We start from the raw sequence: 144,179 nt of genomic DNA on the forward strand, positions 1-144,179 counted from the left end.
CCTTGGAGTTGGCCAAAAAACTTGTGGAGCATGAATTGGAAATACTTGAGGGAGTCCCACCTCATGTTTTTAGGGATTACATTGATACTATTAGGAATATAGAGCCTTTGGCTCATTTGTCTCCTGCTTCCACATCTGGCATCATTCCATTCACTCCTCAAGAAGATTACCCCCTTGGTTATGAAGAGGATACATTGATAGACTTGGCAATAGGACAACTAAATTTCCAAGAAGTGGCTGACATCAGATTCCTGGAGCATGAGGATTTCATTGCTGATAGTGACTTCATTGCTTCCAAGGAGTTCGCCGCATTCCTCTATCAACATAAAGGATCTCAAATTAGGAATAACATGAGAAATAATGAAGAAGAGCAACAACTTCAAAAGTTACAAGAGGAGATGGATCTTGTGATGAGAGAAATGACACCTGAGAAGGGAAGACAGTTGCTTAAGGAAGCTGGTGTGCTATTATACTCTAGATGGGACATGAACTCTGCCTTGTTGTTTGATGGATTCCTCAAGAAACAGGACCCAAGTAGGAAAATGATGCCAAAAGAGATTGATAAACTCTTTAGAGGATCATGATATGATCTAGATCAGAAGGCTCTTCTATAGTGGGCTATCTATCCCAAAGATAAAAGACCTATATTGGTTGATATAGAAGAAGCTTTTGGACATTTGATGGTGCAGTAGGTTGGAAAGACTGACCCTAGAACAACTGCCAAACTAAATTTGGATGTTACTAAACTAAACCAAGATCAGATAGAGTTTCTGGTCCAAGAAAATTCTACATACAAAAGCCTATATGAGAAAACCGATGAAGAAAAATAAAGGCTGCAAGCAAGATTGCTTCAAATTGATACAGGTACCAGTCAAACAGGGATGACATATGGTGTTGACAGAGATGCCATGGATGCCTTGATAGATGCTATGTATTGAAGGAATAGGGCCGAAAAGACATCTCGACAAGTAGAAAAGGTACAATAGAAGATGGATAAGTTGATTCTAGAGATCATTGAACATAGGTTTAGAAGTATGATGCAAGTTGCATAAATCTACTAGAAAACATACATTGGAACAGTCAGAGCTTTGAAAGAGCATGAAAGGCTCAGGTATCGGTTGGAAGACATGATGAATGACAATAGTCTGATTAATCCAGGTGAGAAAATTGAAGTTGAGGCTTACTTGAAGTCCCATGATGAATTGGCAAATCAATTAAGGAAAGAGCTTCAGAGGATGGACGATGGGAATACCCCTAGGGTGCCCTCTTTTTATAGTAATGGTGAGTTAGTATCATTTGAACAGTGGAAACAAGAGTTCATTGATGAGAATAATCGAGCAGTAGCAGAGTTGGATCAAGACAAAGAATTGTCACTTTGTGTTAACCATATTCTATCCAATCATTTCCAGACAGAAAGCGCCATAAGGACACTAAACAATGATGTTCTAATGTATAAAGATGATAAGTACATTGAACACATAGGAATGCTGAACTTGTTTATCTTCCAGTTTGTTAATAAAAGTGCTAATTAATAGTTATGTGCTGAAAAGCCACGATGCTTGGTGACAATGTATACCCTCATATAAATGAGGGAACTTTTGTAACAATAAGGATCATTAGAGAAGAAGTAGAATATAGCCTCATGCTTACTATTGTACCATTTTGTGAACATACATAATATAATCAGTCGTCTTTCTTTTGTGTATATGTTTTGGATTACTGCATCTTTCTGTAGGCCGTTCCTTGTGATATTATCTAAAGGAGATAAGGTTACTTGTGTTATTCCAGTAAAACTTTGTGTTTCATATTGTGGATTTGAATAAAAGATTTACTTGCGAATATAGTTTTGTATATAGTGCACCTGGATATTATCTCAACCATGGTGCGCCTGCATATGTATATAGTTTTTTTTATAGGTGGAAAGCCTGAGGTTCAATGTCGAACTTGGTTGCTCTGATACCACATGTAATATTCCACATCTGGCATACACTTGAGCCAACTAACTCATTGGTTTACTAACCAACTATCTAGTGAACTTCTTAATGTCTACTAAGAATAATGGTCATAGATGACCATTATAAGATAATTAACATACACTTGAGTCAGTTGATTCATTGGTTACATAACTTCTAGGTCTAGCTGATCCAATTAGTTACATAACAGTCTCATGTCTACTGACATTAACGGTTTACAAGGACCTTCATAGGATTGTGACATAACCTAACAAGCCAACTGCTACAAATCCCCTATCTCTAACAAGGTTCAACTGTCATCATGGAATTAAACCTAATACAACATTGGCTCCCTTATTTAGCTAAATTAACACATCATATTATGACTCAACAAAAAAATACGATTCTAATATATTTTTTGTCTTTCTATATTCCCAAAAGTATGCATCTAATTGATGATAAGAATCCTTCTTGAGGTCTTGCAACCATGGAGATTGGTTATAATATGATTATAACCAATGTGCATTGATTCCAAGATGAACCATATTCGGTTGAACTATGAGTTAAGAGTGGAAAACAAATAAACATACAATAGCTACAAATTATAGCAAGGTATTGTGACTATAAGATAGAAACCATCCTAGGAGCCTCCAATATATCAAAAGTTGAGAAAGTAGAAAGCTTACTGTACAAAGACAATGATCACTATAAAGTTGCAGTCAAGTTCAAAGCATTGATTTGTGGGAACAAAGGGTTTCATATGGGGATAGAGCAGTCTCATGAAATATCATGACATTCATAATCATAATCTAAAGAGTAGTCAAATCTTCAGGATAGATTGGTGATAGTGTAGTCATTTTGTTGAGCATCAAATTTGAATTAAGTAAAATATCTTGATTTGAGAAATTAAATCATAGAAGCCATCTCTCTTTGGAAGAAATCATCATTTTCATTGATACCGTAATAACCCATAAGTTATCAAACAAGTCTAAAAGCATTCTATCGAAGTATCTAAGATTCAAACAGTATCGATGAGACCCAGCGATGTCTCATCGATATAAAAGGGGCATCGAAGAAAGCAAATGCTGATCAACTTCAGAAAGGACTCATCAAAGATAGTAACTCCATCGACAAAAGATTTTGAGGAAAGTGGAGATGGTTCTCATCGACAAGAAAAGGTCTCGAGGAAAGTGGAGATGGTTACTTTTTACCACTTAAGTGATGGGTCCGTTTGTCATGAAAAGTGTCCCCCCATTGTTATTTACCTAGGCGGTCCCTTAAATATTTTAAATTTTATACGCCTATTACTTTGCCTTTTTTCTAATGTTTATTGGGCCCTATAAGTGTCATGCAACTCTTTGTTGATCCAACGGCCCGCGTTGGTTCGTAGCCAGGAGATGCTCGTGGTTTACCTATTGCGAAGCAACGAAAAGATGGTAGGCCTGGGCGAGGTGGTCAATAGAAGGAATAAAAGTAGTGCAAGTCCTTGAGATCTAATGGCCCGTGTTATTTTGTGGGATGAAGATGATCACGAGTTACCTATCAAGAAAATAGCGAAAAGGAAAGTGGGTCCACGTGGTAGTAAAGCTAAAGTTAAAGACTGATCATTTCTCTTTTGATTGGACAGATCGCGTGGTTTCATGGGATGAAGATGATCGAGTTTTACCCTCCGCGAAATAGCGAAAAGTGGCGGGTCCCAGAAGCAGGCAGGTTTTCCAAAGAGTAAAGAGTGGTTGGTTTAGAGAATGATCAACGACGCGTGTTGATTCGCGGCCAAAAGGTGCTTGAGATTTAGCCTTCGCGAAGTAGAAAAATGACATGGCAGTCTAGTTAGCGGTCCAGGTGGTTTAGGTGGAAAATCAGAAAGTCACACATGGCCTCAAGGTTAAGTAAATCAAAGAATAAACTTGGCGACCAGGTGGTGGGCCCAACAGATAGATTGAATCATACCACCAACGAAGAGGTGACCTGTCAAGCACAGGTGGTAATTTAGAAGTGGATCCCACAGAAGTTTTTTGGCAAGTAAGAAGTTGCCACGTCGGTTTCTTAGGAGATTGAATGCCAGGGTGGATAGCGTTGAATTAGAGGGCCCATATCTACCGGATTAAAGTTGTTAAAGAGCGGATATCTCAAGGAGGATCCAACGGTGGGTGCTATTTCACAGCCTGAAGGAGTAGGACAGTTACCGTTCGCGAAACAACAAAGACTGTTAGCCTTAACCGCTTGGTGCATGATTAGTGAGGTAAACTGTTAGGTCAGGACATGATAAAGACTGATCAAGTTCTATTTGATCGGATAGTTAGCGCAGTTTCGCTGGGTTAAAGTGCACGATGGTTACTATTCGTGAAATAGAGAAAGGAATTTTAGCCCATTGTCGGATGAGGAAAAGTCAAAAGGTAAAAGCAGTGCAAGTTCTATCTGATTAGACGGTTGGCGTGACTTTGCTAGATGAACATGCAAGGGTTTTATGCTCTGCGAAATAGTGAAAGAGCGAAAAGAAAAAATACTCAGGATAGTTTTGACCCGTTGGAGCCAAATTTTCGAATTCTTTCATGAATTCAATTCTAAAGGGATGAACGAACAATGCGACATTAAGGGATGACCGAAGTATGTAGTGTTAATGTCATAGTTAAGAAGCCCAATTGCCGTATATACCCTCGCATCAATTGAATGAAGGTATCATTTCAAAGAAGTTGTTGCAGAGAAAGTTGGTGCAAAGCATAATTCTTCAAGCCGAAATCAGGTTTTCTTGTTCTTTGCTTACCCATTGCTTGAAAATTGTTGAATTGTGGTTTTGTTCTGTTAAAGAACTACTTTGATTGATAATTGGCATAGTGGCATACTTTCAAAATGGCACCCAGACGGGAATTGATAGGAAAGGTGAACCATCAGGACAAAAACATCTGTGATGACTTTCTAGAGCAGTTAACCATGTCAACTAATGTCGGGGCTAGGGCCAAAGAGTTAGTACCAAAAAAACCTCGTTTGAAAATTGGGGATGGCCTATATGACAAAGGAAATTGGTTAAGGGACCCCAAAATAGGGATATCAGGTCTAAGTCTTTTTAAAGTTGGTTTTGGTCAAAGACATGCCCCTGCCCCTTTGAATAGCATCTGGGAACTGGATGTGGGGAAACTTGTGGTCCCTGGTGTGTTCATGGATGTAGATTTGTTGACCCTGATCGCACAAAATTATGACCCTGCTACCAGATGTGTCAGAAATATAAAGGGATCAGCCCTAGTTGAAATCAAAGATGATGAGTTTAGAAATGTTTTCAAGCTTAGTGAAGCTTCAAATTATCTTGAGCCTATTGATTTTGAAGCATTAGCTCAAGTCTACAATGCACAAAGAGATCATCTTAGGAGTGGCCCATTGAGAGAATTCTTTGTTAAAATAAGAGGGTTAATAGTTGTAGGCTCGAGTACAATGGAACCATTTTTCCTAAATTTGTTTACTTTAAGAGCTAAGGGTACATATTAGACATTGTGTCAGATCTTTGGAGAAGATGCTGAGAAATATATGCCAACCCATTATATGCTGATGATTGCCCAAATTTTAAACCCTTCCCTAGCAATAACATTTTTCCCCATACCTCACTGATTCTATTCATGCAGGGCTTGTAGGGATTAAAAATGGTAAGGTGGATAGGCCATTTGGATGGTACTCCCTATTAATGCACATGTTTTTGTTCAAAGGTGCTGATTATTTTGCAAAAGATATGGATTTGGTCAAGGTTAAAGATAAAGAGGAGATGCTTGTGCAACTTTGGAGCACTGTTCTATCTTGGGATAGAGAGGATGCTAGTTTTCTGAAGTTTGATAGATGCTTTGCATCTAAGATTAGAGTTCTTTTTTGTGCAAAAAATGCTAGGATTCCTAAGGCTCTTTTGGAATTCCTTAGGCCTAAAGAGTTTGCAGAAGATATCAAGATTGTTCACAACTGGGGAGACATGTATTTGTACCCTATTTCTACTATTTTCAGAGTATATGGCTTTAGAGGAACCCCCTATCTACTGCCCTATTAGGTCCCATTGAAGATAGGGATTGCATAAGTGTTGAGATAGATTGGAGGAGTACAAGAGGCCGAGTTGACCAATAGGGGTAAAGGGACCATTTTCCCAACTATTACCATGGCCCATCATTTTGTAATTACCAAAGGTGGCTGCAAATAATTTGAAGAATTAGTTAAGCCATATATGTTGTCAACTGCAGTTTCAAGGTGTGCAGACCCTGAGGATTTCTTCAATGGCATGTTCAGAAAGAGGGTAGTATGTAAAAGTAGGCCTCACCAATATCAATTTCCTGAAGATTTAATTAGAAATGAATTCAGCTTAGACGAGCATGAATTAAGAAAGGAGAAGTGAGTTGCATACAAAAGAGGACTTGATTTTATTCATCAATTTGATTCTATCTATGACCCTATTTCTAGTTTTACCCCTTTTGAAGAGAAGGTTAAATTCTTAATTCTTTATTTTGAAGACCTAATGCAAACCCTGAAAGAAAAAAGGGAGGCTATAATGCAAAATGATCTTGATAGGGCTAAATTGGTCTTAGCTAAGCCTGCCTTCACTAAGGCTATTCCACCTGGTGATTATATGATGCATACAAAATCTAAATATACTATGACGATGCCAGAGACAAGTGAGCCTTCCACTTCAAGAGGAAAAAGGGCCATTGAGATGTCATTGATATTCAAGATTCCAATAAAAGGAAAAGAGTGGGGAAGGAAATTGAAACTGATGAGCCTCAATACTCTCCATCTCAATCCCCTATTCACATAGGAGATGAGCAAGCAGTGGCCCAACAATTGCTACAGTTAAGGAGTCTCGGTGAAATTGCATACACCTATGATGAGACCCAAGAGGGAATGTCGAAAGAGCCACCTAGTGCTGAAATGAATATAACTGATGGTGAGCTAAAGGGAAAGGAATTAGACCTCACTGTCAAACAAGCTAGTGAAGAGTTTCTAGCTGACAACAATTTTGTCACAACAGGGGCTTTCATGCAATTTGTATGGAAACAAAACATTGAACAATTCAAGGCTAGATGTGAAAAGAGAATGAGTGAGAAGCCTCACAAAGATACAAATTCAGTGGAAGAAGAGGTTAAACAAGAAATGATGGCTGAATTCAAAGCTATCACTCCTGAAGCTGGAAGAGAGATGGTGTCAAAGGCTGGTGTTCTAATCCTCCCTGAATGGGATATAGTAGATGTATTGGTTCTTGAAGTAGTTAGAAAAGAAACCAAGCCAATGAAGGGAGTGACAATTAGCAAAGATAATGCTTCTATGGTCATGTGGTCTCTCAAGAGGGATGAAAGTAGAAGAAGGAAAGATACCTCGGGATCTAATCTTCTAGGAGGTATGATAGTACAAAGAGTCCAAGATACAGGGGTGGTAGAAGCTACCAGTACAGTCTTAGAAACTGCAAAGTTTAATGTGGCAGTAGTAGAGAAAGAAGCAAAGGAAAAAGCTGATCTCCAAGTCAAGTTGGAGACAATTTTAAAGGCTTATAATGAAGCCAAAAAGGAGGTAGCCAACATGGATACTATTATTGCTAGACTTTAGAGTCAGTTGGTAGGACAACACCAAGGAGGTGAGTCCTCTACCTTGGCGATCTCTTCTTCTCCAGCAATACCTCCACCTACTAGTCCTATTATAGAATTCCCCTCTTCTCCTATGCCTTGTAGTTTTTAACCAGCTGAGACTTTTCAACATGAGTTACAAAAAATGAAACATGCTCAAGCCTTGTTTGCAAGTATGTATGAAGAGAAGGTAAAGACCACCATTTTGAGTTTTGCTGATACAGTAGAGGCTCCCACTATGCACACTAATATGAAAAGAATTTTAGACACTCTGTGTGAGTTAAATGAGGACAAGGCTATTTTAGAGCCTATTTTGAATAAGTGGATGCCAAGAGAAGTGGATTTAGAACTTATGTGTGCATCCTATGATGAAGCAGGATCTAATGTTACTATCAAATCCATATGTGAGTTGGCAAAAGGTTTGACCAAGTTAGTAGAAGGAAGAGCCAATGTAGAGAGGAAAGCTAACTTGTACAGGAAAGAATATACTGAGCATAAATTTGAATTATTTCCTGGGGGTTTTGTCAGCCAAAATCAATTGAAGGACAAATAGGTATGGCTTGATGAGTTGGGAGCTTATTTGTCTTTGAGGGTAAATGAAATTGTTAACAAAGATGACACCTCTCTATTTGTTAAAACAATTGAGGAGATAGAAAAGATAAAATCACATTACGGTTTTTTGGAATCAGAGGTGAGGAAAATAAGAAATTCTTGGAAAAGGTTACTTAAGTTAGAGAAAAAGATTGTTGGCTACTCATGGCCTACTCATGATGTGTTCCAAGAGTGGACCAAAAGGTATGCGGTGCAAGAGGAAGATTCTCCAGAATAGTTGGAAGATGCTCTAGGACAGTTAGAAGATGTTGCAGAAGAGTTACCAACCGAAAAGGCCGTTTAGACAGAAAAAGACTTGTGACTGCTTCTTGAAAGAAGCTATGGTTGTAACTAATTTTCCTTAGGGATGTCTGAAGCTTGTATGCATCCATAATGTTATAAATGGATACCAGCACAGAGGAAAAATGATCACAAGAATTTGTAAAGAAACTCTGCAGAAATTTATCTGCGTTTTTTCTAGTGTTTCACAGAAAACTATCTAAGTTTTGTAAGATTTTCCAAATTGAATATAAATATACAAACCATTAACTTTGAGCCTAAAATTTGTTATGTCTTCTGGTATGCTTTCAAATATTTTACTAGTTTTATTTGGGTAATTTAGGGTTATTTCAATTGAACAGGGATTGTAATGCAATCTTTATAGATATGTTTCTTAGCTTTCTTCTTTAGGAGGGGAATTAAATATAAAGACTCTGTAGCCCAAACAATGAAGAAAGGCACTGGTCATCTATAGAATACAATTCATCAGTTCACATTTCATTTTAAAGCAATAGGAGTAACTGAGTAGGAAATATAGAGTAGACTATAAATAGTGTATATACATAAATTTCAAGCATAGAAATCGAATAATTTCTACAACAACAATCTTGAACTCATCTGCTATATCTCCATCCTGGCAATTTATGCCATTCTGAGATGCATTAGGTTAGTCTCAGTCACTAGAACACAATTTGCAAGATGCATTAGGATTTGTCCTCCTTACAAATAGTGCAACATTAAAAAGGTATTATCAAAGCTACAACCACAATTCAAAGAGGAAGCTTACAAAGATAGGACAAAGCTAGGTATAGTCATAAGTCAAGGCAAATTCATAGTTGAAACTCAGTCCAAAATAGTGAAGAAGTGCAACAAATGACATGAGAAGTCTAAAGAAGTATTATAGCAATGAGTCAAGGATTAATGAAGATATTTTTTGCATCCATGATACAATCCTTAAAAGCATCCATGATACAATCTGAAACACTTTTTACCGTTCTCTTGGTGATTTTTCCCAATTGTGTATGTATTGCTTATGTATGAAAATGACATTTTGCAGCTTTCCACTGACCATGTATTTGAGATGTCTTTGATTTAGATATGGCATGAGCATAGTCATAGAGTGAGACTAGGGAGTTGGACCATCTCAACCATGGTGCGCCTGCATATGTATATAGTTTTATGTATTCATTAAAGATTTTCATTTAATTTTAATCAACTAAAGAGCAATATTCATGACTTACAAGTAATAAAAAAACTTACAAGGATGAAGCATATTCATTACTTACAAGTAATTAAAAAACTTACAAGAATGAGGCATATTCATTACTTACAAGTAATAAAAAAACTTACAAGGATGAGGCATATTCATAACTTTTGTAGTGCTACCTTGGATATCAACACTAGAAGCAACTCATATTGTTTGTGTATAGACAAGACAATATGGGAGTTCATTATACCCAACAACTTGTGGTGTTGTTGTTCGTGTTGGCTCCACTTGCACCCTGCAATTAAGATTCAATATACATTATTCAATAAGATTAATTGTGCAACATAATGAAATATTGAAAAGTGTGTTACCTTGTTGAGCTTCACTTGGTTTCAAGAATAGTTTAGTATTCTCTACTTAACAGGGCCAACCACGTGAAGGTGGAAGCTCATTTGGCCCCTCCCCCCCCTTAACATTACTCTAAATTCCTCGTTAACATCTTATAACATTCATTCATTAATTATTTCTACCATTAATAAAATATAGCATTCATTCATTAATATCACATAACATTCATTAACACGCAACATTCATCAATATTAATTAACACATATCATCCATAACCATTAAATAGCACATAATTACATTCACTAACACATACAAAACAGTCATTATCAAATTAGTTAGATTACAATCATTTCTTTCTTCTTTTTTTTCTTTGAAGCTATGAAAAGACTAAGTGGAACATCAGTTTCTTCATCATTTCCCCTCTCTGCAGATGTTCTGCCAACTACTCGTGATCTCAATGTATGCCTAGTCCTATACCGAGGATGAGGACACTGAAGCGAAGGGGGGTCCTCTGCAATAACAAAGAAATGGGTTAAATTCAAAAAAAAAATAAAAAATTGTTACAAGTATTTCATTAATTTAGAGAAAATAATTGTTGTTCTCTTTACCTGATGGGGCCACATCATTTTGTGTAGCCTCAACCTCAACATGTTGAACACCCTCTAGATCATCTGGAGTTGAAATACTAAAGGTTACATTAATTTTGAACACCAATTGAAATTATATTTGTTTAAAGCAATAACAGTGGTCCTCTTTACCTGAGTGGGGAACATCACATTCTTGAGGTTGTGTACCCAGATCATGCTCCACTTGCTCACCACCGACTACATGCTCTAAAATATTAACAAAAAAGGTTACATTAATTACTACTCTAATTACAAATTAAGATATATATACTTGTATTAATAGCTAAATAAATAAATTTGAATAGAAAATGAATACCTCTACTACTGGGATGCACATCCAGACCTTCATGTGCAGGTGGTGTTTCACAATTAGCAGGCTGCATTCCAATGACATGCACATTGTTATCATTGCTTTCTTATTTAAAACAAATATAGTCACTTTATGCTAGAACTCAACAACAATTAGATTATTGGTAAAGTATTCAATTTGAAGCAACTTCCATTTACCATATTTACCTGTGTGATGGATGCACTCGAATGTTGTGTATGCCCTCTCAATTCTTGTAGCTGATCAGCCATGACTGAATAGCCTTGCTGGTAGGCAATTCTCTTGTCATCTTTTGTGGGTGCTCTATTGAATTTAGAGCCCTGCATTTTTGCTTGGTACCGTGAATTTTGCTTGCATTGTTTGATAAAAAAAAACGTTTGCAATTTATTAATATTTTGATGCAATATTTCATTTACATGAGATACTTACAATTCGTGTAGCAAGTTTCATGTAACCACCAGAGCCGAGTTTGTGTTGCTCATGCTTTTCTTGCCTTGCCTTGGTTGCCTTTGACGTGTCAGTTAGTTTATAAAAAGTTTGAAATATGTTAGATTATATAAATATAAAGAGTAATTAATTAGTACATAATTACATTCTTATTAGTATCACGTACCTTTTTCTGGCATCTAGTGGTGTATTTCCTTTTTTCCTTTCAATTTTCTCCTTGGCATCCAAAATCAGGTCCTTCCACTCCCTCTCTAGAATCATGGGGGGATGCTCATACTTTAGGTTCCTCTCCAAATGGGTCCTATATTGGTCCCTCACATACTTTAGATATGTGCCAGCTTTTTCAAGGAGCTTGGTTTTGTCAAAGGTGTCATTTCCAAACCACTCAACCATTTGGTTTGTCAATTCATCTTTTAACCTTTTTTCTTGGTCATTCCACCTCTTAAAAAAAAAACAAACTTGTTAGATTCAGAAATGAACTGAAGATACATTTACTACACTTCAAGAAATGGATCAAAGGAAAACTATTCTAGCAATGATATGAAATCAAAAGTGGATTAGGGTTAGTTCACATATGATGTACCACCTTTTACGTATGGGGGGCCCAAATATCTGCAATGCAATGTCACTAAGATGTTTATAGAAAATATCATTGCCTACAAAAAATTCATGGGATCATTAGTCCACAACCAGTAATCATAAAGTAAATTACAATTAGAGTATATATAATAATAATTTTAAAGTACCTGGAACCTTTTGTATCTTTAAGGGAATCATTTCTTCGTCGCTCACCACCAATGTGGTTTGCAACGTTCCCATACTAGCAATACAAGAAGATCCAGGAAATGATGGTATGTTATCAGCAGTAGTCGCCTCTGGCACATCCTCATGTGCATCTCCTCCTACAAAAAATGAATCCACTATGAAATGGCATTAGAATTCAAGAAAGAACGCTTGAAGGGAAATAAACACATGACAAAAGATAGAGCAAAAGAGGGATCTACCAACAATGGGCGGCCCAATATGACATGCACTAGAGGATGTCTCCATGCTACGTGTTTTTGACATTGCAGTCGACAATATAGGTGAGGGTGACCTCTGATGAGGCAGTGGCGGCATTTGCACAGTAACATTGACAACACCTAAAGAATAATACATTAAATATATCAAACATTAAATATATGAAAAGTGTAAGAATTGTAAACAAGGATGAACCTTTATTTTGAAAATTGACAGTATAAAGTATGATGTATTTTGAGTACTCAGAGTGATAAGCCAAGCAAGTGATAATACAAGAAAATCATCATCACCTGAAGATCCTGCAACACCCTAATCGTGGGAATGACTTTCATGAGGGCAGATAAATTGCTGTAAAAACAATACATACATATTTTAGTTAATGATATAAAAGAGAATAAAATATAAACCATCATTGAAATTTTGTTATAATTAAAGCTTTCATTACTGCTTACTTGCAAGTTTTCTGATGTCTTAAACAATAATTCTGACCTCTGTCGTATCTCATCAGTGGTAGGATGCACAGCTACCAAAGCAACAATCTCTTTTCTAATTTTTATAAGAGGCATTTTAAAGAATTTCACAAGGTCTATGGGATCTTCAAGATCATCATTGCTTAACCCTAATGATTCCACATCCATAGAAAGGTGCTCAGGTACTGCAACTCCCTTTCCCTTTCCCCGAACATCCATCTATGTCAAGAATATCATTAACAATTACAAAATTAGTATAAATCACTAAAAAAAAGAACATAATAATGTAATAGTTTGCTTCTATCTAATTTGTACAATTACAATGAGGTTTACCTGCTCGGTAGAAGTGTTGCGAGCTACATCTCTGTCTGTGATATGTGATGGATCCATGTCGGCCTATGACAAAGAAAAAGTATAAAAAACGTTAGCAAAATTAAATAGTACACAACATGAACAACATGAACTTTGTAGACAAAAAGAGTATTAAATAATAAAAAGATGTTGTCATCAAAATCATTGTAAATTTTTTAATTCCTTACCTTTACTTTATGTAGACTATGCAGGATCCTCAACTAAATGGTTAACGATGTTTGTAGTCAACGACCTATTCTCACCAAGGGTGACAGCATCACACAGGGACTATGCCTGAAATCAACACCATCAATTGAGCATCATAAGCATTACTACATTTGTAAGTTGATAAACAATAAATACATACGCATCAGATGCATCACATGATGTGTCATCATATATGTAATTGAGCATCACAATTAGCATCACATATCATGTCTCATCATAAACATGTAATCCATCACATATGTATCATAAATCACCATCCATCATATAGGTAATAAACAATCACCAATATCATCATCATATTCATCATCATCATCATCATCATCATCATCATCATCATCATCATCATTGTTGTCGTCGTCGTCGTCATCGTCGTTGTCATCATCATCGTCATCATCATCATCAACGTCTTCACCATCATCACCATCACCATCACCATCACCATCACCATCACCATCACCATCACCATCACCATCACCATCACCATCATCATCATCATCATCATCATTTTCTTCTTCTTCTTCTTGTTCTTCTTCATCGTCATTGAGAAACTGTCGATCGTGATCATCATCCACTTCATCTTCTACTTCTTTGATATCTTCTTCTTCGATCACATTATACTTTATTGGCCTTCCTCTTGGATCATGTCTAACAACAAATGACCAACCCAGTTTATGTGGAACCTCGAAGTAAAATACTTGCTCACATTGGCTTGGAAGAACATAGGGCTCATCCCCAACTGGTTCAAATGACCTTGTATTTAGCATTATAAAACCATTATCATGTTCAATAACAGTTCTATCATGATCATTTTTATTCAATTGTAGCCTGTACCATTTGATGATGAACACAACTAATTTGAAGGAATTAAAGTCACACTCAAGTATATCATCCAAAATGCCATAGTATCGATTTTGAGAATGTTGAGGATGAATGCCATTTCTTGATGAAATATTTGTCACCTCAAAGACTGCAGTGATGCCAGAATCACAAGTTTTCTTCCTGTCATCCAACTTTTTTATGCAAAATTTATGACCATTGCAACACATAGTGTTGTGGTGTTTGACCTGCAATATGTCAAACATGTAAAATTTATTGCATTGTGAGTTGATAAACATATGGGTGATTAATAAATTTATGCATACCTATTTATCTCTTAAACCATATGCTAAATCAATTTCCCTTTGCGTAACATTGGAATCTCCATTACGATGTGCTTCTTTAACCAATGAAGCCACACCTTCCCATGTTAACGTGCATCTAGAATGTTGACAATGTTCAATCCATACCATCATCCAATCAAGATTGTTTGCAATATACAAATGTAGTGCATCCCACTCTCGACCAACTGTACAAAAAATAAATAGACGTCTTACAATCGATTTATTTTGAAGATTAAGAATTAATCAAATACAATAACATCTTATAATTACCTCTCACTTTCCTCAATCTACCTTTCCCCATCAAGTACTCCCCTTTGAATTTGTTAATGGTGTTGGGATCCCAAATGCAATCCACGTGGATCTTTGCTGCAAACTTAGGAAGATATTCAGAAATGTACACCATAGTTTGGTATACCATGTATCCCTCCACCATAGAACCCTCAGGATGTGCTCTTTGTCGAACCAAAGCCTTCAAAAATTTCAAGTGCCTCTCAACCATCCACATTGACCTAGTGTGTACAAGTCCACACAATTCAATCTCCTCAACTTGGTGTATGAGGTAGTGTTCTTGTGCATTGAAAAAAGCTAGAGGTAGACACTTTTGCATTTCACACATTAAATGAGGAATTTTTCTCTTCCAATATTTTATATTGTCTTTATGGATTTCTTTACATGACAACCACCTATGAGGTATTCAAGACACAAAAAAATATATTACATAACAAGTAAAACAAATCGCAAATATAATATCTATACAACAAACTAAACAAATATCACTAGTTACCTCATGTATTTTCCAAGATCATAGATGACTTGCTTGACATTATTGTCGAAGTCGTCTGGGGGAGATAGAGGTAGAACGTACTGCAACAATTATAAAATTATCTTTTCATTTTTTTGTAACATAATGAAAAGTACACGTACGCGCAGTACTTAAATACATACTAAAAACACAAGAACGTGAATTACCTTAATGAAGGTATGCCAATCATGCATTTTCATCCCTAACCCAAATTCACTTTTCTTTGATATGAGATTGTTTATGTTCGCAGCAAATCCTGTGGGAAATCGAATTTTTCGTATGACTTCTTTTATAGCATTACTTTGCTGGTCCGTTAATAACCAAGGAAGCTCACTTATATTAATCTGGCTCCATGGCTATTTGATTGAATGACATTTATCATTGCATGATTGGAATCCTGAATGTCACTACATATTTTGACAATTTTTTCTTTGTCACACCTTCCATCCAATATTTTCCATACTACTTATGTTATATTATTTCCAATATGCATACTATCAAACAAATGAATAATTTGTAACTGTTCGTAGTAGGGCAACCTACTAAATTGTCGGGGATAACTTTCTATTCCCTTAGGAAGGTGGTCATTTATGCCTTCACGACCTTCATGATCATCAATCACATCATCAGTAAACAAAACAAAATAGAAAAGATAAGACAAACCAATAGATGGAATGACATTACTTTGACGATTAATTCTATTATATTCCAACTTCCATAGGTGAGGTGTCATTCTTCATGGATTTCATGTGTTCTCTTCTTTCCCATTGAAAAGATGTTTTTCAGTATTTCGATACTTATGATTTTTGTGGAGAAAGTGCCTATACTCATCAAACACCTGCTTTCCTAAACTTTTTGAATGATGAGATTTCATCTTTGGACCACAAATAGGACATGCAAATTTTCCCTTTGCTTGAAGACCTACAAGATAATGTATAATTGGATTAAATATGATAATTTTTTGAATTATAATATTCATGCACAACTTAAACACTATAACATACCACAAAAATGTGTTAGCCCCAGGGCATCGTGTATTGTCCATAGAAGCATTGCATGGAATTGAAATTGTCTTTGTCCTATTGGTCTAGAGATGTCATACATAGTGACACCATTCCATAACTCCAGCAACTCGTCAATAAGAGGCTCGATATATACATTCATATCTTTAACTTGGTACTTACCTAATCGAATGAACAAAAACATTACATAATTATTATGACCATTTTACTGCAATATTTATAATTAAATTTAGATGACTATATTTAAATGATAAAATACCTGGAACAATCATTGCCAACATTATGTGCTCCCTCTTTATTGACATCCATGGAGGAATGTTATTGTTGATAACAAAAATAGGCCACACTGAGTAAACATATCTCATCTCTCCAAATGGATTGACACCGTTCGTTGCCAATGAAAGCCTGAGATTACGAAGTTCTTCTTTAAAGTGTGACCACTTTTCCTCTATGTCCATAAATTCTAAACCATCTGCAGGCATTCGAATAATGTCATCTCGACTTCTATTGCGTGCATGGTAATCCATAAATTGTGTCAAGCTAGTGCACTTGAATAATCGTTGCATACGTGTGGAATAATGGTAATGGTAATATAGTGAAGAACCTTGCGAGGAACCCTTTTTGTTATTTGATCTGTTTGATATCTACTGATATGACATTCAAGGCATTCAATTCGAAATTCATGTTGTTTGTGATATATAATATGATCATTGGGACAAGCATCTATTGCTTGATACTCCATTCCAATATCTTTCATAACGACAGATAATTCTCGGTATGAGCGAGGTAGAATATTTGATGGTGGTAACAAAAACTCACCTATCAATCTACAACGAAAAAATATAATTTGTTATAATAAAGAATATTAATGGTACAACATGATTCACAGTTTATTATGACATATATGACATACCTTAACATACATGACATTGTTATGTTGGATAAACCATTCATAACCTTCAAGTTCACCAACAACAATACAACAGAGAGAAGAGTTGCCTGCGAGCCTTCGTAAAGGGCCTCAAATTCCTTCTTAAGTAGAGGGACATCATGAACAACATCAAGGTCATCTTCATCATCATGATCAGTTGCGTGAGTACTAAATGAGTCATGGATCAATGTATTTGTACCATCATCTTCAATTGTGTTTTTTGGCTCATGATCATCATCTTCCATGGGATCATTATCTTCAGCTTTGATATTCACACCTCCATGTTCATCCACTTCGAAAACCATATTCTCAGGGTTGTGTTGATCCATACCATGTGCTCTGGGGTGCTTGACCTATATAAAATTGATAGGAACAAATAAACCATGATCATGAACTCATCATCATGTGATTTATTATGTATATAAATTGTCGCCACGATATAATGAAAAAATTACCAATGGATGATAATCATGTCCACCTTCAATGTGACCATGCAGCCTACAATGTTTCTTCACTGTTTTGATTAGAAGTCTTCTAGTCTTTAACCCCTTACAAATTTTGCATGGACAATAACATATTCCATCACCTTTTCTTTTCAAGTTAGACCACAATCTAGCAATTGTCTGACATGGTCTTTCTTCACTGGCAAGAAAATAGAAATTATCATCATTGAACAGAGCATCTTATTGAATTTAGATTTCTAGTTTGTTTATTTTGCATATAAGCTTGCCCAAATATTTTACATTTATTTTTCATCAAGATTCCCTCAGGAGCTGGCAGATCCTGCTTCCATACTTTAATTATGTTTTCTCAAAGGACAATCCTAAAAATCCATGCATTGCAAACAACTTTTTACACCTTTGTTGGTTGTGGTGGTGTCACAGAGAGTTTACATCAATAAATGAAGAACATGCCAATGCTTTTAATGCAGAGGTAGAAGTCTATCTCTTATTCAATATCTCTAGTGAAACCCCCATGATCTTTTGTTGGAGTAGAATTTGTTATACTCTAGAAAGGGTCTTGTCCTTTGTTGATGTGATATTCATCTACCTCAAGAAATAATTGTTCTTTTCTCCAACAAGAAGTGGAACTAAATGAAGATCTAGCACCATGAAATAAATCCTCAAAAGGATTACTATAGTTAGTTTTGGTAGATAATGATCTGGGTAAAATACTAATGTGGCTTTAGGAAACATTATGTACTAGCTTAGCATACTCTAACAAATTTGGTGCGACATGCTCCATCCAATTAAGTCTCCATCGGTATCTCTATTGTGTTTATGGATTGGGATTCAATGTACTCTTTTTATACATAGATTTTACTTTCAACTGAGGAGGTTTGTATGTACTTACTTGTCTTTCGATTGTATTCCTATTTCAAGAATTTCTTCTATCAACAAATCATTTGTTGTAAGTTGTACAAGTGGAAGCTTGAACATGCCTTCCATGCTAGCCTTGTTGATACGTTCAACACCATCTTGTGCAACAAATCTTTAGAACTCCACTATTTCATTGAAGAGTGAGTAGTAAGGACAATCTAGGCCACTTACAGAGGTTTTACAAGAGAGATAAATAGACCTAAATATTATGGCTTAATAATGATCAATAGGTAAACATATAAGAAACTCTCAATATCAAAATGACTTTCTCAATTGTCTTTACTAGAAATAGATAGATCTACTAATAATGGCTTTATGGTTGTATGTCAACTTTAGACTCAATCCAAGAAGAGCTAGAACTAATATGTGATATCTAGATTTATGATCTCTATAATATAACAATCCCATAATTATGTTTCCACGCATCTATACCACAACACAAACATCATGCTAGTGTTCAGCCATAGCAATTGATATGCTAAATATAGAATGTGAAATATGCACATCACTATGAATAAAGATTAAGAAAAACAAAGAAAGATGCTTATTGCAAACATAAATGACTAATGGACAAGAATTGAATTCAATGTAGACAGTTTTGAATATCAAATTCACTTATTTGTGTGCATTTACTAACTCATGTACTTGTGGCCAACCATTTATCTCTTTCATAAATTAAACACTTATTAATAACATTAAATTGCTAAGTAATTGTGTTTTAGTTGAAATTGAAAATAAAATATTTTATTTCAGGACAGCTCACACTATTTTGTATCATATTTTAGACTCTCGATTTTGTTAGTAGTGGTTTGATGTCTTTGGAGCTGATCATTGCATTTCTTTAGTTACGTTTGCTAGCGTACTCCCAGCCTGTGCCAAAATGGGAGCTTTGGAACAGGGTATGGACATCCATCAAAGCATAAAAGATAGAGGAATTTTGTCAAATGTAGTTGCAACTGCACAAAATGGATTTGTTGAGAAGGCTTTAGAAACTTTCAAGCAAATGCAATCGACAGGTGTAAAGCCAAATTCCATGACCATTGCTACTATCCTCCCTGCCTATGCCAAAATGGGAGATTTGGAACAGGGTATGGACATTCATCGAAGCATAAAGGATAGAGAAATTTTGTCAGATGTTGTAGTTGTAACTACCCTGGTTGACATGTATGCAAAATGTGGAAGCATAGACAAGGCACTTGAACTGTTTGATAGAATGCCTGAAAGAAATGTTGTCTCATGGACTGCAACGATTGTTGGATATGCACAAAATGGATTTGTTGAAAAGGATTTAGACACTTTCAAGGAAATTAAATTGGAAGGCATAAAGCCAAATTCCACAACCTTTGCCAGCATCCTCCTTGCCTGTGCAAAAAATGGGAGCTTTGGAACATGGTATGGACATCCATCAAAGCATAACGGATAGAGGAATTTTGTTAGGTGTTGTACTTGCAAATGCCCTGCTTGACATGAATGCAAAATGTGGAAACATGGACAAGGCTCATGAATTTTTTGATACGATGCTGCAAAGAGATGTGATCTCATGTGAACAATCAACACGCGTGTATACGGGACAAAGGGATTGCTGCTACAAAATTGAACGCTCACTCCTCAATCACAGTTCTATGGTTTTAAGAGATTAAACTAGGACAATTAACCACCACATGTATATTTTTTGCAACATGAAACTAAAAACTAGGGCAATTTGAATCTACCTCCTGCATGGGATTGCCTTCGACGTGGGTTTGATGTTCTTGGGGGTTGAATTCGCCACGGACGCCTACGCGGGATTGCAATTCACAAATGAATTCCCTGCCTCTTTTTTTATTTTGTAATGGCCGCTGTCATCGGACTTACGATGAACTCAAGCACTTTTTTGAAAAAAAGAAAGTTCTCATTGCTAATACCTTCTTCATCGAAACCAAATGGGAAATTTCCATCGGAATTACGACGAATGCAGGAATTTTTTCAAAAAAAATCAAATTTGGCCACAATATACCTTCTCCGTCGGAAACCTCAGTAAAAAATCTAGTCCAAATGTATTAGTGTGTCATGTGTGGTGGGTCCCTTGAATCCATGGATCATCTCTTCTTCCATTTTCCCTTTGCTCATCATAGCTGGAATTGGCTTTTTAATAAGTTAAATTGGAGGTCTGCTCTTAGTAAGGACCTTAGATCTCACTTCATGAGCTGGACCTTGTTATATCCATCTGCATTTTATGCTTGTCTTTGGATAATTGCTCCTTCTATTGTAATTTGGAAAATTTGGCTTGAGAGGAATAATAGGATTTTTAAGAAACATTCCTCCTCTCTGCATGATGTGCTCTTTTGCATAGAGAAGTCAATTTCTGAAACTGTCTTGGCATTCATCTATAAAGGTTCTAGTCTGCATAATACTTTCACACCTTGGGATAATTGGGTGACCAAACATTGGGCAGCCTTGCAAACACTCCCTTTGAGTGGTGCAATTTCTCAACCGCGCCCTTTAGTAAATAGAGAGGAAGTGGTTTGGTTGCCACCTCTGGCTTCAAAAGTTAAATTGAAATTTGATGGAGCTTCTTGTGGTAGTCCTGGTAAATCTGCCATTGGGATTGTGGTCTCTAATGACAAGGTTGGTATCATAAAAGCTCAATGTCAATGTATTGCCTATGGGACTAACAATGTGGCTGAACTTCATGCTCTTTCCATGGGTCTTGATTTACATCTTTTGTTACATTTGTTGGATGTTGTTATTGAGGGTGATTCTCAGGTAGTTTTTTACATGGTTACTAATCACTCATCCCACTCGTGGCATTTAAAGTATTGGTTGGACAAGATTCTTGATCAACTTGATTTGTTTAATTCCTTCACTATGGTTCATTGTTTTAGGGAAGCTAATAAGGTGGCAGAATTCCTGGCTAATAAAGCATTGGATGAGGATATCCAAAGCTTGGTTGAGGTGGCCTCCAGTTCTTTACCTCCTCATCCAGTTTAACTGTTTCTAGGTTATTTGCAGAAGCATGGCCTTGTGCCTTGCCTGGTGATTACATTTAGGCATGCAACTTAATGTGGTGGTGTCTGACTCTTTGGCCCTCATTACTTCATTATATCTGCATTACTATGTGTAATCTCAGGACGGGTTTAGATTTTTGCTTTTCTTGCATTTGGTTGGAATTTGTGGTGTGTGGGACTCTCTTATTATCATGCTATACTCTTTCTTTTCACTATGTGTTTGTTTGTTCTAACTCATTTGCAACAGATTGACTTTGTACCTCGCATGACGATTATATTTAGGCATGCAACAATCATTATGACTGAATTACTGTGTAATCTCAGTCTTGGTACAGGTTTGCCTTTATTGCAAATTCGCTGGGATTTGTGGTGTGCAGGGGTAATTATATTTTGCATGATTGAAATCTTCCCTGCGATTATCATTATTATCATATGGCATTTGCTTGTTTAATTCTTGATGACTGCACGGATTTCATGTGTTCATCTCATGGTGACTGTACTCTATCTGGATGGCGTGCTTTCAGTTTTATTGCGTCCTTTACCTTCCTTCCCAAGTGGTAGCAGATTTTTGGAGTTTTCTCGTATCATATGGGAGATTTCGCTCGTGTGGATATCTTGGTTTATTGTTTGGCATGTTTTTGATTTATGGCTATGAGCATCGTGTGGATATTGTCATCATTTTTTATTAAGGTGGTGGCTTGTCGTTGTTGTTTTGCACGTATCTTTTTGGGCTTGCTTGAGGTAATATTTATTGTGTCGTCCTTTCATGGTTGTGTTGCTTTCTTATAATGACATTGAGTTCTTTATACTCTTGTGCTTTCTCTTGGCTTTGCATTATCTTTTTTGATGGAATCAGTGGGCTACCACATTTTGATGCCTCGCAAACATTATGATTTCCAAGACTCTTATGCTTTGGATGATGAAAAGCTTGGGCGTTTGTTTCAAGTTTATTCGTTGGATTTTTCTCTGGCTTTTCGCAAGGTTTTGGGAAAGCGATGGCTGGCGGAAAGCTCAGGTTGTTCTCTTGTTGATATTGCATCTCGGTTCCTCACTATCTGTATGGATGTGCTTCTGGATTCCGCTATGGTCAGGGCAATTTTTTATGCATATTTCAACTCCCATTTCTACACTATTGATGATTTGGATAGTGCATTATCTAATTACCATTTTGAATTTGGTGATTTTGAGTATGCTGGTTTTATTTCTTGTTCTCAGTTATTATCTTTCAGTTGGCATGGAGAACTTCTTTCAATTTTAAGGAATGGTTTGATATCTAACTCATATGATGATATGTTGTTTGCTATGGTAGCTCTATTAGATCATGTATCACCAGATTGTTTGGTTGCAGCTGTCAATATATTTGCAAGAATTCACTTTCTCTTAGAATCAATGCACACTGTTCGGTCTTTGCTAGTGTCAGTTTTTCCTATCCAGATGGTGCCTCCTTCTTCTCCTCCATTGGAAGGCTCTAGCACATGGTATTTGAATTCCTTGTCATAAAGACTCTTGGTTTTGCAGTATAGTAAAGGTATTACATAGCAAAAGATAGAAGAAAGATTTTGGTTCACAGATTTGGAGCGAGGCTATGAAATCATCTGTCTCCTTCCATTGTTAGTAGCAGAGGAGTTTATTTTTTGAGAATTATCTGATGGGTCTGCTAAGTGCCATATGGCCTCTATGTAAAGTTGATATTATAGGTGACTGCATTTTTTAAGCGGCAGATTGTATAAACTGTTAGGATAGTTTTATAAGTTTATTTTATGAGCTATGATCGAAGGTTTTCTTTCCAGGGTTCTTTCCTCCGGTATGCTCTTTGAATCCTGTGTAAAATATATATATATATATATATATACATATATATATATACATATATATATATATATGTATATATATATACACACATATATATATATGTATATATATATATATATGTATATATATATATGTGTATATATATATGTGTGTATATATATATACATATGTATATATATATATGTATATATATATGTGTGTATATATATATACACACACATATATATATATACATATATATATATATACATATATATATATACATATATATATATACATATATATATATATATACATATATATATATATATATATATATATATGTTAATAAAATTTAGTGGAGTATTCCACTTTTATCAAAAAAATAAAATAATAATACATATACAACAAATGAAGATGGCTACTTGTTAATCATCTTATATAGAAAGATTCCTTATTTGAAATGATGTTTTGGACATGATAAAGTGGCTAAGGATTGACATGAATCACCACCTTCTAGATGGATCTCTTAAAATAGTATAAACTTCCCTTTCATTTCTAAGCATGAAAGAACATCAACGAACCGATTTTAATATAATTTGGAGATTTGGGATTCATCTATTATTGTCTTTCAAAGCATTGAAAACATATCGTTATTCAAAAGTCTATCAAACAACTTGAGTAAATAAGAAATTTGAGTTTCATGTAACATGATCAATAAATATTAAAGCTTAGAAATGCAAAATTTTCAAGTTCTAATATTTTATGCAAGCAATTGTAGTGGAATACCAAAAACATCATATCAATAGTAAATGAATTTTTTAATCACCTAAATGTAGATCCAACTTGAGGAACCTCATTATCATTGACCCTTGAGTTTTTACCACACCACATTAATACCCACATATTCCCCTTTGCTATACACTCTTGCAATTCTCTCTATTATTTGATAGATGTAATTCTAAAACATTTGAAAAGTTCTTGATGTTGGAAGGAAATGTATTTTTTAAAAGTTCCTAGCAATCCTCATCACCTCGAATGATTTTGGAACTTTAGTATTAGTATACAAGAATATGAAATTGACAATTTTTTTCCTCTATCAAATATAAAAGATGAAAAACTTCTACATGAAATAGTTCCATCTTATTTGTAACATCTCCAACTTATTTCCTAAACAGGATGTTTAATGATATATTGATAATTTGAGTTAATAATAAGAATAATAACAATAACAATAACAATAACAATAACAATAACAATAACAACAACAACAACAACAACAACAACAACAACAACAACAACAACAACAACAACAACAACAATAACAATATTATTATTATTATAAGTTGTGAACTTTGTGCGAAGCATATGTGAAGTAGTATAGTGGTCCGAAAGCGTTAAAAAATAATGATGAAGTCAATTTCGGATATGTTTTGAATTATGAACTATGATCAGCATTTCAATGGATGTGGTTTTGTATACTTCAACCTTATTGATGTATCTTTATTAGAAGTATTATATCTTGCCCTGAAGAAGTGATCTCTATTGTTTGCAAGTACCTTTTTTTATCTTGCCCTAAGGTTGTGCACCTTAGTTTTGCAAGTCAACTTAGGGGCAAGACCTCCTTGGCCTCTAGCCTAAACATTGTAATTAGTTTATCATATAGTAAGATAGTTCTCATTGTGGTTTTTCCCAACTTGCGTTTTCCACGTAAAAATCTTGGTTTTCTTGTGTGGTTGCTTTTGTGATTTCAATTATTTACTTTCATGCATAAGGTATATGGAATGAATGATAAATAAAAAGGTTAATTCGAGTTAAATTTTTGTATATGTCGATTCACCCCTCCCTCTTAGCATCTGATGGTGTTCAATATTTGTTTCATGTGTACCTTTTGTACAACTAGTTGACATGCTTGACACATGTAACACAATACCATAAACAATGTTGGAAACATCACTTGTGTTAGGGTTTCAAGCAGATCCGAAGCAAATATGAACTAACAATTATATGCAGATTTAAATACAAAAGATAAAGAAATAAAATAGGACACAGATAACACAGAAATTTAACATGGTTCACCCAGAATGGGTTACGTCCACCATACACAGCCATCCAATCTTTCTTATTCTCTAGCAAAAACAGTACATCAACCTTCCAATGCCTTAAGCATCCCAGCCGCTTATAACATGCATTTTTAGGGCAACAAACAAATTCGGCCTTTTTAGGGTTTTATTACAATGTCGGTTTTCATCAACGAAAAATGACAAAAAAAAATTTCTCAGGGGCTGCCGCCCCCGAACCCCTGCCCGGGGCCTAGCCCGACCCTGGACCCCGGTGAGGATACATGTTGAGTGTACAGTACTTTACTGATCAATCACCACATTTAAACAATCTCCCACTTGGAGACTGATCAGGCTCCACACCGAACAATCTCCCACTTGGAGACTGATACTACACGACACCACTGTACATGCAACATCTGCTGGATAAAACACTAGGACTGGATTGGTATAAATTCCATAATTATCAATCAAGAAGACCAACAGAAACTAATGAAGAAATCAACTTCTCCTATGGAACTGCCTTTGTCAACATATCGGCAGGATTCTCACTTGTGTGAATCTTCTCAAGCCGTAACTGACCCTCCTCCAAAATAGTCCGGATGAAGTGGTACCTGAGCTGAATGTGCTTTGTTCTTGAATGAAAAGTAGAGTTCTTCGCAAGATGAATGGCACTCTGGCTATCAGTATACAATGGGCTATCCTCTTGTGTCTGACCCAATTCCTTCAGAAAACATTGCAACCAAATCATCTCTTTGCTGCCTTCTGTAGCAGCAACATACTCAACTTCAGTGGTTGAAAGTGCAACAACCTTTTGCAGCCTAGAAATCCAACTGACTGCAGTTCCCCCTATAGTAAAAACATACCCTGTAGTACTCCTCCGTGAACCAATATCACCTGCCAGATCAGAGTCAACAAATCCACTTAGAGCAGCATTAGATCATTTGAAACATAATGCCTTCGTAGTAGTTCCTTTCAAATACTGAAGAATCCATTTCACAGCATTCCAATGTTCCATACCCGGATTACTCATAAACCTGCTCACTACTCCCACTGCATGTGCAATATCTGACCTTGTGCATACCATTGCATACATCAGACTGCCTATAGCTAATGAATACGGGATGTTAGACATTTTATTAACCTCTTCCTATGCCTTTGGGCACATCTCCTTAGTCAATTTGAAATGACTAGTACTAACTGCTTTTGCATCCTGCATGTTAAATCTTTTCAACACCTTCTTATATACTCACTTTGGGACAAATTCAAGGTTCTATTTTTCCTGTCCTGTGTAATCCTCATACCGAGAATTTGCTTAGCTGCACCCAAATCCTTCATAGCAAATGACCTAGCTAATTTCTGTTTAAGATCATTTATATGTTGCATGTTAGACCCAGCAACAAGCATGTCATCAACATAAAGCAACAGGATAATATAACTGCCATTATCAAATCTCTTAAAATATACACAATGATCAGAATGACATCTATGATAACCATGTTCAGCCATGAAACTATCAAATTTTAAATACCATTGTCGGGGTGCTTGCTTTAGGCCATACAGACTTTTCTTCAACTTGCACACCAAGTTCTCCTTACCTTTGACCTCATATCCCTGTGGTTGCAACATGTAAATTTCCTCCTCCAAATCTCCATGGAGAAAAGCTATTTTGACATCTAATTGTTCAAGATGTAAATCATCTGCAGCCACAAGACTAAGTACAGTTCTAATTGAAGTCATTTTTACAACTGGAGAAAATATTTCATCATAATCTATACCCTTTTTCTGTGCAAAACCTTTTACCACAAGTCTGGCCTTATATCTTTTCTAACCTCCTTCCTCCTCCTTTAGCCGATAAACCCATTTGTTAGGCAAGGCTCTTTTTTCTACAGGTAAAGGGACTAAGTCCCAAGTCTTATTTTTCATCAAGGAGTCCATCTCCTCTTTCATGCCTAGCTCCCACTGTTGTTTGGCATCTACCTGCATTGCTTCTTCATATTCTTCTGGTTCACCAGAATCCGTTAATAAATTAGAATACAAAGAAAGAGAAAATATTTCAGGGGGTCTACTTGTCCTCGTAGAACGTCTAACACTTGCAGGAGTTTGTGGGACAATCTATTGTTGCTGAGCATCAGGTACCTGTGGCATTTCATTTTCAGGAATCTCATCCAACACCACATATTCTTGTTTGTTCTATTCATGCTTCTTTTCCTGCATCTGTTTTTTATGCATAACCTTCTCATTGAATATAACATCTCTACTTCTAATTATTTTCTTATTTTCAAAATCCCATAACCGATAGCCATATTCATCTATCCCATATCCAATGAAGGTACATTTCTGAGATTTAGCATCAAGCTAGGTTCTATTTTCTTTATCAACATGGACAAAAGCTTCACAACCAAAAGTTTTTAGAAAAGAATAATTTACCTTTTTACCAGTCCATGCCTCCTCTAGAATACCACCATCCAAAGGGGTTGAAGGTCCTCTATTTATCAAATAGACAGCACTATGTACAGCATCTACCCAAAAATGTAAGGGCAATCCAGCATGCAATCTCATGCTCCTCGCATGTTCCATGATAGTCCTATTCATTCTCTCTGACACACCATTTTCCTGTGGAGTTCCTGGAACTTTCTTCTGCATTCGAATCCCATTTAAGGAACAGTAATCTTCAAATGCTTTGCTGCAATACTCACCTCCATTATCCGATCTGAGACACTTCAACTTTTTTCCTGTCTCATTCTCAACCAAAGCTTTCCATTTCTTAAAGGTTTCAAAAACATCTGATTTTTGCTTTAGAAAATATACCCATGTTTTTCTGGTTGAGTCATCAATAAAAATAACATAATAACAAGAGCCACCAAGAGATGATACCTGAGCCGGTCCCCATACATTTGAATGTACAAGCTCTAACTTCTCACTCTTCTTCTCTTTCCCAACCTTGAGAAATCTGACTCTTTTCTGTTTACCATAAACATAGTTTTCACAGAACTCTAAATCAATCTTCTTTAGTCCTGGCAAATGATTTTTGGAGTGAAGGATTTTCATCCCTTTCTCACTCATGTGCCCAAGCCTATGGTGCCACATTATCGAATCTATTCTTGCAACATTTATTGTTGTTGTCCCTGCAGTAACTTTATCTATAGCAGCTAAGGTAGAGTAAGTGTTACCAGTACATAGATATAATGTGCCTACCTTCTCACCTTTAGCTACTACTAATGATCCTTTAGTGACCTTCCACATACTTTCTGAGAAGGTAACTATGCAACCTTCACTACCTAGTTGCCCTGCAGAAATTAAATTTCTTCTTAAATTAGGAACATGTCTTACCTCCTGCAGAAACCAGTCATTACCATTCTGCAACTTGATCTTTATCTTTCCTTTTCTAACAATTTGACAGGGCTCATCATCACCCAAATATACCTGTCCAAAATCACCTTGAACATAATCTAGAAAATATTTTCTATGGGGTGTAGCATGAAATGAAGCCCCAGAATCTATTACCCAGGAATCATTAACATTATCCAAACATAAGATTAAAGCATCTTGTAAAGTATTACTTGCAATATTAGCTTCCTTACTGTCATTTTCATTTTTGTCTCCTTCTTTGTTTTTCCGAGACCAACAGTCTTTCTTTAGATGACCAGGCTTTTCGCAGTACCAACAATCTTTCTTTCCTCTAGATTGAGAGCGTCCTTTCTTTGACTTCCCTCGTGACTTCTCATTCCCAGGGCCTTTTCCTCTTTCCTTTGATCTTCCTCTATTTTCCACATTCAAAACACTACCGGATGATGTTGGAGTCTCACCTGTGCTTTTCCTTCGCATTTCCTCGCTTAGGATAACACCAACAATATCATCAAATACCAAAGTATTTTTACCAGAGACAAAGTTACTTATAGCCATAACCAAGCTATTCCAGCTTTCTGACAAAGAACATAAAATCAAGAGAGCCCTAACCTCTTCTGCAAAGGTAATTTTTACCGAAGACAATTGACTGGTAATTGTATTAAATTCATTTAAGTGCTCCGCTACAGATCCTCCCTCACTCATTTTCAAATTTAACAAACGCTTCATAAGAAATACCTTATTCGAAGTCGAGGGTTTCTCATACAGCTTAGCCAATGTTGCCATCAAATCTACAGTCATTTTTGCTTCTGTTATATTGAATGCTACAGATGATGCAAGGCACAATCGAATGGATCCCAGTGCCTTTCTATCTAAAATGTCCCACTCTTCATCTGATATTGTGGTCGGTTTCTTTGCCTTTCCTTCCAATGGCCGCCACAAATCCTTTTGATACAGGTAATCCTCCGTTTGCATTTTCCATAACTTATAATTCTGGCCGTTAAACTTTTCGACCTTGAATTTGGAATCCTCCATTGCTCCCACTCAAATCTGAAAGTCCTGCCAATTTACAGAAAAACCTCGCTCTGATACCAATTGTTAGGGTTTCAAGCAGATCCGAAGCAAATATGAACTAACAATTATATGCAGATTTAAATACAAAAGATAAAGAAATAAAATAGGACACAGATAACACAGAGATTTAACGTGGTTCACCTAGAATGGGTTACGTCCACCATACACAGCCATCCAATCTTTCTTATTATCTAGCAAAAACAGTACATCAACCTTCCAATGCCTTAAGCATCCCAGCCGCTTATAACATGCATTTTTAGGGCAACAAACAAAGTCGGCCTTTTTAGGGTTTTATTACAATGTCGGTTTTCATCAACTAAAAACGGCAAAAAAAAATTTCTCGGGGGCTACTGCCCTCGAACCCCTGCCCAAGGCCCGGCTCGGCCCCGGACCCCGGTGAGGATACGTGCTGAGTGTATAGTACTTTACTGATCAGTCGCCACATTTCAACAACTTGTACCATAATGAGGCATGCATAGATAGTCTCCTAGTATCTTGTATACAACTTATATTTTTTTTTAGTTTTCACTATTATTAACAAAATTAGTTGACAATTCCAATTGAATATAGGATTGAATTCATAAGTTATACAAGTTTACCTTTCAAACATATGCCTTTTGGGCTTGAATTGTGCAAATGAGTTCATTCCCTCTTTATGAAATCAACTAAACTAATCATTGCAAGTAGGAATCATAACAATATCGGAGATAAATTTCATTGTGCAACAATGAATACATACTCAAAGGCTTTTAACACCTGTAATAATTGTTCTAGGAGGCATGTTTGAAACCAAAATCATTAATTATCAACTTTTCACTATGATGGCAGACATAATATTTTTCTTCGTTTTCCGTAACACTAAGTAAATGTCTTAGATTTGGTTATACCTTGATACTTTCATCTACCAAGCCAATTTCTCCAACTTTGCATAGATCTATTGTGTTTGTGAATGTGATTTGTCTCTTACTTAAGAATGTATCACTTTATGGCCTTCAATCTAACTACATCAAGATATCTTTTTAATTCTTTATGGTCCATCCATCTCCTTACCATTTGCTCACACCATCTTCCCACTTTTGCATAGATGTTTGAGAGAAGAACAAAGTCACATCTATTTAAGATCCAAACAAAGAAGTAGTGTCCTTGTAAATACTCATGAGCCTATATTCATATGTGATTTGTTGGTACTAAGAAAACATATCCACACATTCACCACATATTTAAGTAGTATCTCAATGATGAAGTTTAGGGTGTCCTCAAGATAGCTAACATGAGTAGGTAGGTCAACCATCTACACATAATAATAAATTGTGGGTGTAAAGCAATAAGGGTTACTCATGTGATTGAAGTATGTACAACCCACATACACTAAACCTTCTTGGTTGCATGCACATATAACACAAACAAAGTTCAAAGCATCCTTGCAAAATTCATTTGTGTGTATCCCATAAACATTGCATTCCATGTGACCACATTTATGTGCCATGTAAATTCTTCCACATTTTCCATACATGTCTACCAGATCATTTCCAACGATAATATATAACAAAAAACCCACTTTCATGGAGATTTGATGGATATGCTTGCACATTGTTCTTAAGCTATCATATTGGCACATGCAAGGAGTATTTCTAATCATTTTGTTTGAATGATTTCAAAGCCTCACCACTAATACATTTTGTGTATATTCTGGAATCATGACATTCCATGAGAACACAAATTTTGGAGGCATTTTGTTAAACATGTCCCTATGCAGCTTAAGTCTATTTTCTGCTTAAAAATAAATAGTGAAAGTGTCCCTATGTAATTTTTGAATTATGGAAAAAGGAAAATTTGGAATCTTTTCCTACTTTTGTGGAGCAACTATTGCTTAATAATTGAAAATAGGTTATAGAAAAAAGGAAGGGTTAAATATAAGCAGCCCTTGCTTATTGAGAAAAATAACACATGGCTTCACCATTTTTTCTCTCCTTTTTATTTGCCTTTAATTTTAAAATTCAGAGGAAATAAATTATTAAGAATTTTATTTTAGAATATTATTTGAGAGGACTATTTAAAAACAAGCAGCAAATTTTACATCCATGGAGTCACCAACTCCACAAATTATTGCTTGAAAAGTTGAGTAACAACTATTAGCGAAAATAAGCTAAGCAACTACATGAGGACCTGCCTTACTATCCTCTGTCTATGCTACCATATTTTGTATACATGTCTACTAGGATAGTTGCAACTACAACATCTGACAAAATTATTGTGTCATTCATAAAACATACCTTGTTATAAAGCTTCCATTTTTGCATAGGTAGGGAGGTTGTTGGCAAAGGTCGCAGAGCCTAGCTTTACATCTGCCAAATGCATTTGCTTGAAAGTTCCTGGACCCTTTTAGAAAATTCATTTTGTGCATATCTTGGAATCACAACATCCCATAAGACCAGATTTCTTTGAGGTATTTTGTCAAACATATGATATTTGAACTCTTTACTGCAAGGAAATCATGGTGCGGAAAACACCTTCCTAATGCTAATTTATTAGAGAAGTAAAGTAGATGTGTGTTTCAATTTGAATTACAACAACTTAAGATATACAATACAAGATAAACAAAGCAACATGAAAAACACAGTCACAAAGTAGTACACTAGAATTCACATGGGAAAATCCTCACGGGTGAAAAAACCCACACACCAAAGCAATCTATTGTATTACAGTACAAATATTTACATACAAGTTTACAGATTTTCAAGCTTTGATCTAGTCTTTGTTCAAGCAACAATACAGAAGATTACAATCTTAATCAGCTTTTCAATTTAGCTTTTACAAAATTACCAATCGATTACTTCAATCCTCTTTGCACAATGATAGAAATCATCCTCATATGATCCAATCAACTGCAACTATTTTCCACATGTTTAAATGTATGTTGAAAAACATTTCATTTCAATTACTACATCTTCCAACTGTCGAACTTCTCAGAATGTAAATAACATGCATGTTGTCGCCATCGCTTCCTCTGAGTCCTTCTAGTTTCCACCTATCATCAACAGACAACTCAACAAGTCAAAACAAGTCCATCATGGTCCCCACAAAATCCTTAAGACTATTTGCTAATGTTCCCATTCAGACCAATCATCGACTTCCAACTTAGCATGACACCATGAGTCAGTCGAGGTCCCCACCAAGACCATCTGAAAGAATATCGACATATCGCCACCTGATGGAAGTGTAACTCCCTAGTTCTCATTAACACCATGATTTGTTCCACCTAATCTTGGATCTCCGATAGTGGGCCCCTCACAAGTCTCTTATTGGTCAATCGCACTTTGTCAGAAAGGTGAGTTTGGCTACCAAAAACTCAAGTTCGACCGATAACACTTTTCCACGATACTGATTAAATCAAAACTACAAAGAAACTAAAATATCAATATAGTCTTTATTGCCACAGAATGAGACTTTAGTTAGTTCCTTCAGACAATCTTACCGAACTCAGATACTATACCGAAATCACTGCTTCTCCAAGCAAGTGCATAACACAGAGGTTTGCTGGCATGAAGATTGGTGATGTCTAATGCATGATATTTATTAGTAGTTGTCATTGATGGCAACTCAACCTATTGATCTTATCAGATATTGAGTTTGGGATATCTGGTATGGAGTTTTGGTGCAAGTTCGTCAATGATACTTTGTGTACAATTTTGGTGAACAGTTCTCATTTTCGATGATGTGTTTTTGGTCCTTGTTACCTTATTTAAGTTGATTAAGTATGAGAAGCATATTATCATTCAATATTATCCTCTGGTGTTGATTCTTTATCATGTTAGTAGGTCCGGTATCCAATAGTGCAGTAAAACAGGCCTATATTCATTATTGAATGTGTAAGGCGTGGACCAGATTGTTTGAGGTGATTCTAGTGGTTGTTGGTAAGTTTGAGGTAATTGATCCATCTTATGGGAAGCATGTGATCATATGTTTTGGATCCATAATATTATTTTGTGTAGATTTGAGCTGACTTGAAGCTACACGTTTCATATTTTGATATTTTGTGAAGCTGACTTGTGGGAGATCAAATTTGCTAGTGCGGATAAAGATGACTTGGTTGATGCATTTAATGTGGATATGATATATGAGATATTTTTGGGAGCGATTGAGCGCAGTTTCAAGTGCGCACTTTGAATTTTGTTGATCCGGTAATCAGTAGCAAGGCATAACAGAGTAGTTTATCATAACAGTGCAGTGGATCACTTTGTGCCTAACCATAACTGTTACTTGGCATAGTTAGATGTTTTTATTCAATTCATTACTCATTGTAATCATTTTCTATTAGCTTGCAAGGAAGTGATCCTTCCTCCGGGTTGTATCCCTTTTGTAATTGAGTTGTGACCTCTAGGTAGTGTGCCTGAATGCACGTGCATTCCAACTTATGTGATATTATTTTACTACTAGCCATAGTATAATAATATTATGGGTTCAAATCCCATCGTGGTTTTTTGCTTTTCGGGTTTCCACATAAAAATATTGGTGTTATGGTTATGTGCTTGATTTCTTTGTGTTTCTTAATTTTAGTTTCTTATTTGTGCATCCAGTTGATTAAGAATCAAATTAACAAATTTATAAATATCGAAACACTAATTCACCCCCCTCTTAGTGTTCACTGATTCCAACAATTGGTATCAGAGCCTTGTGCCTCGAAAGAAGCCTAATGACTTGAAGAAGATTTGGAAGATTTAATCAATGGACTCCGGTTTGCAGAGACAACTTGTTGTGGTACTTGAAGATCTTGATGCAACAATGAAGGAAAAGAGTAGCTTAAAAAGAAATCTGAATGCAGTTGAAGACTTCATTGAAACCCTGAAAGATCAAATAAACACTTCTCAGGAAAAGAGAAAGGAGCCGATGGACAAGTTGTAGGAAAAAGAAGAACAAAGTGTTGACAATCAAATTCTACAAGACAAGACTGATGAATGTGAGAAGTTGGTCAGGGAGAATGCAGTTTTGAAGAATGAGATGCAATCTATTGTGATGATGATGAATAAGGAGATTGAATACTGGAAGAAGAATGAAGAAATCTTGACTCAATCATTGAAGGACAAATCTGATGAATGTTGCAGATTGACAAATGAGAATGATTAGTTGAATCTTGAATTGGTGCAGACAAAGAATAATGGACAAGAACTTGAGAGACAGATCATAATTCTAAGAGATGAGCTTACTACTCCTAATGAGTACAAAGAGAATTTCAAAGCTAGTTCAGCCCAATTGGATGAGATGTTGGATAGTCAGAGACATGAGAAAGGAAATCCTTCAGTTTTGGACAAAGCAATACAAAATCAAATCATCAGCAGAGCAAGAAACCTTTGGTAAGACAACCTAATGCTTATAAATTCAATAGTAGATGTTTTACTTGCAATAAATTTGGTCATATGGCAAATAAATGAAGAAGTAGGATGAATAATGTGAACAATGGTCCTACCTTTACACGTTAATGTTTCAAATGCAACAATTTTGGACATAATTCAAACATGTACAGAATGATGATCAATTTCCATAATAAAAGATGTTTTGCATGTGGGATCTTTGGACATATATCTAACCAATGCTGGATGAGACCAAATCAGATGAAATTTAGGCCTATGTAGAGAAATGTTGTCTATCATGCATGTAACAAAGTAGGTCATATTGCAAGACATCACAGAAGCAAGAATGCACTGGTGAACAAGAACAAATCTGATGAGAAAGGAAAAGCAAATGTAGATGAAATCAAAGATCAACATAAGAAAATGTGGGTAAAGAAAGAAGATTAGAATGTGCAGAATGGCTCCACACCTGAATCTGGTGATGGAACCTCATATGGTAACTAGGTCTTTTTGGCCTTAGGGGGAGTTTTTCATGCAGATCCTTAAAACCCCCTTGTAGAGATATGTAACCGGTTCCAGAAGGTTGCACAAGATTCAAATCAAGCATGCAGTTGATATCCAAAAGATTTTGTAGTGGCTCAACAATCTGGTGGAAGAAATGATAAAAAAATAGTGTAACCGGAAGCTTTAAGGTTGAGCATTTATTTCAGCTGGAAATTAGATGTTCAAAAGATAAAAGAGCATTTCGAAGGTTTATTTCTCACAATGTGAATGAGAGAATAGAACAGAGCTAAAGAGTGAAGATTTTTGACAGGAAACCGAGCTTGAAGTGATCATTCATCGATTTCTTGCGCTCGGTTGTGAATCAAAGAGGTATTTATCCATTCGCAAGCTATCATTTAAAACCCTAGAATCGTCATGGCATCTATATCCAAAATTGCTACTCCTCTGGTTGTCGAGATTTCTAAGAGGGCAAGACCCGTTTTCAAGAGACATCCTTTCAAATCGATTGAAGATGATTCAGAAGGAGTGTTTTCTTCTGTTTTGTACGGCATTCTTCACAATGAAGATAGAAGGGCACACATTCATTGTGACATTGAAGAACTCAAAAATGAAGACATGCTTACACTCTACAACAAGCATATTGTGAGCAGTCTTGGCAATCTGAAGCCAAAATACCATATTCTTCATGACAAGGGATTCACTTTGTTTGTTCATTTTCTGGTATTTGATGAAGAGGAATGGGTCCGGTATATCCTTAGCAAGATTCATGATGAGTTTATCTGGCTGGACAAACCACATAAGATTACTAAGTAGGCCATTCAGGCAATCACATGCTTGAGTGCAACCGGTGAAATTCCTAGCCTGAGAAAAGTGCAGAATACCACTGTGGTAGTTGTTACCAGTTCCCAATATGTTAACTAGTCCATGACAATTAGTGATATAGTTGAGCATGATGTGAGATTCACCTCAATGGTGGTGGGATATAAAGTATATCAATCTAGTAGGCATAACTCAGTCTCCAGTACTACAATATTCACTACATATCAGATGTTGAAGGAGAATAAGAGGTGTGATCTTTGTTCTGTACTTTTGAGTGAATTATTGAGTAACTTGAAGAAAATAACAAGACAAGAAACATACTTTCAAGTTTGGATCTTTAATTGTAAATCTAGCTCTGTACTTCTTGAATAAGATCCCTGGTATTGGTAAAGTCCAATGGGCTTATGACAAACTGGTGGCGATGCAAATTAAGGAAGGGTTGATGGGTATAGGTGATGCTACAATCAGAATATCTACCTTATGGTGCTATTTCAAGAACTTTCAAGCCTCTATGAAAGCCAGAGAAAGAATTACTAAGGAAATAGTAGACAAGTATGAAAAGACAATTTGTTTTATGGTCGATAAAGATCAATGCCACATGGAGTTTGTTGAGCCGAGAACAACCTAGATCATGCCCATGGGGTATGAGGTTGATGCTATTATGCTTGAAGCATATGCACAACATCTACTAAGTCAACCAGTAGATCAAAAGGAAGAAAGGTTTGGAACTTTTCAGGAAAAGGACCTTAACCTGCATAAGAAATTCATTGAGGCTGGAAGGAAGAGGAAGGTGAGAAAGGAGGTTGAGGAACTTGTTGAACAGATGGGTATTACCTGGGAAGCAATGCAAAAGGCTAGGGAGAAGAATATTCTAAAGGAGGAAGATGTGGTGAAGCCACAAGATAAACTGGCTCCTCCCAAGCAGCCCAATGCCAAGCCTAGAAAATCAACACTTGCCTCCATTATACAAAAATTGGTACCTCCACCTAAGCCTAAACCAACAATGTCTACTGGTGGAGCAGAGAAAAGGAAGAAGGAGAAGCCTACAAGACAATATTCTATAGTAGAAGAAGACACAAAGTCAGATGAAGAGGTAAGGCAAGTTAAGAAGACTATTACTTATGCAAGGGTAGTCCGGAAGCCTACATCCGGTGATGCGGCTCCATCCAAGAAAGCTAAGTCACAAGCAAAGCCATCTAGAAAGGTTAGAGTAGGCAAGAAGAAGAAGTGTGAAGTAGATGAAGCTCTCAAGTCTGGTAAGATTGAAAGTCCATATGAAATTGTGCCCCCATTGACCTTGCAACAGTTAATTGATGAAATTTTGAAGGATGGTAATTTGAAAAATGTTTCTGTATATTATGAAAATTTTGAGGATAAAGACTAGCGGGTAGTAGAAGAGGAAATTGTAGAATATGTGGATAAAGTCAGTAAGGTTTTGATAGAATTATCCTCTATGATCCCTAAGAGTTTGTATGACATCTTGGATGCTCGGAGACACACTGCCAGCATAGAAGAGGAAAGGTTCAAAGAATTTACTTTAGTAAAGATATGTCTGGAAATAACTAGAGAAGAAATAACTAAAATTTTGGGATTTGCAAAGGAAAACTTCTAAAGCAAGCATAGAGTGAATAAAATAATGATCGGAAGGGTAGATGAAGTAGTGAAAGATATTGAAGGTATTTTGAGAATTTTTTTGAAACAAAATGGCTATCAAGTTATTCCGAAGAAGAATGATACCCAACTAGAAGAACATTCAAGCAAAGACACTTCTCCTCTGGAAATTCATGTGCAGACAAAAGTTCCATAGGATCAGCCAACTGTACAAATTGATTCGGTTGAATAGGTAGCTCCAACTGATGCCTCTGAAGATCAAGCAGTGGATAACTCTGATGATGCTACTCAAAATCCTCCTGAGATAGAAATAATTGCAGAAATGATATCAGAGGAGTTAGGTGAAGTAGGGAAGAATAAAGATAATGGCAAAGTTGTTGAGAAAGAAGAGGATGTATATATAGAACCGGTGAAGGAAAAGGGTGAAGAGCAAGCAGATAAAGCTCTGACAACCATGACCAAAGCTACTACCCCTAATAAGGGAAAGTAGATTGCAGTTGATGATTATCTTTCTCATGGTCTAGTAGATCTAAGCACCTTATCCCATCTTCAAGCATTAAAGTTGGCCACTCTTGTGCGTATCAAAGCCAGTGAGGACTTACTCAAGTACGCCTTGGAAGAGAAAGAAGTGATAGCTTTGGCTACTGCAATTTTGTAAAATGTTTTGCCTAACCTTAAGAAGATTTCAAATGAGTCACCCTCTGGTAAGCTTAAGGATATGTTGAATAAAGTAGAATATGATTTTGTATCATTAGAGAAAGCGATAGATATAAAGGTTTTCAATAAATTCAATTAGATGAGGCTTCAAACATATTTGAAGACAATTGAAGCCAGGATAGAGAAGTTTTGAAGACCGCGGTGAAGAGTGTAGAGGATGCATTAGGTGAAGGTGGATTTTTTTTAAAATCATTTCTATTTTTGCCCAAGTTTACTACAGATATTGATAAGAAAATAAGAGATTTTGAAGGGAAGCTTGCGAGTATTAGTCATTCATTTGCCCCTCATTCAGTTTTTCCTATTTCCCTTGAAGCTCAAATTATTGATTTTAGTGACAAAATAAAGGGATTGAATAAAGAAAAAGAGAAAATGTTGAGCAGAGTGGGAGAAATGAGAATTATGGTTACTCCCCAGATGGACACCCTACTTGGAGCCCAGCAGGATGTAGTCGGTGTCTTAGGTAAATAGGTGCCATCTAATCTCAAAAATGTTGAAGTGTATGCATACATGTTCAGTGCTCTGATAAATGTTTTAGATTGTTTCTTGAGAGGAAGGAAGGACTACTTGAAATCCTTGAAGGACACTTATGTAGATATTTTTAAATTCATGTAAATTATTTTATTCATTTGTACATAATTTTTGACGAATCCCTACCCTTTTCTATTGATGTCAAAGGGGGTGAGAATTGGGAGAGTGCAGTGAAAAATGATGCTTATTCTTAGGGGGAGTCAGTTGCAGTCAAGTGAGTATACGAATTTCAGATTGTCAGATTGTTTGCAGGTCTTGGAGCATTTTTCACAGTGTTGCCATCAATGCCAAAGAGGGAGATTGTTGGAATAAGACACTAATCTGGTGATGCTTCGATGAAGATTGGTGATGGCTGATGCATGATATTTCTTAGGAGTTGTCATTCATGGCAACTCAGCCTATTGATCTTATCCGGTATGGAGTTTGGGATATCTGGTATGAAGTTTTGGTGCAAGTTTGTTAGTGATACTTGTGTACAGTTTTGGTGAACAGTTCTCATTTCCGGTGATGTGTTTTTGGTCCCTGTAATCTGAGTTAAGTTGATTAAGTATGAGAAGCATATTATCATTCAATATTATCCTTCAGTGTTGATTCTTTAGCGTGTTAGTAGGTCTGGTATCCGATAGTGCAGTAAAACATGGTTATCTTCATTATTGAATGTGTAATGTGTGGACCAATTTCATTGAGGTGATTCTGGTGGTTGTTGGTAAGTTTGAGGTAATTGAGCCATCTTATGGGAAGTGTGTGATAATATGTTTTGGATCCAGAATATTGTTTTGTGTAGATTTGAGCTAACTTGAAGCTACACATTTCATATTTTGATATTTGTGAAGTCAACTTGTGGGAGATCAAATTTGCTAGTGTGGATATATAAGATCAACTTGGTTAATGCATTTGGTGTGGATATGATATGTGAACACAACAAGTGAACCATTTGAATTTTGTTATGTTCATAGGCTTTGTCAATGCATCTGCAACATTCTTCAGAGTATCCACCTTTTCTAGATTAACCTTTCAATCTTCCACCATGTCACAAACAAAATGATATTGTATATCAACATGTTTCGTCCCGACATGGAAAGTGGAATTTTTTGCCAAAAAAATGTTACTCTGACTATCGTAACAAATAGAAATTTGTCCTGCGTTAAACCCAACATCAAAATACAAACGCTTAATCTAAACAACCTCTTGACATGCACGAGTTGCTTCCATGTACTCTGCCTCTGTAGTAGATAAAGCGACTACAACTTGTCGCTTGCCCATCCAACTAATTGCACCACCATTCAACGTGAATACATATCCACTAGTCAATCTTTTGTTGTTAATGTCCCCCACCCAATTAAAATCCACATATCCCTGAATTCCTACAGTCCTTTGTGATCCAACCAAATTTCAATGATAACACAGAGCATACTGAGAGGTACCTTTTAGGTGTCTAAACACTCTCTTCATAGAATCCCAACGCGATCTTCCTAGATTTTCCATAAATCAACTTAATACTCCCACTGCTTGGGCAATGATTTTTCTGGTACAGACCATTGCATGCATTAGGTTGCCAACTACACTTGCATAAGGCACCTTGGCCATGTCCTCCTTCTCAGTATAATATTTTGGACAATCTTGAACAAAAAGCTTTGTTCCCTACAACACTGGAACAACTAACTACTTGCAATCTGACATGTTAAATCTTTCCAGGACAATACTAATGGACTTGCTCTGACTAAGACAAAGCTTTATATTCTTTCTATCCCTATTGATTTCCATCCACATAATATACCTAGTTGCACCTAAATCTTTCATTTCAAACCGTGTTGACAAATGAGATTTTAAGTCAGAAATCATACCCTTATCATTCCCAATATACAACATATCATCCACATACAAAGCAATGATAAGTAAACGATAATTCTCAGTCTTGTAATACACACAATGATCAAACTTTGACCTTACAAATCCCAGAGGTAACACAAAGGTGCCAAACTTTTGGTACCACATTCTAGGTGACTGTTTCAAACCATAGACTGACTTTTTCAACTTACAAACCAAATATTCTTTACCTTTTAAAATTCTCTGGCTAGGACATATAAATCTCTTCCTCCAAGTCACCATGAAGGAACACTATCTTCACATCCATTTGCTCAATCTCAAAGTCATATGCTGCTGCAAGTGACAAAAGAAATCTGATAGATGTCAGCTTTTCTATAGGAGAAAATATTTCTCCATAATCAATTCCCTCGACTTGGGAATAGTCCTTCGCAACCAATATAGCTTTATAATTTTCCAGATTGCCATCCAGGCCAATTTTATTCTTAAATACCCATTTGCAGCCAACAAGTCTTCTACCTTTAGGCAAGGGCACTAGATCTCAGGTTTCATTCTTCTTTAGTGAAGCCATTTCTTTGTTCATGGCCTCCAACCAAGAATCTAAATCAATCATTTGTATTGCCTCTTTCACAGTCCTAGGCTTATCAATGTTAGTAACCAAAGCATAGGCACAGTTTGTATCCAACAATGTGAAACCATACCTATCAGGTTGTCTTCTCTCTTGTGTAGACCTCCTCAATGGTTGAGATGGAGGTTCTTGTTCTTCTTCTTGACCAGAACTATCAGAACTGCTTGATCTCTCCTCACTTTTAGGTACACATAGAGTTCAAAGTTCCTCCTTTTCTGGAGTTAGAGGAATTTCAACTTCTGCTTCCTCTTTCTCTATATTTTCAGGTTGAATATTAATTGAGGTGGCCTTCATCTCACGGAAGATATCACTTCTATTGTACAATAACTTCTCAGTTACAGGATTCCAAAGCTTGTATCCTTTCACTCCCAGACCGTAGCCAATAAATATACACTTAGAAACCTTGGTATCCAACGTAGATCTATTTACATTAGGCACATACACATATGCCTCACAACCAAAGCAACAAATATGTCTCTGAGAGGGATTCTTACTAGACCATGCTTCCATGGGTGCTTTATCCACCAACGCTGAAGTGGGAGATCTATTTTATAAATAACATGTTGTAGACATAGCCTCAGCCCATAACTTTTGCTCCAAACCAGCACTACTCAACATGCTTCTCGCCTTTTCCATCAACATTCTATTCAACCTTTCAACAACTCCATTTTGTTGTGGAGTGTAAGGTGTGGTCTTATGCCTTTTAATTCCATGGTCTTTGCAAATTTTATCAAATTCTTCAGAGCGGAACTCACTGCCATTATTAGTCCTTAGACATTTAATTTTCCTACCAGATTGATTTTCAACGAAGGTTTTAAACTCCTTAAACTGACTAAACACTTTTGATTTGTTTTTTCAAAAAATACACAAACACCCTTCTCGAATAATCATCTATAAAATAAAAAATTTATATCTAGAATTTGACAATGAAGGAACATTAACTAGACCAAATACATCAAAGTGAATATAATCCAACAAACCAGAAGATTTATGAGGTCTAGAATAAAATGAAACACAGTGTTTCTTTTCGTATATATAGTGTTCACAAAATTCAAATTTAAAGTTACAATCATCAAGCCCCAAGCTACCAGGTTTTTGTTTTTCAGATCTTTTAAGACCTTCTCTCCTATGTGACTGAGTCTATGATGCCAAAGCATGGTTTTCTCAACAAGAAGTTTAACCTCCATTGAACTTGCAACGTTATTCTTCCAAGCAGCCTTGTCTGACTTTCTAGAGACACTATTACATTGAACAGACTATGCGTCCAACTTGAATAGAGTATCGATCCTTGCACACTATCCAGCACTATAGAGCCTCTAGTCATTTTATAGCCACCACCTAAGAATAATACTTGTACACTAGCATCATTCATCTTACTAACATAAAGTAGATTACAAGCCACACCTGGTATGTGCGTTACGCCATCAATTCCCTTCGTTCTTCCATCATAAAACTGAATTATGGTTCTTCCTCGACCAACAATTTCAAGAGATGAATCACTAGCCAGGTAAACCTTTCCACCATCATACTCTTCATACTTGGAAAACCATTCTTTATGAGATGTCATGTGGAAAGTGCACCAGAATCGATGAACCAGATTTTGTTAGTTGTCTGTGCTACCAAGGCAACAATGAAGGCATCTACATCTCTATGAGAAGATTCTATATCAAAAGAGTTCTTCTTCTTCTTCTTTTTCTCCTCATTACAATCCTTTCAGATATGGCTAGTCTGCCCACATTTCCAACATTTCACCTTGGACTTCTTCCCATGAGACCTTGATCACTCCTTTGATTTGGATTTGGACTTCTTGTCCTTTTGTTTGCCTTTCTCTTTTGATCTGCCTCGAACAACAAGGGCCTCCTTGGCCATTTCAAAAGACTTTCTTTGTGCCTCTTCTGAGAGAAGTGAAGAAACTGCATCTTCTATTTTGAAAGTGGTTGTTTTACTCCCAATAGCCATCACCAGATGGTCCCATGTGTCTGATAAGGAACACGCCAGAAGCATACACCAGTCCTCATCCTCAATCTTATCTCCCATAGAATTTAACTGTGCAACGATCGTGTTGAAAACATTTAAATGATCTGCCACATATGTTCCTTCACTCATCTTCAAGGAGTATAACTTCTTCCTCATGAACAACTTATTTACCAAGGACTTTCCTTGATAAATATCACCAAGTTTCTTCCACAAAGAAGCTATTGTCTTCTCCTCATAAACATTCAAGAGAACATAATCCGCAAGGCATAATCTAATCAGCCCTTTGGCCTTCTTATCTGCGAGATCCCAATCTTCTTGTTTAATGCCTGATGGTTTTGATCCAAACAGCGCAACCCAGAGGTCTCTATAAACCAATAGGTCATCCATCTTGAGTTTCCATAACTCGTAGTTGATGCCATTGAATTTCTCAATGTCCACTCTTCCTGATGTGTTCGCCATCTCAGTCTGCAATTTCAAACAAACCTCTACAAAACTCCCACTATAGAATTAACACAAAAACTCATCCTACCCACAAGGATAACACAACTTGCTAGGCTTTGATACCACTTGTAAGGAAAGCAAAGTGTAGAAAACGCCTTCCTAATGCTAATTTCTTAGAGAAGTAAAGAAGATGTGTGTTTCAATATGAATTACAACTTAGTACACCAGAATTCACATGGGAAAACCCTTTCGAGTGAAAAAACCCACACACCAAAGAAATCTCTTGTATTATAGTAAAACTATTTACATACAAGTTTACAGATTTTCAAGATTTGATCTAGAATCTGTTCAGGCAGCAGTACAAAAGATTGCAATCTTAATCGGCTTTTCAATTCAACTTTTATAGAATTAACAATCAATTACTTCAATCCTCTTTGCACAATGATAGAAATCATCCTCATATTATCCAATCAACAACAACTTTTTTTCAAACGTTTAAATGGCTTTGTTGAAAAACAGTTCGTTTCAGTTACTACATCTTCCAACTGTCAAACTTCTCAAAATGTCAATAACACACATGTTGTCGCCATTGCTTCCTTTGAGTCGTTCCAGTTTCCACCAATTGTCAGCAGATAACTCGGCAAGTCAAAATGATTCCATGGTGGTCCCCACAGAATCCTTAAGACTATCTGCTAATGTTCCCATTTGGACCAATCATCGGCTTCCAACTTAGCATGACACCATGAGTTAGTCGTGGTCCCCACCAAGACTATCTCATAGTATATCGGCATATCACCACACGATGGAAGTGTAATTCACTAGTTCTCATTATCACCATGCTTTGTTCCACCCGATCTCTAATCTCCGATAGTGGGCCCCTCACAAGTCTCTTATCAATCGATCACACTTTGTCATAAAGGTGACTTCGGCTACCAAAAACTCAAGTTCGACCGAAAACACTTTTGCGTGATACTGAACAAATCAAAACTGCAACGAAACCAAAACACCGATATAGTCGTTATCGCCACAAAATGAGACTTTAGTTACTTCCTTTAGACGATCTTACTGAAATCATATGCTATACCAAATCACTACTTCTCTAAACAAGTACATGAGCAAAGTTTATCAACTATTGTATCAATAACACGAAGGTTATTTAGTTCTCTTTGAAGATGATCAATAACACAAAATTTATTCATACTGAACTGCTCATTTTAGAGACCAAGTGTCATTTGTTCAAGATTCCAACCAGTAAGTTTGAGACACCCATTCTCAACATTTACGAGCATGTGCATAACTTTTGTAGCAAGAGAACGGTTTTGAATTTGGTTTGGATTATAGGTTTGAGTTATGGAAGTTGCATGGAAATGATTAAAATGAAAACAACCAAAAATAAGAAATGGTTTGATCCAAAAATATCTTTCTTTCTGATTTTTGCTCAGTGTAACTGCTATCAACTGTTGTTCACTAAGTTTACTATTGTTTGTAGAGTTAAACTACAATTTTATACCTAGGCAGTGATGGGATGGTGAACTCGTGCTAAATTGGAGTTTGAACATGTGTTGAACCTAGAGTTAAGTCCATCAAAGATAGTGAACTAAAATTATGGTGTTAGAGGCTAATGGATGTCATGGTGCATCCTAATGGCTGCATAGACACTGTCGCCTTCTGATACCGTGTTGGAGATTGCCAAAAATTGAAAGCACGAAACAATCTTTCATTACTGAACAAAATAGTGCATAACATTATGTCTATCATATACAAATGAAGAGTGTATAAAATATGCATGAAAGTCTTGGATATATAGGCATAAGAAGGTGTGAAGATAGGAATTTAAGAACTATGACTACACTTTCAAAGGTGAAACACTTGCTTTCACTTGAAAATGGATGAACAAGAGGCAAGTATGCATGCAATAGGTATCTCAAATGATGAGAACACATGCCTCAACCATATGAGGTGAGACAAAAGAATAAAAAATCTCAAGTAAACTTAAGTCAATAGCTCAATATTAGAAAGGTGATATCCTAACTAGATATGCAAAGACACTATTTACACTAACATGTATTAGTAATGTTCTAAGTTATATCAATAATATTTATAATATTTTCGATAATTTTAAAATATTTTAAAATTAAATTTTAATGATCTATTTTTTATTAAATTTTAATTTATTTTTTTACAAATACTAATGAAATCAATTCTATGTGTAGTACCGTGTGTGCATCCAAAGCCTTCCAAATATCGAACACCAACAAAGCTTGGTGTGCAAGAGCATCTATATACCATCTAATTATTAATGGGACTCAACAATTCAAAACAGAGCACATTGGTAGACTGATGGTATGTTCCATACACCCACAATGCCAAATCAATGGCATTTTCCCTTATTCTAATGGACTTGTTTTAATGTCTTTCATCCATGGACTTGTTCAACATGTCTTGGCATGTTGGTTCCTCCAATATTTTCCACCATAACCAATTTCAACTCATTTTTTATATACGTGCAAAAAAATTAAATCCACCTCCCTCAAATGTTTTATATGACTACCTAGATCTACTAATTTTCTTATGTTGAAGATACAATTCAATCTTTCGCAATTTTCTCCCAATAAAAGCATAGTTCACTTTGTTAGTGCAAATTGCTACTTGTAATATAATAAAATATTATTTAATTTTTAGTAGCATTGGATATTACTATTATTTTCTTTGTTGTTTCAAGGATAATGGTGACACTCTCATCTAAGAAATCCACAGATTATAATGCACCATGTATACATTCACTTGTGCTCTAAATAAACATTAAATATCTAGCCATATTGTGGGTATTAAGTAGGGAGCCTTGATCTAAGTTTTTTTGTATGCTTGATGTTTTTTATTAGGTAAACAAGGATTTTGGAATGGCCCTGATTCCTTGTATAGAGAAAAAGAGTAAGTATTATGCCCAACAGAATACCAAACGACAAATACAAAACAAAAACAAAGTTAATAGAAAAAGGAAAAACAAAATCTAACAACAACCCAACCCAAAGAGAGGGTGGAAACCCACCCAAAGTCAAGATGGTTAAAAAAATGTTCCAAGGAGCTTTGGTTTAATATATAACTAGGGTCCTCCCCAGATCTAAATTTCGTGAGAAAAAGAGGAATCATAAAATCACTAGCAAAACCTTTCACCAACTCTGAAGCAATATCTTTCATTGAACAGTCCATAGGGGATTTCTCTTTTATGTATACTTTATGAACCTCCAGAACAAAAGGAAAGGAAGACTCCTTAAAAACAAGAATTCGATCCTTCATTTTCCAAACAAAGTGTTGTTTCTTATTTTTCAAGCAAGTAGTGGAGGCATAGCCCACTTTACCACAAGAACGATAAATAATCAAAGACCTCATAGTTAATCTATTGCACTCACTCACCAAATTTAGAGGCTATGGTAAATTGAGTACAGAGCACCTGATTTTTCTCCACATAAATTCAAAATATAGCAAACAACAAGCACTTCATGAATTTGGTGACCTTATCCATAGCACAATATTGTCCAAAAGAATTGGCAATATCTATGCTTGATGTTAACAATCACAAATAACTACTACATTGGAGGATTTGTTGTAGGCACTAAGGCGACTTTGTTGCAAAAGTGAGGTTAGAAATATCAATTCTAGCATCTAATATTTTTTTATCAATTAATAGTTAGGTTTCGAATTGAGTTTTCAATGTTGCAATTCTTAAAACCCTAAATGCACATATAGGTCTTAAGCCTTCCACTCCACAATATGAATTATGTATATTATTAATTGGAGGGAACTCCTTTTGATCTTAAAGAAAAAGAAAGAAAAAGAAATCAATTTGGTGATTATGTCCAATAACTCCACAACTACCTACCACAATAAAGTTATTCCTAGAGCAATTATGTTAAAACCTTCTAGTCAATCTCCTAGGAATGCAATGTTCTTTTTCTTGACAACTACTATATACAAATTGAGTATTATGTGCTACAAGATTATCATATCTTTATATGATTTTTACATGTCCATAATTATCTTGGCAACATAGAAATTCTTGTTTAGAAGGACTTACTAGGGACCAACGGTTTTGAAGAACTCATCAAGCTAATGGCATAACCCTCTTTTTGGACATTGATATGACTTGCTATTACTTTATTTTTTTCAATAAAAGTGGAAGACTGCTAACTTTATTAATTATATTTTTTTATACAAACCTAGTTCAAAGAGCACTAGTAGGAAAGAACCAGGCAAAGAAAACCTTCGGTCTTGCTCATAAAAATTCTCAGTGGAAGATAATACAACGGATTACATTTGAAGTAGAGAAGTGAAAAACCCAAACCAACCCCAATTCATCACAAAAAACCATAAAGGCCAACAAAGCTAGTTGCAAAGATAGTACCCAACCCCCCAAAATATGTGAAGTAGATACAAAATTGTTAGAGAAGAAGCTAAGCAAACGAGCATCAGGAGTGCAAAAACCAAGTACCATTACTACTACTACTACTACTATATTAATTTTATGAGTAATGTTAGAAAGAAAAGATAAATTGAAATGAGGTTGAAGTTTTTAAATAAAAAAGAATTTAAGTGGTGACACACACATAAGGTCATAATTTATTTGAAAATTGCTCAATATCCTAATTGAGAACATGGTGTAGGAGAAATAAGAAGATTCTAGAAAATAAATTTTAAATTCAAAATATTAAGGAATAAATATTATATTTAGCAAATATATGACATGGGAGTTACAAAATTATTCTATGACAAGAATAATTCTATTCATGGTATTTTTATGCCAAAAGAGTTACAAAATGCATTTTGATAAAATGGAGGAGAATTCAAATTTGAATTTTGAATGCATGGTCAAATGTAACCCCCACTATGACAACAATCATTTTTGCATGAAATTAATTTAGAAATTGTTTATTTTCTCAATATGCTATTTAGCACATGTTGTAGGAGGAAATGAGAAGGTTCTAGAAGAGAATTTCAAATTCAATTTTTTTGCATGTAACCCCCACTATGACAATTAATCATTTTGCATGAAATTATTTTGGGAAAAGAATATGGAGATCAATTAATTTCTTTTGTAGTGGCAAAATGACTCTCTTTTCTATATATTGAGTTCTAGATTTCGAAAAAGGGGAGTTCATTGTTTTTGGATGATAAAGTAGTTTTGAAATTCTTATGAATTTATTTTCAATATCATGTTAGTTGTAGGAGAAATTTTGTAGATGTGTTTCAAGATTTGGAGAAGATCATTACCAATATTCAAGGAGGAATTGAAGGAGGTCAACAAGGTTGTTCATTCAAATCCAAGTTCCCCTCTTGCATATTCATTGCTTGCTTTTTCTTTTCAAAGAAAATCTTCTTCTCGTCTCTTTCATAATTTTGCACATAAGAAATTTTATATTTTTATTTATTTATTTTTAAAGAAATCTCTTTTATCCATTTTAGATTTTTGCAGGGAAATCTTTTTTAGTTTTTGTTGATGAATTTAATCAAATACATGTTACAAATTGCTTTTCTATCCAAAAAAAAGAAAAAAAAATCTTCTTCTGTGAATGTTAGGAAAACATTCATGTCCGTGGATTTTAGGAAAATATTCATCTCTGTGCTTTTTAGAAACATATTCATCTTTGTGGATTTTGGAATAAAATAAAATTATTCCCTGTGCATGTATGGAATTTAAAATTAAATTAAATTTTAAAAAAAAAAAAAAGTAGTAAATCTTGCCTTGAATAATAAATTAGTAAATTTCCCTTCACACACACACACACACAAATATATATATATATATATATATATATATATATATATATATATATATATATATATATATTCTAAATTTGTTTGTAGATTTAAGTTTACTTTTTAAAAAAAAAAAATTAGTTTATTTTTTTAAGATTAAATAAATATAATTTATTATATTATTAAAAAGATTTTGAGTTAATTGCTAATTTTATATATATATATATATAGTTAAGAATTGTTTTATTATAATTGAATTATACTTTAGAGTTTGTAATTAAATTTTATATGTTATTCAAATAATTGAAAAATTTATTTATATTCTAAGTTGTTTAAGTAATTGAAATTTATTTGTATTAGTTCAAATTTATTTTTTATTTTTTTATTTTAATTTAAAATTAAAGATGTTTTATAATATTGAAAGTTATGTTGAATGATTAAAATTAATAAGCTTATAGTTCTTTAAAATTTAATTATGCACTTGGTGATTAAAAAAATCATTTAGGATTAGTTTATAATTATAAATGTTAATAGTTGAAAATTAATCGAGTTTAGTGAAAAATAGATATATTTATTGAGGTCTATTAATGAAAAATGGTTTTATTTATTGAGATCTATTTAAAAAGGATTAATGAGACCTATTTATAATCTAACCTTATTAAAATTAATGGAAATGTATTTAAAATATCATCTCTAGTTTTAGGAATTAGATTATTAAAATATTAAAGGAAAATTTAAGCAAAAATGGTCTAACTCATATTAATGGATACCTTATTGGATTTTTAATATGGAAATTAAGTTGCAAATTTGAACTTTTTTTTTTAATTCTAAAGAGTTAGTATCTCCTCAATGATGGGAAAAGAGTCCCTTGGGTTTTGAAAAGATAAATATTGCACATAAGGCAAAAGGGTCAATTAACACTTGAGAATTTTAATAGATAATAGAGCATTAAGAGATCTATCATCTTGAATTAATCCTTCTTAGGATGTAGATATAATAATTAAATCTCCTTATTAAACAAATTAGTTTGACTTAGGAAAAACAAAGTAAAGGAAAATGTTATTGCACCAATGATACACTTATTCTATAGTTTTGGATCTTTTCATCAAATAAATAAATCCTAATAGTAAGTAGGTTCCCTCAAGACATTCAATACATTTCAAATATTTAAGTTATTTAATTAATGGATTTCAAAACTACCTTTTGTATATTTCAATCAGTACAAGTATCAAAGGTTAAAGGAATTTACCTAGCAAGTAAAAGTGTTTAGATTCATAGTAACCCTTTTAGGTATTTCAAGCAATATGAGTTAATGTTAGACAAATATTTGCCTCAATTCGGAAAGTTGATTATTTGATTTGTTTCCTTATTAGATTCCAAGATATGAGTATACAAGGTATTGAGAATAGTCAATTCTTTTAATAGTTAAAAATATTTACCTTCTAGCTAAAAAGAAACATAAGACTAGTAAAAAGGGAAAAGTTACACTTAATAATACAAGTAATTAGTAAGGATAAATTTAATTAAAGTTAAATTTAGAAGTAAATTGCATAGTTAAATATTCATATGGTAATAGTATTAATTAGGATGCAAAGAGAGTTTACTCAAAACCAAAATTGTTTTAGCAAATGAGTTTCAAGAAACCTATTTTGTGATCACTTAGAAAATTAAATAACAATTCTAATTGAGGGTAATTTAAGGAACAAACATTAGCTCTCTTCGAAGTATTTGAAATTGATAAAGTTATTGTTTGTAGAATGTATCCAACGATAAAGTTAACATTACTTCAAGTGGAAGGAGTAATTAGTTATCACTTTATAATCTTGCAAAGATATTAGTTCAAAAACAACTAGAAGTTTATTGATTAGAATTGTTTATTAGGAGACTTAGTATGATTTACTTGGTTAACTAGCAAGTGTTTAGACTCTTTTCTAATCTCTTTTTCAAAACAATTAGTAATTAAGAATAATGTGGTTAATTTGAAGCTTATTGTTGAATAGTTGTTTTTCTTTTCCCTTCAACAAGTGAGAATTAAATTCATTTCTAAAGTATAATTATTTGATAATTTAAATTTTATTTCAAGCAATTTAGTACCTTTCAAGTATTAGGATTCACATTTAAAATAGTGTTATCATTTGTAGATGAAATTTATGTTACTTCATATGGAAGAATTAGTTGGGCTTATTATTAAATACTTTTCACTTCAAACAAGTAGGTGTTAAAATTCATTTCCAAAGTCTTGCTATTCAATCATTTAATTTTCTTTCAAGCAAATCAGTACTAGGATTCATATTTATTGTGTAATGGTTTGTCCAAAGCAATTATATCTTGCAAGTAATTCAAATCATTTTCATAAGTTATCTTTGAAAGTATCATGGTTTTCAAGCAATTAGTAATTTCATGTATTTAGTTCAAGTTTTTGAATTTTTAATTATTATCATAATTTTCCTTCGAAGAAAATACTATTCCCAAGTAGTCGATTTATTTATGTTCCTTTCAATTACGTAAAATTTATACTTTGGTTTTTAAATTCAAGCGATAATTCCTTGTATATAATAGTTTCGTTTTCATAATTGTATTGGTATATTGCTTCATTTAAGATTCATGAATTCAAAGTTAAATTCCTAGTTAAATAACTAAACAAGAGGAGTTGAAACCAAAAATTAGCGGTGTTTGGTATCTATGGTGCCTCTAGGTCACACTTACGAGTATTGTCACCGTGTTGAATTACTGCACTTAACGCCTAATAAAGCTGCAATAACGGCATATGTGGCATCATCCCTCTAAATCCCCGGGGAGAAATAAGGGTCATTTGGAAGTTAAAATCCAAGGGATGGGTAATCCCCCTTGGATCGATAAAAAAGATAAATAAATGAATTTACATCCGCTCAGTTAAACCTTAGAAAACCCCAATAGGGTTTGGTTGTGTGTTATGAATTTGAAAATTTATTTTATCTTGATGATTCCAATGAATGATAATGGATTAAGGGTGACGTATTTAATAGGAAATGGGACTTAGTTGTTTTAAGCCACAAGCAAAAGGCCATCTTGAGCCTTTTTGCTATAGAGCTACCATCGTGGGTAGCAAACGCAGAGAAACTATTTGAGACATTGACCCTAGAAAGGGTTGCGTACCCACCAAACAATTTACATTAAACCATAGTTAAAAACCAGAACTACATACTTTACGCCTTGATTTCGTGCCGAAATGGGTATGTAGGCAGTCTAGGGACGAAGTTGTCCTTTGTACTCAGGCGTTCGGGGATGGAGATTAGGATTTGGTTATGGGTGAGTAGTTGGTTCTTGAATCTCCTTGGTCTTTTAATCAAATGGTGCAAATAATAATTGAAAGGTTAAAATTAATTCAATGCATACTCAGAAGGAATCTCGTATGGATTCACTTGACTTCCCGAAGCTTTAGGCCGAATTCCGAGGCAGAACTCAAGCTTGTTTATGTAATTATTTTTATACTCCTAAGGATGGCGACCTCGGTGCACTCCTAGTAGGGGAGTGTAGTCTTTAGAGAGTGGCTCAAGACCCAGATGGTCCCGATGAGTCTAAAGTCTCTGGCCAGAGCATATCCTATTCTTATGAATAGATGCCTATCTCGGATTGGATAGATGAAACCTCTTGTCCTGTATGGACAAATGCCTAACCCTTATGGTTAGATGCCTAGTCCCGTATGGATAGATGCCTAACCGTATGGTTAGATGCCCACCCCGCTTGGATGGATGCCTATCTCATTTGGATAGATGCACCTAAGTATGTGATTGAATCAAACATTATTAAGAATAAGTAAGAATAAGAAATCAATATTTTTATATATATAAAAAAAAAATTGAGTTTTTGGATTAAGTTAAGTGGGTTATTACAAGTAAGACTTGGCAATAAGCATGTGCTTGATTGATTAGTGCTTGAAGGACCTCTACTTTCAAGAATACCATTGTATGGCAAGAAAAATAAAAATCTCACGATAGGATCGAATTTATTTTAAGTATTGTTGATCGAGGTCATCTAAGTTATTTTTGGTATTGTTTAATAGTTTTGGGACCATAGAATACTTTCCTATATATTTGTAAAAGCTTCTTGTCTGTGATTACTTGTTCAAATTATAGATTTCTAATTTTCTAACATATGCAAATGCAAGTTGTAGATGAAATTATCTTTAAAATGTTAGTTGTGTACATTAAAACATTAGTTAATACCTAAGAATAACTTTGCATTAGATTCAAATTGATGGTCAAAGCATAATTCATTTTCTACAATTTCATTATCCTTTGTTGTTAAGGAGTTCATCATTATTAAATATCTTAAAATTTCTTTAGAGGCATCATCCAATGTTCTTCCTTCTTTGGATGTTTGTAAGAACAATTTGGGGAACAAAGACAATCCTTTAAATACTACACAATGTTTTACATTAAAACGTGTCTTCTCAATACGTCCATTTGAACACCTATAAAAAAACAAGTCAAAATCTGTCTAAATATTAGGGTTATCATTGCCAAATAGAATTGCATTTGGATTGAGAGACGGGGGGGGTGAATCATTCCGAACCTCAAAACACTTCACTTTCGATCCATTAAACTTCAAATCACACTTAACTTATTACTATAATTATGAAACATGAAAGCACAAAGCACAACATACACATGAACACCAAATTCACGTGGAAAACCTTAAACAAGAAAAAACCACGGTGAGAATAACACTCACAATATGAATAATTGATTACAATATTTAGGTCAGAGGTCAATAAGGTGCACAACCTTAGGGAAAGATACAACAAGACTTGCAGTACTGAGACTCACTATCTTAGGGCAAGATACAAATGAAAGCACTGGCTGTCAAAAGAAACACACCTTTCAACAAGTGTAGAGGATCAATGAAGTGAAATGAAGATCTCCTATACATGAAATTGTCTTTGAACCACTGTGTCAAGCGACCAATATCATGGCAAACACATTTGACATCAAACATTGTCTCAAAGGTCTCCACAACTATCTTTCGCACTTCTTTTATACCAAATCTACTTGCGAATCATTCAAATCCACTTCACATCAATTCACATATATCCCATACTCAACTCATATATCCCCACTCCTATATATACAATATAGTTCATTAAAACCCTTAACTAGATCGGCCACAAATAGAATAAACAATATTATATATATTTGACCACTCAGACTTAAAATACCAATTGCAGTCCACTGCAGTAGATAGAGGGGACCCAAACATATCCAACACATCTTTTCCAAACGATTCCAATGAACCACACGCTAACACATCCTCGAAGATCGGCAACAAACGAAATGTGTAGACAAGCAATGTAGCACACTAACTAGTTGACCGAAAAACATCTTCCAATGCACAAAAAACAATGTTGATCTACACATGCCACAGTGAGACCCATATCAACTTTCAAACTCATCCACCAAAACATATTCAGACCAAAAGGGCATGATCCAGATAGGATACACCACCATAGTCAACGGGAAACCAAACCAGTTGATAACATTGAACTCAGAACATCATTACTTCACTTGTCAATCAAACCATCACCAGAAAACTGAATTGGAACACTGCACAAACCAAATGAACATATCTTCCAAGCAGGAACACTTGAATCCACAAATCAGAGAACCACCAAACATTCTCTGGACCAATTCTAACAAACCACTACTATTAGAAACAACAACTAACTCTACCATCTAAGCAACAAAGGACCTATAAACTTGATAGTACAACATACACAAATCATAAAGATTATATCTAGAACTGCACTCCACAATCTTCACATACCAAAGGAATGCAAAATATTGTTCTATTGAGATATGAAATACTCTTTCCTGCATAAAAATTGTTTCTTGCATATTGAAACTTCCACTACACCAACCTTCCAGAAACACTTCAACATCTTCACCAAACCATACAACAATATCAGAACATTCATTTCTAGACCATCTACAACACGTAGTGACATTAATGACAACACAAGACAAGTTGGCATCAATGACAACAACACAACAACTCAAGTTTCCAACAAAATTGTGAATCAAAAAAATCAATTGAAGCTTATTTACATTTTTTCATACAATGACATAATTCAAAATTCAACAAGTCTTCTAACATTTCACGAATGTGTGAACAAAACATATTGGCATTATAATTACTTCTTCTATGTCTCATGCATGCCTAGATGTCATTGTTCATTAGAGTTGTACATAAGTGAATATAAGGGTCACAATTTGTTGCACACACATTTTACCCTATATGTGCCTCTAATTAGGATGCAAAGCTTACAAGCCCACATCGTATGTGATAGCAAAAAGCCTTTCATAGTCTTTAAACTTTATTTTGAAATTGGAATTAGAGAAGAAAGAAGTTGATTTATAGTAGTCAAGAGTGAATTTGAAAAAATAAATACTCCTTAATCTTCAATATTTGGCAACATAATGTTTCCTATCTAAAATTAAAATCACTCAAAGAATAGACTATGGTAATATTATTCATCTTTCATTCTAGGGTCAATATTTTTTGGAATCTTGAGATTGGAATCAATAAGGGATAACATAAGTTGCATGAGGGTAAATTTCATGAAATGAATACCTCTCAATCACTAGTACTAAGTATTATTTCCTACCTAAATTAAAACCACTTCAATTCTCCATCGATCAATGTAATATAAATTCAACCTCCATTCCACTATGCAAGTTTTTTTATAATCTTGCACTTAATAATAAGTAAAATTATAAACCACTTAACTGAACTCACGACAACCAATCTTTTAGGAAGAAACTATGATGAATGAAGGACAACACAACTATTAACCCTATAGTGCAGATTCTACCCATGGTAATATCTTCTCTACAAATCAGATCTCCTTACGAACAACGCAATTAATTACTAAATTGTCTCTAGAAACTAAAAAAGTTCTTTGCCTCAAATCTTACACGTATCCTCAATATACATTAACTTTATTTCAATCATTTTCCCTCTTTATGTTAATGGAAAGTGACTTCGCTTTTTTGTGAAGCCCAAAAATATTAACCATATAAAAAATGTTTTAGATGTTGCAATAGAATAGAGAAGATGAAAAAAAAAAAGTTAATAATGTACTGGTGAAAGGATCTTTTATGTTATAACATCACTCCATTATCTTCACACTAACCTTCAAAATGAATTTGTATACTATTCATACAATTCAACCCATAATTTATTTATTATTCAATGAAACAAAAAATGTTTAGGCAAGCTTGGTAAACAATTAAGACATGGACAAATTCAAAACTTGTTTGTTGCTGTCTACCCATTAGATGATTTGTTTGTTTATTGGTCGTAATAATGGTTAAAATTATCATCTTGCAAACATGTGTCCATAGCCAGGGTTCGGTATTATGACCAATATTTACATGTATTTATTAAATAATTTTCTTGGATTAAAACATTATAATATTTAAATAAATGTAATCAAATTAATATATTATAATTAATTATAATAGAATACAGAATATAGAATATATAACTTGTATCTGCAATCTTGACTTGATCTTGAAGATAGGGAAGAGAATTAAATAAATAGATTAGCCTGGGCCGATCAAGATTCATTGATACGGCTGTGTAATTTAATATTAAGTTTGTACTATTTATATCAAATTTGTATTGTTCATAATCAAATCTTCAATCTTGAATTTCATTTATGCAACGCATGTTCAACTAAGGCTAAAGCCATAATTGATTTTTATAGAAAACATAAGTAAATACATTGTAAAGGTCAAATCACAATGTAAGATGCAGCCTAGTTTAGGAGTATATTGCAAGAAATAGTGCTATCCTCAATAATAGGAATGGAGCAACATTATTGCATCTACTTAATCTTTCCTCCATGTCCAAATCTTATATTTGGCTTTTCTCCCGAACTGCTCTTGGATTTCTGATTGAATTAATTACTTTATGCATCATCGCATATTGTTACATCACACAAGCAACCAAAACAATTATATGATTATTTGAATTTCACAATCTTTATCTCCACACAACACATAAACTAGACAATAACAAAAACTGGAAACTATGCACCTCTTATATATGAATGTGAAGAAAATAAAAATAACTATTCCATCAAAAAAATTCCGAAAAATAATTTACCCCAAAGAAAAGTTTCAAAAGAGCTTGTTGCTTGGCCTAAAAAATTTAATTTTCATTAAGAAGTAAACATGTCATATGTCATCCTTTACTCTTACTTTAGTTCTAGTGTTCCAATTAAGAAATAAAGTCTGGGTAACTCATTCAAATTCATACAAAACGCTTTCGTTTACATTTTATCATAACGATCATTTTGAAAGTGGTCTTGACATCCAAACTTGATTGATTTCAATTTTGTGTAATCCTGAACTGTATCCCATCACAATTCTGTGTAGTTGATATTTACTTGGAGATGTGGAGGTCTAGAATCAGGGACAACATCCAAATAAGGATATGTAAGTAAAGGCTATATTATATATGAATGAGTAAAGGCTACATTATATATGAATGTAGTGACTAAAAATCATGGGTACCAGACAAAGACATGGTCCATGTTCTTGTAATGAACTTTCCTGGGAGCTATGGTGTACTTGTAACTTGTAAGCCCTATGCAATCACTGCCCTAAGTTCCCTGTGGGGAAAGGGCACCGCATAATCATGTGAACCTCTCCCTATGCAAATGCCACCACAAAATCAGTTGCACCTCTCCCCATCAAATGTCCAATACATTCATCCCATGATTTTCATCTTGAAATCTATTAAAGGGCCTAAAACATCAAAATATTTAGTCTAATAGCCCCTTTAATGTCGATCACTCTCCCTGACTTTAGAACCTTGTTTACATGACTCCATTTTCTTAGCAAACATGCATCGGATCAAATGCTTCAAAATAAAGTGCAAAATTCAAAGTATTTGCCAATTCTATCAAATGAAAGTCCATTTAAAAATTAAAATTCTTCACTCGCGTATATTTTTTTAACCTCTTCCATTGCAGGAATGTGTATACATCGGGTGATCACTGTCCTTACTGTTCTTCCCATGTGCATAAGTGGAACTTTACACTGGAAGTTCTGTTACATGAAATGGCAACAAACAGATAAACATTTATTGAGGAAAACATTAGCTGTGAAACTCAAGATACAAAGTTATGCATGAATTCCAAACAGAAGCATATATTCATGGGGATGCAATTTATGAAAAGCTTAAATTAGCATCTCCAAAGAATGCAAAAATATATCATGTAGAGAAAACTAGTTAAACAATAAAAATGAAATACTGAAAAAAAGGTTTGCACAGAACCTTACCTAAGCTCCTCCAATAAATCCCAAGTTTCATGTTACTTTCTAGGAAAGCCATTGCAGTGCAAAGTGTCATCTCAAAATATATACAGCCACATTCACATGGTGACTCCGATGCTATCTGAAAAATAGAGCACTATAAGCAACAAGCAAAAACAAGAGTAACACAATGCACATCAATTCTCTGAAGTTTTACTTTCATTAACTGAATCTTGAGAATCCTACAATGATGTCTTCTCATATGGAACCGGCTATTTATGGCACCTTTACATTTAGAAAGAGGGTATCTTGCATTTACACCTTCAGTATTTATCAAACACATGAAATCTTATATTCCAATATTTAGGTTAAATCTTAGGATTCTGATTGCAAGAAGTAGTTTAAAGAAAAAAAATGTGTTCAACTGAATCTTGAGAATCCTACAATAATGCCTTCTTGTCTGGAGCTGGCTATTTATGACACCTTTACATTTAGAAAGAGGGTATCTTGCATTTACGCCTTTCAGTACTTATCACAAACATGAAATCTTATATTCCAATATTTAGGTTAAATCTTGGGATTCTAATTGCAAGATTAGTGTTTGAATCTTGCGAGTAAAAGCACAAAGGAAAAGAAAAACTCTTTCGTACCAAACAATGAAGAGCAAGATGAGAAGATAGAAAATTTCCTAATTGTAATGTAAAAAAAAATTGCTAAAGAGGGAATTTCTGAATACATTTGGTGGATGCCATCAACCAAGAAGAGTCACTCCCAAGACATGAGAAGAGACTTTAGTATCTAGCTAGGGAAAGTAACTCTTGTGGAAGATACCTACACCTTTCTGTCCCATTCACCATTATTAAGCCTACATAAGTAAGTTAAACCATAGCAGCAAAAATCATTTGGGAAAAAAAATGGAAAATCAGAAGTATAAGATTTTTTGAAAAAAACAGGAAAAAATGGATTTTGATAAAAATGTAAAAAATTGTAGATCGAAAAGACACTTTTTTTTTTTTGAAATTCAAGAGCATTTCCATGCATAGAGATATAGAGAGAAAATAAAATAGAGTTTTACCCATGAATTATAAAAAATGGGATTTTGTTGTTTATATTCATATCACTGATTACATTGCATTGCACAAAGCATACTTCAGAGTGCATAAATAATAACTATATGGTTACACTTGACAAACTTTCAATTACAATAAATTTTGTACAAAGTAGACCTATAAACTAAGTATAAAGTTCCAAAAAATCAAATGTAGCCAATGACTCTTGCTACTACAAATAGAGCTACGCTAGACAGAGCTGTAGAACCTAATGACAAACCTCCTAGTTCAAAGCCTCTCCTAAGTTGTTCAACCTCATGACTATCCAATTTGGCCTCTAGGATCTCAAAATCCTCAAGCTCAAGAAAGTCATTAAAAAGACAGTTTTCCTTTGCTGAGCAGACATCATAGATTACAAAACAGGAATCAAGTGGTTCATATTTGTGATTTAACTAAGTTACCGGTTCCGGTTTGGATTCAGGTTTGGATTTGGGTACGGATTCGCGGATTTGACAATTTTTTACTTTTTTTGGGTACGGATACAGGTTCGTTCGTATATATCGAACCTGTACCCGTACCCAAAAAAAGTAAAAAATTGTCGAATCCGCGAATCCGTACCCAAATCCAAACCTAAATCCAAACCGGAACCGGTAACTTAGTTAAATCACAAATATGAACCACTTGATTCGACAATTTTTTACTTTTTTTGGGTACGGGTACAGGTTCGTCCGTATATATATATATATATATATATATATATATATATATATATATATATATATATATATATATATTTTTTTTTTATTTTTTTTTTAATTTTTTTTACATATATATGTTCAAACTTCAAACATCAAAATTATATATGTTCACAATTCAAACATACAAATATGAAACATACAATGTAACTTTCCCATACAATGATACATAAATGATAATAGATAAATCATAAATCATAAATCCATAATTGCCAATGCCAATAAATATTCTGATATTGATATATCGTAAATCATAAATGTAATATCATATTCATAATTTGCAAAAAAGATAATATTCAAGTTTCAAGTTTCAACTGATTCAAGTTTCAAAATGTTAAAATAAGATTAAAAAATTTGCTTTTTAATTGTTTTTCTTTGTTTTCTAACCCGTGGGCCCCGTTTTTGGGAACCCACGGGCTTGGGTTCACCAGGGTCCTCCCTGGTTCAACCTGGGTCCCACCCGAGTCCTGCCCAACGGCCAAACCAGGCTCGGACCAGGACCGGGCATGAACTAGGACCAGGTCCCGACCATTTTTGGCAAGAACCGATAACTGAGTGATTTAACAATACTTACCATTTCTAGAACAATGTGAAAGAGAACTTATATTAAGAATCTAGAAGGCAAACTATATGAAGTTCAACATAATAGGTTTTGAATCAAATAGCTTAGGATAGAGTAGTAGGAAATGCTTTTGAAACTGAATCTTACATCTCAAAAGACCATAATGCTATTGAAATGTTCTCATTGATAACTAATTTAGCAGATTTGTAAAACAGTAAAGAGAGTATTTAATATTTTTCCATTAGATAATAAAGACTTACTAAAAAGGAAGAGAGCAACTATTTCAGCCACAATTTTAACTATTACTATTGAAATAAATTTTCCTTGATTTTGTGTCCAAGTGGATGATGGAGTTAAATGCATTGATGAACTTTGAGTTGAGAATTTGAGAGATTATAGGTACAAGTTTCAATGAAAAATCAAAGCACGAGAAACATTCCCAGTTGCTACTAAAATCTATGTGGATCGTTAAAGAGAATATATATGAGGCATGTTTCGGGTGGTAATAAGATAAGCCCACAAGACTAGGGCATGATGTCTCTCAAGGCATGTATTAGTTTTCCTAATACCTATTTAACATGCATGGAATGCTACGTTATAATTGAAACAGAATCTTACATCTCAAAAGACCATAAATCATAAATGATATTGAAATGTTCTCATTGATAACTATTTTAGCATATTTGTAAAACAGTAAAGAGAGTGGTAAATACTTTTCCATTAGATAATAAAGACCTGCTATCACAAAAGATGAGTGTCTATTTGAGCCACAATTTTAGCTATTATTATTCAAGAAAATTTTCCTTGATTTTACATAGAAGTGGATGATGGAGTTAAAAGCATTGATGGACTTTTTGTTGAGAATCTGAGATATTATAGGTACAAGTTTCGATGAAAAATCAAAGAATGAGGATTTGAAGAAAATTCCCTTTAAATGGGATAGTTGCTGCTAAAATCTATCTGGATCATTGAAGACAAAATATATGACTGTTGAACACTATCGGATGCTGAGAGGTGGGGTGAATCAGCATATACTAAAACTTGATCAAATTGAAACACTTAAACCATAAAGTCCATTCAGCATATGTGCATGAAAGAAAATAACTGAAACAACAAATGCATCCACACAAGAACACCAAGATTTTTACATGGAAAACCCAAACTGGGAAAAACCATGGTGAGAATTTGTCTCACAATATGTGTATAAAGTGTTTACAATAATTTAGGCCATAGGCCAAGGAGCTCACTGCTCCAAACTTGCAAGCTAAGGTGCACGACCTTAGGGCAAGATACAAAAGAGAAACTTGCACAACTGAAGATCACTTCTTCAGGGCAAGATACAAAACATTTGTCCAGATATAATAGGAATAATAAATTGAACTGCATAGGAGAATAGCATCTATCAATATGTGGATAGCAGTTCACTAATGTTTACTCATCTAACTTAATCTGCATTGCAACACATCCGGACCTATGTTTCACTTCAAACTTGCATCACATTCGCATCATATCTCTTGCTACCTTATCTCCATGTCACTCTTTTCATAACCCAACTAATCGATCCTATACATACAAACCAGATCATCAATATTCTTCATGAAGTCGACTTGAAGAAGATGTAATGTGTATATTTACCATCGGCCCAAAAATAATTAATACAACTCATGCGGAAAGCAAAAAGACACGTAGAGACCTATACCAAGTCAACACACCTTCCAAATATCTCCAAAAAGGATTCTATGTATACTATAAGCAACCACTCACATAAAACATTTTCTCAACATAAAACAGCACAAACTCTTAATCCAAACCCAAAACTGAAATAACCGGACCACCACAAAAGAAGTCAATCCATTCTAGGAACATGATCCAATGATCCATAACATCCTTAGAGTACCAGCAAAATGAGGAATGTAATGCATTCCTCCGCAACATCCAAAAAACTGCACAAACTCTGCACTTATCAATCTGAACACAACTCTACACTAATCGGACCAAACAGAATTCACATATACTCTGAAAACACATCATGCTAACATTATTTGCCATCTGAAACATATTCAGATGGACTCTGACCATCAGAGTCCATACACAACATCTAGTTCATACATACACTGTCTATGCTCAACCGGAGCACTCTCTACACAACTAGACTACTTTTGAACCATAGAGTTGACATCAACGACAATCCGAATAGTATATTTGCAACAATCTCCCCCTTTGTCATTGATGGGAACACCTATGCCAACATATATCCTTCCAAATACAAAAACTTCTCCAAATCCAAAACTTCTCCCCCTTTGACATCAAAGACAAAGGGTACACAAGTACTATACAATGAATTTGCTCCCCCTAAGTACACCACTCCAACAAACACACTCCAGGAAAATATGTACACAACAAAAGAGAACACCTTACCAAAGATTCATCTACACATTTTGCAAGGTAGGGGCAATGATGGCTTTGTGATAACCTTTAATTCTTTCCAAGCAGAACTCCAGTTGACTTCTATAGAGATCAAAAACTTTGATCTAACTCTCCATCTCCAGAATAATGTGTTCTGCAACATCATAGCTTGTCAGGATAGATACAAATGCAATCAATGATTGAGAATCTTTCAGAACTTTCACCATGCTAGCTAGATGCATGTCAACAATGTCCCTTAATCTATAAAAATCTTTCTTCACATTTCCTTTTTGCTCCACTAGCCCATTTAGTTGTTTATATTGTTGTTCAATTTCTATTCTTCACTTTGCATCCTCATCATTTCTCAAATCAATTGCCTTGGACACTTCCAAGATTTTGGCTTCAAGAGCATCAATCTCCTTTTGAATCTTGCTTGTGGACTCGGGCCAAGAATGACAGAACTTGTAAACTTGAATCACGCTATCTACACTCAACTCAAATACTGCCATGTTGTCCTTCAGACGATTGTGTGTTTCTGCACACTTATTCGTTAGCCACTATAATCTTTTATTCTTTGTTTCAAGGCTCGAAGCTTGTCCCTTCAGTTCTTCTAATAAAGCTCTTAATTGGTCCTCATCACTCAAGGATTCATCAAATTGAACATCTAATAGTTTCTCATGGAGAAACTTCAGCATATCTTCAACTAATTATCTAGGCATGAAACTTTTCTTTCAGACTTTTAGATGCAAAGCATCACCCAATTGAAGCATTTGACAAGGTGAAAGCTTGTCTAGATCCAATCTCCCTTGCTTTACCGGTACCTGTAGTACCTCAGATGTTATACTAGGTTCAATAACCATCTTCAACTTGACTAACTCAGAGAAATTAGAAACTTGTGCCACACATGCTTTCTCAATCTTTTTTTCTTTCTTTAGACTAATGTGAACTTTCTTTGAACGAGTCTCATCCTTCTTTCCTTCTTCAACAATTGTCTTTCCTGTTCCATCATGTATCTTACTCATTACAACCTTTTCTTCTGTAGTCACCACTTGGCTAGTATCTACTGGCATTTCCATTGCATCATTTTTAAAATGATTTACATCATTCTGATTCTTAGGTACATTCTCCAGACCAATGACCTCAATATTTTGTTGTCCTATGACATCTACTGACTCCTGTTCAATTTTTTGTTCTTTTGCATTAATGGGAACTTGGTCAAATTGTACTTGACAATCCGAAACTATTTCCGGTCGACCTATGTCAATTCTTTGATCTCCTACTTCCTTCTTTGGAGCAAGTGCACTACCACTAGATTCACCAATACTTAATCCTACGTTTATCTTCTTTGAAGAAGACAAAGACTTCACTACCTCTATTGCAAATTCAAAAGCAATATCATTTGATTGCCTAATGATCCTCTTAATGTTCTCAGGTTCTTCGCCCATCATCAAATTTACTCTTTCTTTCTTTCGGAATCTTGCATTAAGTGTTTGCTAAATTTTGCCTCTAACAATCTCTGATAAAGGACTACAAACATTGTCAATAGCAACCATCTTGATATCATTTTCTTTTGATATGGCCTTCTTTCTCCTCTCTATCAATGCTTCATATAAGCTTTTAGGAACGTCATCTTGAATATCACTCAATTTTTGGTTAAAGATGATCATGTATCTAATTATTGCTTTCTCAATTGTTTCTTTATCAACCGACAGAGATTCATCATAGGCATCCATAGTATAATCCAAAGATTTGTATTCACAAATTGCATTAACAAGGCTATCTAAATTAAGGGGTTGATAATGTGGGTCTACCTCTATTTTTTTTTTCTTTGCTCCTTTCTTCTGACTCCCCTTCTTCGGTTCAATCTTCTTTCCGATAGAGATTTGGCCTCTTTTCTTCTTTGCAGGAGGTGCAAAGTCTTCTTCTTCTATATCCTCCATCTTAGTCCTCTTAGTTTTAGGACTAATAATGAACTTTTCTTTCTCAATTTCTTCTTCACTGCTGCTTTCAATCTCTTCAACTGCAGTTTCTTGAATGTTAAGATTTCTTTGTGCTTTTGTTTTCTTCTTCGGTGCCTTCTTCTCACCAAATGCAGCCTTCACAAGAATTCTGGAGGAACTCAGCATTGTCGAAGGCAATGCAGACAAAGATCTTGTCATCCTCTGTCCATAGATCTTTGCAACTCTAGGTAAGCCCAAATCATTAAATATCTTCTTCATCCTCTTATCAAGTCCCTTGCTAGACCTCTCATCTTTCAGCTTTGCTTCTATTTCTTCCACAGTTCCAAAATGAGGTTCATTAAGATCTCTTTCCAACCCACTTATCTCAGCAATCTTAGATTCAACCAATCCTTCATAAGCTTCATATGGAAGTTCAGGAATCCATGCAACTCTCAGTTCAAATGCCATAATGTAAGAATTAGTTCTGTTTACTAGGAAGGTGAACAAATCTTTGTACTTCTGAACCAAATCTAGAGGATATATTTCCCTTTCTTGCATCGTCGGTTGGAAATCTTTAAACTAACCACCAAATGTTCTTCTGTATGACTTATCATCCATACTATAACTCTTAACATACTGTCCAATCAGTGCACTGATAGGTGTAGACTTTTCCCATACAAAATTGTCCCTTACGGGAAGCTTATTCATGTACATAAGAGCAAGGCAAATAATCAAATAGCCATATTTAAACGAGTACTTACTTTTCCTTGTTTTGTCCAAGTTCTCCATTAGTTGTTCCAACATCAGTTCACATAGGTTAAATCGTTCTCCACAAAACACCATTCGAAATGCGATATACGAGTACTTACTTTTCCTTGTTTTGTCCAAGTTCTCCATTAGTTGTTCCAACATCAGTTCACATAGGTTAAATCGTTCTCCACAAAACACCATTCGAAATGCGATATGAATTACAATAGCAATTGCAGAACCCACCTAGTTCTAAAAATAAACTTTGTGCGCTATCCCTTTGGTTGTATATTTCACTCTTGGATCCTCAATACCTTCAATAGTCATTGCTCTTCCGTTTGATCTTGAACCAAACAGTTTCGTAACAGTATCATTTTTCATCGATTTCTTTACTGAAATGGTGCCATTCGTACATAAACGGGTCAAAGCTTTAATATCATCTTCATGATTTTGTAGGGTTTGTCCAAGTACATCGTATCTCCATGAATGTTGCTTAGAATAATCTTAATCCACTCAGTGTCATAAGAGAAATTAGGAAATACCCTCCAGATATTTAACCCTAGCTATGAGATATTCTTATATTGGCTCTTAAGGGCAATTGAATCATCTTCTATCAAATCCTTCTAGAGATCATTGAATTTAGAATAACTCACCTCTTCCATTTCAGCATGGATATATGCCCTAACATCTTCCGTATATAGATAATAAAGTGGAACTTTTGAAAATGCACCTTCTTTATCTTTGACAACCGCCACATATGGATACGGCTTGAGAATAGGTCGTGGCTTCAACTCAAGATCAACAACAACTAGAATCAACATCTTTATGGCAACTAGGGTTTATTTTCGGCTAATGCTTCAATTGCACGTGATCACACAGAAACTCTCTTCGAACAGGGGCTCTTGAAATATCAATTTGCAAGTGAACAAATGAGCTCAAAAATCCCAATATATTCATATCAAGTCATTAATGAACCCTTACCAACATATTTCAAAAAGTTGATAAATATACTGTTTTTGTTTCCTTTCACTTAATTGCATTGCAGACCAATCAGATCATCCAAAATCCTTTGGAAATGACTTCCTTAACTCTGTCATGTTGAAAGCACTTTAGCATTGAACGATACAGGGGTTCTAAAGATTTTCTTTCAACTCTCCCCCTCAGACCTAGCTATCTTTATCAATTTTTGAAAGAGGTCTCAACACCCATAGTAGATGTGGATCCATCTTCAATCTTCTCTTCAACCTTATCTTTTGATTTCTTTACTCAAGTCATCTTCATTTTTTCCTTCTCCTAATTGATATCAATTTTCTTTGTTGGACCATTAGACTTCTCAATCCTACTTCTGCAATGTTTCGCGATATGTCCCATCTTGTTACAGTTGTAACATACCGAACCTCACTTAGGTTCACTACCGTTCATTCTACCATTGCCAGTTCTTCCAAATCTCTTATTTGTCTTGCATTCAATAGCTTTATGCCCATATGCATTGCAAGCATAACATATTCCATTGAAAAACTAAGCATAGTTCATATTTCTATATCCATTCTACATTATCCTACTTCTGCACTCAAAAGCCTTATGCCCAAACTTACTACAAGAATAACATCTTATGTTAACGGATTGATTTCTGGTCTGACTTTTGCATTCATGAGCTCTATGTCCAAATTTATTACATGAAAAACAATTACCATTAAGAGTATCTGGACACAGTTGGAGAAAACCTTTTGTCATTCTCCTTGAAGTTTCGGACTGGAATGAAATCATGTTGACTCTTATCAGTATCCTTAACCTTTTCTTTTCCTTTGTCTTTAGAACTTTCACCTTTCACAAAACCAAGCCCATCTTTATCTTTATTCTGATTCTGAGCACTTAGCATGGCATCAAGTACTTTGCTTCCACCTTTTAGCTTTAGACCTTTGTCAATTTGTTCCTTAGAACCTTTATGTTCCTTCCTCAATTTATGCACTTCCTTTTCAAGTCTAGTACATTCCTCAATTTTGTTGTTTAGCTTTGTGTCAAGATCATCCATAGCTTTCCTTCTTTCATCAAGTAGCTTTCTCAGATAGGCAACTTTGTCCTCAGCCTTTTTGCACATGAATCTGCTTTCATTCAAATCTGTCAAAACAAATCTCAACTCTCCTTCCATATCAACAACACCTTCCACTTCCCCATCATGTTGTTCCATAGCATCCATATCCTCAGATTCAAACATAGTGTTCAAATCCCAAATCTACCTCAGTGGTTAAATTGTCTCTTCAGAACCAAAGCTCTAATACCAATTGTTGAACACTATCGGATGCTAAGAGGGGGGTGAATTAGCATAAACTAAAACTTGATCAGCTTGAAACACTTAAAACATAAAATCCATTCAGCATATATGCATGAAAGTAAATAACTAAAACAACAAATGCATCCACACAAGACCACTAAGATTTTTACGTGGAAACCCCAAACTAGGAAAAACCACGGTGAGAATCTGTCTCACAATGTGTATAAAGTGTTTACAATAATCTAGCTCATTGCTCTGGACATGTAGGCTAAGGCGCACAGCCTTAGGGCGAGATACAAAAGAGAGACTTGCACTATTGAAGATCACTTCTTCAGAGCAAGATACAAAACATCTATCCAAATATAATACGAATAATAGATTGAACTGCATAGGAGAACAACATCTATCAATATGTAGATAATTGTTCACTAATTAACACTCATCTGACTTAATTTGCACTGTAACACATCTGGAACTCTATTTCGCATCAAACTAACATCACATTCGCATTATATCTCTTACTATCTTATCTCCATTCACTATTTTCATAACCCAACTGATCTATCCTATATAGACAAACCAGATCGTCAATATTCTTCATGAAGTCGGCCTGAAGAAGATGTAACAAGTATATTTACCATCGGCCCAAAAATGATTTATACAACTCATGTGAAAGGCAAAAAGACGCGTAGAAACCTATACCAAGTCGGCACACCTTCCAAATATCTCCAAAAAGGATTCTATGTATACCATACGCAACCTCTCACATAAAACATCTTCTCAAGATAAAACAATGTACACAAACTCTTAATTCGAACCCAAAACTGAAATAAGAAAACCACCACAAAAGAAGTTAAGACATTTTAAGAACAGGATCCAATGATCCATAACATCCTTAGACAAGGAATGCAACGCATTCCTCCTCAACATCCAGAAATTGCACAAACTCTGCACTTATCCATCTAAACACAACTTTGCACAACCGAACTAAACAGAATTCACATATACTTCGGAAACACATCATGCTAACATTATTTGCCATCTAGAACATCTTCAGATGGACTCTGACCATCCGCACATCTAGTTCATACATACACTCTCTATGCTCAACCAGACCACTCTGTACACAACCAGACTACTTCTGAATCAGAGAGTTGACATCAGTGACAATCTAAATAGCATATTTGCAACAATGGCGCCTGCTTCGAGAGGGACTAAGATAAGCCCACAAGACTAGGGCATGACTTCTCTTGAGGCATGTATAAGTTTTCCTAATACCTGTTTAACATGCATGGAATGCTACACTATATGTCTAAAGCATTCATGTGTTGTACTCCTTGGAAGCCTTTTGAACCTTCATGTATATGATGAGCCTAAATGGAATGTAGTTCACTAACATGTGCAGGGCATGCATTTAAGCAATGAGATTCACCAATTAACAAAGCATTAAGCTTGCAAAATATGTAGGAAATTTAAACATAACCAAAACAATCATTCATTTTTTCAGCACTACAAGCTGATTTTTATCTTTTTGATAGGAACCATTCTACTTCCTGTTCCACAATGTCTATATATAGTTATATATATACTTTTGCTTACCACTTCTCATACGATTGTCATTACCCTACCCGCTTGTCATTAAAACTTGATGGCCAATGTCAAATTGAAGCTCCAAATTATCACACTTTGATTTTTCTTGCTACCTTCAGTCCTAAGGAGACACACAACACCAAACTATGGAATTGGTAATCTAGGTCATGAAATCAACGCTATCTACAGACTTGTTGATGTGTATTTTGTACACGACCAAACACAGAATAAAATACCCAGAGGTATCTTATCCTCTCTTGATTAAAGTCTCCGAATGCTGAAGATGTCACGAAAAGGATCAATCGGGATGACTCCAAGGTTCTTTTTTGTAGGATCTCTACGTGTGGATAAGCACCAGTGGTCATTGTGTTTGTTGTTTCTTCAAGGGGCCTTACGCACTTTCAGAGAAAGCTTGTCCGTGTTACTTGTATATGGTGAAAATGGATAACAATAAACAACAGTATTGAAAGACTAAATGGATTCCAACCACTAAACCCTAGCCTAACAATGAACAAAGATCCGCCATAACATATGAAGATAACCTAAGACAATACAAATAACTCAAAATCACAAAGATTATACCATCACATGTCCAATAGGGTTTTGATCTCCATTCTTCCTATCTCCATTGATCTTGCTTGATATATATTTGCTCTCAAATTTTAATATGCACAAGAGCTCAACAAAGAACGGAATGTGGTTGCAAGTAGGATCGTAGTGTAGCCAAGTATTCCAAAATCAGTCATTAGGGTTTGACAATGAAGAAAGCATCTCCTTAAATAGAAGACACAATAAGAAATGGAGGGTTAAGATTGAGAGGTGTAAAAAGAGAGGTCGGCTAGGATTAGAGGGTAGGTATAAGAAATACCAAAATAATGAAAGAGGTAGGTAGTGTATGAATTAAGAGATGAATGACATGTGTCATGTGTAGAAAAAGCTAATGAATTAATTAAATAAATAAAGATTTATTTAATTAATAGAAGAAGTAGGACAATTAAATAAATAAAATATTTATTTAATTTAGGAAAGGGATAATTTAAATAAATAAATGTATTTATTTAAATGAGAAATAAGGCTAGAAGAGGATAAATGAATTAATTAAATAAATAAACATTTATTTAATTAATAGAAGAATTAGGCTTAGATAATTAAATAAATAAAATATTTATTTAATTAGATATGACAATTTTGAGTGTCTACATTTTGCCCCTCTTTGAGACAATGCGGCTTGTCGCGTTGTTTCAAAGAAGATAAGATGAACTGATACAGAGTTGCCCCAGAATGGGAATGATATGCCCCCTCGAGAGATTGGATGAAAATGTCTGAAAAAAATTGCAGACAATCTCTCAATAAGAAAGACGGGATAGAATGGACTGATCAAATAAAGTGACAAAGTCACGGGAAGAAGAATACTGACTCAGGAAATGAGGGCAAGGGCTAGGGTAGGCTATAAGATAGACCACGGGCAAAAGACATCCTCATTGTCATCCACACCCTTACAAGAGCACAGTGCAGAGCGAAAAAAAGAGCAGCAGCAGTCAGCAACGATGGCTTTGGTTCATAGATTTGACTGTGTTCGCTGATTCCAGCGACCAGCAGATGCAGGAGAGCCGGTAAGTACCTGAAAACCTCCTCGTACTTTCACACATTTCAAGTTTTTTCATTAATGCATGCTAAGTAGCAATAAATGCGCTAGGAATAGGGTAGTTAAAAAGTGCCAAAAATGCGCAACCGCGTCTGTGTCAGTGCCAGGCGCGTCTGTGTCGGACAGGCGCATCTATGTCGGGTCCAGGCGCGTCTATGCCTTGAACCGCGTTTGCGTTGATTGCGGGCGCGTTTGTGAAATGCAGAAGCGTCTGTGCCCTATAGGGCCGTTTATGTCATGCAGGGACGTATGTGTTCCCTGGTCGCGTTTGTGCATGATATAGGCACGTTTGTGTTCAGAAAGCATGTTTGTGTTGCAGAAGTGCGTTTGTGCAGTCTATAAGCGCGTTTAGGAGTTTAAAGCACGTGTGTGTGTCAAAATGCATGGTTTTGGTCTTCAAGGTCAAATCGGTAGTTCTGTGATGAACATACGCTGTCGATTGGATAAGCTGCTGAGAGGATACACTCAAGCAGGTCCTCTAGGAAGACTAGGATAGATCAAGGCACTTTGTGATGAACAGGGAGCACCAAGATAGGCAGCACTTTGTGATGAACAGGGAGTGCGAATGTGAGTAACACTTTGTAATGAACAGGGAATGTCACACACGTAGTACTTTGTGATGAACAAGGAGCACTACTAGGATAGATAGCAACACTTTGTGATGAACAGTGAGTGTCACTAGGATAGGTAAGCGTATGCATTTAGGTAGCAAGTAGCATTTTGTGATAAACAGTGAATGCCACGATAACTGACATGATTGATTGGTTGACTGCAGGAGTATCTGCCTATGTTGGAGTCACGGGAGAGATTCCCATCGACTCAGAGGTTGCGACCAGAGTTGTCGATTCATGATATGATTTCTATTGAAGAGATGGGTCTCACACATGTGCTATATGTGCCTGAGTTTCGGGCAAACATGGGTTTGCTGACTGCACTAGCGGAGAGATGGTACTCCGAGACTTGCACATTTCACTTGCCTATGGGTGAGATGACAGTGATGCTTGAGGATGTTTACAGGATTTTGCATATTCCGATCGATGGAGAGTTGATTCCATACGATCGAGATGGTGACAGGGAGGCACTGAGATGGGTATTCCAGGATCCCGGGTTGGAGATGCGAGTAGGTCACGTGGCCTGGGATACCATGACCGCTACAGGTTTAGCGTTGCCGGCTGTTATTGGAGGAGCTATCAGTGGTTATTTGTGTCCGGACAGAGCCACACGGGGATTGGCAGTTGGCTGGGGAGGGGCATTGGAGACGCTGATGATAGAGCACACCAGATATGCATGGGGGCCATGTGTCTTGGCACATTTATACTATGAGCTGCATCAGTTTGTTTACCATGGATCAGTGGGCTTGGGCTGCGGAGTGACTCTCCTACAGGTGTGGGCATATGAGCACCTGCCGATCACACGACCTATCCACTTCAGAGGCAGAGGGCATGGACGGAGCTTTGTGCATTTGTACGATATGATTACATCACAGCCTCGGATTGGTCGACTGGAGCATTGGAGACGCGTCATAGATGACATTGATATGGTTATCTGGAGGTCGTACCTGGGGTGCGAGGAGTGGGATGACGACGCATTGGAGCTACCCTATGCATTCAGGAGTAGGTATCTGATTGGGCGGACGCCCTATATTCTGGAGAGGCAGCTTGTTGACAGGGTATGCAGATAGTTCGGCCGGATTCAGCGGATGCCACGAGGCTCAGGCATGTATGCCCGTACAGTCAAAGATCAGGTACAGTTCGGGCCACTTCTATCATATGATCAGGCCGTGACACAGCTGGCGGAGATGATGCCATTACCATGGGACATGTGGCCGGAGGTAGAGGATGCAGGGATGGACGCAAAGTACTCTGCGTATTGGGCAGAGCATCCATTTCCTAGGTTGACAGATCCAGGAGAGCTGCTTGATGGAGAGGTGGGAGGGGATGATGATGATGATGGTGGAGGAGATGGAGGCAGGGGTCGACGGAGGCGGAGGGGAGTGGTGGGAGAGAGGCGAGTAGCACCTCAGAGGGAGGGAGGACAGGAGAGAGCAGCTCAGGTGGTGAGGGGTCGGGGTGGATTGCCCCTACATGTACCAGCAGCACAGGGTCCTAGAGCACAGGGACCGAGATAGGTGCAGGGACAGGGACAGGTGCAGAGACAAGTACCTATTCAGGCACCTAGACAGGTAGAGGGGGAGGCACAGGTGCAGGCACCTGCAGAGGAGGAGCCACAGGCAGAGGCTGAGGGTGGAGATCCTGAGGAGGATGAGCTGCTAGGGCTGAGAGAGATCTGCCAGGGCCAGGCAGACGAGATTGCAGATTTGGAGCGGGAGAGGGATCGCCTCAGGATCAGGCTCAGGGACACAGAGCGGGAGAGAGACCAGGCCATCCAGAGATATACTGAGGCCGAGACAGCTCTGAGAGCAGGGAGGCGGGCAGCAGAGGATGCAGGGGTAGGCTACGCATATGTGCTGCGAGCCAGAGAGGAGATCGCCTACTGGAGGGATCTGTACTATGGTGCAGTGCCAGCAGATCAGCGGGCGAGGAGCTTCCATAGATCGTCGCGTACAGCGACGGCTACGGGAGGGAGTTGTAGGAGGCAGGCATCCAGCGGTGGGGTCATGGGTCCTCCACCACCACCAGAGAGACAGGGGGATCCTGGAGCGGGACCATCTAGAGCTCAGACTCCGTCGAGGCCAGGCGGCTCCGAGGGAGGGAGTTCATCATAGCCATAGAGGGCTCCCCTTTGTATCAGTATATGTACCATTTTTTTGTATTGTAGACACCTGCGGGTGATTTTGTAGCCATATGATTCTTTTGACATCATTGTATCATGACACTTTTGATTATATATATGAGATGATCCATTTTTGCGGTAGCTATATGCATGTGTACCTTATGTGATGAGATGTTCTTATGTGATGCATGTTTGATGATATGGATGCTTATATGATGCAATGCAATATATTTTTGTTCTTTTATGTTGTATATGTAATGCATGATGCAAATGTGAATGTATGTAATGCAAATGAATATGATAATGCAGATGATTATTTACATGATGGAAATGTAAGATGTGCTAACATATGTTGTATGCAGGATGTGATGCAATTGTGATATCTATATGTATGTATGAAATGCTTATATGTGGTGATGCAGGTGTAACTATATGAAATGCAAATGTTTTTGGTGTGTCATTATACTCAGTCATGTGATAGCGGGCTACGCGGACTCGAGAAGGATGATGGAAGTCAATCAAGAAAGGGGGATGAAAGACAGAAGATATGAACGTGAAAGAGATTCTTGTGCATTATCATCATTGAGCTTATTATGGCAAGTAGGTTATGACAATCGAGGCATCTGTTCGACCCAGAAAGTCATTGTACCCGTTTGCATGGAGATAAGACAGTCACAAACAAGGAATGCCCCAGTTCATACTAGACTCACAGTGTCCTCATATCCTTGGACAAGCCATAGCATTACTAAGAGACAATCCACAGACAGCAAATGCAAATAGTTGACGATACCCCATCCTCGCCTTTCTAGTCAAAGACATCCTGGAGATAGAATCTCTAGTCAGATACATCCTGGAAAAGCTAAAAGACATGTCACCAAAAGATAAAATCAAAAGAAAACCAAGACTTGACACCAACATCCACTGTAGTCCTCAAGTTTAGTGTCTCTTGTCACATGTATAAGTCGAATTTGATTATGGTCACAATGTTCACTTTCACAAAAAGGATAGATAGCACTGAACCATATGTTGTCTGAGTCTGTTGAAAGATTTGATTTTGTTGAAGCTCATTGTTGCTGCTGTGTCTCATCTGAAACTGACTGAATCCATGAAACTGATACTTTATTGTGGAGAAGATGGAACTTTATTGCGGACTGGCGATGCAGATGTTGCTTTATTGCGGATTGTGCGCGGATAGACTGAAGAAATCTGAAAGAAACTGTACTCCTCGAAACATGTGATGTTCTCAGTTCCACACCCATTACCAGACGTAGGATTGGCCATAGTCACAGATAGGATCTGATTTATTATGGATGGAAAGGGATGTGAAAAGGGAGGTTTATGGATGGCTAACCAATCTTAGGTAGATCAATAACAAGCCATGATGGGAATGGGTAATTTTATTGTGAGTGAATTGGTCGTGAGTGTGTGCAAAGTGAAAGGATGAAAGAGAATCCTAAAGGAGGGAGGAGCAATGTCTCTATGCATGGCGCTGGGAACCCAGTTTTCACCATGGTACTTGCCCAGGGCGCCACCGAAGTGGTTTTCACCGTTGGACGAAATTATTTCTCTTTACTTTTTTGGATTTTTCAATTTTTTTTTTTTTTGTTGTTACAAGGCACCTGTTTGCCAGGTTTTCACCAAGTAACGATTTTTTTTGTTTTATAATTTTTTTTTTGTATATTTGAATTTTTTTGATTTTTTTTTGTATTTTCGAATTAGGATACTCTGAAGAGCTATGTGTAAAACCTGCGAAGGTGCATGATGTTGATAGGATCCTCCAAAGGTTCACCTTCTGTAGTTGAGAGCTGATATGCCCCAGATCTATATGCTGCTCTGATGATGTAAGGATCAAGCCAATTTGGTTCGAACTTGCCCTTCTTCTCTCTGTCTTGCTGATTTTTGGGATTTTCTCTGAGAACTAAGTCCCCTACCTCAAATGTGTGAGGCTTTACCTTGTGATTGTAGTTGCATTGTTCCTTGATTGAATGATGTGTAGCTTGAGTGACTGTCTTCCTTGATAAGAGAACTGAGATAGAATTACTAGTGTGTGGACTACACAGGCCTGTATGCGTGTCACCTGAAGAAGTTTGGGCATCACTGATAGCAAAGTCTTTCGAGGAAACTCCATTAAAGGTCCGTGATGTATCACCAAAAGGGGATGGATGTGTGGAACAAGTGGATGAGTGATGAAGGCTTATGATTGTGAAAAGAAGTGAAAGTAGGATAGCATGATGGAGACTTAAGATCAACAAGTGTGCTTTTTGACTTGAAATTTTAGAACTTTTGCCCCCAGTTATTTTGATATTAGGGGAGATCAACTCTTGTTCTTTTTCTTTTATTGGATTTTTATCCTTGACCTTGATTTTTGCTGAGTCCAATAGCTTTTGATTTTGATTTGGACTGAAGGAATTTTCTTTATTTTTGACTTTTAGATTTTTCTTTTCAAAGCTTGATTTTTGATCCCCAATGAGTAAGGGCTTTTGTAATTCTTGTTGATCCAAGTCTGGAAGTGGAGTGGAAATGGAATGAGTGGATGATATGGTAAAGCTATGTGAGTCCTCAAGAGGGTTGGTGATACGCTCAATAGATTCTTTGTTGGAACCATTCTTAGGACTATTGATATCAAGAGATGCTTGCACCACTAGAGGAGATTTGCATTCAGACTTAGTAGCCACAACACTAGGTGGTTCACACCCAATTCCTTGGCATTGAAAATTGTTTGTAGGTTGTTCCTGTCGATTGAATGCCTTAGGAGATAGTGGGAGTTGATCAACATGGAAGATATATTCACCACATCCCATGTCTTTAACCTTGAATTTTTCTTTGAGCTCTGTTTGTTTTGATGTAGAAGCTTTCAATGATTCTGGATCCACATATGCTGATGAAGGAATAGCTTCTCGATTGGCTGGTATTGTTATTTTGGATCTAGGTTGCAGATTGTTGCAATATATGAATGGATTTGGATCTGCTTTGACAGTCACTTCAACTCCATTGTGTGGAAACTTGATACATCGATGATATGTAGATGGGACTGCCCTCATTTCATGAATCCAAGGACGTCCTAGCAATATGTTGTATGTGAGATCCAGATCAAGTACTTGAAAAACCACATCCTTTGTAACTGACCCAACTCTAAGAGGTAAGGTGACTGTGCCCTTGGATGAACGCTCTTCATTGTCATATGCCTTGATGGTGATTTTGTTTGTAGAATTCACAGCTTTATCAAAATATCCCAATTGTTTAATTGTGCTCAATGTACAAATGTTTAGACCTACTCCTCCATCTATCAGGACTCTTTTTATTTGATGTTTGTGAATGAAGGCTTCAATGTGTAGTGGCACATTATGTGGCTGACTTACGGAGACGTCACTAGCTTATGTGAATGTAAGGGAGTGTGGAATGGAAAGGTATCCCACCATGGCTTGAAATTGGTCCACGTTTAGATCAGTAGGAATAGCAGTGTCTCTCAAGATTTTGTCAAGGATAGCTTTATGTGCAAGAGATATACGTAAGAGCTCAAGAATAGAGATGAGTGCAGGTGTCTTCCCTAGTTGTTCTACAAGGTCTTACTCAGGCTTGATTGATAAAGGATTGGTATTCTTAGTGGAGGTACCTAGCAATGTGATCTTACCTCGACGGGTTGTAACATGACATTCAGAGGTAGATTCGGACGAAGATCCCACACCTTTTAGGACAATTTTGGGTCTCTGAGAATGATTCTCAGGATTTTTGTTTTTGATAGTGATAGTAGAAATATGATTGTCCATTGAGATGTGATTGATAGTAGAATCATAATTGTAAGGTGCTCTAGTATAATTGGCTTGATCATCTGTGACTTTGCCTTTTCCTTTGTCATGTTTTGGGAATGGTTCCTTAAACATCTCATGCTCTTGATTAGATGAATGTCCCTCAATCTCTATATCTCCTCTGTCAATGAGATCTTGCACAATGTTTTTCAATCGATGGCAATTACTTGTCTTATGACCCTTGCTCTTATGAAACTCACAATACTCATCATCATTCCACCAAATTGGTTTTACCTTTGGTTCATAAGGAGGAAAATTTGGAACTGTAATTACTTTGTTTGCCACAAGCTTTTTGAATACTGATTCAAGTGGTTCTCCCAATGGGGTGTACTTCCTTCGTGGTTTAGAAGTTGTTTGAGTGTTCACCTGATTGCTGGTACAACTTGATCCAGAAAAGACGAACTTGGGTCTCACTGTGTTGGCCTCAACAACACCATCATTAACTGTGTTCTTGTTCTTATTCCAAAATTTTGGTTTGTCCTTTCCTTTGAAGTCCTCTTTGTTTTCTTTGAATAGCTTGATAACTCCTTGTTCAATTAAGACCTTTTCTGTTGCTAGGCCCTTTTCAATAACATCCTTGAATGTAGACAAACAAGCTTTTCTGAGATCATAGCCAATAGCCTTATTAACATTTTGTGTGAACATCTCCACCATTTGTTTCTACGGGATTTCACAAGAGCATCTGCTAGCTAAGTTTCTCCATCTTTGTAAAAATGTTGCAAAAGATTCTCCTTCCTTTTGTTTAGCATTGCACAAGGTAGTAACTAAGACATCTGTTTCAATGTTGTAGGAGAAATGCTAAATGAATGCCTCTGCTAAGTCGCCCCATGACTTAATACCAGGAGGTAATTGAGAAAACCATTCCATAGCTTGATCGCCTAAGCTCTGTGGGAATAACCTCATCAAGTATGTTTCTTCTGCCGCTACCTCAATGCAAGCTGTGAAGAATTGTCTTATGTGTGCCTTGGGGTCTCCTCTCCCTCTATATTTGTCAAATTTTGGCGTTACAAAGTGTGGAGGAAATGGAGGCATTGGAATGCTCTTATCGAAGGGATAAGGGCATATATCTCTCATAGTGTATGTAGGTTTTGATGTACTCATGTCCTCCACTTTCTTTTGTAAATCTCTTATTTGTTGCTCCAAATTATTTTTGGGAGGAAATTGATTTCTTGTAGCATACCCCATGTTTGAAACACCCATTTGAGGAGGAGCTTGTTGCATATATGGATGATACTGATCGTAGACATGTCCATATGGAGGTCTATATTGTTGCGACATATATGGAGCACTTGGCATAACTTCTTGTTGAGGGACCCCATATCTATTTTGTGTGTATAAACCATATTCAATAGGCCTTTCATTTTCCATTATGTTGCCCCCAATTTTGACATGAGGTCTCCTTATGTCAAAATTTTGAGGATGTCCTTGAGTATCCACTTGTTTTGATTGATTCATACCTTGAGCATGTGATTGAGCATAAGGCCTCCATGATGGTCCTTGAGTGTAAGTATCATATGTTTGATCTTGTGTATGTGAGATTGCTGGCTTTTGAAGCAAGGCTGATGGTGACTCCGACATCATATTATTCGGTCCTCTATTTCCTCCACTATTTGGTCTCCTTTGATCCATGTTGGGTTGAATTTGTTGTGAGGGTCGACTTTCCATAAGTTGAGATAAGTCAAAATCATGCGGTATTTTAGCTCCACTATGTGCCATCATGTTTAGAAAGTATTGTTGATCTCTCCTCATTATCTCTTCAACCAATCTATTGAATTGAGGATTCATTATGGATTCTTCTATGTCTGCTGATAGTATTGAAGAGTTGTCCACTGTGTCATTGTGCGTAGCATTGTTGTTTATAGTGTTTGTGCTTTCCACATTTGGATTGTGTCTATAAACATTCATGTCTGGTAATGTAGTGTGCTCAGGATTGTAGAATAGATCATTGTCATACTCATAAGAACTCATGTTTACGGATTCTTGAGCTTCTTTAGCTATTCTCCTAGATTTTTTAAGGCGGGTTTCAACCATGAACTAGGTGTTAGACCAAGATGTGAGAGACTAGATGAAAAATGACAAGAGTATGGAAGACCAAGAGTTGTATGAAGTGTAAATGAATCTTGAGGTGTACTTGCAATATCCAAAGTGTAAGACCAAGTATGTAAGTAGTAGAGTAGGTGTGACTTCCAAAGAGAGGATAGTTTCTCTTGATGAGGTAAGCTGACCTTGACTCTAAGTAAGACCAAATGAGACCCAAAGGTAAGAAACCTTGATGAGGGACCACTTAGCAAAGTGTAGTTGTATGTAGTGTGTTGACAAAGTATGATGAGGACAAGCAAGTGACCTTTTGACTCAAGTTTAGACAAGTATGAATGTAAAATGAGATGTGAAGCAATGATGGACTATGTGAGACCCAAGGACAGGTTGAATGCTAGATGAAACCTGAAGAGACAACCTAAGAAGCTCAAGTATGCCGAAACTGATTTTCTTTGTTTGCTTGACTGTTAAAGTTTTCAATTCCTGACACAGATGCCTCTGTATACTTCACAGACGCGGTTCCAAGACACAGACGCTACTCTGTTTGACACGGACGCTGATAAAAACACAGACACTATTCTGTACTTCACAGACGCGCTTATCTGATGCAGACGCGGTTTGAACAGACACAGACGCGTTTCTGTAACCTTAGTGCAATTTTTCCTATCTGTGAAGTTGTTTTGTTGTGACCAAATCTGGTTTTTCGACTGTTTTTTGTGACAAGAGGACACAATGTTGATGACTCAATGTTTGCAAACTGTTTAGACTCCAAAAGTGTGTTGTTTGATGTAAAAAGTTTTTGCATACACTTGAAGACACAAAAGACACACTGTTTTCTTGTTTTGTCTTGAATGTTTGAATGTTTAGCATAAGACAAGCACAAATCTTAGGGCTGGCCAAGACAATAGTTGTTGATCCCACATAGGGTTTTACCCCCGAGGCTACGCTATTCAGAGCGGATACTTAGATGCTTGACCTCACTGGATCCACCCTCGGCACTCACTTCTCGGGTCAACCAAGCATCAGTCCCCATGAAAACTCCCCATGGCGAACTTTGTATCTCTACTAAGAACCGTATGTGTGTGGGCCGCTACCAGAGGTCCGACCTCCTGCCTCAACAACTAGAAGGATTTGGGCTTCTAAAACAAAGAGGTGCTAGTAAGGGCATCCGCTCGTGTGGCCATACATGCGGCACTTTCAGCTCTGTAAATACAGAAGGCTCCCAGCCGGTAGGGGTTACGCCCTACAAATGATCAAATAAATTTGATCAAACGGGTTTATGGGGAGACATAGTGTCGGTATGAACTAATCAGCACACGTTATTCATAGTTTTCACCATGAATACATTTGATTATAGTGGTTTGGATGAGGTGGGTTTTCCTTGGTACCACTTGGGTCGTTCTCTTCTCACTAGTAGTCCTAATGACCACACGGGAAGACAGGCCCTCTAAAGATTAAACAAAAAGAGCCTATTGCTCAAGACACAAAAGACAATGATTCAATTTTAGTGCACCAATTGAAGTGTTTGCTAAGCTATGAAAACAAGGCACACAATAAAAATCAAAAAAACCCTTGCCAAGGATCTGCAACAAAGATTGTTAGTAGTTTGGGTTGTTTCAAATGATCACCCCTTCCTGCAAGCACACAAGTTAGGTAAATTTTTAGAAAACCCAAAAGACTTTGTGAAAAGGGGCCTTCAACCAAAACGTTTTTGCCTCCAAAGCAAGCTGCACAAACCAGGTTAGCTAGATCTGCAAGGGTTAGCCGAAAATAAACCAGATCTGAAACCCTAAGTACAAAATCCGAAAACCCGAATCTCAGAAAAATTGAAATTGCAAAACAGAACTCACAGACGCCTCTATACCAGACGCAGACACGTCTGTACGACACAGACGTGGTTCTGTAGTTCACAGACGCGATCAGAGGTCATAGACGCGACTTCTGAGTGCAGACGCGATAAGATCCATCACAGGCGCGGTTAAAATTCTCAGACACGATTCCAGAAACCTGCAAAAAAATAAAAATTGGCAGAAACACAAACACGATTCTCGATATCGCAGACGCTTCTGAAACACAAAAACGCGATCTGAACACTCGCAGACGCGAAAAAACCTAAAATGTCGTCGAAAAATGTCCGATCTGCAACTTCAAAAATGCAAAATCTGCAACAAAAAAGGTTAAATGCAAAGGGACAAGTGTCCCACCGGGCATGCCAAAATGTTTATGGTGAAAATGGATAACAATAAACAACAATATTGAAAGACTAAATGGATTCAACCACCAAACCCTAGCCTAACAATGAACAAAGATCCACCATAACATATGAAGATAACCTAAGACAATGCAAATAACTCAAAATCACAAAGATTATACCATCACATGTCCAATAGGGTTTTGATCTCCATTCTTCCTATCTCCATTGATCTTGCTTGATATATATTTGCTCTCAGATTTTAATATGCACAAGAGCTCAACAAAGAACGGAATGTGGTTGCAAGTAGGATCGTAGTGTAGCCAAGTACTCCAAAATCAGTCATTAAGGTTTGACAATGAAGAAAGCATCTCCTTAAATAGAAGACACAATAAGAAATGGAGGGTTAAGATTGAGAGGTGTAAAAAGAGAGGTCGGCTAGGATTAGAGGGTAGGTATAAGAAATACCAAAATAATGAAAGAGGTAGGTAGTGTATGAATTAAGAGATGAATGACATGTGTCATGTGTAGAAAAAGCTAATGAATTAATTAAATAAATAAAGATTTATTTAATTAATAGAAGAAGTAGGACAATTATAAATATAATATTTATTTAATTTAGGAAAGGGATAATTTAAATAAATAAATGTATTTATTTAAATGAGAAATAAGGCTAGAAGAGGATAAATGAATTAATTAAATAAATAAAGATTTATTTAATTAATAGAAGAATTAGGCTTAGATAATTAAATAAATAAAATATTTATTTAATTAGACATGACAATTTTGAGTGTCTACATTACTCTCTTTCCAAATGAAGGAACAGGATTTTCCTAACACTAACAAATTTTCAAAAAATGTCAAAAGGTAAGGGTTTCAAGGAAGAGATACTTAAACTATTCCTAAAAATGACTCAATGAAGGCTAGACTTGATAAGATTCTACCAATTTCAGTATCGCCAAGAAATTACAACTCTACTGGAACTGATGCGATCTTCTAAGGGGATTCAATAACTTCCAAATCATCAAGGATATAGATACTATCATAGAGATACATATCAATACTTCCAATAATGATTGAATTCTTAATCAATCTTAATGTTTCCAGTTGACCACACAAGGCGTCCTCACAATCAATAAGAAGCTAGTGGTTTGGAATGTGAATCTTATCAAAGATCAGGCACAACAATTCATCCTTCAAACTTTAAATTTAAATGCTATTTCAACTGAGAGTGATTCAAGAAGATAAACAATCATAAAGATAGCCATAAGTATTGCAATAAAATACCATAACTTCAATATTTTATTGATCTCATAACCAAATGGACAACATTTGTTCAAAATTCTTTCTTCACTACTCAATCTTGCTACAACAATAACTTATTTATCTCTAACTTTCTAACTTTCTTCTCTCTAAGCTCTCTCTCTTTTCTAACTTCTTAAAATGAAATGAGTGAGGGCATATATAGCATCCTCAAATACAATGAACGGCTCAGATCAAAAGAAGATCAACGGCTGAGATTTTGACACCTAAACCCTAATTAGGGTTTGTTACAAAAAAGTCCCCATTTAGATAAACATTACTAATCCATAGCCAATAAAGAATTGGCACAAATATCGAGGAGACATAGACCAATAGGAATTAAGTTGCCACATCATCCTATAACAACTTTTCATCTAGAATTTTGTTCCCTTTCCTATGCTCTTTCTTAGCATATTCAATGAATCTGGACACAATTTCCTCAATCTCAGCAATGGGAATCTCAGGAAGATTCTTCATTCGTTCTTCCAAGTGAAGGACTTGATCAAAAGCAGTGAGAAGAGTCGTCTCCCATCCAGGTTCAAGTTCTTTGGTCTTCTCAATCAGGAACATAGTAGTATACATTTGATCTCATTGCTTTTCTGTGATGATGTTCTCCTTCTTGCAAAAGATGACCTTGATTCTATCCTCCAACTCTTGGATGTCCACATCTATCTCGATCTCAATCCGCCTGTCAAGAATGGTACACAACACCTCAAACACCTTATCTTGAATTGGATGAATGATGCCTTCAACTCGGCTGCATCTGGTGTTGACGTCTTCAAAAAGGACTTCCTTCATCTAGAGCAGAGCTGACCACTGTAGGAGGCTATGGGTTCCTCCATCCATTATCTTTTCTTGCGTCAGAATCCGTCTTGGTGTTTCTCTTACCACTTGTAAGACTGGGATGATAACATCTCTAGTGTGAGTGAATGTAGCTATAGTTATCATTAGATTATGGATAATCTCAAGGACCTGGATAGCTCGATGAACTGTCTTCATCATTCTTGTTGCAAATCCAATGGCTACCTTGTGAGATTCATCAATCCAATAACTCATAAGTTGAACCAAGCTCTTCACCCTTTCTGCTTCACCTGCTGATTCAAGAGGGAGTGCATGTAAAGGAGATACTGTTGGATCCTGACATCTCAAGGGCTGATTAAGACGACTAAATTAGTTCCTCCAAGCACTGACCTCTCTCTCAAGCTTCTTATTCTTTTCCATTTCTTCTTTAAGTTTGTCTTTAAGTGCTTCAAATGAATTAGTTGCTTCTTCCATTGCTTGCTCAGAGGTAAGTGGACCAAGCTCAAATGTTTCTAAGTCATACTCTTCTGCAAGAATCTCATCCTCATATTTGTCCACCACTGGTGTAGCTACCTGCACTTTCCTAGATCCTGTCTCATCTCTAATTACCTTAGACATCTTTGTGGCCTTTTTCTTCTCTATTACTTCATGAGAATTTCCTATAAGGCTTTCCAAGTCAAACACATCTTCTTCATCTTCAACCACAACTACCCTTGTTAGTCTCTCTTTCAGCCAATCAGGAATGGCAGATCTTGTTTCCCTCACTTGTATTTCTTTAGGTAGAGGTCTATCTTCTCGGAAAGGAGATGTTGCTTCATCATCATTCTTTTCTTCATGTTGCTCATTAGCACCAACTTGGGGAGATTGACTTGATGAATGTTGAGGTGTCTGTCCTTTCTCTTGTTTATCATTCTGTACCATGGATTTCGTAGATTCATCATTTTCATATACTATCTGCCTCTGATCTTCCCCTTGACTTGCTTCCTTTTCATGCCTAGAAGATGTGCTTGGTGGGCGATCAAGATTCATTTTCTGCTTCTTCTTGGAAGGTTCTCTCTTCTCAGGTCCTTTCCTCTTTGAGCCTTTGGAATGAGAAATATTCTCACTCACACTTGCTTCTCCTTCTTCTGGTCTTGCTTCCAAGGTGAATGTCATAGATACATTCTGCTCCTTCAACTTTTAATGTTGTACATCCACCCATCTGCGAGTGCAGGATAAAACGGGAGCCATCAAAGCTCTCAAGTCTAAAACCTTGGGCTCATTCCAATCTATCTTCACTTCTTTGTCTTCCTTCTCATAGGATGACTGGAGGTATCTTATCCTGGGCTTGATCGGCTACTCTATAAATTTTGCATTTCCTGATGAGATCTAAGGGTAGCCTGGAATGCATCTTTCTTTTGACCTCTAAATCGCCTAGGACATTCATCCAAAAGTCCTCCACCTAAAACTCATGCTTGTACTTCTTGCCGACTATCTCCTCCATATAACCATGAGGATCAAAATTCTCTCTCGAGGCAAAGGATGTGAATGAGTATAGAGATAACTCCTTTTCTGCATCTTCCGCGGCTTGAGTATTAGGACACACTTCAACTGAATTCCCTAGTATGATGGGCACGGGAATTCCATTTCCATGCTTGTGTCTAGATGCCTTCACATAAGCTGCCAACTGTCTAGTCACCTCAAGTAGTACTATCCTATCTGTTGGATATCTTGGCAACATGTAGGGAGGTGAAGGACACCCATGAATTCTCATGTATGTGAATTTTTGAAACTGAATGAACCATGCACCATGCTTCTTCACAAGCTCTTGTGCGTCCAGAAAAAATCGACTGTGAATCCCACCTTGCAATATCCTGGTAATATTCATCGGGAAGGTGTCATTGACTAACTTGTAGTCACTTCTAGGTAGATGATGCAGTTGAACATAAGAATCACAAACTCTTATTTCTCCGGGTCCTCTTCCAATCACTCCTCTGTGAGGTAGCCCTGCATACTCGAAACTCCTGACCAAGGCATATATAACATATGAGCTCATGTGGAATGATTTGGTGGGTCTTAGCCTTCTCAACTACACATCCAGACAATTGCTAATGATTCTGGCCCAATGAAGCATTCCTTTTCCTTGGACGATCACTTGTATGAAGAAGAGCATCCACTTGTCGAAGAAGAAGGCTTGAGAAGCACCTGTAACTCGATTGAGCAAAGTTATCAAGTCCCTGTATTTCTCCTGGAAGTCAATCCTATGTGGTGTATTAGGAATCTTGTTCAGGCGAGGCCGACTTTTGAGCAACCAATTCTTATTGATGAAGTTCAAACAAGACTTAGGATCATCTTCATAGATCGACCTTGCTCCTTCCAAGCTCTTGTAGATCATGTCTTTATGGTTCGAAAGATGAAGAGCTTCGCCTATAGCTTCCTCTAAAAGGTAGGCTAAGATGTTCCCGTCCTTGGTTACGATCGTCCTTGATTGTGAGTCATAGTGGTGAGCACACTTGATCATCAACTCATGACACTTGACTGCGGGAGGGAAACCTACAGCCTTGATGATGCCACTCTCAATTATCCTCCTCACAACAGGTGATGGCTTGCCAATGTAGGGGACCTCTCGAAACTTCTTCACATTGAAGTTTCCTAAGTTGGTGTCTCCGATATTATTCCACTTGGACACGATCCTGGTCTCCAATTCGTTGCTCCTCTGATCTTCCTTGATGAGAGCCTACCGAGTAGTAGATCCTCCGACTTTGGGGGTCGTCATTTGATGCCTACACAAAAACTTAAAATTAGTCTTTAAGCATCAAACCTTAAAGCATAGAATTTAAGACCTTTCAAGGGAATAATTCAAAACATTAATTTGAAAATGACATGATAAATCCAAGAATTATAAATTTTCAAATTAATTACAAATGGAAATCAGATTTTACAAGACTTAGATTTTTAAAAGATTGCTATGGAAATCAAAATAAGTCTTGAATAGAAACTTCAAAAATTTGATTCTTCATACCTCCTTCTTTGAAAGCTTAACTATGAACCTTGGAAAAATGAAGAAAGAAGATCAGATTTTGCTGGATAAGGATTGAATTTTGGTCTCCCTTTGGATGAATTATGCCTCAATTAACCTTCAAAAGCACTTCGCCTTCCACTAGCCTCCAACCACTTAGCATATTCTGGAAATTAGCCTCCAATTTAGCAAGAAATTCGCCTCCAATCTGGTATAATTCGCTCCTCCAATCTGCTCTTTGAAATTCGCATGAGAAGAATAATGAATGAATGATTTGAAAGTGCTGCAACACTCCTCTCTTATATAGGGCGCTCACCCTAATTAACCATGAGGCCGACTTAGGTTTTTAGCAATAAAATAAGATAAAATCTCTTTTAAAAGGGGGCCGACTTGCTTGTAAAAGCAAATAAATGAATTTGAGCGCTCACCTTTATTTTTTTAATTTTTTAAAATTAATTTTAAGGCTTGACAGGTGTTCTTATATTTATATTAAGGCTTAAAATTAATTGATTCAATTACAAATGCCATAATTCATGCGAATTTGATCTAACTTCCCAAATGTCTAAATTTTGACAAATTTAGTGAAAATTGAGGAATACTGAGGTTTGATCAAGGCTCAATGAAGCTTCTTTCCTCCTTAGGCATTGAAATATCCAAGATGATGAAGGTCTAAACCACTTCAAGGCTTGTTTGAACTTTACATCCAGGCTTGTTCACTTCATGAATTGAAATTTTCACAACCAATATTTGCAAATTTAATGTCCTTGTCTTCACAATCTTGCAATTTGCTCCTGACTTAATCAAACAAGGTTGAATGATAGGCTTTTTGATGATTTCACCCTGGACCCTTTGGAAGGGTCAGGAGCGATTTTTCAAATTAGGACTTGAATACCTTTTTTTCTTGACTCCAAAATCTTCCGAAAGGCAAGCTCATGTTTGTTTCGACCCAATTAAAGTCTTGCATTTCAAATTTTACCATTTCACATGAGCAAATTAGGTGATAATGTGCATTTCGCCCTGGACCCTTTGGAAGGGTCAGGAGCGATTTTTACTTTTTAAGTCAAAATTCACCTTAGCTTAATCCTTAACCTCCTCCAAGGCAATCTCCAAGGTCTATTCATTTCCATCACTGAGTTGGCTTATCAGTTTTTTGAAGGAAATATTGTTCTTTTGGGAATTTCGCTTTGGACCCTTTGGAAGGGTCAGGAGCAAAATTCTCTCCTGAGCTCAAAATTCTCATTTTTTGAAGGTCTAAATTTCTTCAAGGCATTCCAAATGGCTTCTTTAACTATAATCCAAGCCTAGTTTTACTTGAATTTTGGAGGAAAAGGTGTCTTTGATGTTTTTCGCCCTGGACCCTTTGGAAGGGTCAGGAGCAATTTTCCTTGCTTAGGCTTACTCCTCCATCGTTTTGACTTCAATCCACCCCTCAAGGCTAGGCAATGGTCTTCTTCATTCACTCCACCCAAGCTTGGTTTGATCTTGCAAGGCAAAATAGGGGATTTTGAGATTTTCACCTTGGACCCTCTGGAAGGGTCAGGAGCAAAAATCCTTCTCTGACCTAGAATCATCATTTTTTTGAAACAAACACCCACTCAAAGGTGGTCTCAAGGGCAATTTCTACCTTGGTCTAGTCTTGTCTTAGCACAAACTTGAAAGGATCATGTTGGTTTTAGGATTTTCGCCCTGGACCCTTTGGAAGGGTCAGGAGCGAAAATTAGGTTCTAGGGCAATTTTCCAATCCTTTCATCTTCAAATCACTTCCAAGGCATAAAACATCTTGCCTCACTCCTCTTCAAGTCATGAAAAGCAAAATCTTGTCTTAAATTTGCAAGGAAAAAGGAGAATTTGGAAATTTCGCTCTGGACCCTTTGGAAGGGTCAAGAGCGAATTTCTCTCTTGGCTTCAAAACTAGCATTTTAGCAACCCAATTTCACTCTAAGGCAATCCAAATTCTCTTCTCACACCCTTGTCCAAGCTTAGTTTTGTCCAAAATTTGGAAAAAAGGATAGTTTTTAGGATTTTCATTCTGGACCCTTTGGAAGGGTCGGGAGCGAAAATCTCTCTTTGGCTCAATTCCTTCACCTTTTCAACCTCAATCATCTTCAAAAGGCAAAAACACACCTCCTCACACCCATTCAAGCCATAAAAACGAAAAAGTTGTCCTGACCTTGCAAGGAAAATAGGTGTTTTTAGGAATTTCGCTCTGGACCCTTTGGAAGGGTCAGGAGCGAAATTCACTATTTGGCTCAATTCCTTAACTTTTCAACAATTTCTTAGCACTTCGAGTCATTTCCAGGGGCAATTCCTTCTATATTTCACCTTATCCCACACTTGACTTAGCAAAACTTGATAGCAAAGAGTGATTTTGAGAAAATTTGCTCTGGACACTTTGGAAGGGTCAGGAGCGAATTTCTCAATCTTGACCAAAATCCTCACTTTTTAAACTTGAAACTTCTTTGCAAGGTGGGATTTTATGTCTCATTGTGCAAGGAATAGGATTTCATGTCCAAGCAAGGCTAAAAAATAGGTTAATAAGGAATTTCGCTCTAGACCCTTTGGAAGGGTCAGAAGCGAAATTACCTTTCCTGGCCAGAATCCTTCATTTTCATGACTTCTAAACATGCCTAAGGGTTTCAACATGCTCATTCTTCCTTTCATCATGCCTTTGACACCTCAATTTGACCAAACAAGACAAGAAATGCCTCCTATAGAAATTTTCACTCTGGACCCTTTGGAAGGGTCAAGAGCGAAAATTCTCCTTTTGGACAAAATCCTTCATTTTCCAAGTTAAAACATCTTCAAGAGGAAAAAGCAAGTTGTTCTTGTTTCATTCATGCCAAAAACTTGACCTTCTTCACTGCATAATGAGAGCTTTTGGGAATTTCGCTCTGGACCCTTTGGAAGGGTCAGGAGCGAAATTCACCATTTTGTCCAAAGTCCTTCATTTTTTTCATGCTTCCAAATCTTCAAAGGTAACAATAATATCCAATCCTTCCTCCAAGATACCCTGCACATCAAAAGTTGGCCAAAGTTAGAAAGAAATAAGCTCTAATAAGATTTTCGCTCTGGACCCTCTGGAAGGGTCAGGAGCGAAATCTCCATTCCAGGCCAAATTGCTCAGTCTTCAAGTTTCAAACCACCTCACAAGGCAAAGTTAGATCATTTTCCAAGCTAGGAACAAGGTTGCAAGTCTATCCAAGACAAAAAATAGGGTTTAGGATGAAATTCGCTTTGGACCCTTTGGAAGGGTCAAGAGCGAAAATCCTATTTTAGGCTTGATTCTAGACATTTTGAACTCCAACTCTCCTCGAGAGGTAAACAAAGACCTTCCTTCACGCATCCCCATCAAAATCTTGCTTTTTACTAGGCAAAAATGAGAGCTTTTCAAAATTTCGCTCTGGACCCTTTGGAAGGGTTAGGAGCGAAATTGACATCTCAGGCCAGATCTTACCTTGGTTCACTTCATTTTCCATCAAACTTGATCAAACTAACTCCCTTGCTTCAAAATCAGGACAAATCTATCACTCAACTAGGTCCAGGCAGGGTCTTACTAGGTTTTCAGGGCCAAGAGAAGGTAAGAAGGAGAGATTTTGCTCTAGACCCTTTGGAAGGGTCAGGAGCGAAAATCTTGTCCTTGACTGGCTTTCATCACATCAAAGCTTAAAACTCTCTTTTAATGCAAAAGATGACAACTTTCTCCATCATGTCTCAAAAGTCAACAATTTTGGTCATTCCCTTCTAAAACGCCTCCAGTCATCATCAGGTGCATTTGTTTATCATTCACCATTTTGACCTTCCTTTGATTACTGACCCTGCTCAACTGACTCAGACCGGGAAACAAACATGACTCTGACAAGAAAACCCTCAAACTAGACCTAACCTGACATGAGACCTATTCACCCTGTCCCCTGATCTAACCAACTTGACTCTCCTGAAAAGGCATGCTTCATTCTGATAAACTTGAGGTTTCAGGCAGACAGCTAACAACTCCCCAAAATTAGGCTAGACTCAGCTTGAAAGAAACCCTAAAACGAGCTTCCAAGATTAGCCCTAATCTAGCCAACCCAAGCAAACCACTCACTCACTCAAAAAACCTAAAGGCAGAGAGAAAAACAAGCAAAAGGAAAGCAAAACCTAAAGCAAAAGAGGGGGTCCCCATTCTAATGGGGCAATGTGTGAAATGGTCACAACAAGACTGAAGACAAGAAAATGTAACTGAACAAGGCTATGCAAGCCTTCTACTCATCGAGCTCCACTAGACTCAGGAGGGTGTTCCTATTGCGGGTCTGAAAATGATATACAAACTAACCAGCAAACCTATTTAAACAAGGTGGATAGTTCTCAGTTGCATGATAATGGGTGCTTGACATTTCACCATTACTTGAGCATAATCCCATTTTGCTCCTTAGAATACTGAGAACAAGACTAAACTAACTCTACTCCTAAAACATAAAGGAAAAACAAAAATGAAATAATTTTGATAAGATATGGAACCAACTGAACCAGAACTTGCAAAGTATTGACCAGTGCCAAAGAGAGGGTAGTGGAGTCACATAAAAGATCACCTATGTTGTTACATCCAAGCATGTCTTGAAAGTCTTTTGAATATTATTAACTTGTAATAACAAGACTACTAAAACAATATCAAACAATCATACTTAATGATCCACCTGAAAACATACAGAATCTTATTGCATCGATGAAAGCATTTACTCCATTTCTTGAATAGAAGGCAGTCAGAAAACACAACTCAGAGCAGCAAATGTGCTTGAAGAATGACCATAATACTTGATTATTTCATTCAAAGAAGTGTACATTCTCAGCTGGAGACAAGCATTTGATAAAATAAAGCTATTTAGCACATTTCAAAACAAAAGAACTTCACAACTAAGATCAACTTTCAGATATCTGAACCTAACTCAAACACTTTACAAATATTCTTTGCAATACATTTGTCTGCCTTAGCAGACCTCAGGGTTGGAATACTTCAAAATGAGGAGAAAATAGAATAAATAGACAGAAGAAAGAATCCAGAGAAACCCTAGAATGCTTCATAGAATGACACGTCTTCATTTCTGTTGTCTTCAAATTCAAATCTGCATCTCTCCTCCAAAATTGATTCTTCAAACTGCACTCAAAAACAGGAAGTGACTCTTCAAAAATCTAGAAAAAGCTTGCAGTAGTCACTTGTCACATTCACCCCTACTCAATGATCAAAATTTACCACATTTTGCATCTGCACTCCTACTAGAGAATTGTGTTGAAAATCGGAAAAATAATCACTTTGGTGCACCTGTCAACTCACATCTACACCCTTGCCAATGTTTGCCATTTTGAGCTCTTGTCGCACTTGCTGCAGGAGCTCTCTTTTCTCTCTGACCTGACAACTGGAAACATTGCCATATTGGTGAAAGTCAAAAATGACTTTTGGCCTGCACACTTTCATCTATCTAGAAATGGCAAAAAAGGGCCCTTTGACTGAAAATATCCCACTCGAGACTAAAATAACCCCCCTCTCAGAAGAAAAGGCCTCTACTAAACAAAAATGCTCCTTTTGCAAAGATTTTACCATTGACTAGAAATTCTAAAAGAGCTCCCTTAAGTACAGTGGACTTTCAAATTTACTGAATATGCACCCTCATTGTATTTTACTCCTTTGAAATGAAGATAATCTACCCCTTACGAAAATAATTTCCAGAAAAGAATATTTCCACCCTTTCGCTGTGACTGCATATTTGGCCTTAAAATATTTCACATTCTGAGTGAAAGAAAATCCATCCATTACATTTCACTACTAAGTGAAAAGTCATTTACCTTCCTGTCTTCCCTTTTCACATATTTACCTCTTTGTAAAAACTTTACCCCTATGAAATAAAAATTCCTCATTATACCTTAAAATTTATTCACTCAACTCCCCATTGTCACCCCCCTTTCACACCATGCCCTATTTATATCAAAATAAGATCTATATGAATTGCTCGAATGTAAAAAATTATAATATTTTGTATCTTGAACAATTCATATACCTTGCAGAATATGCATACTTCAATCTTTAGCGTGTCATGATCCCGAAGTATTCGGCTGGCATAACCCTTCATCTTTCAGATTGTCACTAAGTAACAGATCTTCAACCTTTCAATTAGGGCTTCAGCTCCTGTCAACTATACTTCATTTGAAAGATTTTAACATTTTTAAATTATAAACTCATACTATGTAGACCTGCAACACTCATGGATTTACCAATGGTAAAATAGCTCCAACAAAACTCAACTTCACCATTATGCAGTTGTTGTCATCCCCTTTAATCTGACCATTCTGTGCATTTGCAAGTTCAAGACTTAGAACAAAATCACTGTGCATGAATATCGATAATCATCAGCTATGAGAAAGATCCAACCAGCGTGCCCAAATACCAACGAGATTTATTGCACCCACTATTATTACATTTGTCAAAATGTTGAACCCGTTTACTCACGGTGTATTGTAACCTGTGGGGAAATTTCATAGTAGTTTCTGACAAAACTCTTTGATCCCTCATTCCATGCATAATGTTGCATATAGGGTTCCCACCACATTTTGCTTACCAGTACTGGTGGCATCTACCGACTGCATAATCTATGAAGGAGACATTATTTTGTCACAAAAAAATTCAACTTTTGCCCCATTGACTGTACACGGACTCCCTCTTTAACAATTTCCAGTAGCCTCGGCTTTAGTGGATGCCCACATCCTGATTTAAAGCTCCCCTCAAAATCACCAAGCCGTAAGTTCTCATGTGCCTGTACAAAGAAGCCTCTGGAGTCTCCCTACAAATCCATTTTATGCAAATCATAGTCAACATATTTTCACTTTAAAACCATACTCCTGCTTTTGTCGATCTCAGGACATATCGAGCATCCCTCCCGTCGAAGATCATCCTCCTTTGTTATACACACCCTGCAGTTACGGTATTCCATGAAACTCATATGTTGAAATATGCTTGCGTGCCTTGGTGGACGGCCGAGCCGTGTCATTTATCGCTGTCCTAAGATCATATGTAGTGTGCCTACACCAGCAGTGCCCATGTGGGGTCACACTGCGTTTCAAAATTGCCCTAAGCTCAATCCGCCAACACGAGTCACAAAATCTCTATGATTTTGCAGTGTTCATGTGGCAACCTTGATTTTTTCATCTTTGTGCTTAGCCTGTGCCCAAATTTCCTTTGTTTTGCTTCACGTTGAATCCTTTTTTAGCTGCCCTAATTTCATTTCATGCGGGCTATGTTTTGATATGTTTTTTGTTGAAGTCTTCCCCTGCACCGTTTTTGGACCATGCCCTGATCCTCGCGGGACAAAAACCTTGCTCCGCCCCCTCATCTATTGTCCCGCGCGAAATTTAAGAGCCCCTTGAATTCACGTGGGGTAACTCCGTTCACCTCCCGTGCACTCACATCCCTTATCTCGCAGGTGCATAGCTCGCCCACTTTCGTTGCACGGGATAAGGGTTTTCCCACCCTTCCAACTTGCCCCACACAGGTTTTGTGGGTGTCATGAAACACTGCAGGATAAGGGGAAAAAGAAATCCCTACCCACATCACAATTTTTTAATTTTCTTGGCTGATCTCACGAGAGCATCTGGCTATTAATTTGCTGGTCCCACCAGGACTCTTGCCCACTTCATAAATCATTGATAAAATGATTAATTTAAACACCTTTGCGTTGCGATTGAATATTTAAACCAATAGAATTATTTAAATAATTTTGTCCATGCTTACCCTTCATGCATACTTGGCAAAATGATTTTTAAATACCCTATAATAATTAAATCATTGAAAAATGATTTAACAAATTCTCACCCCCTTCATATGGTTAAATGTTAAAATTAATCAACTGGCCCTCCTTTTATTTAAATATAATATTATTTCAATCAATATGATTAAAATAAATATATATTTAACCCTTTGAGCCTCAATAGTCACATTGTGCCTCAGCCTAAGTCGGGCCCCAAAGTGGGCTTGGCTAAGAAAAATATTCGTTTCTGAGTAACTGAATTGGGGAAATGCTTTGATTCACTAATTGGAGGTGCCCAGGATGTGAGAAACTAAATCCAAAATCTTCAAATTTGTCATTTTTGCAACTCTAACACTTGGCCAAAAACACCCGAAGAGTCTCTAGAACTGGCTTCAAAAACTGACCCAAACACCTGATTAGGGCCTAAAACCTGGCACACTGATAGACTGTAACACATAGAATCTAGGGCATCTGATGGATCGTCATTACGACATCAGAGGCAAAAGTCATTAACTGTCAAAGATGCCTACTCAGGCTTTTCTGAATCTAAACCTGTTTAAACAACTTGAGTAGCCTTCAAACCCTGATTTGAAAAAATATCAAATCATCACTTCGGGAGCCGCCACTTGGCACACTAACATGTGTGCAAGAGAGTTTGACCTGATTAGGTCACATATGAAAATTATTCACCCTCAAAGTTGGCTCTTCTGAAAACACTAAAGCTGCTGATGCTGAAACCCTGAAAATGTTCATTTGGAATTCAAAAAGTGGTCAAATGATAAGTTGGGGGGCTACAAACCAGGGATGTTGTAGATAATTTTACTGAGAATCATGGGGTACACTCCTTTTGAGTTGCAGATCAACTGGGTGCAAAATATAAATTTTCAAAGTGGGCTCTTAACTGCTGTTTGACACTGTTCAGTTGCAAAACTGAACTTTTTGCAAATGGAAATGGCTTTGAAAACTTGTCAAACAGGTTGATGGGACTTAGCCACTTAGCATGGGGCTTCAAAAAATTGTAGAGAATCACGGGAAAATTTCAGTTTGGCTTAAAAATCACTTGGTGCAAAGATATACTTGCTCAAACAGGGCTACTCAGAAAAATAGAATAACTACAAATCAACAACCCAACTTCAAGGCCTGCAAAGGAGACTTCACAAACTCACCAAAACTGATCCAGGGAAGCTGCAAATGGACACATGGCATGCCTATAAGGTGTATAACAATCCTCCAAGAGGAGTTTGCATGATACTCAATGGGTTCAAAATGGCAAGCTCTCAAACAGAGCAACTTAGGCTTATCTTACAAGGCAAAACTAAGTGCACTTGGACAAAATTTTACATGGGACCTAAAAAATCAGGCATGAATTTTTTAGTCCCAACAGTGTTAACATCCAAAAAGGAAATTTGTTCTAACCTAACCTTGATAATCTAAAGAACCACCTTGGTATCATTGTTGACAATTGTAATGTTAAAATTCTTTCGAATAGTCAAGAACACGGGAATTTTCAAGAAATTAAGCCAATAGAGCTTCGTTTCAGTTTAGTTTGGCTTTCTATATTTACTTTTGGCAAGTACTCTTATAAGGCTCTAATATGTTAGAAAAATCAGATATAAGCCTTAATATTTAAGATATTGTCCACTATTTCCCACTAAATTGTGTCTTTGGATTTATATCCATGGAAATCATTACTAGAAACCTATAAGGCAAATAACAGTAGTGTGGAATACTGAGAAAAAAACAACACATCTCCTAACCATTCCATGTTAATGTCCTTAACATCAAACATAGAAGCATACCAAAGAACATGTCTCTATTTTAATGTCCTTAACATCAAACATAGAAGCATACCAAAGAACATGTCTATTTTGATGTCCTTAACATCTATTAGAAATATATGTCCATTCAAGGTCGCTTACCTGCGATTTGCGTCAACCACCTAATGAAATCTAGCTAATCCTTGATGGTGAACCACATCCCAGGACGAATCTAATGAAAAAAAAAAAAAAAAAGTTAATTAAATATTGATTTCGCATGGTTATTGTTTCACGACAATTTGGTGGACAGTAAATGTGTTTCCTGAGCAATTTTTTTTATTAAACCCTTAAAGACCGTTGAAAATTGCAGCTAATTGAATTGCAATTTTTAGGGAGAAAAATCGTTTCGACCCAGTATTTTAAAAAAATTGCGAAAATTGGGAATTTTTGAGGATTTATGCTTCCATGAGTTAAACTAGGTGTACAAAGAGACTTAATAAACTAATGAAAAAGAATAAAAACCTACACCAACATGTAAGTGTATCGAGGGAGCCAAGCCATTGATGGAACTTGCAAATATTTTAATTCTACAAATTGGAAACTTTGAATTCCAATATTTGACCCAATTTGTTCTTAAAAAAGTTCTGTGCACAAATAAGAGGACCCAATTCCCCATGGGTTTACCTGAAAGGAAATAAAAGAGCAAGGAAAGGAAAATTAATCCAAGAAAGTTTATGATGAAGTAATTGTTACCAAGAGAAAAGCAGTAAACATGGAGCATCACCCAAATGTGAAGAAGGAGGCACAAGAACTTTTGAAAGGGGAAAAGCAAAGAAAAACCCCTTGTGATATTATGAATGAGGCAATGCCTAAAAATGAGAGAGAGAGAGAGAGAGAGAGCAAGAAGCTCTTTACAATATTGTCATTAAGAAGAAATGAGAGAGGAGGCATCTCTTAAATAGAGATGAGGAGAGGAGTTACAAAGTAACTCCCAAATCTATGAATGTCACCATTCATAAAATGTGTGTGCCATGTGTCCACATCCTCTTATGGAGGAAATCTAATATTCCTTAATAAAGGAAAATAAAAGAAATGACTTGTCCTCACACATGTACTAGAGGACAAATTACATGTAGGAATTCCAAAGGAAAATCCTAAACTAAATAAAAATAAACCTAAGCTAAGTAAAGATTAAATATTCTAACACCCCCCCTTAAGCTTTACTTGGGGAGCTTACATCAAACCCTTCAATGGGTTGTAATCCAAGATTTTTACAATGAAATTGGAATTTTTCTTTACAAAGTGGCTTGGTCAAAATATCTGCAACTTGGTCTTCCCCCTTGCAATATAGGAGTGAAACTTGCTTGTCTTCAATTTGTTCTCTAATAAAGTGGTGTTGGAGAGCAATGTGTTTTGTCCTTGCATGGAAAACTGGATTTTTAGCCAAGGCAATGGCACTTTGGTTGTCACAATACAATGGAGTTGGTTCGTGTTGAGGTAGACCCAAATCTTCAAGTAGTCTTCTAAGCCACAAGACTTCTTTGGAAGCATTAGTGCATCCTTTGTACTCAGCTTCAGTGGATCCAAGAGAGGTAGATTGTGCTTTTTACTATTCCAAGAAATTGCTCCTAAACCAACAAAAAAGCAATAACCACAAGTAGATTTCCCATCATTGGGATCTCCACCTAGATCGGAATCAGTAAAACCTTTTAAAGTAAAATCAGAATTTGCATCATAAAACAAACCTACATTAATTGTTCCTTTAATATATCTTAAAATTCTTTTAGCAACTTTAAAGTGTGTTTGTTGAGGTTTAGACATGAATCTAGAAACCAAACCAACACTATAAGCAATATCTGGCCTAGTAAGAGTTAAATAGTTCAAACTTCCAACTAATTGTCTATACAAGGTAGGATCAACAAGAGGAGTTTGCATATCAAGCATTAACTTAGTGCCTAATTCAATAGGAATTGAAACATGATGAGCATCATTCATTTTAAACTTATCTATGAGATCTTGAGCATATTTACTTTGAGATAAGAAAATTCCTTTAGAGGTTTGCCAAATTTGCATTCCTAAGAAATAATGTAAAGGACCTAAATCAGTCATTTGAAATTTTTGATTAAGTTGAAACTTAATATCAGAAATCAAAGTATTGGAACTTGAAGTAAGAATCAAATCATCTACATACAAGATAATAATTATAATATCATCTTCACTATGTTTAATATACAAGTTAGGATCATTTTTACTTCTAATAAAGCCTTGAAAAAGAAAGAATTCATTAATCTTTGAATACCACTCCCTAGGAGATTGCTTTAATCCATAAATTGATTTCTTTAATTTACAAACTAAGTGTGCATTACCTTCTTTAATAAAACCAGGAGGTTGAGACATATAAATTTCCTCATGTAAATCACCATTAAGAAAAGCACTTTTAACATCCATTTGGTGAATAGGCCAATTCATTCTAGAAGCTAAAGCAAGCACAAGTTTAATTGTAGGCATTTTAGCAACAGGAGCAAAAGTTTCAGTATAATCTAAGCCTTCAATTTGAGAAAAACCTCTAGCAACTAATCTAGCTTTAAATTTACTAACTTGATTATTAGCATTCAATTTAGTTTTATAAAGCCACTTGCAAGAAACAAGATTTTTACCATGAGGCAAGGGAACTAAATCCCAAGTTTGGTTAGAAGTTAAAGTATCATATTCTTCCTTCATTGCTTTTTGCCAATGTGGTTGATTTTTAGCTTGATCAAATGTTTTAGGATCATTAGAATTCATAATAGTAGTCATTAAAGCATAATTACAATAATTAACTCTCCTAGCTTGAAGTTTATCCATTCTAGCTAAGTATTCATCACTATCTTGAATTAAAGATTTAAACCATTTAGGTCTTCTTTTAGAAGTAATGGATTCATCACTAGAAGAAGAGTCATGAGGAGTAGAGCTATTATTATCATCATCACTATCACTAGAAGGAATAGAAAGAGATGCATTAGGAGTAGGGTTAAGAGAAGGAGGTTGGTCCTCCACAAGCACAACTTTGGTTTGACCAAGTTCATCATCCTCCACTTTAGAACAATCATGAATGCCTTTTTCTGCAATACAAACATCTCTTGCAACTTTTACCTTGTTAGTAATAGGATTGTAAACTCTATAACCTTTAGTATTTTCATCATAACCAACAAAAATAAAAGGAGAAGATTTAGCATCTAATTTTTTCCTTTTCTCCTTAGGTTTGTGAACATAAGCTATGGAACCAAAAATTCTTAAATTCTGCAAATTAGGCTTTCTACCAGACCAAGCTTCTTCAGGAGTTTTATCCTTTAAGGCTTTGGTAGGTGTTCTATTAATTAAATATGTTGCACAAGCCATAGCTTCAGCCCAAAACTTGTAATCCATATTTTTAGCATGTAATAAACATCTAGCCATTTCAACAATTGTCCTATGCTTCCGTTCTGCCACACCATTTTGTTGTGGTGTATAAGGAACGGTAAGCTCATGTTTAATTCCAAAAGATTTTAAATAAGCATTAAATGCATTATTGACATATTCTCTTCCATTGTCAGTATGAAGAATCTTAATTTTAGAACCAGATTGCCTTTCTACAAACATATGAAATTCAATAAACACATCAAGCACTTGATCCTTACTATGAAGGAAATATATCCATGTTCTCCTTGAAAAATCATCAACAAAGGTAAGTGCATACCTTGAACATTGGATGGAGGGATTCTCCATGGGACCCAAGAGATCACTATGAACGAGGTGCAATTTAGTGTATGCCCTCCAAGATTGACCATGAGGAAAGGGTTCCCTATGCATCTTACCACTCATGCAACCATTGCAAACAATTTGAGAAGGAACAATAGTAGGCAATCCATCAACCATATTTGCTTTTTGCATTAGTGAAATATAATCAGAATTGAGATGGCCAAGTCTTTCATGCCATATAGTAAAATCAACAATAGTAAGCAAAGAATACTTTGGAGGAGCAAATTCATAGAACTTGAATAAGTTATCACTATCCATTTTAGCAGTAGCAATAACATGATTAGTGTTTGGATCAATGATATAACATATGCCCCTATAAAAGTTGATCTTATAATCTTGACAAAGTTTAGGAACTGAAATCAAATTTGATTTTAATTCAGGAACATAAAGAACATCATGTAATTTCCCATTAGGAACATTCACATCACCAATAGCTTCAACTTTACAACTATGATTATTAGCTAATTGAACAGGAATATTAGAAGTATTGGGATGCAAAGATTCAAAACATTCTTTATGAGAAGTAATATGTTGAGATGCACCAGAATCAATAATCCACTCAAGTGGTTGAGAAACATTATAACATGTAAATGCATGACGAGATGAATTTCCATTATTATTACCTTTCTTATAATGAGGTTTATGTTGATTATTTTGATTATTTTGATTCATGGGCTTTTTACCATTTTGTTTCTTAAAACAATTATTAGTAATATGTCCATCTTTCCCACAATATGTGCAATGGGGTCTTGTTTGAGAATTATTCCTTTGATTATTGTACGTATTATTATGATTATTATTATGAGAATTGTTATGATAGGATTTAGAATGAGATTGATAATTAGGAGATTTGTGATTATTATTATGATTATTATTATGATTATGATGATGTTTATTATTATTGGATCTAAAATTATTATTATGATTTTGATTTTTAGACATAAAAGCATGTTCACTACTTTTAAGAGTACCAAATTGAATTAATTTAGCTTCCTCTTGACGCAATAAATTACGAAAAATATCATATGTTAATTGAGTAGCTAAGCTGGGAATAGCAAGTTGAGCATGAATATTCGTAATAAATTGTTGAAATTGACGAGGAAGACATTTTTTAAGAATAAGATGAATTAAACGTAAATCAGCTAGAGTAACTCCTAAACCAGTTAATTGACTATTAACAGAATCAAACTTTAATAAGAATTCATCCATAGTTTTAAAATCCGTATACCTTAGATCTTCAAGTTGATCTTGAAGTTGAATTTTTTGGGATTCATTTGAGCTATCATAAGTTGTTTTTAAAATTTCCCAAGCTTCATGCGCTTTTGTACAATTTCCAATTAAAACATACAAATCAGGAACCATTGAAATACCAATTAAACCAAGTGCTTCCTCATTTTGAGCCTTCCATCTATCTAGGTCGGCTTGAGGAGCAGATGTAGCGGGTTCAAAGGTTTTATCAGTCGCAACATCCAAAAGGTGTTTGAAACGACAAATAAACGAGATATGTGTTTTCCAACAATGATAATTGGAACTATTTAATTTAATTTCCGGAATTAATGTAGACATGATAGCAAAATAATAGTTTGTAAAAAAAAAATTACCCCTTTGATTAAAAAACAAAAAAAATTAACCTCCTTGATTGAAAAAAAAAAAAAACAAATTTGAATAATAACTATAACAAAATTTATAAAAAAGTTGTATTCAAATCTTAAATAACAAATTTAAATTTTTAAAAAACAAACTTTGTATTTTAAAAGAACTTTAAATCTTTATTAATAATAAAATAAAATAATTTATATTGAAAATTTATTAAAAAACTTTATATATATTAAAACACTTTATATATTAAAAAAGTTTATTAAAAAAAAATCATAAACCTTTTGTTTAAACTTTTAAACTATATATATATAAACTTTATAAAGTTCTTAAGCTTTTTTTAAAAATACGTGAGTCTTTTAAGCTTCTAAAACTTTGTTTCTAAACAGTATTCAAATGAAATCAAATGTTTTAAATAAAGAAGGCCAATGTTTAAGAATTAATACGAATGAATGAGAAAATTGAATATAAGAAATTGTTCTTTTAAAATAAATGACTCAAAGTTTTAAATTAAGGTAAATTATTTAATATGATGCAGAGACGTTGTAAAGCAAAAGAAAAAATGAAACAACTTAGCAAACAAAACAAAAAAACGGTATAAGATGTAATGATATAATAATTCAAAACCGTTACAACTTTCCAAAGACGTAATAATACCAACAAAGGCGATACACAGAAATTGCAGATAATGATTCTTTGCACAGGGAATACATAGAAGTTGCAGATTTAAAAATGTACAAACAGCATGCAAGTTTTAAGACGTTGCAGTTTTGTTTTTTAAATGCTTGTATTTACTGAAAACGTAGGTCGTGTGGGCTGTAAGCACAGCTGCGTGGGCTGTTAAAGCAACTGCAAGTACGTTACAAAACAAAATCTGCAGAAACGTTAAAATAGGGAAACTTCTTCAGTTTTTTTTGAACCAGCATGTCTATTACAGTAAAAACGATGCAATGCCAGTATACAACGATTAGAGGTAATCAAATTTCAGAGAGTTGTTGAATGCAAGACGCAGGTGCAGAGGAAGGCCGAGGGTATGGAAGAAGGAGAGCTATATAAAAACAGAGACAAAGATAGTTTGCCCGAGTGTTCTAAGGAGCCAGACTTGTGTCTATATACAGCACCCAATAACAGTAAACGGACCATCAATTTTAAAGCAAGACAAGAAGAAGAAGCCCAGAGGCGAGGGGGTTAGTAATTTCAAAAAAGAATACAGTGTTTAAAAAAAAAGGTACTGTAATTTCTTTAGCAGACCTCTTTGTACTATTCAGAATAAATGAATACAGTGAACTAAAACACAACACCCATCAAAATTATTTAAATATGCGATTTACTGGAAGATTACACGCATGTGTTGGTGAACTTGTGTTTCTGAATAAAATGTATTCACTTATTCACACAGACTGATTTCTCTGTGCATGATCAAAATATCTCACAGAAACAAACTTCCAAAGAGGAATAAAATGTAAGATTTATTATGTAAAGTAAACCAGCTGAAATAAGCACAAACAAAGATTGAAATAGATCAATAGATATTAAAAAAGAGTTAGTATTCTGTGAATGAGGTTAGAAAATGAGAAAATTTGATAACAAAATCCTGCAAGGAAGCTTAAATTTTTATTTTTTTTTAATCAAAAAAGGCTTGCAAATAAACAAAATGTGAGAACCTGCAATATGAATCAAAGAAACAACTTTATGATGAAACTGTTTTGGCGGCAAGCCTTCAAAAACAAATGAATATGAAATCTAAAGTATGCAGGAAAAGAAGTTAGCACCGGAGTTTTGGCGGCAAGCCTTCCAAAACTTTAAAAATAATTAAATTTAAACTAGAGAGAAGGAACTTTGGCGGCAAGCCTTCCAAAGACCTTTTTTTAATAAAAACTAACTAGAATAGGAGATTAAACCTGCAGGCAAACTTGTTAACAAGTTTGAAAAAAAATTAAAATCTGAAACTAAAACCTGCACAATAGAAAATATTAGAAAAGAACTTCTTCTCCTCTCAAGAATGCCTCCAACAAGGTGAACTCCACAGAATGGTAACCTTCATCAATGTTAACTTAAAACAAGGATTAGAAACCTGCTCTGATACCATGAAAGGAAATAAAAGAGCAAGGAAAGGAAAATTAATCCAAGAAAGTTTATGATGAAGTAATTGTTACCAAGAGAAAAGCAATAAACATGGAGCATCACCCAAATGTGAAGAAGGAGGCACAAGAACTTTTGAAAGGGGAAAAGCAAAGAAAAACCCCTTGTGATATTATGAATGAGGCAATGCCTAAAAATGAGAGAGAGAGAGAGAGAGAGAGAGAGAGAGAGAGAGAGAGAGAGAGAGAGAGAGAGCAAGAAGCTCTTTACAATATTGTCATTAAGAAGAAATGAGAGAGGAGGCATCTCTTAAATAGAGATGAGGAGAGGAGTTACAAAGTAACTCCCAAATCTATGAATGCCACCATTCATAAAATGTGTGTGCCATGTGTCCACATCCTCTTATGGAGGAAATCTAATATTCCTTAATAAAGGAAAATAAAAGAAATGACTTATCCTCACACATGTACTAGAGGACAAATTACATGTAGGAATTCCAAAGGAATATCCTAAACTAAATAAAAATAAACCTAAGCTAAGTAAAGATTAAATATTCTAACATTACCAACAACTAATATCAAATCTTGAGTCTTCTACCAAATTAATAGAGAGATTGAAAATTGATGAGCTAGAGACTTCCACAATACACCAGCACAAGAAGAAAAAATGTGGAAGCGGCAATAAAAATTCCTCACAATAGATTCATAATAAGGCAGTTGAGTCCATAGAAGTTTTAGTTGGGAAAAGAAAATAGGTAACCATGAATAATCATGGGCAAGGTGATTTCTAGTGGGGTTTTAACCCATTGTAGGGAATGGCAGTCAAATCAAGGAATTATTTGGTAAAACTAAAACTCTTCTCAAAAAAAACTATAGAATTGATAAGAACATGCTTCAAATGTGATTTTTAACTACTTGGTGAAATTTTCAACAAACCATCCCATTTTATCTATTACTAGGGCTACTTGAAATATTTTTCAGCCATTTTGGCATTAAGAGCACAAAGGAGACTAGAAATTCAAAGCACATAAAGGCATTGGCAATGATATTTTGTCTAATCAAATAGGCCACATTATTTTCCATTAAGTGGACATTGATAGTTGATAATTGACTCACTCTTTCAAATTCATCCAACGCAAAGACAAAATGATAGTTATTTTTTTAGATGTAAGATTTAAAATTTAACCAAGGTTTAAATAAAACGACTTTGACTACAAACCCAATATCCTAAGGATGAGGATGTTTGAATCGCTTTCTAGCCTTGGGCTGGATTTCAAACTTCCTCATATTACCATATCTTGCTTCCGTTCCATACTTGCCCCTCAATATCAGATATCCCAAAACCGCAATCCCCAACCTCCCACTCCCATGTTGTTTGTGGACCCACAAACATTCACTTCTCCATGCACTCAATATCACCAATCCCCAATCCTTACTACCTCTTACCATTTCATCCTTGTGGTACAAGAATCCTTGAACCCTCACCACATTGCTCTTGTCAACATGTGAATTCTCAAACCCCTACTAAATTGCATCCTAGCACACCAAATTCCATTTTCGAACCCTCAACATCAGGTCTAGAGAGTACTATCTACTCATTCTACCAATAAGCATTTCTCCAAACCCCTACCTTCTAGCATGCAATTTCACATTAAACCTACCATTTGAATAGAGGAATCCACCGATCTTCAAGGTCAATTAGAGATGCCATTAATAAGCCCAATTTTAAAAGTAAAATTAGCCCACGCTAGGCCTTCAACCTCTATATAAGGCAGACTACTTTATCAATTGGGATCACTTCGAAAATCATGTCAACAACCCCCACCATAGTTCCAGCATTTGTTTTCAACTATTGGATCTAAGAATGAAACTCTTTCATTTGGAAATTAGAGAACAAAATCCCTTTGGTTTCTAAAGGGTAGTTTCATATAGAGGTTGAGCCAGTGCTTCGATTAGTTTTATTTTAGTGATGGGTATTTCAACAACTTAGTCATTTATAGAATATCTTTCTAATAATTGCAATCTTGATTATCAACAAAAAATTGTGGTGATAGATTTATGTAATCGTTTGAATGAAATGTGTGAATTAAATATTTTGTTCCAATGAATTTATGTGTAAATCTATCTATTTTATGTGAGGATTTTATATCTGATTATTTTGTGTGAATGTTTTGGTTGATTTTCGTTGAATTATTCTTAGATCAAAGTAATTTATATAAATATTTTAGATAGAGGTCATTATTAGAGATGGGGAGAAAAAATTAATGTAATACATTTAGGAGGCCATGGATAGATCAAAAGGGGCCATCCAAAACTATTAAAGGGGTGATACAAATAGAAATGTCTCCATTTGGGAGATCATTGAGTGGAGGTGGGAAAATCAACTCAACCAATTCATAAAATATTGCTTACTTACAAACTCTTGAATATCTTTTTTGCAGGTTCTCTTGGTGGGAAAGATTAGGGTGCAAATACCCCAAATCTCCAAAATATAGCCCTTTAAATTGTCTCAACCTTGTGTTGCTTTTGGTTGTGAGCATAACTCCACCCCTAAATCTCCAAAATATATCCCTTTAAACTTTGTCTCAACCTTGTGGTGCTTTTGATTGTGGTCATAATTAAAGTTTTTTTCACAACATTAATACAAAGAAGCATAGCAAAGGTGATTCAACAATGCCTCAATGACCTAGTGTTTGTGCAAAACAACCTTTGGCTTCACACAACAAATTTGGAGGATATATCACAAGAGCTTATTGATTTGGATAAGATTGATCACTATAATGATTGGATCATGCAAGATGAGGAGGCCTCCTTCTTTATGAAGGGCAAATTTGTTGATTTCAAGAGGCAAGCTATAGAGGATGTGGTTGTAGTACATGCAAGAGAGGTTGAATTGGATGACATCAATTTGACAAAGAAGTCATCATTGCCATCCAAGGAGTCATGTGTAGCCACTAGTTCAACCTTTTAAGTTGAGCTGCAACCAAGGTCATATATGAGAGATGGGACCACCAATAAACCATTCTTTCTATAGGACCAATTTGATCGTCTACGGTATCTTGGCTATCAAGTCTTTGAAGTGTCAATAGTAATGCCATACAAACTTGGTAGGAGTTTGCTGAAAATCTTTAGTGTAGCTATGTTTGGTGCACAAACTGTCTATCAAATTCTATCAAAAATGCACCTTTAACTTCTTGTAGTATGGCCTTAGTACATATAGGATCAAACTTGAGACACTAATCTTGTGTACAACCTCCTAATGGCGCAACAAACCAGATCTAGCACAACAAATTAGTAACTGTGTACACACCATGCAATCTCACAAGCTTACCAATGACACACATCTTTATCCCCAATGAAGGTATACCCATTGAGCTATATAGGCTCATAAACAATAATTGGTTACTTGTTCTAATTGCATTTACCACCAGTCTTTATCCCAAAAAACCTTTTGCATGTGGGTTCTTTTGTGCAAAATCTCTAAAATGAGCCACTAATCTATTAACTTCACTTATACTTACCTCCTGCTTCAGTTTTCTTTCAGCAAACTAAACTGGACCTTCACTATCACAATGAAATAGTTTGATTGTGTCAAAGTATGGTGTGGTTCCTCTCCATCCAAGTGCATATGTTCCACATCCTCTTTGTCCAAGCAAAACATGAACATCTCCTTGTCAAGGAGTCTTACCAACCAAAACATGTGATTGAACCTTTCCATGTGGAGAACATCCCTCTTCAATGTCCACAACCAAATAGGGACCTTCCCCAATGCTTATACTCCTACACCAGTCTACTTTTCTCTGGCAACGTGCACATTGTATCCTTTGTTCTTCTATCTCAATGATCACAACTTGTCACCTTTGACTCCATTTTGAATGATGCACCAACTTTGGACTTCTTTCTTCCATATTGTTGAGCTTAAACCATCAAAACAGATCACACTTGGTGCCTCTTTAATGCATGGTCTAACCCTACACCATATTAAGTTCTTCAACCAACTTATCAATGAGCAACATTTTCAACCACAATGCAATCTACTTGCAAAACTTTCTGTAATGTCTCTTTCTAGAACATTGCTTATTTTTTCCTTAAAACAATATTTCAAATTCTAAAGTGATAATTGCATTTTTATTATAAATATAACTTAAATCAAAATCATGAATTTTATTAGAATATTCAAATAATTCAAATAATCTTATCTTGATTTTCTACTATATTTCTTCTTGCAATTTGCAGCTATTTCCTAAATTGTTTATCTTGATATTTAGACAAGCTAGAGGTTTTCATCCAATAACTTGATAGGAGAAATTAAGGGTTTTCATCCTTAAATCTCTTGACAATCCTTGGAGGGTTTGTGTCCTCTTTGGCTATAATTATTTACTGCAAGTCACTTCATATTTCCAATTGATTGATGTCCTCTCCACAATGAAATGATGTACCTTTATATCTTATTATTGAGGGAGTCACAACCTTTCACATACAATAACTGCCCTTTGAAGGAGTTGCAACCTTTCTTATTCATCCACTGCCCTTATAGTATAATTTTAATTTAATTCTTCTTCATTCTAAATAGCAATTATGAAAATTAGTGCCACCTTATTAGCATTATCTTTGGCACCACTTTCTAATCACCTAATTGCTGGAAATTGGTGGCTATGTACATTGCGATCGGTAGCAATTTGGCGGGGGCATCACAATTCGCCCTTCCTAAGATTGCTCGTCCGCAAGCATTCACAAGCTATGATGCTCTTGGAGTTACCAAGATCCCAAATCAAGCTTGTAGATTTTGTAATTCCTAGACATTTCTCCTCCTTGTGATGTAATTAGCCTCTGTTGAGTCACCTTGAGTCACCTTGACATAATTAGGAATTCAAAACTCTAAACCAAGTGACAATTCTCTCATTGTCTTGGCTATGTCTAACTCTATACTAAAATGATGTCCTTGAAAAGTAGCTGTTAGTATACCTGCCTCAACCGGACTGCCAATAAGGTTAATGCCATCCTCTAAAGTATGAGGACAATTTATTGTCCCGTATTCTTCGGTTTTATGTATCGGTATTTCCCAATAACTCTCAACAACAAAACCAAGAGTTGTTAAATGGCAAGGTTTGTAATTTAGGAAAAGTTTTCTCTCATCCTCAAGAGAAGAAACAAAAAGACAACTCACAGTCCTGCAATTCTTCCTTCCAACTCCACCTTACAAACATCCAACAAAAGGCCATTTTCAATCATTTTTTCTTGTAATTCCTTATTTATATCATTACACTTTTTCAATGTGTTTTCCAAATTATGTTTTTCTTGTATTAATTTTGTGCATACTTCTTCATGTCCCTGTCTCAATACTCTTGTTTCATTAAGCTCAGTATGTAGTTCCTCTTTGTTTTTAATTCCTTGGCCCCTTTTTTACATTTTCTCGATTCATTTTTATCATTTCTATGTTTGGAGTGTAATTCCTTATGTTTGAATTTCAACACTTTTCTTTTATTAACTGAAGAATCAAGCTGATTTTGTAACTTGGTAACTTGGCAATTTCTCCTTGCATATCTGTCTTACAAGCATCCCATGAGCATCTATTTTCATTCATCTTTTGTTGTAATTCCTCAATCATATCATTGCATTCATTCACTTTATTATCCAACTCATATTTTTCTTGAATACATAACTTCTCATGGTTCTTACTCAATACTCTTAATTGAATAAGTTTATTCTTTAGAACTGCAATGCTGCTTTTAATGGTTCATATTTGCATGAGGAAATCTGATTAATTTTCCCTTATTTCTCTTGGTGTCACTATGCCTTCTATTTCAGCTTCATGATATTGGTTAATTTTTATCAAACTAGTGTACAGTATGGGTTCCATTTGATATTTATTAACCCAAACAATCTTGTTGGTGAATTTCAGATCAGCTTTTGATTGTGTAAGAACCAATGTGATGTTTTCTACCAATGCTCGTCTTCCTCACCACTTAGTCAAAATGTAAAACACGGGAGCATTATACTTAACCACTATAGATGGTATTATCTAATGCAAAGTCCTCCTCCTTTCCAAAAGATAACAAAATGGTTTTCACTCCACAATAAAATCCTTGCACAGATAGGTGGTAGGAATATGTTCTCATTATAATCAAATAAACTAACTTCCCTCTTTTGTATGAACTTACATGTAGGGGAATGTCACAAAGGTTCCATCCAATGAATATAATAAGAAGAAGATGGGATATATTGTATTATGGCCATTTCCCATAGCAGCTAGGGAGCTTTCACAAGTTATTCCTTGCTTACAAATAACCATTCTTATGTGCCATGCTCTCTCAGGTAATTACTAGGTGTTTGTTATGAAACAATATGCTCTGCTTAACCCAAGTACTATAAAATATTCTGATCATTTGTATATATAGTATTAGATTTTGGCCTTGAAAAAGGACAAGAGATATTGACTTGATCATATTGAATGAGATTATTCGTTGTCATGATCTGCTCTCTCAGGTGATTGCTAGGTGTTTGTTATGAAACAATACGCTCTGCTTAACCTAAGTACTATAAATATTCTGATCATTCGTATATATAGTATTAGATTTTGGCCTTGAAAAAGGACAAGAGATATTGACTTGATCATATTGAATGAGATTATTCGTTGTCATGATCTGCTCTCTCATTTCATTTTCACCAAAATCTTGGGTAATGAATACAAACTCTTGATTGCCATTGTTGACATCCAAAATGATAGCAAAATATTTTATATTCTGTCATGATAAATTAGGGGAGTGTTGTGAATACTAAGATCCCACTCCTTTGAGAAAAGCCAATTTTGTATTTGAGTAAAGGGATCTAGGTGTCCTTCACTATAGGTTATATCTTTTACTTCAAATAGCATCAAGCTCCCCAAGGTGGTCGTATCAATTTTAACTTAAGTGTTATGAGATGAGAACACGGTGAATGCGTCCATTGTTTCTCAATGTCCATGTTGGTCTCTCCAAGAGGTAAACCAAAAGTCTTATTCTCATGACTACAAACTAACCCATCAACAAGCTCATTGATTTTGGAACAAGGGAGTTCAAATGTCGCCTGATCAACTTCCATGTAGTTTGTACGTAGTGTCCCTCCTAGACTTACATTTTGATTCATGATTCGATATACTTATCTAGACTTATGATGATGATTATGACTTTATTTCTATGCAGTAGACATTTGTGATGCTCTATGGACATGTGTTATATTGATGACTTTTGATGATCTATGTGATGGATGATATGTTATGAATATTCAATGGATGGTATTTCTTGATGGACTTATATGTATTCGAGATTCTTATGTGATTTATATGATTGCATGATATATGATGATGATACTAACCCTACTTCATGATGATGATTTTATAAGACCTATTTGTATTGGGTGATTGTCTTCGTGAAAGGGACGATGCCTTATCACTCATCGCGAGCATGATAAGGTGTTGCGATTCTCTTTCACTTGCCTACTACTATGATGTTGTATATATATGTTCTTTTGTGTTTATCGATGGATGCAGGATTTCAGGTACCGGACATCAACTCCACCTGGTCTCACAAGTCTGAGTGTGTCCTAATCCCAATGGCAGTTGTTGGAGATGACTTGGTTTTCCCTCACCTACTCATGGTCTAGTATGTTCACCTTGTCGGTCTTGTTGGGTGTAAGTGTTGTCCAGTCTTGAGTCGATATCTCGTTCTATCTATGTGTAGTTGGTTATGTGTGTGTGTGTAGTTTATCATGGATTGGATTAATTATCCTATGGCTGGATGATATTTATTTAATCAATTAATTAATGTTGAGTAATAATTACTAAAGTTATAATTAATTAATTAATTAATGGATATTTGATTTATTGTTATTGAATTTATTAATGTTTGATTTATTAATTAATTGGTTTTATTTTGGATTTAATCGATTGTTATTTATTTAATTGATTTATTGACTATTGTTTTATTTAATTAATTTTATCCTTTGATTTTATTTATTGATGATTGATTTATTTTAATTATTTTACATATAGTTGTTAAGTTGATTTTGATTAATTAATAATTATAAAAGTATAAAGCCTATTTCTATTTCTACACTCTTAAAAAGTAATAATATTATTATTTTGCTTTTACTATGCATGGGAGGTGTAAAAATAAAATAAAGTTGATTTTACCTACCCTCCTAATTGATTGGGTGAATTTGGAATAATATGTAAGAAATATAATAAAATATTCTTACCTTAGAATTATACAAGATAGGTAATAAATATTGATTTTTGGATTATTTTGATTGGTTGGGATTTTTGCATAATTTGCTGTGTATTTTCTATTTATTTGAAATTTCTGGATGGCTGTCGGGTTACTAGTTAGCAGGATTTTTGATTGAAGCTTTGAGATTTTGGCTTGGATCTTGGTTTGCATTTGGATTTTGGAAGCTTGGATTGTGGAAGCTCTTCTTCAGTTTTCATCCTTGGATTTGCAATATCCAGGTTGGAGTTCTTCCATTTTTAGATTTTCTGAAATTTTGTCTTCTCTGTGTCTTCCCGTGAAAATGATGTATTTGTGATTGTTGAATGGATGGGGAAAAGAAAGACATTATAGTTTAAATCCTTTGGAATTAAATGAATGAAATGGGGAAATTGCAGATTGCTCCTTATGTTTAAGTGAGATTCTTGAGTTGTTTTGTCTGTGTAAGTGAATGGTGGATAAATGCATATATGTATTTACTTTTTCTGTGTGTTTGTAGAATGTTCTTATTGTTATTGAATGTTCATTTGGGTATTGTACTCCTTGTAAACTCCTGGTTGTAATAGGAGCTATTTTTCTATGTCTTGAGTGCTTCTATGACTATGTAAGAGCTCATGAAGTTCCCTGTGACTGTCTGTGGCATATTTCAATCTATTGTAATCATGTTGCAAGTGTGTTTGGGTGTTTGGAGTTGCATTTGTAAAGTCCATTTGGCCTATGCAGAGTTAGAGTTATCTCCCATGCGCCTAGACTCCCAAAATGCAGTTTTGGCCAAGTGCTTATCCACTGAGTTGCAAACTCATTCCTGTGAGTTGCATTTGATGCATAAACCATGTGTATACCCTTTCTAATGCTCATCCTACCTCCTAGTCATGTCCTTGAGGTTTTTTGTCTCCTAAGTCAATCTGGGCAGTTACTTTACCTTCTGGATCCTTCAAACTTGAGATATTGCATACTTTACCAGAAATGCCACCAAATCAACCAGAAACACCACCATACTAACCAGAAACGCCACCATACTAACCAGGAACACCACCCTATCTACCAAGAACGCTGCTATGCATACCAAAACGCCATTGTTCAAACCCAGGGAGCTGACAAACTGACTAGGAGAGCTAACCTATAGACTAAGAAAGCTGACCTTTGTACCCCAAAACGCTAACCAATGGACCAAAAACGATGTGCAATGAACCAGAAACGCTAGGCAATGTCCTAGAAACACCACCCTACAAACCAGGAATGCCACTGTGCATACCAAGAGAGCTAAACTGCTCTAGAAGGCCCAGAAAAGTCAATTTTAGTGTTGTAAAGTCCTAGTATGGATTGTGTGAGTTCCCAGAGGCATGTGAAGTCTGTGTTGAGCAATTTTAATTGGTTCATGATGTTCTATGATGTTTCATCATGTATTTTGTGCTCCGGTAAGTGGGATCATGGCCTACAGTTGAGGAGTTTCCTTATGCAGAAGTTGCTCCAGCAAGAGGTTGTTGCCTTGTTGTTTGAGGATTGCTTCTATGGCTCCAGTGGGATGTTTTGTACCTCGTTGTTGAGGGTTTGCAGTAGTTTATGATGTGCTTATGTTTCATGTTCTTGCTTTGGTACTATACCTATGAGGCATTGGTGAAGGCCCTATACTTGTAACAGTTCATATGTATGCTCTATGTGCAGTATGTGGTTAGTGATGTTATGTGTTCTTGAAGGCCTTCTTGTGTACATTCCTTCATGTGTTGCGATGTCATTTTATGTGTTACCCTATAGCTTGGCATATGATTAGGGGGAGTGAACTTCCTTGTGATGACCGGGGTCACGTGAGTTAGGTTGCTTGACACCTAGACCGCTAAGGCACAATGGGAGTTTTCCTCTTTGTAATTCAATGATAACATGTAATAATTAATTGGGTTTGGGTTTCACCTAATAAGATAATTCTATTTGGTTGGGCCATATGAGATGGCAAGTCAATCTCCCTTATACTCACATAGGTTGAGATGGCTCCACATGTTTGTTAAGGGATTGTTTTCACCCTTCTTTTGTGAGGGTAGCTTGTATGACTATTAAGAGTATGGATTGCTCTTCTTTGTGAGGATAGCATACATGTCTACGATGGATGCATATTTACCTTCTTTGTGAGGCTAGCATGTAGGAGCGTGACTAGTAAGGATGGCCATATTCCCTTCTATATGAGGACAGCATGTGATGACACTCCATTCCTACATGTGACCATGTCCATATGCCATGATTTTATTGTACGCCTCTGGGAGAGTCTATTGTTGATTTCAGCCTTGTGTTGTCATGCGATTATTGTTATGTTGAGTTCATTATGTGCTATGTTGAGCCCCATGGTTGTTAGGTGTCATCCTAGGTCTTGAGTGAGTGTTGGAACCCCATGTCATCTCCTAACACGAAGGGTGGATCCTATTTGGTTCCACATGGTCAGGTGGTTTGATGCCTTCTTCCATTGGGATGTTCTTCTTTGGATGTTGAGTGCATGGACTTGGATTTCTATTATCTCTTCATGTGGATGTAAATTGGAACATAATCTATGTAATTATGATTGTTATGATTGTTATCATGCGGTACGTAACTCAAAAGGATGTAATTGTAAAGGAAGCCATGTAACCAATATTTTGGAATATGTGTAACGAGACTTGTAGAGGATTGATTTCGAAATGAGATATATAGGATAAGATTATTGTAAATGGATATTCATGATGAATGTAATTTCCAGCTAGCAGGAATTAAATGATTGCAATGATTGTGTATATCATGTGGGTGGTAGTGAATATAATAATGATCTTGTATGCCTTGATTTGAAGGATGTTAATCCTTAGTGTCAGTTACTCTTGGGATATGCAAATGAGTGAGTAGCCGTGGATTTGTATGGATTCAATGATTCTCTATTATGTGTTTGAGTTATGGAGCTGATTTCTATCCATTAGGGTTAATATTGTATCATGATGATTTGCAAAATGTGGATACAAAATATGTGCTCTTGTGATTCGTAATATCCTGTAATATGATATTGAAAGATTATGACCTTGGAATGTATTAAGATAATGTTATGCCATGTGATCTATATTGTGGAAGTGTTCATTAGGAATGGGTTTGAGTTAGATTATTTATGTGTGAATCTTGGTGGTATCATGTGTTAAGAAGGGTTATTACTTGCTGTTATGATTTGTGTATGAGCATGTGGTTAGTAATCTCTTGGTGATGATATGTACTTTTAAGAAATGATCTAGTTCCACTTATAGAGTTGGATATGTGGTTTCATTGCAAGTTGGATGACTCTTGTAAGAATGTGAATGAGAAGCATTGTTAGTGTCATAAATGATCTTAGGGATTAAAGTAGAATGGAAATTGTAATAGTGTGTTGTTGACATTTCATATGGTATGTGTTAAGAGATGCTATTATGTATGGATTAGTTGGAAATGATATAGGTATCTTAGGTGGCATCATGCACCTAGAATAGTTAAGCATTGATGTTATACTTCATGTACTTGTGTATGTTAGTAATCCTATTGTTAGGCATTGTGAATCTTAGATTATGATCTAGTACTATCTTATGAGGGGATATGCATTTGGATTCATAATGAATAGAATGGATGTGTAATGATGGGGGATTAGGAACATTTGAATTGGTGCTCTAAAATGAACTTAGTTTATAGGATGTTACTCTTAAAAGTAGTGACGTTGAGATACCCTAGGGGAAAAGATGATATGATGTGTTATTCCGCTTGCGTAGTTGTTTTATGATGTTTTATGCTTTGTTGTAATTAGCAAAAGATGTAATTTGTAATGATGCATTTAGTAGATGATGTATTTGATATGCATTAGATGGATGTTATAAATGTACGTGTTGTTTAGTATATGAGCTTTTAAAAATAAATTATCTCTATTTGTAGTTAGATTAGATGTATTTCTCTAGGGTATTTTGGCGGGCATTACATGGTATGTATCATCATGGAGTTTTCTTGATAAACTTGCAATTCCCTCATGGAGGTTAATCTTAGACAAATCAATCCTCACAACAGCTTAACTAATATTTTGCACATCATCATCATGTGGTCCAATCGTTTCTATACCTTGCAAACCATTTTTACAAGGGTAAATTACTTATACACCTAAAAATTGGATGGATGTTTCTTGGACATTATTTGCAATTATTGACACATCTTCAACACATAATATTGGTTGTTCTTCTTCTTTGGTTTTAGCAACTTCTTGTGATTCTGACTCTAGATTCATAATAATCTGCTTAAGAGGAACCAAAAGAACCCTTTGAAAGACATCTTACAGTTCTATCTGAGATCCTAGGGAATGGTTTATACTGGCCTCAAGCTGTGGCATAAAATTGAAAACCTTTTGTATTTAAACTTGAAATTGACCTAAAGAATCCATTAGAGGTTGCAGCCCCAATTGTTAGGTCTCTGTGCACTTGATACCAAAAGGGTGAAAAGTGAACTGGACAAGCCCCTATCAGCTAGAAAAGATTTTCAAGATCAAATTGGTACTGCACAGACTGAGAGCTCATCCCAGAGGGAGTTACTAACAGAAACATTTATGCAAAGGTGTGGCAAAGCTACCTCAACCAATTCTTATAGCCTTCCAAAAACCATTTGAATCACACCCATGGATGTGCACATTCCAACTCATGGTGCCCAAAGATGAATCTTCAAAACAAAGAAAACACATAAAAGAAAGCAGAATATGTTTGGGTGATGCAAGATTGCTGGTTAGTCAAGGATGTAATGTCCCCTACCTGATCTATTTAAATATACTAAAATTGATAGAATTTCTTCAATAAGTTATTAACAAGTGCTTGTCTATTTTCCTCATTAGCTGATTAATTTCATTATTCATAGTTCTTAATATAGATATCAAACCTTGCTACTGCTTCAGTTTTAAGGGAGAAGGGTTTACATATATTACCAAAGCGCTTAGAGACCAACTACAATAGGTTCCCTCAAAGTTTACAGATCCAAGCCCTTACCTATCTTGGGTCTATACCCTCAAGGCTTATGGGTCGCTGATCCCCACCCTATCTTGGGACTTAAGCTATTGCTTGGATTTAGACTGCTCCTCTTTGGAACATCTCAATCCCATCTTCTTAAATATGGAAAGTAATAACATGATTTAGACTATAAATATATATATTTCTTATGTATTATGAATATATATATGAAATTAAGTATGACTATCATACATATTGCAGTCCATATTAGCATTACTATTAATTCTGCATAAGAACATTATTGGGCTTCATATATTAAGCATACTTATTAAGCACATCCCCATGCATACCACCAAGAACACAAATGTTACTGCCTGTAACTTGATAACAATTCTGGTCTGATCTGATCAATGGTGATCTTACTAGATGCTTTTGATTCCTTTCCTTTATATCTCTCAATGTGAGGGAGAGGTCACACCTCTTCATCATGTATACCCTTTGGCAAGAGATACACCCTTTCACCATTAGCACCCTTTGAAAGAGTGCAACTCTTCATTATTTCTGCCCTTTGAAAGGGACACAACCTCTCATAATCAGATCTGCACTTATCATTTAAATCAGATCTGCACTTCTCATTTCCAAATTATTCCCCCTCTCAAATGAGGTTCTCTTCTCCCTTTTATATCTCATTGTTGAGGGAGTCACAACCTTTCCTTTCATTTCTTTTGACTTTTCATTAACTTAATTAATTTTTAATTAATCATATTTAATTATATTTAATTATTTTATTTTATATTTTAATTTAATTTTAAATATTTTAATTTTATTATTATCATTTATTATTAAGTTTTATTTCAAAGTGGGGACATTACAAGGGATGTCTTGTGTCAAACCATTATTCAGAAATATAATGGCAGATTAAAAAGAAAATTCCACCTTACGAGGTAGTAGGCATGGAATTATCATCTCTTGTGCAGTGTATTTATTCCATCTAATGAGCAAAGAGTATAAAAGTGTATTTAATAAAAAGGGTGATTACAAAAGTCCAACACAACTTGCAGAAAAATGTTAAGACATACACTATCAGTCCCCCAAAATGCTTCATATACCATAATCATAGAAGATTTGGTAGCCAGGGATGTCCTGTGTCAAACCATTATTCAGATATATAATGGCAGATTAAAAAGAACATTCCAATTTACTAGGTAGTAGGCATGGAATTATCATCTCCTGTGCGGTGTATTTATTCCAAATAATGAGCAGAGTATAAAAGTGTATTTAATAAAAAGGGTGATTACAAAAGTCCAACATAACTTGCAGATAAATGTTAACTAAAACATACACTAGCAGTCCTCCAAAATGCTTCATATACCATAATCATAGAAGTTTTGGTGGCCCTACTTTTCCCCTGATGATGTTTATTCATGTTGTAATAACTAGTGGGAACAAATGTTAATGGGCTGGCAAAATGACCATCAAGCCATCCAGATTAATATACCAATCAACTAAAGATTATAGATTATAAATAAATGAAAGCCTCAACATTCCTTGAGGCTAGTTAGTGAGTATCTTGAATGATGCATTTATATTTCCTTGGCATATATAGTGTCATGTCCCCTTCAATAAGGGAAATCGCAACTATACAAATAGGGTGGTGTTGTGACCTTTTTTCACACATCGCCCCATTGCAAATGGGGACCCTCTCTTTTCCTGCTTTCTAGGATTTTGTTAGTATCTTGTGGCCTTTTGTTGCAGTTTCACCAAGCCTTGTCCAGTTCAGAGCCTTTCAGGCCCTGACAATTGAAAGTTAGTTTTTTTGCAAGTTATGTGACTCCGAAGTGTGAACACCACCAGAGTGCTTAGAAAGGCCAAAGGACGAAGATCGCAATTGATTTGGACGAATTTGGACAACTTTCTATTTTTAGAAAGTTTGCTTTTTTCTTTTTCCTATTTTTTAGGAAGTTTCGTTTTTGGCATTTTTAGCCCGATCCCCGATATGGCTATTTTTAGAAAGTTTTCCCTATTTTTTAGGGATTTCTATTTTTTTGCTTTTTTGGGATGCAAACCTAGGGTTTACACTTGCACCACTGACCTGCTTCGACCGGAACTCAAAAATTCCAAGTTTTGACTTAGAAAAGCTAAATCCCTAGATTTTAGGCTTTTTGCTTTTTCGGAATGGGAACCTAGGGTTTACAATTGTGCCACTGACCTGCTTCGGCCGGAACTCAAAAATTCCAAGTTTTGACCTAAAAAAGCTAAATCCCTAGATTTTAGGCTTTTTGCTTTTTCGGGATGCAAACCTAGGGTTTACACTTGTGCCACTGACCTGCTTCGGCCGTGTTGTGACCATTTCACACATCGCCCCATTAAAATGGGGACCCCCTTTTTTTTGCTTTTGTTTTGCCTGTTCTTCTCTCTGCTTTTAGGGTTTTGAGTAAGTAAGTGAGTTGTCTGGATTAGGGTTAAGCCTTAGGGGGTTTCTTTTAGATATTTTCAAGCCAAGTCCAGTCAAATTTTGAAGATTATTAAGCATCCTCCCGAAGATTGCAATTTTTGAAGTAGGATGAGCCTGTCAGAAAGTCAAGTATGTCTCAGGTTAGGTCTAATCAGGATTTTGGGGAAAATTCAAGCTATGTCTAAGTGTTAGCATTTTAATGATGGAATTGTACATTTTGTCTGGGTAAATTTTGACCAAATTTTGGAAGCAAGATAACTGATCCTGGCCCTGAAGATGACCTAACCCTGCATGATGAAGTGATTTGAAGATTTAAATTGTGGATATTTTAACTTAAAAAGGTGAAATCGCCCCTGTCCCTCTCCCAGGGACCAAGGCGAAAATGTTATTTAATGCATACCTGTCTCTAACTTCCTTTAATTGTTTTGTGCAGGGTCGCCAGGGGATATAATTGGACGTAAATTGAAGATTTTGAAGATTTTGAAGACTCGAAAATGATAAATTTTGAAGGTTTAAGGTGAATTCGCTCCTGTCCTCTACTGAAGGACCAAGGCGAAATGGTTTACATAGGTCATTCTTGGCCTTGATTGGTCAAATTGAAGCGCCAAGGATACAATGAAGGATGAAATGAGCATAATGGAGCATCCAGACTTAGTCAAAAGCAATGAAAGGTTGAACTTTTTGTCTGGCAAGATGAATTCGCTCCTGTCCCTCACCAAGGTACCAGAGCGATTTTTTTTTGTATACACCTTTTTGGACCTTTTCAGGATTTGGGCTCTTGTTGATAGCTTGTAAAAGATGATATCTTCCCCAGCAAAGGAAATTTGAGATGAAAAGTGAAAAGATTTGGCCTTGAGGACAAAAATCACCCCTGTCCCTCACTGAAGGACCGGAGCTTGAATTCTGAATTTGCATTATCCTTGCAAGATTTAAGTGATTTCGCGATTTGAAGAGGTCAAGAGAAGTATGTTTTATTCGTTGAATATAACTTGAGTGGCCTACAAAGGAGAGAATCAACCCAAGTTGCAATAGGCGCTCCTGTCCCTCTCCAAGGGACCAGAGCGATTTTCTCACAAGACAAACTTCTGGCAAAGGAAAAGCAAGTTTCATGTTTGAGATAAATGAAGGAGGACGTAATCAATCCATTGAAGATAATTTTGAAAGTTAGCAAAGCATAAGTAAGCTCATAATTGCCAAGGCACTCCTATCCCTCTCCAAGGGACCAGGGCGAAAAACACATTATCTAGCCTCCCCCTCCAAATTTGGACGAATCCAGGCCAAGGCACAAGATTGGAATGATATTTAAAGTGCTTCAAGGAAGAATGAAGTTGCAAAGACCACGAAATTCGATGCTAGGGCGCTCCTATCCCTCACCAAGGGACCAGAGCGAAATCTTCAAATTTGCCTAATAGCCTAACATTTTGGAATGCTACTTTCGTTTCCAAGACTCAAGATGGAATAAGGAATGAAGTTTTATGCCTTGAAGGTAATTAGAAATTGATGTGGTTAAGAATTTGTGCTATGAACTAAAAATCGCTCCTGTCCTTCACTGGAGGACCAGGGCGATTTCTATAAAACCAACAATCTTCCTCCAAAGCCACACCAAGACAAGGTGATACAAGATGGGAAATGCCTTTCGAAAATGATGGACAAGGAATTGACCCCAAGAATCAACAATCCTAGGCTCAAAAAGAAAAAATCACTCCTGTCCTTCACTGGAGGACCAGGGCGAAAATCCTTGGAAGAGCTCATTTTGTCTTGAGAAAGCGAGTTGAACATGCATAGAATGAACAATGAAGATCATTGATTGCCCCGCGACATGAATTGGCAATTTGGAAGATAAAGATCAAGGACAAAAGACAAAAATCGCTCATGTCCCTCTCCAAGGGACCAGGGCGAAAATACTTTAAGGCAAGCTCCTTCCAAAGATCACATGGATTAAACTCAAAATTCCAAACAAAAATGCCATTTTGGACGCCAAAGGTGAGGTTTTGAACGTAAAAACGAGAAATGCAAGGTCTAAAGTGCATGATCGCTCCTGTCCCTCTCCAAGGGACTAGAGCAATGTTATTGATGTCCATTATTTTCCCATGCTTGAGCACTTACTTCAAACAACTCGCATTAAATGCCAAATTCGCTAAGACCTTGAAATATTTTAATTAAATTGGCATTTAATAAGGGTGCGTTGATATTTAATAATTAATTTAAGCCTTAGAAAATCGTTTTTTATTATTATTAAGGCCTTTTGAAATTAATTATTATTAATTTAAAATAAAAGATAGAGCGCTTGAAGTATCATTTTAATACTTTTTATAAAGTCGGCCTCTTCTTTTATTAAATTTTTGTTTATTTTTGGTCTATTTTCACCAAGTCGGTCTATAAGGAATGAGGTGGTGAGCGCCTATATAGTAGGGGTATTTTGAGTGATGTTAATCCATCATTCATCCATTCATTCAAAGTGCGATTTGGAAGAACAAGGAGGAGTGCGAAATTTGATTTAAGAGGAGCGAATTTTATTGAAGACTAGAGGTGGTGAAGTTGATAAAGGAAGCGCATTTTGAAGACTTCGACCCACATTTTGCCTAGCAAACTTGCCTTATTTTGCATCGTTTTTTTTTAAAGTTAATCCTCAAGTAGAGGTATGGCGAGATCTCCCTTGTCCAAATGTTGGAATTTTGAATTTTGAATTTCAAATTGCGTAGTTAAGTTTAGGAAATGATAATTCAAAGATTTATCATGAAGTTTCCTAAATGTTTAAATTGCAAAATATATTACTCATTATGAAATGTTGTGTAGGTGTCAAGATGGCGACCCCAAAGGCAGGAGCATCCACTAGTCGTCCAGCTCTCATGAAGGAAGATCAAAGGAATGAAGAATTGGAGACCAAGATCGTGTCAAAATGGAGCAACATTGGAGATACCAACTTGGGAAACTTCAGTGTGAAGAAGTTTCGAGAGGTCCCTTATATTGGAAAGCCATCACCTGTCGCAAGGAGAATAATTGAAAGTGGCATTATCAAGGCGGCTGGTTTCCCTCCAGCCGTCCAGTGCCATGAGCTGATGATCGAGTGCGCCCGCCATTATAACCCACAATCAAGATCAATCGTGTCCAAGGAAGGAAACACTTTGGCTTACCTTTCAGAAGAGGCTATCAGTGAAGCTCTCCATTTACCAGAACATAAAGATATGATTTACAAAAGCTTGGAAGGAGCTAGATCCATGTATGAAGATGATCCAGACACTTGCTTGAGCATCATCAATAAGAATTGGTTACTCAAAAGTCGTCCTCGCCTGAGCAAGATTCCCAACACACCACATAGGATCGACTTCCAGGAGGAGTACAGAGATTTGATAACTTTACTCAATCGAGTCACAGGGGCTCCTCAAGCCTTCTATTTTGAGAAGTGGATGTTCTACTTCATCCAAGTGATAGTTCAAGGAAAAGGGACAATTCATTGGGCTAGAATTATTAGCCATTGCTTGGACGTGCAGTTAAGAAGACTGAAGGCTACCAAATCCTTCCACATGAGTTCATACATCATATATGCCTTGATCAGGAGTTTTGAGTATGCAGGACTACCTCACAGAGGAATGATCGGAAGAGGGCCCGGAGAAGTCAGAGTTTGTGATTCTTATGTCCATTTGCATCATCCACCTGGAAGTGACTACAAGTTAGTCAATGATACCTTCACGATGAACATCACCAGGACATTGCAAGGCAGGGTTCACAATCGGCTATCTCAAGATGCACAGGAGCTTGTGAAGAGGTATGGTGCTTGGTTTATCCAATTCCAGAAGTTTACATATATTAGAGTTCATGGGTGTCCTTCACCTCCATATATGTTGCCAAGATATCCGACAGACAGGATAGTATTACTTGAGGTGACTAGGCAGTTGGCAGCTTATGCAAAGGCTTTCAGACACAGGCATGGAAATGGAATTCCTGTGCCTATCATACTAGGGAATTCAGTTGAGGTATGTCCTAATGCTCCAGCCATAGATGATGCAGAGAAAGAGCTGGCCTTATATTCATTTTCATTCTTTGCCTTGAGAGAGAATTTTGATCCTTATGGGTATATAGAAGAAACAGTTGGTAGAAAGTACAAGCACGAATTTCAGATAGAGGACTTTTTGATGAATCTCTCAGATGATTTAGAAGTGAAAAGAAAGATGCATTCCAGGTTACCTTTAGATTTCATCAGGAAATGCAAAGTTTACAGAGTGGCTAATCAAGCTCAGGACAGTGGCAGACATCTCCAATCATCTTATGACCGAGAAGACAAAGCAGTGAAGATAGATTGGAATGAGCCTGAGGTTTTTGACTTAAAAGCTTTGATGGCTCTAGTTTTGTCTTGTACTCGCAGATGGGTTGATGTGCAACATCAAAAGTTGAGAGAACAGAACATACCTATGACTTTTACTTTGGAGGAAAGACCAGGGGAAGGAGGAGCAAGTGTAAGTGAAAGCAATCCTCATCCTAGAAGCAAAAGTGAAGGTAATCTTCGAAGCGCAAGTGAAGGCAATCCCCACCCTAGAGGTGCGAAGAGAAAAGAAAGACCTGAGAAAAGAAAACCCTCCAAGAAGAAACAAGAGGCCAATCGAGATCGCTCATCTGGTACATCTTCTCGACATGAAAAAAGGACAAGTCAGAATGTAGGACAAGAGAAGAGGGTACCTGAAGTTGAGGAATCTATGGAATCAATGGTACAGAATGATACACAAGAAGAAGGGCAAGCGTCTCAACGTTCATCAAGTCAATCTCCTCAAGTTAATGAGCTACATGAAGACAAGAATAATGATGAAGTAACATCTCCTCTCCGAGAAGAAGAACCATTGCCTAAAGAGATACAAGTTAGAGAGACAAGATCTGCCATTCCAGATTGGTTGAAGGAGAGGCTAACAAGGGTGATTGTGATCGAAGATGAAGATAATGTAATTGACTTAGAGAGCCTTGTAGGAAATTCTCAGGGAATAACAGAAAGGAAGAAAGCCACCAAGATGTCCAAGATGATCAGAGATGAGACAGGGTCCAGGAAGTTACAGATAGCTACACCGACAGTAAACAAATATGAAGGTGAAATCCTTGCAGAGGAGTATGATGTAGAAACATTTGAGCTTGGTCCACTCACAGTCGAGCAGACACTGGATGAGGCCACTGATTCATTTGAGGCACTTAAAGACAAGCTTAAAGAAGAAATGGAAAAGAATAGAAAGCTTGAGAGAGAGAGAGGTGCTTGGAGAGGCTACTTTAGCCATCTCAATCAACCTTTGGGACGTCAGGATCCAGCAGTGTCTCCTGTGCAAGCACTTCCCCTTGAATCAGTTGGCGAAGCAGAAAGAGTTAAGAGCTTGGTTCAGCTTATGAGCTCTTGGATTGACAAATCCCATACCGTTGCCATTGAGTTCGCAACAAGAATGATGCAGACCACCCATCGAGCTATCCAGGTCCTTGAGATCATTCACAACCTAATGATAACAGTAGCCACCTTTGCCCACACTAGAGATGTTATCATTCCTGTTCTGCAAGTAATCAGGCAAACACCAAGGAAGATCCTAGCACAAGAAAAGATAATGGATGGAGGAGCTCATAATTTACTCTAGTGGTCAACTCTACTCCAGATGAAAGAAGTCTTTTCGAAGACATTAGCACCAAATGCAATCAAGTTGAAGAGGTCATCCATCTGATTCAGGACAAGGTGTTTGAGGTGTTATGTTTTATTCTTGGCAGAAGGATTGAAGATGAGACAGATGTGAATCTTCAAGAGTTGGAAGAGAAGGTTAAGGTCATCTTTTGCAAAGATGAGAATATTATCACAGATGAGCAAAGGGATCAAATGTTCGCTACTATGCTCCTGATTGAGAAAATCAAAGAACTCGAACCTGGATGGGATGTAGCTCTTCTCAAGGCCTTCGATCAAGTCATCCACTTGGAGGAACGAATGAGGAATCTTCCAGAGATTCCTATTGCTGAAATTGAAGGAATTGTGTCCAGATTCATTGCATATGCTAAGAAGGAGCATTGGGAAGGGAACAAAGTTCTAGAAGAGAGGATGTTGTAGATGATGTGGCACCTTAATTATCATTGGTCTATGTTTCCTAGATTTTTGTGCCAATTAAATATTTGGCTATGCATTTAATATTGTTCAATAAAAGGGGAACTTTTTGTAATAAACCCTAATTAGGGTTTAGGTGTCAGAATCTCAGCCGTTGATCTTCTTTTGATCTGGGCCATTCATTGTAATTGAGGATGCTATATATACCGTCATTCATTTTCATTTTGTCATTAGAAAATTAGAAAATGAGAGATTAGAGAGAGTAAGTTAGAAATTAGAAGATTAGAGCATTGAAGAGAGAATTTCAAGCAATTGTTGTCTATTTTGGCTTTGAGATCAATAAAATATTGAAGTTATGGTGTTTTATTGCAATTCTTGTGGCTACTTTCATGGTTGCTTACTTTCTTGAATCATTCTTGGTCGAAGTAGTATTTAAATTTGAAGGACTAAGTGTTGAGCTTGATCTTTGGTGAGATTCACGTTCCAAACCACTAGCTTCTTGCTGATTGTAAGAACGCCTTGTGTGGTCAACTGGAGATATTTGGATTACTTAAACCTTCCATCATCATTGAACTATTGATATGTACCTTCATGGTAGTGTCTACGATCCTTGATGAATTGGAAAATCATTAGTCACCTTAGAAGATCGCATCAATTTCAGTTGAGTTGTTATGTTTTGGCAATATTGAAATTGGTAGAATCTTGCCAAGTCTAACCTACATTGAGTCATTCTTAGGATTAGATTAGAATTCATCCCTTGCAAACTCTACCTTTTGATCTTTTTGAGAACTTGTTAGTTTTAGGAAATCTTGTTCCTGCAATAACATAAACGTAAGGCCCCTTGATGAAACAGCATTCACAACGACAACTGGTGCTTATCCACACGTAAAGACCCTACATCAAAGAACCTTGGAGTCATCCTGATTGATCCTTTTTTGAGACATCTTCAGCAATCAGAGGCTTTATTCAAGAGAGGATAAGGTACCCTTGGGTATTTTATTCTGTGTTTGATAGTGTACAAGATACACGTCAACAGGCCGGAACTCAAAAATTCCAAGTTTTGACCTAAAAAAGTTGAATCCCTAGATTTTAGGCTTTTTGCTGCTTCAGATGATCCACCTAAGCATGGATTTCAAATTTCAAGTTAATCCAGTTAAATTAGATTAAACTGTGAAATTTTGAAATTTCTTTGAAAATTCTTCTAAGTCTGGCTAACAAGGGTTTTGAAGTGTTTATGCAGGTTCAAACCCCATCACGAAGGTTGAAGAGGCCATGAAGGAGCCTTGCATGAAGTCCGCCATGCCTTAGGAGGCTGTGTGGGTGCTCTCATCAAAGTCCGCCATGCCTTAGGGAGGCCATGTGGGTGCCTTGCCTAAAGTCCGCCATGAGTTTAGAGGTCACATGGGTACCCACTCTAAAGTCCGCCCCACCTAAAGATACCATGGAGGAGCAAGGGTTGAAGTCCGCCCAAGGCTGAAGAGGCTATGTGGGTGCCAAGCTCCAAGTCCGCCCTACATAATGGAGGTCATGTGGGTGCTAAGGTTAAAGTCCCCCATGCCAATGGAGGTCACATGTGTGCCTACTCCAAAGTCCGCCATGGGTTGAAGGGGCCATGAAGAGGCCAAGCCAAAGTCCGCCAAAGCTTAAGAAGCCATGAAGGGGCTAAGGTTGAAGTCCGCCCAAGAGGAGGGATGCCTAAAGTCCGCCTTAGGAGGTGTCTCCAAAGTCCGCTCAAGGTGGGAGTGTAGCCTAAAGTCCGACCAAGCAAGAAGAGGGGCCATGAAGGAGCTAACGCCAAAGTCCACCCAAGATGGAGAAGATACCAAAGTCCGCCATAGTCATGTGGGAGCTAACAACAAAGTCCGCCCAAGCTTGCCAAGTGTTGGGAGCAACCTCCAAAGTCCACCATAGGCTAGGAGGGTCCATGGGTGTCATAGCCAAAGTCAGCCAGGATGATGGAGACCTTGAGGGTGCCTACTCCAAAGTCTGCCCCACCTAGAGAGGCCACGAAGGAATCAACACCAAAGTCCGCCAAGGAAAAGGAGGCCATGTGGGAGCAAGAGTCAAAGTCCGCCCCAATGCCTTAGTCAAATTTTCACTTTAATGGAGGCCATGAAGGAGTTCTAGCCAAAGTCCGCCATACCTTGGAGAGGTTGGCAAAGTTCGCCAAAATTTGAAAAGGATGGAAATAAAATTCGAAAAATCAACCTACACATGGAAGGTCAAACAAAGTCAACATGTTTTTTTTTTTTGAAAGGGAATATTGGAGGATTAATGAATATCTTCAAACTTAAATCAAAATAGAAAGTTTTTTTTTAGAATTAGAAGTATGAGTTGGATTATTTTAGGGGTTTTGCTTAAACCTTGTCTACAAATACTTCATTATCAAATTCATTATTACACCAAGAAGTTCAAAATTACTAAGGAGAGCTTAGTAAAGTATGTTAGTTTGAAAATCATCTGGAGGAAATTCTAGATATTGCTGGAAGTGGGATAATATTTTTTGGCAGAAGGCTTACAGATTTCTGGAGAAAGGCATCTTTTCTAAATTTTCTCAATATTTTGGAGAAAAGTCTAGCCTTATTCCTATCCAAGTCAGAGGTGAAATTAAGATTGTGAATTTTCTGAATATTTTCCAGAATTTAATAAATGATTTTTTTCGAAAATTTTGGAGAAAGAAAATTATTTTTTTTGGCTAATAAGTATGAAATTTTTTTTGAAAATTTTAACACTTGATGGTGACTTCAACCAACCTCAAGGCTGAGGGTCTGGAGGTGAAAATTCAATTTTTGTGGCTAAGTATGAGAGTGAAAAATGGAAAATTTTCCAACACTTGGCCATTTCGCGGCCCCGTTATTTTTTTCGAAATTTTGCAGAATTTTTCTAACTTAAAGTTGTCATCATTCATCTGCAGGTCTTAAGCACCATGAAGTTCCAGGTAGATAAAGATGCTCCTCCAGAGTCAAGGATGACTTCCAAGTGGAAGAACATCAGCGACACCAACCTCAGACACATCAATCTGAGGGAGTTTAAGAAGCGAATGTTTGGTCTGGACAACCTTGTGCCTACCACTATTGCGCGAAAAATGATGAAGAGTGGTATCGTGCACGCTGTCGGCTTCCTCCCCACCATGCAGTGCAATGAACTAGTAGTTGAATGTGCCAAACACTACAACCCCATTAGTAAGGATATTGTTGCACCTGATGGAAGAGTGTTGGCGAATGTCAACGATGAGGCCATCAGAGAGGCCTTCAAGATCCCTGAGTACCACAACGCAGTATATATGACCAAGGACGAAGCTGACAGTTTGTACCACGATCACCTAGAAGAATATGATGCCATAGTTAATCATTCCTGGCTAGACAAGTCGAGGAAGGGCGCCTCCAAACTCCAGAGAAAGAGCCTAGTGCGAGCATACTTCAAGGAGGACATTGGGGACATGATTGTCTTGCTCAATAGAATAATAGGAAATCCTCAGGGAGCTCCATTCGAACCCTAGATGTATTATTTCATTAATGAAATAATTAATGGAGTAAAAATGATAGACTAGGCCCGTATGATCAGCGACAACCTAGATAGCCAGCTAAGGAATTTGGAGGCGAATAGGACTTTCTTCATGAGTTCTTACTTGTTCTATTCTTTAGCCAGTACCTACAGGGACAGAGGTCTCACTTGTAGAGGAGAAGTTGGGAACAAGGAGAACCAATTTCCGGTATATGATTGCTATCCCCAACTCCATATGGAGGAGAAGTTCCATTTCAAAAGGGTGAATGATGCCTTCTTGATGCACATTACCCGAACCCTTCAAGGTGGCCTGCACCAGAGGCTCTCTCAAGAGTCTATGGACTTCATTGGTCGGTTCGGGTGTTGGTACATCCAATATCCAAAGTTCACTTACCTCCGAATTCAGGGATTCTCTGGGCCCCCATACAAGCTTCCAGATTACCCTACCAACCGAGTGGTGTTGCTCGAGGTTGTGAGACAATTGGAGGAGTATATAGTGATTCAAAGGGATAAGCAGAAGAAGGCAGGGACATCCTCACTTACAATTGGTAATGGGCTGGAAACATGTCCATCATCACAGGCTACAGCTACCGCTGAGAAAGAACTGGCCTAGTATCCCTTCTACCAATACAAGGCAAGAAAAGATTTCAATCCATTCCATAGGATAAAGAAGATCGAAGGGACAACGTTTGAGCACAAACTGGATCTAGAAGACTACTGGGCTAATGCAGCTGATAGTTTCAAGATCCGGAAGAGGTTCTGGTCAAGAATTCCTTTAAGTATGGTGAGAGCAACGGAAGTGTTCAAAGTTGCCAATCAGGTGGAAGAAAGCCTAGAACTTCAGCAGCCGGGTTTTGAGATGATGAAGAATGAACCTTTAGTCTTGATAGATTGGACAGAGGGAGAAAAATCAGATCTAGCAGACCTCATGAGGTCAGTGGTTGAGTACTCAAGGTGGTGGGCGTCTGAAGAGACAAAACAGTTGAAGGCCAAAGGTGTTGTTCTAACTTATGAATTAATGGGAGTGGATGATACTCTGTCCGTCCACCCTTGTACCTCTGCCGGTGATGCTTGGAATCCAGAAAGTGTTGGATCTCGAAAGAGAAAGGAGTTGGGTGGAAGCTCCATAAAGTGCACAGGGAAAAGGGTTGTAGTTGAGAGAAGAGAATCCAGCGAAAGTCACTCCATCCTAAGTGTTGCTTCCATTGCGCCTGATCAGAATACAATTGGGGAACAAGAGATGAACATCTATGTGAGTGATGATGAAGTAAGAGTGCTTTCCTAGCCAGTTGAGGAAGTGGTGGAGAAGGTCTTCCGAACTCCAAACAGGGGGTAGGATGAAGCCCCTACAATCTTCTTGGATGGCATACCAGCAAACCCAGGAGAAGCAGACGATGAGTTTGATCGGAACACTGTAGAACAATCAACCATTCCTGATTGGCTGAGAGCAAGGATAAAGGCCAAGGTTCCCAAGGATGTCCACTCAACCGAGGAGGTTACCGCAGCATTCCTGGAGAAGGTGAATGAACCCGTCGTAGCTAAACCGCCCAAACCAGCCAAGAAGTTCTCCCTGATTCAGAGAGACAGTGCCGGATTTAGGACAATCCAGATAGCAGTGCCCAAAGAAGGGAAGACTAGGGACAATGTCACCACAGATGACTACAAGATTACCACCATAGAGATGGGTAAGCCTACCCAAGACCAGGAGATCCAATATTTTGGCGACTCCTGTAACGTTCTAAAGACGAGGCTGGCTCATGACAAAGAAAAGAGGAAGAAAGTGGAAGAAGAGAACCAACAGTGGAGGAAGTATGTTCTCCATCTTACCAGCCTGCTCAACCATGAAGTCCCAGCTACTCCACCACAGCCTCTTCAGCAGGGATCAATGAAGGACTATGATGAGATGAAGGGATCATACACTCAAGAAAAGGAGTGGATTTCAGACGCTGTGATGCGTGCTGACACCCTGGTAGAAAACTAAGTATCAACACATGAGGCAACTTCTTTGTTGATTGATCGTATCCAGGATCTAGCATCCAATTGGGAAGAAGTGGATGAAATTCAGAATGAAATACTCCCTCACCTGAAGGTTATCCGAGGCATGTCAAAGAAGAGCTTAGTGGATGCAGGCATCATATAGACAAGAGACAGGTACGACTTCGGCACGTGGTACTATGCTCTGGTCACTCGGATTGAGGTTCTGAAGAAATCCGAGTCCAAGTGTTTTGAGACAGAGGCAAGGGTTAGAGAGATCCTGGGCAAGGTATTCCGTGTGGCGTCAGAGATCTGGTAGAAGGAAAGCCTAAGGGAGAAGCATTTACAAGCAGAGAACCTGAGAGCCAGGATTCAGGCAAGCTTCTTCCGAGATTCAAGGATGATTAACAAAGGCGATCTTTCGAAGATTGCAAACTTCCTCTCCATCGATGACAACTTCCTCATCCAAGCAGTGGAGTGGGAAGGCATCCTTGCCACATGCGCCGACGATGTGGATCTCATCGACTTCCAGATTGGCGGTTTGCCAAGTGTCACCATGGAGGAGGTCAAGCTCGTGGTGTCCAGATACGTTGAATCTTTGAAAGAGGAAAGTGGCCACTCACCTCAGTAAAATTGGCAGTTGCGCCACTTGTCACCCTTTCGTTTGCTTGAACTAATAGTATTTCGAGAAACCCTAATTAGGGTTTAGGACTTTCAATCTTGGCCCTTGATAACTGTTTGATCTCGGCCGTTCATTTATTTTTTGAGAAACTATATAAGGTTGCCTCCTCTCATTTGAAAAGGGTGAGGTTTTTGATGTATTGTTGCTTAAGGTCATTTGCAGACAATATATTGCATGTGCCCTGCTTTGTAATCTCTATTATTTGAATGATTTGCATGGTTTCAATTAATGATTTGCATGGTTTCAATTACCTCAACACTTAGTTAAAATTAACTTAGATTTGCTTTCATTGTTGTTAATTCGAATGAAGGATTTGATAAGTGTCAATTGATGGTGTATCTCCACTCATACTTTTGGTGTATGGATGATTTCCATCTCACCGTGCAAAGTTAGTCTGAGCCCATCCCCTGTGCATCCCAACATCTTGATCATAAGCACAACCCATTGAAGATTGCATCGGCCTTGTGAAGTTGTCCCTAGTGTGGCGAAGCAAGGTTTGGTTTCTCGAGAGCACCCAGTTGATACCGTCTCCAGAATTCGTAGGATTAGATTAGCCTTCTCAAACCCTATCTCTTTTTCCCTTTCTTTTGAAAGTCTAAATCCCAAAAAATCCCAAAAAAAGAAGTGCCTAAAATTGCTAAATCCATCTAGTCCAGCAGTTCAAGATACTTGTCAAACGTAAGTCCCCCTTGAAATTTCAGCATACACTACCCAAGGAGCTATTCCACTAAAGTCACTTGTTCGCACATATAGACCTTGGAATCAATAGTGATTTTTCAGGAGAGGATAGAATACCTTCGGGTATCCTATCCTAATGTTTGGTAGATGAAAAAACAGACACCAACAGGTGGCAGCCATAAACTCAGAAGAGCAAGGCCAACCTAGAAAGAAGGTAATAAAATAAAACGAAAAAATAATCAATTAAGGGAGGTTGACCTCATCAAAGAAAAGATATTAAGGCCGAACAAAGAAAGATAAATATAATTATTAAATTTAATACTATTAACCTATTTAAGGCCAACCCAGAATTATAAACTAAATGCAGCGGTTATTTTAAGAGGGTTGTGTTGATGGGCCTATTGACACACTCAACATAAGCCAGATATCTCTACTAGACTTCTCTTGAAAGAGGTAAGGATGGGAAATCCCGACCTCCCAAGGTCTTCTAAGTTGGGTCATGTTGACGCGTTTTTTTATGACAGCGTCGAACACAAAATAAAGTTGCCTAATGGTCACTTCACTCTCTCTTGATCAAAGTGTGATTGTGTGCTAAGATTGCGGGAAGATCAGACAATCGACTCCAAGGTTCCTATATGCGATGGACGTGACTCAGTTGGCCAATGTGATATACTAGTAATCCAAGGGGCCTTATGTACACTCAAAGAAGATTGGACAATTTTTTGCAACTTCAAGAAATTTACTCGCAAATGATTTAGCTTTGAATGGCTCGTTTTTAGAATCTTTTGGGTTTAAGATATGTAGAAAGTAAATGGGAAGGGTTTAGAGACGCTATTCTAATCTAACTCTAAGAACAAGGAGACAGGGATTGCTCAAGTGAAACCAAACCACACTTTGCTTCGCCACTATAGGACAACTACACAAAGGCGGTGCAATCTTCAAAGGTTGTGCGAAATGTTTTCAGACCACCAATGAACACCATCAATGAACAATGTCCACCCAATGATCGAAGTTAAGTTTCCACATATAAAAGGCTCGAACTAACCTTGCACAGCTAATAACAATCAGCTACCAACCAACGGTATGAGCGAGGGTTTACACTATAAACAATCTCATCAAATCCCATTCGTCTAACAACTTGAAAGCAAATCTATTCTAAATGAAGAGAGTGAGACCATGCAAGTCATAAAACAACACAATACACCAAGAAATTGAACAATGTATTAAGTTATCTGCTCGAAAACTTATAGCAACATTCTCGAAATCAATCTCTCCTCTTTTACAAATGAGGGGGGTCACCCCTTTATAAAGGCCTCAAACCATGAGGACATGCAAACCCTAATTAAGGTTTTCCCCAAAAAGATTCCCCACACATGATGCAACAAGGTGGGAATCTACAATAAATGCCCATGAAACCCTTATACAATTAATTTTTTAAATGCCCAAAATAGCATCCATTTGTGCATTAAATGCACCATCTTCATCAAATTCGCCCACATGCAATGAATATCCCCCCATGCAAAATTGCCCATGTTGCCATAAATGCCCATCATCCTCCGTGCGACGGCAACATGCAAAAGGAACCTGCCATAATGTCATAAATGTGGCGGCTACATGCAGAAGATGCTTCATTAATTCAACATGCGTTGCTCGGGCTGCCACTTGGTCCAAATATTCCAACAATCAGTGTGCCACTAATATTCAGTCAAAAGATTCTCGTCCAAAAATGGACGACCATTGTCTTGCTCATTAATGGCATAAGTGATGAATTTGGCGATGACGGCCTCCAATTCTCCTATGGAGACACTTGGCACACTTCCTATCCTGTATTCCATCAAAGTAATTTCCTCTTCGCTTTTGCACAAAAAGTTCTCCCATTCTACCACCATTTCCTGTCTTCTATTCATAGTGTTGGAAAATGAAGAAACATTTTCAAAATGTTTCTTGGAAAACGATCCCACAAAGAAGAATTCATGCAACTGAGACCTCACGAAGTTCACAATCATTCCGCCCTCGTTCAGCTTTCTTGTGAATAATGCCTCAATTGTGCTGATAATTTCCTCCTATACCCTTCTGATTGAGTCTTTTAAAGTCAAAGACTCCATGTTGAACCTTTCAAAGATATCCTTTCCGGAGCAAACAGTGCAAAACCACCATGGAAAGTCATAAATTTCACCTTCCTAAAATCACCTTCCCATCAATCAGCATCCGCTTTGGAACTTTCATTAGGGCTCTGAGTCGCAGAATGGTCAGGTCCTGATAAATGTGAACATCCTCCCATAGACCATCTGCCACATCTAGCCTGTTCAAAAGGGCAACAAGTCTGGAGTGAAGATGAGCCAAGTCTTCAATGAATTTTCCAACTGCAGCGAAGATGTCTTCCACCCATTCCTTGGAATCCTAGGCTATTATCCTGATTGTTTCAGTGTCATCAATAACTTCTTTAGGAAGAGAGAGAGGAGGAACAAAGGATGGATTTGCTTCCCTGATCAGATGTTTGAAGCTTTTGACATTTGCACAAGGCCATGTTTTCACTTTTCAGCCTTCTACATTTTTCCTTCATTTTCTGCATCTTCTCTTTCATAGCCAAGGAAGATCCTTTGAAATCTTCCACAACCTATGTCATGGAAGCATGGCCCCACTTGGCGAAATTTCATTCCTATCCTTGTCTACCACGGGCTCAGCCAAATGTAGAGTCCTGGATCTAAACTCATCTCTCGTGATTCTAGAAAACTTCCGGGCAGCCTTCTTCTCTGTTGGCTGATCCATTCTTTTCAGAAGTTCTTCCAATTCCCGTGCTGGATCAGTTTCCTTTTCTGATTCCCTCCTCAACCTATCCTTCAACCAATCAGGAGCAGTAATTGATTGATCCTGAATTTCCATCTGCACATGGTCCTATGAGACTTCCTCCATCCCTTCAAGGATTGTTTCTATGAAACTATCTTAGTGCAGCTCTTCTGGACGGAGAGGAAGTTCTTGCCTTTGAACTCTTGACTGATCGGGCCTATGTGAAGCACTTATACTGAGAACATCTTGTGCTAGAGCTTTGTCAGGAAGATTGCCTTGTGGCAGATTTGTTGGATTTTCTTGTGTAAACATTTCTACCTCCTGCACACTGGAAGCGCTAGTCAGCGACTGAACTTCTTCCACTCTTGCTCTTTTCTGTTGCGGCTCTTCCGGGTGGACCTCCTGCTGAGTAGTTGACTAAATTTCTGGTTGGGCATTTGGCTGGGCTTCCTTCCTTTTCCTTGCCCTAGGCTTCGTTGGAGCGCTTTTTCCTTCACTAGGTCCTACCTTTCCCTACTAAATTTCCCCTTCTTCAGCTTGGGCCTGTGAAGATCCTTCTGTGGCCTCACTATGGGAATCCAGACTTCCCATCAACTGGTAGCTCAGGTGGACATTTTTCTCCTTCAACGCCTTCATATGTCAATCAACCCACTACCTAGTGAACTTCAGAACCAGCCTGGCTAAAATGTCTAAGTCATCTACCTCAGGTTCTGACCAATCTGGCAACTGGATGGGCAAGTCCTTGACCTTTGCAAACTCCAGTTGCACTATGTTTGTATCCTCTTTCACCTGATCTGGGATTTGTATTATTTCACCAATCCTAATCATGTCGAGGGGCAATCTACAAAACATTTTCTTTCTGACCTCAAGATCGTCCTTGGCACCTGCCCAATAATCTTCTAGGTGAAACTTGTGGACAAATTTTAATCCAGCAACCACCCTGATTTTATGGTATGGATCATAATGAGATTTGGGGGTGTAGTATGCCAAGCAATAGAATGCCAACTCCTCTACTACTTTTTCAGCAACTGCCAAGTCCGGGCACACTTCCACATAATCACTGAGCACAACTGGGAATTCAATAGACAGCTTTCTTTTCTTCTTCTGAATTTGGTCATATGTCGTCAATTGCCTCATAAGCTCCAACAGTACTAGTTTATCAAATGGATACCTCGAGTTTATATGGCTGGTACGAGAATCCTTGCGTCCAGATATAAGTGAACTTTGGAAACTATAGGAACATGGCCCCAAATTTCTGTACCAAAGCCCTGGCTTCTGGCAACACTCTCTTTTGAAGCTCATTCTGCATAAATCTAGTTAGGTACATAGTGAAAGTGTCATTTACTAGTTTGAAAGAACTAGTGTTGTATAGGTGTAGTTGAGGATAGCATTCATAAACTTTCAACTATGCTAGCCCACGTCCCATGGGCCCCTTTGTCGGCAAGCCATCAAAGCCACCCATCCTTGCAAGTGAATAAATCATGTAAGAACTCATATAGAAGGATTGGCACTTCTTCTCCTTCAAATCTTTCAGTTGTTAATGCACATAATGGCTGTTTAACCTGGCCCAGTCCACTATTCCATTAGCATTCATGACTTTGCCAATGTAGAAAAACATCCATGATCCAAAATTTATGGCATGTGGACACCCCATTATCCTGCTTAACATCATTATCAAATCTACATAATCCTCCTTGAATTCAAAAATCGCGAGCGTCTTAGGCATTTTGGAAATGTGTGGCCTAGGCTTCTGCAACCAGCTCTTGTTGATGATTTCCGCACATGTATCAGGACCTGCATCGTATACCACCTTAGCTCCATTCATAGTCATATATGTCATGGAATGATGTGATGGAATCCCAAAGGTTTCACCAATAGCCTCTAGAGTCAAGTTGGCCAAAAGCTTGCCACTTGTTAAAATAGCTCTTCTCTCCGGATTGTAGTGTTTTGCGCATTCCAAGATCAACTCCGGACATTGAATAGATGGAGGGAAACCTGCTACCGCAACAAGTCTTCTTTTAACAATCTTGGCAGCAATAGGTGATGGATTATGTCTGGCTGTCCCAAACATCCTGATTCGGAAAGCAACCAAGTTGAATGTTCCTAGATTTGTGTCACTAATTTCTTTCCACCTGGACACCATCTTGGATTCCGGAAGGAATCCCTTCATTTCAGCTTTTATCTATGCCTGCCTGGTAATAGTTGTTGCTTTACTTGATTCAGCCATTTCTCCGTGAACACAACTTCTTGAAAGGATAAAATATTCTCAAGTCTGAATTTTTGCACTTTCTCTCCAACTTTACTTCTCTCCAAATTCACATGTGAGAAATGAATTGCTCCTGCACATTTATATAAAATTTCACCAACACACTACTAAGTTGGCAAGAGTCAAATTTGGCAATTGTTTTAATTATGCGTCATACTTTCCTCTCCAAGACACCATGCAAACGGGTCCCACCTTTGTAGTTGAGCTCCAACATGGAAATTTCCTTTAATGCCTTGAGTTGGGCGTCATGATTTGGAATATTCTTTCTTTTTGTGCTGCCAACTCGCCAACTTTCCATCTTTTTGAATTTTGGAGAGTTTTTTGAAATTTTGACTTCAGATTCTTTTTTATCCATCCACTTGGCAGTAAAAACCCTAGGAGAGAGAAAACTTCAGGAGAGAAACTTTTGATTTATGAAGAATTTTCTTGAAATTTTGACTTTTCCATGCTCCAAAGGAAATTTTTTATCCTTTCCAAAATTAGATTTCCAGGGTCCAGGAGAGAAAATTATCTCACGAATCCAAATCTATCATCATTTTAAAATTCGGATGATTTTTTATGCCTGAAAATGGGTTTTTCAAAATTTATCCAGAGGGGAAATTCTCGTTTAGTTCATCCTTGACCCTCAATTTTCTTGCCTTGAAAATTTTCATTTTTTTTGACTTAGGCGTGGAAATCACTTTGGTGGAGGAATTTTCAACCTTTCATGATTTATCCATGGCATCTTGATTTTGGCATTTGACTTTTGACTAGGGCGCTATTTTGCCTTGGTGGAGGAATTCTTCACTTTTCGCTTTTCCAAAGTATCTCCATTTTGCCGCCCTATTCCACACTTGAGCGCCATTTCCTTGTCTTGGAGGAATTTCAACCTTTTGGCATTTTTCCTTAAGGACCTTTGTTTGGCACCAACCCTTGGCTTGGTTGCCAAAATCACTCCATGGCGGAATTTTGTCCTTTGCTTAGTTTCCATTACCTCCTCATTCTAGCGCTCCTCTTTGTGCTTGGGTGCTATTTCTCCCTGAATTTTCACTTTTTCATCTTTCCATGACTCAGTCATTTTAGCGCCCTTCTGCCATCTTGGGTGTTGAATTCACTTGATGAAGGAATTTTGCGATTTTTCAACTTTTCCATGCTCCTCCCATTTTAGCGCTCTTGACCTGACTAGGGCGTTGATTCCATGTAGGGGAGGAATTTTCAGTTTTTCCAACTTTCCTTGACCAACTGATTTTGGCGCCATCTTCCTAACTTGGGCGCCAAAACATTGCAAAGGAGGAATTTTGACCATTTCAAGTTTTTCCATGACAAACTCATTTTAGCGCCCTAGTCAAGACCTAGGCACTAATTCCACCATGTCAAAGAATTTCAACCTTTTTTTTATTTTCCATGGCACTATGGTTTTAGCGCCTATACCAAACCTTGGGCGCAATTTTGCTAGTGTGAAGGAATTCTATCATCTTTGGATTTTCCATGATGCCTTGATTTTGGCACCTGACTCTTGACTAGGATGCCATTTCACATTGAACAAGGAAATTTGACTTGCTCCTTTCTAGACTTGACCAATTTCAAATCTTTCCACAATTAGGATGCCATTTTGGGGAGTTAAAGTGATTTTTTGCCAAACTAAGCAGATTTTTCGTGTTTTCCACTTCTGAATTGGATGCCCATACTTAGTCATTTTTTTAATCAATTTAGTCTGCTTTTTGACTTTTCTAGATTTAGGAATGTTCAGGAACACTTGGTCTTCAGTGTTTGCCTGTGAAGAACCTGCCACAAATAGACTTTCCAAAAAATAGGAAGTGTTTCAAAATGTCAAAGTTAGGGCAAAACAGGATGTAGAGACACTTACTAAAAAAAGTAAGCTTGATTTTCGGCAAAATTAGACCAATCTGGGAGGCAATAAAATCCCAAAAAAAATAGGAACTTTCTAAAAATAGAAAATTGCTCAGAATTCACTTAAATTTCAAGTGCAGGTTCCTTAAAGGGTCCTGATTCCAATGCAACATTCATTTTTTGCAAAACCCTAAAGGAATGGCCTCAAATTCAAGTCTAAAGGTCAAAAACCTAAGACAAACAAAACAGGCTCCCAACTTGGCCAAAATTGCTCAAAAGAGCTGCAGACTTGATCAAACTGACCCCCAAACACTTGCAAAAAATAGAGGACCGACTGGACTACCGCAAAAAGACCCAAAAACCAAAACCAAAAGACCGAGGGGGCTTAAAAAGTAGGGGGTCCCCATTTGGAATGGGGTGTGTTGATGTTGTAGCCAGGTCGGATTCCTTCTAGAGCCGACCTAGCACATGTGGGTGGTTAATTGGCCTATAGGCCTTAGCCACATTATTATGCAAAATTCAATGTGTAACTTGTACTTTGGTCTGGCCTTAAATGGGCCATATAATTTGTGAATTAAGATGGGCCCTAAATGGGCGATGTAACTTGTAACATTTAAATGTAACTTGTGGATCTGATAGGGCCGACCCTATATCATGTAACTTGTGTATGCTTATTGGTCTGACCCTATATTGGGCGCCAAAGCATAATTATTATTATGAATTCAAATAGCAAGGCCAACCTAAGGCATACAAGGCGTCAAGGCTCATATATATGCAAGGTCATTTCATGCTTCAAAGACATACATTACATCAGCAAATTCTCTCTGCAAGACTAGCAAATTTCTCCAGCATATGATCAGCGAATTTCTTTTGTGATTCATCTCTCTAGAGGCAGCAATTCATTATTCATGAACAGCAAGCCTGAGAGCAGCAAATATCATCCTTGGTCAGCGAATTCACTTGCATAATCTGTTCATGACTGTGAACAGACTTCAGAGATCTTGCAGATAAGTTAATGCTATTGTTTGTGCCCTAGTTTGATGTCATCATTCTGATGTTCTGAGCTATCTGCTGCTTCAAGTGTTGAAGCAAAATTGTAATGTTACAATCTGTTTCTGCATAATAAAGATTGAGATTTGTTGCTGGGTTTTTCACCTCCAAGAGGGAGGTTTTCCCAGGATACTCTTGTGTTCTGTGTGTGCATTGTGTTGTTTTCTGTTCATTGCTATCAGTCTGATCTAAAAATAACATGGTATCAGAGCGGGTTTGAATCGATCGTGAACAGATTGGGTGATAACAGCGATAAGTGCACTACATTGCTTAGAGAAGGCTTTTCTCCTTCTGGAGCTGCCCTTAATCCTTGTAGTACCTTCAAGATCATTTGAAGCCCAAGCACTATACTCGTGTTTCAACGTGAACTCCAGTTTCATAAGTATTGTAATAAGGAGGTTGTGTTTTGGTAGTGTTGTGACGTTTTCACACATCGCCCCATTGCAAATGGGGACCCTTGCGTTTTGCTTTTTAGGGTTTGTTTTCTAGGTCTTTTAGGGTTTTGTTAGTTAGCCTTTGCATTTTGAGTGCTGTCGGGGAGATCAATAGGATAGCAGGTCCTGCTGGAGTGAAGTCCTGATCCTGAAATTTGGCTAAGTCTGGAAGGTCCTGATCCTGAAATTTGACTAAGTCTGGAAACTGAAAAACCTCAAAAAACTAGATTTTGGAAGTTTTTTTTTGCCTAGAAGGTCAAATTCACTCCTGTCCCTCACCAAGGGACCAAAGCGATTTTCTTTGTACACACCTTCTTGGGCCTTTTTTGGACTTGGGCTCTTATTCATGGCATGTAAAAAGATGATATTTTCCTCAGCGAAGGAAATTTGAAGTGAAAAGTAAAAGGATTTGGCCTTGAGAGCAAAAATCGCTCCTGTCCCTCACTGAAGGACCGGAGCTTGAATTCCAATTTTGCATTATCCTCGCAAGATTTAAGTGATTTTGCGATTCGAAGACGCCAAAGTAAGTGTGCTTTGTCCATTGAATATAACTTGAGTGGCTTGCAAAGGAGAAAACCAACCTAAGTGACAAAATTGCTCCTGTCCCTCTCCAAGGGACCAGGGCGATTTTCAAATGAAGCTCCTGTCCCTCAACAAGGAACCAAAGCGATTTTCAAACAAGACAAATATCTGGCGAGCGATATGCAAGTTTCATGTTTGAGATGAATAAAGGAGGGCGTAATCAACCCATTGAAGATAATTTTGAAAGTTAGCAAGGCATAAATGAGCTCATAATGGCCAAGGCGCTCCTGTCCCTCTCCCAGGGACCAGGGCGAAAAACACATTAGCTAACCCTCCTCTCCAAATTCGGACGAATCCAAGTCAAGACGCAAGGTCAAAATGATGTTTAAAAGGTTTCACGGAGGAATGAAGTAACAAAGGCCATCAAGTTGATGAAAAATGGCTAGGGCGCTCCTGTCCCTCACCAAGGGACCTGAGCGAAATTTTCAAAATACTTAATTACCTAGCATTGTGAAATACTATTTCTTGCTTCCAGGACTCAAGATGAAGGGGGGAATGATATTCTACGTCTAGAAAGTGATTCAAGGTTGATACGATTAAGAATTTGTGCAATAAACTAAAAGGCGCTCCTATCCTTGACTGGAGGACCAGGGCGAAAATCCTTAGAAGAGCTCTTTTTGTCTTGAGAAGGTGAATTGAACATGCATAGGACGAACAATAATGACCATTGCCTACCTCACAACTTGCATTGGCGATTGGAAAAGACAAAAACAAAGGGCAAAAGGCAAAATCGCTCCTGTCCCTCACCAAGGGACCAAGGCGAAAATGGTTCTAAGGAGCATTCGTTCCAGAAATTGAATAGATCAAACTCAAGATTTCAAGTAAAATGCCATTTTGGATGTCCAGGATGAAGTGTTGAACGTGAAAAACAAGAATTGCAAGGCTAAAGTGTAAGGGCGCTCATGTCCCTCTCCCAGGGACTAGAGCGATCTTGTTGATGTCCATTATCTTGCCATGCCTAGGCGCCAATATCATCTATGACACATTAAATGCCAATTTCGATAAAACCTTGAAATATTTTTGAAATTAAATTGACATCTAATAAGTGCGCAAAACATTTAATAATTAATTTATGCCTTTAAAAAATTGAAATTTTAATTATAAAGGCATTTAAAATTAATTATTATTAATTTAAAAATAAAATTGGGGCGCTTGGGGTATTATTTAATGGTTTTTATAAAGTTGGCCTCTTCTTTTATTAAATTTTTGGCCTATTTTTCCAAGTCGGCCTATGGGAAATTGCAATGGTAAGTGCCTATATAGTGGGGGCATCTTGAGCGATGTTAATCCATCATTCACTCATTCACTCAAATGCGATTGGGAGAAGAGCAACAAGGTGCGAAATTTGGTCTAGGAAGGAGCGATTTTTGTTGAAGGCCAAAGGTGGAGCGAATTTTCCTCAAGGCGTTGAAGGCTAGAGGTGGTGAAGTTGATAGAAGA

This window comes from Cryptomeria japonica, chromosome 11 (genome assembly GCF_030272615.1).
Source record: "Cryptomeria japonica chromosome 11, Sugi_1.0, whole genome shotgun sequence".
NCBI lineage: Eukaryota > Viridiplantae > Streptophyta > Pinopsida > Cupressales > Cupressaceae > Cryptomeria > Cryptomeria japonica.